Consider the following 144179-nt stretch of genomic DNA (forward strand, 5'->3'; position numbering starts at 1 on the left):
ACATAACAATATTAACCTTAAATGTAAATGGGCGAAACATTCCAATTAAAAGACACAGACTGGCAAATTGGATAAAGAGTCAAGATCTATCTGTGCGCTGTATTCAGGAGACCCATTTCACATGCAGAGACACACATAGGCTCAAAATAAAGGGATGGAGGAAGATCTACCAACCAAATGGAAAACAAAAAAAGGCAGGGGTTGCAATCCTAGTCTCTGATAATACAGACTTTAAACCAACAGAGATCAAAAGAGACAAAGAAGGCCATTACATAATGGTAAAGGGATCAATTCAACAAGAAGAGCTAACTATCCTAAATATATATGCACCCAATACAGGAGCACCCAGATTCATAAAGCAAGTCCTTAGAGACCTACAAAGAGACTTAGACTCCCACACAATAATATTGGGAGACTTTAACAACCCGCTGTCAACATTAGACAGATCAACGAGACAGAAAATTAACAAGGATATCTAGGAATTGAACTCAGATCTGCACCAAGCAGACCTAATAGACATCTACAGAACTCTCCATCCCAAATCAACAGAATATTCATTCTTCTCAGCACCACATCACACATATTCAAAAATTGGCCACATAGTTGGAAGTAAAGCACTCCTCAACAAATGTAAAAGAACAGAAATTTTTTTTTCTTTTTTTTTGAGACAGAGTCTCACTCTGTCACCCAGGCTGGAGTGCAGTGGCGCGATCGTGGCTCACTGCAAGCTCCGCCTTCCAGGTTCACACCATTCTCCTGCCTCAGCCTCCCAAGTAGCTGGGATCACAGGCGCCTGCCACCACACCCAGCTAATTTTTTGTATTTTTAGTAGAGACGGGGTTTCACCATGTTAGCCAGGATGGTCTCGATCTCCTGACCTTGTGATCTACCCACCTCAGCCTCCCAAAGTCCTGGGATTACAGGCGTGAGCCACCATGCACAGCCTAAGAACAGAAATTATAACAAACTGTCTCTCAGACCACAGTGCAATCAAACTAGAACTCAGGATTAAGAAACTCACTCAAAACTGCTCAACTACATAGAAACTGAACAACCTGCTCCTGAATGACTACTGGGTACATAATGAAATGAAGGCAGAAATAAAGATGTTCTTTGAAACCAATGAGAACAAAGACACAACATACCAGAATCTCTGGGACACATTTAAAGCAATATGTAGGGGGAAATTTATAGCACTAAATGCCCACAAGAGAAAGCAGGAAAGATCTAAAATTGACACCCTAACATCACAATTAAAAGAACTAGAGAAGCAAGAGCAAACACATTCAAAAGCTAGCAGAAGGCAAGAAATAACTAAGATCAGACAGAACTGAAGGAGATAGAGGCACAAAAAACCCTTCAAAAAATCAATGAATCCAGGAGCTGGCTTTTTGAAAAGATCAGCAAAATTGATAGACCACTAACAAGACTAATACAGAAGAAAAGAGAGAAAATCAAATAGACGCAATTAAAAAATGATAAAGGGGATATCACCACCAATCCCAAAGAAATACAAACTACCATCAGAGAATAGTATAAACACCTCTATGCAAATAAACTAGAAAATCTAGAAGAAATGGATAAATTCCTCGACACATACACCCCCCCAAGACTAAACCAGGAAGAAGTTGAATCCCTGAATAGACCAATAACAGGCTCTGAAATTGAGGTAATAATTAATAGCCTGCCAACCAAACAAAGTCCAGGACCAGACGGATTCACAGCCAAATTTTACCACTGGTACAAGGAGGAGCTGGTACCATTCCTTCTGAAACTATTCCAATCAACAGAAAAAGAGGAAATCTTCCCTAACTCATTTTATAAGGCCAGCATCATCCTGATACAAAAGCCTGGCAGAGACACAACAAAAAAAGAGAATTTTAGACCAATATCCCTGATGAACATTGATGCAAAAATCCTCAGTAAAATACTGGCAAACCAAATCCAGCAGCACATCCAAAAGCTTATCCACCATGATCAAGTGGGCTTCATCCCTGGGATGCAAGGCTGGTTCAACATACGCAAGTCAATAAACATAATCCAGCATATAAACAGAACCAAAGACAAAAACCACATGATTATCTCAATAGATGCAGAAAAGGCCTTTGACAAAATTCAATAGCCCTTCATGCTAAAAACTGTCAATAAATTATGTATTGATGGGACGTACCTCAAAATAATAAGAGCTATCTATGACAAACCCACAGCCAATATCACACTGAATGGGCAAAAACTGGAAGCATTCCCTTTGAAAACTGGCACAAGACAGGGACGCCCTCTCTCACCACTCCTATTCAACATTGTGTTGGAAGTTCTGGCCAGGGCAATCAGGCAAGAGAAAGAAATAAAGGGTATTCAATTAGGAAAAGAGGAAGTCAAATTATCCCTGTTTGCAGATGACATGATTGTTTATGTGGAAAACCCCATCAACTCAGCCCCAAATCTCCATAAACTGATAAGCAACTTCAGCAAAGTCTCAGGATACAAAATCAATGTGCAAAAAAGCATTCTTGTACACCAATAACAGACAAACAGAGAGCCAAATCACGAGTGAACTCCCATTCACAATTACTTCAAAGAGAATAAAATACCTAGGAATCCAACTTACAAGGGATGTGAAGGACCTCTTCAAGGAGAACTACAAACCACTGCTCAATGAAATAAAAGAGGATACAAACAAATGAAAGAACATTCCATGCTCATGGATAGGAATAATCAATATTGTGAAAATGGCCATACTGCCCAAGGTAATTTATAGATTCAATGCCATCCCCATCAAGCTGCCAATGACTTTCTTCATAGAATTGGAAAAAACTACTTTAAAGTTCATATAGAACCAAAAAAGAGCCCACATTGCCAAGTCAATCCTAAGCCAAAAGAACAAAGCTGGAGGCATCACCCTACTTCACTTCAAACTACACTACAAGGCTACAGTAACCCAAACAGCGTGGTACTGGTACCAAAACAGACATATAGTACAGTGGAACAGAACAGAGCCCTCAGAAATAATACCACACATCTACAACCATCTGATCTTTGACAAACCTGACAAAAACAAGAAATGGGGAAAGGATTCCCCCATTTAATAAATGGTGCTGGGAAAACTGCTAGCCATACGTAGAAAGCTGAAACTGGATCCCATGCTTACACTTTATACAAAAAGTAATTCAAGATGGATTAAAGACTTAAATGTTAGACCTAAAACCATAAAAACCCTAGAAGAAAACCTAGGCAATACCATTCAGGACATAGGCATGGGCAAGGACTTCATGACTAAAACACCAAAAGCAATAGCAACAAAAGCCACAATTGACAAATGGGATCTAATTAAACTAAAGAGCTTCTGCACAGCAAAAGAAACTACCATCAGAGTGAACAGGCAACCTACAGAATGGGAGAAAATTTTTGCCATCTACTTATCTGACAAAGGGCTAATATCCAGAATCTACAAAGAACTCAAACAAATTTACAAGAAAAAAAACAAACAACCCCATCACAAAATGGGTGAAGGATATGAACAGACACTTCTTAAAAGAAGACATTTATGCAGCCAACAGACACATGAAAAAATGCTCATCATCACTGGCCATCGGAGAAATGCAAATCAAAACCACAATGAGATACCATCTCACACCAGTTAGAATGGCCATCATTAAAAAGTCAGGAAACAACAGTGCTGGAGAGGATGTGGAGAAATAGGAACACTTTTACAATGTTGGTGGGACTGTAAATTGGTTCAACCATTGTGGAAGACAGTGTGGCCATTCCTCAAGGATCTAGAACTAGAAGTACCATTTGACCCAGCCATCCCATTACTGGGTATATACCCAAAGGACTATAAATCATGCTGCTATAACGACACATGCACACGTATATTTATGGCAGCACTATTCACAATAGCAAAGACTTGGAACCAATCCAAATGTCCATCAATGATAGACTGGATTAAGAAAATGTGGCACCTATACACCATGGAACACTATGCAGCCATAAAAAAGGATGAGTTCATGTCCTTTGTTAGGGACATGGATGAAGCTGGAAACCATCATTCTCAGCAAACTATCGCAAGGACCAAAAACCAAACACCACATGTTCTCACTCATAGGTGGGAATTGAACAATGAGAACCACTGGACACAGGGTAGGGAACATCACACACTGGGGCCTGTCGTGGGGTGGGGGGAGGGAGGAGTGATAGCATTAGGAGAAATACCTAATGTAAATGATGAGTTAATGGGTGTAGCACACCAACATGGAACGTGTATACATATGTAACAAAACTGCACGTTGTGCACACGTACCCTAGAACTTAAAGTATAATAAAATAAAAAATAAAAAAAACCCATGGAGATTAAATTATATATTTAAAAAAGCATTCCCCTGAATAATAAGTAATAATGATGGTCATTTGCCAGAATATATAAGAAAGAAAAATATCTGTGAAGATATCAACTTACAGTAATAACTCGAAGAGAACTTTCAGCAATACATGCCAATTAAAATAAGTCAGATATAATTATTTTAGTTAATAAATATTTATTGAGCACCCTAGTATGGGCAAGATGTCATATTGGTAAAAAATATAAAGGTCTCTACTCTCATGAAACTTAAATTAGTTAATTATCAAATTAGCAATGGCATTTTAATAGCCATGCTGGTGAGTGTGAATGAAAATGAGCATTCTCATAAAAGGGTGTTAGAAGTGTCACTTGATGGAAAATTTCTTGAGGAAAACTCGGCAGGAGCATTTATATTCATAGACTTTATATTCATGGATTATTAAATGCATGTTATTTGACTCCACTATTACATGTCTAATATGTTATCTTAAGGAAACAATAGGAGATGAAGCAAAGAGTTGTACATATGTAGATCTATTGTGCTCTATTTTATAAGAGAAAAGAACAGCAAAGTCAAAATATAGAAAATTGGGTGAGCATTTAACTAAATTATGGTACCATAGATTGAAGGTCATCTTTTGAGATCCATTTGTATTTATTTATTCTTTATCATATACATTTAAGGTGTACAACATGACATTGTGATATATGTATGTGTAGTGAAGTGATTACTACAATCAAGTAAATTAGCATATCCATCATGTCACAGAGTTACTTTCCTTCTTTTCAGGGAGGTAAGTGGAGTGGGGGAGGGGAATAATAATTAAAATCTACTCTTTCAGCAAATTTCCAGTATATAATTCAATATTATTAACTGTAGTTCTCAAAATGTACTTGAGATTTCTAGATTTATTCATCTGAGAGAACTGCGTCTTTGTGCCCCCTAAGATCCATCTTTATTGTTTTTTTTTATTTATTTATTTTTTTGGGGCCAGTGTCTCACTCTGTCACCCAGGCTGGAGTGCAGTGGCTCTATCATGGCTCACTGTAGCCTCCAGCTACCAGGCTCAAGTGATCCTCCCATCTCAGCTTCCTAAGCAGCTGAAACTACAGGCACACGCCACCATGCCTGGCTAGTTTTGTTTTTGTTTTTGTTTTTTGTATAGACGGGGTCTTGCTATCTTGCCTCAAACTGCTGGGTTCCAGTAATCCTCCCGCCTCTGTTTCCTAAAGTGCTAGCATGAACCACTGCACCTGGCCAGATTCATCTTTAAAAGCCTATTTAATTGTCTGGGAAAATAATCACTATTAATTGCCAAGCTAAAAAATAAGCAGATTATTATATGTAGTACGATCTTTTTTGACATTTGTGAAATATAAACCCCACACTAAAAAGTTAAAAAAAAAAAAAGACTTTAACAAAAACTCATAAAGTGAATGTCTGTGTTGTCACCCCACAGAATATAACCTGCATGACAGCACCCACAAACTCAACCCCTCACTTTCTCCTGGAGGAAAATATCATTTTGAATTTCACAGTAATTATTTACTTGCTTTTCAGGATAATTTACCACTTAACATGTATCCAAGAAGAGGAGAGCTTAATTTTGTCTATTTTTGAACTTTATATGAATGTAATCATATTGTATTCTTTTATGTGTTTTTCTTCTTTTGCTCAACATTCTGTGTAAGATTGATCCCTGCTTGTTCATAGTCATAGCTGAAATACAATGCTGTGTATAGTCCATTGTGTAAAAAGACCACAATTTTCATATCTATTCTGGATGCTGTTCCATGTGTACATGACCATCAAGTTCACTAAATTCTGGAAATCCTTTTTCTAAGATTGTTCTACCAACTTTCACTTTCACCAGAAATGTACAAAAATAACTGTTATATAATATGCAGCATGGCTACACAGATATAAATCACATAGGGATTTTTGTTGGATTACATCAAATTTAGAGACTAATTTGTTAATATTTGTGTAAAACCTTGTTTTTCTTTTTTGTTTTATATTTACATTGTAGGATTGTAGGAAAGCAATATGTATACACACATATATAATATTCCTACATATAATATATAAAATATATATTTCTATATATGTAATGGGACTACTTTTATTTCTACTGTTGAAATGAGTTTGAAGAAAGAAAGGAGCATAACAAAAAACACTTGACTATGACAGGAAGAAGGAAGTAAGATTTTAATGAAAGAAGTGGGTAAGTTGAGACCAATGAGGTACACAAGTGCTATTAATGTAGGAAAGAAGAAAGACCCACAGTGAATCTGAAGATAAAAGGTTAAAGGAAACAGAGTGAGAAGAGAGAAGAATCCAAAACTGCTCCCCAAGCAAAGGGAACATGATAAAATGAAAATAGAATAAAGTAGACAGAAGTCATGAGGTCTAGCATTCGTAACCTTAAATGGAAGAGACATGAACATTTGCCAGAGAGGTAGCCAAACACAAGCGTATGTAATGCATGTGGAGGGAGCCATAAGTCCTGGAAGCATGAAGGAGCATCAGAATGGGAGATGCATCTTAGCTGTTGATTCCACCATATACTGGCCTTTGCATGGTGTACTAAAATATTCTACCCTACTCTGTTATTTATAAATCTGAGAAGGTGAGAAACAGCAAAGTGAAATCCAGTGCCTTTGTGATTACCATCCCTAGAGAGGGAAATCTTTGGGTTCCTCAAAGTGGTTGGTTTTATGAGTTCATATGATAGTTAGGAATGATAACCAAATCCTTATTTTTGGCATAAGGCAGAATCTTGAATATTATGATTGTTTCAATGGACAATTCTTTGCTTCATGGCTTTTTTTTTTTTTTTTTTTTTTGAGACGGAGTCTCACTCTGTCGCCCAGGCTGGAGTGCAGTGGCGTGATCTCGGCTCACTGCAAGCTCCGCCTCCCGGGTTCACGCCATTCTCCTGCCTCAGCCTCTCCGAGTAGCTGGGACTACAGGCGCCCGCCACCACGCCCGGCTAATTTTTTGTATTTTTTAGTAGAGTCGGGGTTTCACCGTGGTCTCGATCTCTTGACCTCGTGATCCGCCCTCCTCGGCCTCCCAAAGTGCTGGGATTAGAAGCATGAGCCACCACGCCCGGCCGCTTCATGGCTTTTATAAATTATTTTGTACCTCATTCAAAAAATATGTAACAGCTTTGTGGAAATTTACTTGACATAAAAAGCAGCGCATATTTAAGTGTACAACTTTACACTTATTTGACGTACGTACACACCAATGAAACCATCAACAAAATCAAGACAAAGTACAAGTTTCTTCATTCTCCTTTGTAATCCTTCTTTTCTGACCCTCCTTGCCCCTTCCCCATTCTCTGGTAACCACTGATTTCCTTTCTGTTACTACAGTTTAGTTGACATTGACTAGAATTTTATACAAATGGGATCCTTCAGTAGGTATTCTTTTTTTGTCTGGCCATTTTCATTCAGCATAATTAGAGATTTAGCCATGTTTTTGTGTATCAGTAGTTCGTTCCCTTTTTTGAGTAGTACTAATCTATTGTTTAGGTATATCATCATTTATCCATTCATCTGTTGATAGGCATATGGATATTTTCCAGTTTAGACCTCTGACAACTAAAACTGCTATGAACATGCATGTAAAAGTGTGGAGGTAGCCTTTCACTTGTCATGTGTAAATACTTGGAAGTGAAATAGCTGTGTTATATGGTAGGCATATGTTTAACTTTTTAAGAAGCTTCCAAACTGTTTTCCAAACTTATTGGGACGTTTTACATTCCCAGCAGCAGTATAGGAGTTTGTTTCTTTACACCCACAATAACACTTGACATGATTATTCTTTTAAATTTTAGACATCCCAATAGATGGGTGGTAGTGTCACATATGGTTTTATTTGCATTTTTTGAATAACCAATTATGTTGAACATGTTTTTTATATTTATGTGCTGTATGTTTATATATTAGTGAATTGTCTGTTCATGTTATTTGTCCAATTTTCTTTTAACCTATGTATTTTTTCATTGGTTATTTTTGAGAGTGATTTATATATTCTTGAATCAAGTTCATTATTGGATGTGATTTGTGAATATATTTTTTCAATATACATCTTCTCTTTTATTTCCATATAATAGTATCTTTTGAAGGGCAGAATTTTTCTTCTTTCTTTGAGAAATGGTCTGAAAGTCTCTGGCTTGTCGCCCAGGCTGGAGTGCAGTGGCGTGATCCTGGCTCACTGCAACCTCCAACAACCAGGCTTAAATGATCCTCCCACCTCAGCTTCCCCGATAGCTGGGACCACAGGTATATCCCACCACACAAGGCTAATTTCTCTATTTTTTGTAAAGATGAGGTTTCTCTATCTTGCCCAGGCTGGTCTCGAACTCCTGACCTCAAGTGATACACCTACCTTGCCTTTGAAAGTTCTGGGATTATAGTCATAAGCCACCACACCTAGCCAGAAATTCTTAATTTTGATAAAGTCCAATTTGTTTATTTTTTAACGGATCATGCCTTTGATGTTGGTCTAAGAAATAGTTGCCTAACCCAAGGTAATACAATCTCTTCTATATTTTTCTTCTGGAAGTTTTGTAATTTTAAGTTTTACATCTTTTTTATATTCATTTCGAGTTAATTTCTGTATATGGTACAAGGTATCAATTTTTTTTTGTTTTTATTTTCTTTTTTTGCAAATGGATATCTAATCATTCCAGAAACCTTTGTTGAAACACTATCCTTTCTCCACTGAATTGCCTTTGTAATTTTAATGAAAATCAATTAACCATACATGAGGAACTCTATTTATGGACTCTATCTTATGCTTCATTTGTTAAGTTGTCCATGTTGACACCAATATAGTATGGTTTTGATTATTATATCTATCTAAATATATAACTATTGGAGTCAGGTAGTGTAAGTTCTTCAAATTTATTTTTATTTTTCAAGGTTATTATTTATTAGTATTACTTTGCTACTCTAGAGCCTTTACATTCTCACATGATTTCTAGAATCAGCTTGTAAACTTCTACCCAAAAAATGCCTATTATGATTTTGACTTAGAATGTGTTGGATCCATAGATTAATTTGGAGAATTGATATCTTAAAAACAAGTCATCTTCTAATCATTAAGGTGGCATCTCTCGCTATTTATTTGACTTCCTTAAGTTCTCTCAGCAATTTTTTGTAGTTTTCAGTATGCAAGCATTATACATTTTTGTCAGATTTATTTCTATATATTTCATATTTTGATATTGTAAATGGCATTTTTAAATTTTAATGTCCAATTGTGTTGCTAGTATGTAGAAATGCAATTGATTCTTTATGTTAATCTTGTACACTGACCTTGCTGAACTCACTTGCTAATATTCATAGTGATTTGTAGATTACATTAAACTTTCTACACAGATGATTACACTGTCTTGCAAAATAGAGACAAATTTACTTCTTTTTTCTGACTTGTATATTTTTGGTATTTTTTCTCTCTTCTTTTGAATTAACTATTTCATATGATTCTATTTTATCTGTGGCTTATTAGTTTTAGTTAGTGCTATTTTAGTGTTTGCTTTAGAGCTTATAATATTCAATCTTATCAGTGTATATCTTTAAGTACTATTGCACCTCCTTTTGTATTAGGACCTCACAAAACATAGAAATACCCATTTCTATTCTTCTGGTTTTTTAATATTGTTTCCAGACATCTTGTTTTTAGAAATCTTATAAATCTTATAATATATTCTTATTTTTTTGCTTTCAACAGTTGATTATCTTTTACAGAGACTTAAATAACAACCAAAATGTATTTATATTAACCCACATAGTTATCTTATTTGGTGCTTGTTATTCTTTTGTATAGATCCAGAATTCCATCTGGTATTACTTTCCTTTAGCTTGAAGAATTTCCTTTAGCATTTTTTATAGTTCAGAACTGTTATAAATGAATTATTTCAGCATTGGTATGCCTGAAAAAGCTTTCCTTTTACTTTCATTTTTAAAGGTATTTTTGTTAGTTCAAGAATTCAAGGTTGTCCCTTTTTTCTTTCAGTACTCTAAAAATGTTACTAACACATAAAATTGTCTTTTATATTGCATGGTTTCAAACAAGACTTCTGCTCTCATCCTTATCTTTTTTCCTCTACATAAAATGTTTCTTTGTTCCATGACTACTTAAAACATTTTCTCTTTACCACTTGTTTTAAGGAAATAATTATAATATGTGGTGCTGCAATTTTCCTTATGTATCTTGTCATTTGAGTTCATTGAGCTTCTCAGTTACATTGACCTTTAATTTTTATCAGTAGAAAGTTTTTTGTCTCATGTCTCCAGACAGTTTTTTCTTTCCCTACTCCCATTGTAAACTCCAATTACATGTATATTAGGCCATTAAAATTGTCCCACAGCTCACTGATACTCTTCTTTTTCAGTGTTTTTCTTTTTTCCTGTTTGTTTCCCTTTTGATAGTTTTGATTGCTATGTTTTTGTGTTAACTGATCTTTTCTTCTCTTTATGTAGTTTTTATCTTTAGAAGTTTGATTTGGGTCTTTTTAAAAAAAATACATATCCTCACAATTCTGCTTAACATCTTAAATCTTTTCTCTAGCTTCTTGCACATATGAACTATAGTTACAATAACTGGTTTAGTGTTCTTATTAACTATCATCTGTCTCCTCTGTGTCATTCCAGATCAGTTTTAACTGATTGATTTTTGTCTTCATTATAGCTGTATTATCTTGTTTCTTTACAAAATGATAAATTTTGACTGGATGCCAGACATTGTACATTTTACCTTTTTTGGGGGGTGGATATTTTTGTATTCCTGCGCATATTCCAAATCTTGTTCTCAGATGTAGATAAGTTACTTAAAAACAGTTTGATCTATTTAAGTCTTGTTTTCAAGCTTTGCTAGGCAAGCTGAGAGCAGCATAATGAGATAAAAGTCTTCTGAGTATGAACAGACACTTCTCAAAAGGAGACATTCCTGCAGCCAACAGACATATGAAAAAAAGCTCATCATGACTGTTCATTAGAGAAATGCAGATCAAAACCACAGTGAGATACCATCTCATGCCAGTTAGAATGGTGATTAAAAAGTCAGGAAACAACAGATGCTGGCGAGGCTGTGGAGAAATAAGAATGCTTTTAAACTGTTGGTGAGAGTGTAAATTATTTCAACCATTGTGGAAGACAGTTTGGCAATTCCTCAAGGATCTAGAACCAGAAATACCATTTGACCTAGTAATCCTATTACTGGGCATGTACCCAAAGATCATAAATCATTCTACTATAAAGACACATGCACACATATGTTTATTGCAGCACTATTTACAATAGCAAAGACTTGGAACCAACCCAAATGTGTATCAACGATAGACTGGATAAAGAAAATGTGGCACATATATACCATGGAATACTATACAGCCATAAAAAAGCATGAGTTCATGTCCTTTGCAGGGACATGGATGATGCTGGAAACCATCATCCTCAGCAAACTAACACAGGAACAGAAAACCAAACGCCGCAGGTTCTCACTCGTAAGTGGGAGTTGAACAATGAGATCACATGGACACAGGGAGGGGAACATCACACAATGGGGCCTGTTGGGGGGTGGGGGACAAAGGGAGGGAGAGCATTAGGACAAATACCTAATGCATGCAGTCTTAAAACCTAGGTGAAGGGTTGATGGGTGCAGCAAACCACCATGGCACATGTATACCTATGTAATAAACCTGCACGTTCTGCACATGTATCCCAGAACTTAAAGTAAAATAAAATAAAAACATAAACAAACAAAAATAAAGGTGTCTTTAATTTTGAAAAACTTACAAATTCTAAATATTATTCCTGGTAGATGTTTCTGACTTCTGTCCAAAATGGTGCTTCTGAGCACTACTGGACTCCTTTGGTCTTTTATTACTGAGGGTGGTATTTGCTAACTTTTTACCCCGTGTCAGATCTTGCATGTGCTATGACCCATTACTCAATTGAGTTTCCATCCCTTTCAGATAGGCCTGGAGATGTGATTAGGATAGGAGAGCAAGTTGGAAGTTTTGTTGTTGTTGTTGTTGTTAGCTCTTGGTTGTCTCAAGTGAGCAATTTGCATTTTCAGGGAACCACAACCTAGGAACTGGAACCACATATGTCTCAATTGAACCACAGCCCCTCATCCACATACCGCAAAAAATCCTTATCTCCTAGTGGGAGGAAGGGAATGAATGGCTGAGAAACATAAGGAAGGAGAAAAAAAAAAAAAGTTGTTTTTGGCAAGTTTAGATTCCATAAGCATGTTAACAGTTGTTGAAAGTTTTTAACAGGCAGATAGAACGGAGGGTTAATAACTAATTATTACCCGATACTCATTATAATTCTGGTAAAAATAAAGAACATGAAGATCTCTTAAAATGCACCTTTTTAAAGAAAGCTACCCAGACGGAACTGTGAACTAAATCTGAAGTTAGTTTTCATTCCGGCAGCCTCACTACCAAGCTCTGTAGCTCTGGGATACACAGCTTCTTGTTATGGGATACATTCCATTCTGTTTTTTTCATCTACACAGTGAGGAGGTTGTAACATTACTTAAAAACTTATCCAGTTTTGAAATTTTATTATCCCATCATTCCATTTTCCTCTAGTGCTTCATTTACAAATAAAGTAAATGAAAATCAGTGGTCATCTCACTGCCATCCAGAATTAAGTAGCCTCACCCATTTTCTAGGGACACATTTTTTTTTCTTTTCAAATAAAAGTGAGTTTAACTTAAACTTGGCCTGCACATACCCTGCCTCTTTTTAACTTTGGAGATAAGAAGCTTTCTTTTCTGAAAGCTTAGACCTCTATGATTATTATATTAACACAACAGCCAACAGGTGGCGCTGCAGGCCTGTGCTAGTTTACAGTCCTTTGACGTCTGTGGTTTTTTTATAGCAGTAGAATACATACATCTCTGTATTTCTTCAACCCAAAATAACAGGATCTAGTGAAATAACCTACCCTGTACTAAGTATAAGCCCCAGGGATTAATAATCTATTATCTGCTTGCAAATAAATCTGACAGTGGTAGAAATTTATCACCCGAAAAACTTGACACTTACAGTTGCTTGTATATCTTGAAAGGGGCAATTTTAGGTACACTAAAAGGCATATTCCAGTCCAGAAACATATAGCATGATGCCATTCTTGTAATGATGAAGACAAGGAAAGGTGTTGTATCTATTTACATATCATCATTCATCAGCCAAATTTGCAATGCTTCCATTTTTAATCAAGGATTTATAGCATTAGATCTGGTACTATCCTTGGTCATAACTGAAAACACTCAAGCTCGTGTTATAGATGGAGTAGCAGAAGATCCACAAATGTTGTATGATCCTTAAGAAACCATGGCTATTTAATAGTAGATTTCAAATGATAATTGAGGTCTCTTCTAAGCCCACCTTCCCTTGGGAGAACCTGAGTTCATTGAAGGTAAGTTCCCAGACTCAGACAAATCCTCATCTCAATTGCTCCATTCTGTAAATAAATAAAGAAGTAAATGTATCTTTGGGATTTGCCTGATTTGCCTTTCACGTTCACTAGGATAGGTTACAAACGTTGGAAACTGCTACTCTATGATTATCAGTTCCAGAAAATCAGCTTGGCTTATTCAGCAAAACAATCTGGCAGGCACACTTTTTTGACACAATCTATACCTCCTGGACAACCTGCACTACATAAAGAACTTTTCTAGAATTCCTTCATCCAAGATGAATAAACTAAGAAAGAGTACAGCTGTTTAAGCCTTTAATCTACAGAGGAGCAGAGGAGGTAGCAGTGAAGGTGGATGGTGAGGAAACATCTGCTTTTCCTCTTTCTGTCATCAAGTATAGGGCCTCTTCAGGGAAACTCCCGCTTTCTCCAACTGATCTGCAACTTTGACTTCCAAAAGGGACTGATTCTGACCTCCCTCTCACCTCTGACTTTCAGCCTTGACAATCTCTGGGATTCTGGAGATAGCTTAACAAAGGTCATCATCACTCAGATTAACCTGTTTCCTAAATTGCTGTTGTTTGAAATGGTTTAAGCAGCTGCCCGGGAATGTGGAGGAGTGTAGACTGAAGATCTGGAGTAGTGGTTTGGTTTGTCGTTATCCTTCCCCTGTCTCATCCTAGAAAGAGTGAACCTGTGGACATTCTGACAAACCATAATGCAGAAAGAGTGGATATTTGTCTGTCAAGTTCTAATTAATAACAATGATAGCTGATAGTATATATCAAGTATATTTCCTTACTTTTTACCACAATTTTAATGACTGGTTTTAGTAATTCCTTTGCAGCTGTGAAAACTGAGATTAAGATAGGTTTAATTATTTGTCTGAAGTCACAGTCTTAAGAACTAACCAGTATACTAGCTGCAAGTGACTCATATCACTATAAATGGTGGAACCAGAATCCAATTTCAAATTTGTCTAACTCCCTATGTTTTTTGCTAGTGAGCTGACTGAAATGTATAGCCATTGCCTGGAAGCACAATAATCTAGAATAATATGGTATTTTAAAATGCTAAAGCCAGCTGTCTTAGTATAAACCATAACTCCTTAAGATGTATTATTTCATTAACTTCTTTTTTTTTTTTTTGCTTTTTTGGTTGGTTTGTTTTTAAGGCAGAGTCTCCCTCTGTCGTCCAGGCTGGAGCGCAGTGGTGTGATTTCAGCTCACTACAACCTCCGGCACCCGGGTTCAAGCGATTCTCCTTCCTCAGCTTCCTGAGTAGCTGGGACTACAGGCATGTGCCACCATGCATGACTAATTTGTGTATTTTTAGTAGACACAGGGTTTTACCATGTTGGCCAAGCTGGTCTCGATCTCCTGACCTTGTGATCCACCCACCTCGGCCTCCCAAAGTGCTGGGATTACAGGCATGAGCCACCATGCCTGGCCAACATATTTCTTTTTTGGTATATCTGTTCTGTTCTTGATGAAGAAATATATAACAGTGTAAATACATAAAAGAAATGCAGTGTGCAGCCACATTGTTGCAATACAAAGCACCTTTTCAAAATTCAGACATCTAGGCCTGTGAAACCTGAGTGGGAAGTCAAGCTTCAAGGATCAGGGCCCCGGGTACAGAATAAAGTCAGACACTTGAAATTTGAATCCCAGTTTTTTCTTTTCTATGGAGAATGATTTTTCTATGTTTGTTCCTGAACTCAAAAGTAAAAAACCAGAGAAGCCACACTTTCCATCTTCCCTCTTGTGCACCTGGGGAAAGTATCACACAGATGCAGATTGAATATGTTTATATTGCAAAAAGGAAAACGATGTTCATATTTCAACTCAGATGTGATCCATTTGGGTGATTGAGTTTTACGATTTTTTTCTGTTTTCTTCCCAGGTAAGTTCTGCAACAGTCAAGAATGTTAATGACTACACGAAAAACTTCTATTAGCTTAAATTAGTAAGGGTTTATTTTTCTCATGTGGCAACAATGTTAGATATAGGCAATTGCCTGTATTGTTCAGCTTAAAGGTGTCAGTGCTGACATTTATGACGCTCTCAATCTCACTTTCAGATTTGGGCATTAGATGGCTGCCCAAATATTAGACAAATTTCCATTTGAGGCAGAAAGAAGAGAGCAAGGTAGCATCATTTATGTCTTTCTTTTTTATTAAGAGAGCAAAAACTTTTCAGAGACATGATAGCCGACCTCTGCTTACTCCTCATTGGCCACAAGTGAGCCTCATGGCTACCCCAAATGGCAAAGTAGCCTGGGAAGGTGAGATTTTAGCTTTCATGGCATCTGAGTGAAAGGGCATGAGAAAAAGAGAATTGCTAGAAAGTCTGCCACACTTTCCACCAGGCAAGAAAATAACCCAGATCATATGTACCTGCAAATGAGGGCAGGTATATGTGAACCCTGATTCAGCAGTTCTCAAAGAATGGGCAATACATGCAAACTAGCAGTCATGCATTCAGCTCAACAAATACTTATCAAGCACTATGTCATACACTAAAAACTACAGATATATTCTGCTCCTATGGAGATTAAATTCTGTCACTAGTAACGTCCTTCCACCCAGACTTTAACTGGTTGGCCAGCTGGTATAATGAAATCAGTAGCCTAGAGTTGATCAGCTAAAGAGACTACAGGGAAAAATGATGTATGTATGGTAAGATCAGAAGCATGCTTCTCAATACCCTCTTCCTCACAGATCTCCTCCTGCCTTTCTAAAGCAAATGCCTGAAACTCTAGTAGGGAGAAAGAGATTTCAACCCCTTCTCTGGCTCCACTGTTCACTTTTTTTCTGCTTAATGGAAGAAGTATTACTAGCACAAATGTTCAGAGCTTGGAATATTAATGGGTCATGATTTCTAGTGAGAAAGGAAAATATATTTTAATAGGTCGTGAAAACCAAATGCAGACTCCTCCTTTCTGCCCATCTGGTGCTGATGGCCATCCAGGGAATTTTAATTCAGATATATAGTGTAGACATGGCCATATTGTTCTCCCCATATTTCCTTTCTCTGTATGACCATCTAAATAGTGCAGAATCTCAAAATGTAGATTTAGAAAACGATAGGGGATCTTCATCCTAATCTGCCAGCTCAGCTTTTAATGTGGAGTTTTCCACTGTGAGTATTAGATTCTTGCACAGCTATTAATAATGCAAGCCTGGTCCCCTTTCTTGTCTTATTCATTGTGGATATAGCACCTTTGGGAATCCCATGGAGAGGACAGTGATACACAGGGCAGAATGAGAAATTTCTACGTCTCTTGAAAATCATCATCAATCTATCCTAAATTCACATCCTCACCCCAAGTGAATTTGCACAGAGGACCAAAACAGAAAAATGTAGGGGTCAGGAAACTTAGCAGTACCCTGTCTTCTTTTCATACCTCTGTCTACCTCTTTCTTAGCTGCTCTGTCCCAAAGCATGGGAGTAGTTAATCTGGCTGGTCAGAGTTTCAGGACATAAATTAAGATTATAGTTGCCAGCAGGCAGAGTCACTGTGTTCTAACCAAACAACAACAACAAAACACAGGAACACAGGCTCCAGGCTCCTTTTGCCTGGTTTCTTTCCCTTCAGGGAGGAAAAGATAAAAATATCAGTAGGGATTTCCCTTAGGAATCTTGCCAACTCAAATTCTCTTCTCTGGTAACATGTACATAAGTGAGTAAATAAACTTAATTTTTCTTACTGCTCATCTATTATTTTTCTTTTCAAAGAATGGGCCTAAGCTTCATGATCCAAATGTACATTTAAACCTATAGCCTTGAGTGCATGTGTGCAGCTATTAATCAAATTGTAATTCTTGTTTCACTATTTTTTCATGTCCATAGGGTTCAACCATTTCTGCATGCCTGATTACAATGCCACTAAAATCTTTTCTTGGCCGGGCGCGGTGGCTCACGCTTGTAATCCCAGCACTTTGGGAGGCCGAGGCGGGCGGATCACGAGGTCAGGAGATCGAGACCACGGTGAAATCCCGTCTCTACTAAAAATACAAAAAATTAGCCGGGCGTGGTGGCGGGCGCCTGTAGTCCCAGCTACTCGGAGAGGCTGAGGCAGGAGAATGGCGTGAACCCGGGAGGCGGAGCTTGCAGTGAGCCGAGATTGCGCCACTGCACTCCAGCCTGGGTGACAGAGCGAGACTCCGTCTCAAAAAAAAAAAAAAAAAAAATCTTTTCTTAATGCTTAAGAAAATATAATAATAATATCAACTACTACTTACTGAATGCCATGTTTGAAAACAAACACGTCATGAGATTCAAAAAATGTAAAGATCTTTGGGAAGCCCTAATTATAAATGTAAGTAGAGATATAGTGATCCCTTAATTATGCATGTAGGGCCCATCATAATCTGGTTTTGATGTACTCAGAAAAAATTTTTAAAAAAAAAACTTATTCCCTCAAAGTTAGATGGTTTTCTCAGTCAAAATATTCTCTTCATTGTTCTTCACAAATGCCATCACTGGGGCTTCAACTCGTACTCTTTCTCCTAATTGTCTTCTTATTCTTTTCTATTTCTTCTTCTCACTCTTTTCTATTTTTCTATACCTGTCTCATTTTTCAAGACTCACTTTAAGATATCATCTCTGAAAATCATTTTCCGATGCCCTGTTTCATAAAAGATATTTTCTGGAATTCCTGAGGTATTTTGAGTGTATAGCTTGCAAAGAATAACTTTTTAATTTAGTGTGAATACAAGTTTGAGTCTAAACAAGTTAAATTGGAGAACTTCTATGTCAATATGACTCACATAAGACTTTTGATCACCTATGTCAACATGACTTACTGATTTCTTCCAGAAAAACTTTGCCCAGAAAGATAATATAAATAACTCCACTGTTTGCTTGAAGAAATTTCTAAAACTCAATTTATGAAAGACAATAGCCTTCTCACCTTGGCAAATGCTTGCTTAGCAAACAGAGGCATCTATGCAGACATACTTCAGAACACATGCTTCACTGACAACCAATATGGCCATTATAGCATGGATTTTGCCCATTTTAGTCAGCTACCCACTTTGAAAGACCAACCTTAGATTGCTTAAGCCCAAAACCCCAAAGTGCTATAATACTCTACTTCTGACTTCCCCTTCTGAGCTGCTTCTGATACTCTATCAAGATGATGTTCTCTCCAACTGTAATAACCTCCAATAAACTTAATTTTGCTTTATTAATATCACCAGGTTGCCTGGCAATATTTTGAGGAATTAAACACTGGAATTGGATGTATGTTAGTATAGCTGACAAACTAGGAAGGGCTGTATAACATAAGTCTGAATGCATGAGCTTTGGCATTTTAACCAATGAGTTTTTCTTAGAATTTATAATAAGGGAAGAATGAGCTTTGCATGACAAGTGTACAGACTTTATCAGCAGAGAAGTATGATTCCAAGTCTCAAGAATCCATGAGCCCTAACAATTCACTTCTCAGATTTTTCCCAGGAAAGAATAATATTTCCATATAATAGAGGGACTTAATAGCAGAGGAGAGACTAGAAAACAACACTATCCCAGCAATCCACTTATATCCCCATAGAGCATGAAAGTAGAAGATTAGAAATATGTTCTTGATGTATCTCAGATAGGTTTGAGACAGATCTACTGAGACATACTGAGACAGCCTCAGAAGAGAAAAGAGAAAAAAGTAATATTTTTCCATAGCTCAGGTCCTGAAGGCATCTAATGGATAGTATAAAGAAGATATAGAGTGAGCTGCATCGGCTGATAGCTGGAGACCGGGTGGAAAACACCCATCTCAGTAGCATCAGCATAGATAAACCATAGACCAGATTTGCACGTCTCACAAATGTCAGTTCTGTGCACACCTATACCCTATGGAAAGTAGAGGCAAATCTAAGTGAAAAAAGTGTAGGGGAGTGGAACAAAATATTTTAACTGTAAATACACTAAATTGGCTAAACTTAAGCTTCTGCCACTAGGTGAAATGTGAGCTCAAATAGAAATTAATTTCAACTGTAGAATATTAATGTCACAGAAAAATAAATTTATATTTTTTGTAAACCAAAATTTGTGGTCTCAGATTTAATAACTACAACCTAAGAAGAGTGAAAAAAAGGCAACTGAAAAAGCTGTTTATACTTTTAGAATTCCTCAAGCAGAATATACACTTAAAGTGGGATTTCATGCACTGTGGGTGTCTTTAGATCTCCAGTGCTTCAATTGTGGTCAACAGCTGCCCTGTGGAACACTATGAATGTCTCTAGTCTCATCAAATGGGATTCCTAAGAGCAAAGATTTGGTGTAATTTTTGACCTCTAAATGTATTTAAAGTAAAATTATGGATTTAGCTTCAGAAGATCTTTATCAATTGAAAAAAAAATTTGTGAAGCCATCTTCCCATTTTGCTTATGTCTAATGAAGGAAAATAAATTAAGCGTAGTAATAATAACAACAGGGATAAGCTAAAGGTCAGCCATGAGAAACCAGGAGGTTGGTTCATCATGTGCTCTAGAGTAAAAGGTCGAGATTGACAAGCACGTAGATATATGTGGGAAAAGCTTTGATGGGGACCTTATCCTCTGGGGATATTTAGGACAGGGTTAGGCTGAAAAGGCAAAAGCCAAGAGAACATCTTTTAAAATAAATATTCCCAGTCTTGGGCATTGTTTTCCCCTCACAATAACCTTTGCTTATCTATTTATAGCTTGGGTAACAGGAACCAAGCTCATCTTGTGTTAACACAGAACAGTTAATTATGAATGCTACTCGGAAATTAAAGTTAATCAACCTGGTTCAGTTTCCTAGCTTACAATGATATCAGAAAGTTTAGATGTGAAACCTGTCATTAGATAGCATGAAATCTATTCTCTTTTTTAAAATTTTGAAATATATCATTTAGATAAGAGCGTATATAGCACATTTGTATAAATTTTAAACTGTTGATAAAAATGAACATTGTGAACCAATCACCTAGCTTAACAAAACATAGTCTTAAAGCTCTCTGGGTATCAGTACCTGACTGTTTCCTCCTTCTGGAGGTAATTAATATCTGTAATATCATTAATCATTTTTGTTTTTCTTCATAGTTTTCTATTTATATAAGTTCCTGTAAACAATATCTCATTTTATTTGACATGTTTTTATACTTACATGTTTTATAATACATTTTTAAAAGTATTAAATCACAGTGACTATTTTCCCATGACTTTTTGTGTGGCATTATGTACTGATATACATTGCTACATATTCATATTGATGTGTATAGCTACAATGCCTTCATTTCCACTGCTTTATAATATTCCATTGTGGAATAAACTACAATATATTTACTCATACTAAAGTCTATAGAGATTTAGGTTGGTTCCATGGTTTTTATTATAAGCAATGCATTTATGCATGTTTGTACATCTCCTTGTAAAGTGTGGCACGGATTTCTCTACAGGGGGGATTGCTGGTTTTATAGCCTCTGCATATGTTCAAATTTATTAGAGTATGCTAAATTGTTTTCCAAAATAGTTTCCTTATTTATATTCCCAACATCGATGTACAATCTTGCCCATTGACTCACTGTCTTGTCAATACTTGTTAAAATCAGACTTTACTCTTTGACAAGCTACTGGTTTAATTTGGATCTTAGTTTTCATTTTAATTTTGCATTTTCTAATTACGGATAAAGTTGAGTGCTTTCTTATTTTTATTGGTTGTGTTACCTTTCCTTTGAAATATTTGGTTTCTATGTTTTTCCCATTTTATATTGTTGTTTGTTTTTTTTTTACTGATTTTAGGGCTTCTTTGTATATTTTTAATAATCAAGCTTTGTCAATCACTTTTGTTCCAAATATGTTCTTCTATCTTGTGACTTGTGTTTTGCCTAAGACGTCTTAATTTTAGGATAGTTGAATTTATCAGTCTTTTCCTTTAAACTTTATGCTTTTTGCATTATTTCAAGAAATATTTCTCTGCCCTGAGGTCATAAACTTTCTGACCTACATTTTTGTCTATAAGTTTAAAGTTTGTCTTTTACTTTTAAGTAGTTAAACCATTTGGAATTGATTTTTGAGTAATAATCATACGATATAGGAACCCAATTTCTTTCTTTCTTTTGGATAATCTATTGTTCCAATATATTTAATTGACATTTTATCCTTTTCCCAATGATTCACAGTAGTAGTTCTGTCATCTATTAAGTTTACTTAAATGCATTAGTTGATTGGGGGCTCTCTGCTTCCTTGGTCTATTTTTTAATCCTCTCACCATTATCAAGCTGTCTTAATTTAAATTAAGTGTTTGGCCCGGGTTAGACTTGTCTTCTCACATTCTTTTCCCCTCCCTTTCTATCTTCATCCTGGTTTTATACTTCAAAATAGTTCTTACTTTAAAAAACTTTATTTCTCAAGAAAACCATCCTCAATTTATATCCTTGGCTCCCAACAAAAGGGGTTATTTTTCAATTGTAAGAGACTATAGCCTTAGAAGAAATTATCTCATATTATTGTGAGTTATTTTACTAGCACAAATAAATCTCAAATATTGCTTTGATCTATGAGATGCGTTCTGCTCCTAAGAGTAATTAACTCATTGTAGACCACATCTAAGACTCCATAAATCGAAAACACTTGGCCTGGAGTTCCTTGGTGAGCTGATATGACACATATTCTGCTTTCATGGAGGACAGCCAACATAAAAAAATGGTACTTCTCACAAAAACATACGCCTGATTATGAAGAGATTTGGCTGATTTACAGATGTAACTAGGGTTTGGAAAATAGTGTTTGTAACTCTATATCTAAGCATGGTCTCCAAGAGCATGTCAAAATTACTTAGTTTTTTACTTCATCTGTACTGAGTGATCCATCAAATATAAAATTCTCAGATGTGAAGAAAAGGATATCATTGGAGTTGAGACTTAAGTTTTTCCATAAAGTTCATGTATCAGAGAAAAGACTATTTGTTTGCCCACCAAGTACTGAAAGGATAGGTTCCTCTATGGTGATGAATTTTTTCTTTTTTTTGAGATGGGATCTTGCTCTGCCACCCAGCCTGGAGTACAGTGGCACAATCTTGGCTCACTGCAACCTCCACCTCATGGGTTCAAGCGATTCTCCTTCCTCCGCCTCCCAAGAGGCTGGGATTACAGACACACACCATCATGCCTGGCTATTTTTTGTATATTTTTTATTTTTAGTAGAGACAGGGTTTCACCATGTTGGCCAGGCTGGTCTTGAACTCCTGACCTCAAGTGATCTGCCTGCTTCGGCCTTCCATAGTGCTGGGATTACAGGCATGAGCCAACGTGCCTGGCCTATAGTGATGAATTTACCACCCTTCAGGTTCTGGGTCTCTTAGGCTTAGAAGTTCAGTATGTTTGGCAATAGATGGTAGATCTGTCTCTGAGGAGCAGACTCCACTTTTAACATACTTATGAAAGCTGATGCATGATGCAGAATGCTAATTGATTAATGGACAATCATTACAGGGTTTGTAATATTTGACAAACCAAATCTAGAACTTCTTTGTGAGCACAGTATAGATTCAACTAATTATTGCATAAATAATCATTAAAAAGATATTGTGAGCAAATATGGTCACAAGAAGTTAGGTTTGTTGTAGGATTCAAAAGCCTAATAATGCCAGGTGTTTCAGTGATCTACTATAAGGTAACAAAGCACCTGAAGCTTAGTAGTTTAAAACACCAACAATCATTTATTTTGCTCATAAGTCTGCAATTCTGGAAGGACTCAGCAGAGACTTTGTATCTGTGTTCCACATGTCATTAGCTGGAACAGCCTGAATGCAGGAGGTAACTTGATGCCTGGGGGCTGGAATCATCTGAAGGTTGACTCACTCGCATATCTGACAGCTGATGTTGGCTGTCTATTGTGACAGCAGCTGGGGCTTTTGGCTTGGACACCTATAGGTAGCTTGGCTTTCTCCTAGCATGGTGGCTGGGTTCTAAGAGTGAACACCCAAGAGTAGTAAAAAGGCGCAAATGCATGGCAGTTTTTTGAAGTAACATCGGAAATCACACACATCACTTACACAGTACTGTACTGGGCAAGGAAATTGACAGAGTCTGCCCAGGTTGAAGGGCAGGTGAAATAGACCTCACCATGCTCTTAAGTAGCTTCACAGTCACGTTGTAAAAAGAACATATAGGAGAGAATATTTGCAGCAGTCATCTTTGGAAAATATCGCCTGCTCCATCAGGCTATCAGAGTCCAGTGCATGTACTGTTCCACAATTGAGATATAACTGCTGTTTGAAAAAACAGATGATATTCTTAACCCTATTTGGGCAAAATTTCCAAAAACTCATTAGCTTCCAATGGCTAAATTTGACATGACTAAACTGGCTTTTTAGCCATAATATTCACATTTGAAAAGCATACCGACCAGTGGAAAAGGCAATGGATAAATAATCAAGAGATGAGAATATCAGTCCTAACACTCCCATTATCTGTAAAACTTTGGACAATATCAACCCCTCTGAACAACAGTTTGATGATTAGGGATTTTTTTACTCTAAGGTCATGTGACCATCACTTCTTGGCCTTTTAGCTAAGATCAAGTGTAAAATTATGTGACTTATATATGTGAATGACTGAGTATCTTGTTCATTTGGTTTATTTCCCTTTTCATTTTGTTATAGGAAATATTTATTTGGGGGAAGGCTGTCAAGAAGGATGGCATTGAAACTGCTGGGAAATGTAAATTTGCAGCAGATCTGGAATCTGCTGCAAGTGTGAACACCCTCAGATATTTTTGACCAGTGTTTGGAGAAGTGACCAGTTTCCCACCAGCCAACTGAAGAATAGATTTAATAAAATCTGGACTATCCACATCTTCACTAAGAACATCTTTTTGTAGAGTAAAGGAGAATATAAAGATGATTTTTAACAATCAGCTAGTTCCTTACTAATCTTTTTACAGAAAACTGTACTGAACCTCCTTTTACCTTTTGGGAGCTTTGCAATTCAGTTCAGTAGATCTTACAGATAGGTTATTGACAAACAGAAAAAGTCACCTTCCTTTAGGCAAGGTTTCTCAACCTCAGGACAATTGACAATTTGGGCTGGATAATTCTTTGTTACTAGAAGCTGACTTTTGTAGCGTAGGGAGCTTAGCATCTCTGCCTTCTACCCATTATATGCCAGTAACATCCCCTTTCCCTGTTGTGATCAACAAAAATGTCTTCAGACATTCCCAAATGTCTGGGACATAGTCATCCCTGGTGGAAGTCCACTGCTTCAGTATGTCATGCTGGAATTTTATAGATTTTATCTACCTGTTAGTCTTAATAGATAATGTGGCATTAAAAAATGCAGTGAGTCCTGTGCATTGTGACCTATTAAAACTCCAGAACAGTAGTTTTCAGTCTCGAACTCAGCCTCCAAGACTCTGACATAAATAATGTGTGTGTCACCTAGGTAGATTTTGTTGTTATTATTGTTATTGTTGGTTGTTGGCTTGTTTGGTTTTAGACTTCAAAGTGATTACAATATTCCACCAGGGACAAGAGACACTGCATCAGAGAAAAGTTAGTATCCTACTCTGAGTCCATTTAAGTTTGTGGACATGTGACTGTCACCAAAGTACTGAGCCAGGGCAAACTTGGACAGAGTTCCAGTCTCCTCATGCCAGCAATAGTCACTCCCTGCCAGATTTAGGCGTCATCTGGCCAATGTCTCCAACAGGGAAGGTTACAATTAGTAAGACAGAATTATCTGCAGATTCAGAGATCAATCTTAGATCTGGGGCAAATATGGAAAAGGATCTTTATAATTAGCCTGACAAAAGACACTAATGGAAGAATTGAAATGCATAACATAAATGACAGAGATAAATGCTTGTAGTGGTGGTTCTTTGTGTGAGAAGGCACTGTTACTGACAGTGATATTGATATCTATTGTTAAGGGCAAGGTTAAGAAGGCAGATGCGTGCTTAATGGCCGGGATTATTTTCAATGGTGCTATTAATGTCATTGTGCATTTGTATGCCCATTATAACAAGTAAGAGTAAGATGGATGTGATAAGGAGTGGCCTGGGAAAACCTCATAGCTTTTGGTATTGCACTAGCCATGATTTCCTAATGTTGAAAATTTCAAATGAAGCATTTTATTTATCACAGATATTTGTAAGAATTTTTCAAATTCACATCAACAGAAGAATTTTTTTGTTAGCCATTGTATAAGGTGACTTATGCAAGTTCTTCAACCAGGTAGAAATCTCTGAGAACTGGCTGGATTCTGGCTCCCAGAGGCAACTAAGAGCGGGAAATTTTTGACATTTTGGAGTTCCAGAAATCTGGATGAGAAGTAAAATGTTTCACAAAGATTCTGGAGGTAAATGTATCACAGTGTTAGGAATAGCGGCATTTCAGAGGAAGAAAGGAACAGGCGTGCCGTCATTCTTGTCCTGCCCTAGCTCCAATTGCTTGTGTGCCACTATCTAAGAATCTTCATCTTGCTGCCCTTCAGTTATTCACACAGTAAATTGGAACTGGCAAGACCTAGAAGCCCAAAACCCTATTCTTTTGTCTAGTCACTTCTCCATAATCATCACTCTTTGTTAAAATGGTATACAAGCCCCTGAGGCTAATTGCCTCTTTGGATTTTTCACTTCTTTCCTGTGAAGCCCCTGTGCATGTCAAATTGAAAGTATTTTTTATTCAAGTACTTTTTAATATTAAAATTAAAAGTATTTTAAAGTTTAAACTTTAAATTAATTAAAATTAAATTTTAATTTTAAAATTATAAAACTTATAATTTCAAATTTAAAGTACTTTAAAATTAAAAGTATACTTTAAAGCCCCCATATCTATTTCCTGTTAATCTGTCTTTTGTTAGTTTAATTCAAATACAGAACATAAGAAAGTAAAGAAAATTTATTTTCTTCTTCTACAAAGCACATCACACTGATCTCTGTATCTATAATTATATTGCCTTCTTCTATCTGTTTTCCTTCCTTCCTCTTATGAGGACCCTTGTGAATATATTGGATCCACTTAAGTAATATAATAGTAAAATCTCCATCTCTCAAAATTCTTACCTTAATCACAACTGTAAAGTCATTTTTGCTTTATATCATAACATTTTTGGATTTCAGGGGTCAGGATATGGGCATTCTGGAGAGTCATTAATCAGTCTACCACTGTATCTTATTCACAGTGTATGTGGTTCTAACAGAGGGACCCATCCACTGGTGAAAGGATGGGATGCAACTCAGGCTTGGCCAATCAAAGAAATCCACTTACCTCTAACCAACTACAGTGGTTAGATCAGCTTGATCCACACACTCTAACTTGATCTAATGAAACTTATATCAGAACTATTGGAAGAGAAGGAAATTAATTTCCACTTGGGTTGTATAATAAATTAAATGAAAGCCTGAAGCTTTTGGTGGCTATGTTTGTTGATAGGTAGGAGTCCCCTGCCTTAAAATAAGGCATCACAGGGGAAAATTAAAGCCAGGTTGGGGAGGTTGAAGTCATTTGCTTACCCATATCCAACACTACCTGAAAGTCTATTCTGCTCTATTCTTTAAATTAAATAAAACTAAAAAGTAATTTTCTGCTTAAACTAAATTGGATTTCTATGTCTTGCAACCCAAAGTATCATGAATAATACATTATTATTCCCTATATAGAACATTAAATAAAAAATAAACTGGAAGTCAGAAAGGTAATTTAAAAAATGCCACAAAGAGAAAGACAAGACTTTAATTTACTGACTCTTGTGTTATTTTTACATGTACTCAAGTGAGCTGACAATATCTGATAATGTATGATAAACTCATAATTCATCTGTGCAGGAAGTTCTTCCATTAATTAGTAACCAAGTATTTCCTGAGGTTTTTCTCATGATGATAAGCATTTTGCTAAATTCAGACTGGGCTACCTGCTCTCAAGTGACACTATTCAATTAGAGAACAAAGCCTATGCAAAAGGACTCATTCCTCTACAATGAGGTGGGGCAGAGATATATGCTAACTGATGGTGTAGGTAATTAAAAATCCAGTAATTTTGTGAAGAGGGGTGGAAGGATGTCAGAACTATTGTTTGTGAGTGACACTTGACCTAGCTAGCATAAGAAAAATTGTTCTGTAGTCTGATCAATGTGCTAAGTGAGTACGAAGGCTCCAGGTTTCCAGCTGAATCAGGTATCATGCACTGTGGTTATAAGGATGGAATCTACTAGATCCCATTGATAATAGTGACAGAAGGTAGAAAGTTGGAAAAGAAGTTCCCAAAAAGGAGGAGAGTGCTTTTCCCATCAAAAGAGGAGTGTGTTGGGTTTATAAAAGAGTAATTGTCTACCACAGCTAGATAAGAGAGGGAATGCCTTGGGGAAGACTGAGACAGGCTTTGAAGGAGGCATAGAATTTGGACACATACCAAAAAGGAACTGTCTGGCAACTCCAAAATCTCATGCTCCGTGACCTAGAAGAGTAACAAATTTTAACCAAAGGGAAAAGAAGAATAGAATCTGGGGAGAGAGGCCTGAGGGAGGAAGACAGTTCCCATAGAGAAGTACCAGTTGTTACTAACTCCTTTATGTAAGAATAACCACACAGACTCACTGACGCAGTGTGGGAGGGAGTTCAAATCAACAGTTCTTTATTTCTTAATCATGCAGCAAATTATTAGAATTAAGTGACACCTTCTTCTATGCAACCATAAAGTTATAGAATAGTGTTTTTGTGTGATAATAAGTTACCCTTGCCTAAATGAGGCCCTTGCCTAACCCCAACTAAACTCCAGTCGAACCCTCTCTACAGTTTACGGTTAGAGGAGCATGGTGGCCACGTACATAGTGCTACTGAGGCAGGAGGGATGTGTTTGCAATTTCCGTTTTAGTTAGAAGATTCTGAGTTGAATCATAGCATTGCTTTTAATTTTATCCCCATGCCCAAGAAGTAATCCTAGTGATTAAAAAATTAATTTAGTAACCCAAGTGAGCACTCTTGCTGAAATTTACTCATGGTGAGGGCAGGGGCAGGGGATTATGTGTGAAAATAGTATGAATACTGCAATTACGTTGTAGGTTAGTTGGCATCTTGAAGGCTGGTTCTGGCATCTCAGAACCCTGTAAAATATTCTTTCTATGAGAAAATGCAATCTGATTTGCCTATTAGCTGAACCACAATTCCTTCAGTAAGGAATTATCTGTCATAGGAGATGAGGTTGCCAAAAAGGAATCATTTATGAAGGATCTTCTAGGCCAGGCAGAGGTGTCTGATGCAGAAGGGAAGAGAAGCCACTGGAAGCATCAGATGACGGAAGTGGCAGAATGAGAGCAATGATATGGGCCAGTTGGAAGGACAGGGCCATGAAAACTTAACCGGAGGAAGAAGCCGACATCAGAATCATCAACACCTAAGCAGCGACTGTGAATCCTGCTGCTTTTTTTAAGAGAAGGAGGAAAATTAATGCAATGAAATTTCCTAGGATTCTTCAAAAAGACCATTAAAGGTCTCTTTGAGTAAGCAAAAGAACTTTATTTCTCTATGGCCTGATAAAATCATGCTTTCTCTAGCTTATGGATTGTAACTCTGCACTTGAAAAAAATATTTTCCTTGGAGAGGGTAAAAACACAAGCCTAAACAGAAGCATTCTGTTGAGGTCGTGCTTCAGTCAAAAGCTTTAAAAGCTCAGTGGGCGCTTGCTCATGCAGAAATGGAAACAGCAGTGGTTTAAGATGAAGCATGTCCATTCAGTACAGTCCAGCAGGAAATGGTTATTAATAATTCCTGTGTCCCTCAAAATTGTCTTCTACCAGCTCCTGAAAAATAACGGCTTAAATAAAATAAGTTTTTGTTTCTTCTTTTATAATTAACAATAGGTGAGGATTTCCTTCCTGGGACTTCTAAGCACCCTGGATTTTTGTATTTTACCAGATATACTATTATAATATATTATAGTATATTTACCAAATATACTATTTATGTCAGAGTTCCTGCAGTAGCCATGTTTTATTACTCTGAAATCAGCATGCCAATTAGTTAACTATGAATGTAGGCATTTGTGTTAGTTTCTTATTGTTGTCGTATGTAACAAATTACCACAAACATAATGGCTTAAAATAACACAAATTTATTATCTTACATTTCAGGAGGTCAGAATTATAAAATGGTTCAGCAGGGCTATATTCCTTCTAGAGGCTCTAGGAAAGAATTCATTTCTTTGTTATTTTCAGTTTCTCAGGGCCATCCGCATGCCTTGGTTCATGGCTTCTTCCTGTGATTTTGAAGCCAGCAGTGCGGCATCTTAAACTCTCGCTCTGACCTCTGCTTCTGTCATCACATCTTTTCTCTTACTGGCTCTCCTATTTCCCTCCTTAGAACTTTTCTTGTGATTATATTGGGCCCATCACGATACTCCAGGATAATCTTCTCATCTCAAGATCCTTAATTTAATAACATCTGCAAGGTCTCTTTTTGCCACAGTAGCTAACACATTCACAGGTCCTGGGGACTAGGATGGAAACTCCATAAAATATATGATTTTTAAGTGCCTACTCTTTTGGAAAGGGATACTGGTCCAAGATTATCTAAATTATCATTAATAAAACAATCCATGTGATTAAATTTTTTTCTTGTGGTATTTAATATCATCAGTAATTGGTTTGGGGTCATGATTTTGAGGAGATGGTATAGCAAAAGGGGGTCTAGAGGTTTAATTCTATTATGGGTTTTCTTAGCTTAGAATGAATAAGGGAAGAGATTCTTCTATCTTCCTCCCACTTCAGAGAGCCTCTGACATACCCCCTTGTCTTCATCTCCATGTAATAAAGCTGAGCATTTAGAGCTTATTTTCTGGATATTTTCAGTCTGCTCTTAAAATGCACTTGGGCAGGAATCAGTTGGGTTTCTTCTTTTATGACCAAAAGGATGTGCTGGATTTTTTAATAGATTCAAATTTGGCAGTTTCTAAACTACTATAATTCCACAATGAATGAAGGAGACATATTAACCTAGAGAAATAGAAAAAAAATCTCCACACCTCTGTGTACACTAGTGTTTGATCATTGATGGGACACAATTACTGAATATTGGCAATGACCAGCCTGGGTCAGCAGAGGGCCTTTGCAATGCCTCACCACATCATTCTTCAGCTCAGTGCATTCTTCAGCTGCACATTCGGGAAGCAAGTGAAGCTATAGTTCATTTTTTGTCCAAGGAACACAGTCTAGGTCCTGACAGGAGTTGAAATGTGGCCCTTTTAGCTATTTGATCTTGAGCAAAATATTGCAATTGCCTATCTTCTTCCTATTCGGAAAAAAAGGGCAATGTCTACTTACCACTTTTTGGAGCTTTTTGATACACTTAGACTTACATTCTTAATAATATTTGTTATTATAGCAATAAATAAAATCATGTTAGAGTCCCAAATTTCTGTGTTTGGTGTTATAACAACAAATATCAACAAACAGTTGGCTTTTATAGTTTTTACCTGGTGAAACCCAGTACCCCTAAAAATGTGATGAAGCTGACAAAGACAAATCTGAGCCACACTGGAGGAATTAAAACTTAATTGATGAGGATGTGTAAGTAATTATGTCAGACTGAGGTCAGATCAGAGATTCCCACTTCCCCAAAAATTTATTAGATGAAATGAATTTAAAAACAAAAAACATGCAGCAAAACAACATGGCACATGGATACATATGTAACAAACCTGCACATTGTGCACATGTACCCTAAAACCTAAAGTATAATAATAAAATAAATAAATAAATAAATAAAAAACAAAAAACGGAAAGTGAGCAATAAGAAGTCACAACCCAGTATCACAAATACCAAAAGATTTTGGCAAGAAAACTGTTCCTTTACTCATAACACTTCTAAAATGAAATGTGTGTGATTTTTTTCTGCCAATAACCAGTTCTCCAACTCCCTGTGGAACCAAGTGGGTGTCCTACAATTTCATTTCAGTTCTGACGCTATCTGACGTTAGCACAGACTCCATAGATTAAGGGCTAAGTCTCACAAGACTGAAATGCCCTCACAGGGTTAAGGAGAAATACAAGCCAGACTTTAGGCAGAATTATAGTGGATAAGCTGACCAGGGTATGCTGGTGTGCTTCAACTCACTTGCCTGCAGCTGCCAGCTAACCAAGAGTCACATAGCACTTTGACCACCTGCTCCCCTATTGTTCCTATAGATAGAATATCTAACACTGAAACTTTTAACCCAGGAATTGCTTAAAGTGTTTTTTAGATCCTGAATCTCAGTGGAACAGCTGTCATCAAGTGGTCTGAAGACCCCCACCAAGGAACCAATTCAGCAGAAGACTGCAGTTTCTTCATCTCTCTGTCCCATGACTTCACCCTTTACTTTTCAATCAATCAGTGATCCCCACACTTTAGCCCATCACCCATCCAGACCCCTTAAAAAATCCATCACCAGATGTCTCAGGGAGGCACATCTGAGGTTTCTTCTTGTCTCTTCCTTCAGCTGCTCTGTGATTATTAAACTCTTTCTGTGTGGCAACCCCTAGTGTCTCAGGATATTGAATCACTCTGCATTGGGCAATGAACTTATGGTTACAAGACTGCTCCCCACTTCGGACATGTTTGCAAATAGTGTGTCCCCAGATTACCCATACTTCTGTCTGACTTTAATACATATTGGGAATTCCCCAAAAACTCTTCCTCAGTTTTAGATATTTTGCTATAATAGCTCACAGAACTCAGGGAAATACTTTATGTTTACTGATTTATCATAAAATATATTACAAAAATGCAAATGAATGGCCAGTTGAAGTAGTATATAGGGCCAAGTCCAGAAGAGTCCTGAGTGCAAGACCTTCTGTTCTGCTGTCATATGTCTCATTTTGTTTAATAATCAAAACACTAAACTGTCCTATAAAAGAATATTTTAAAACAGATCTTATAAGCAACTAGGATCACTTTCTTTTATACTTATTGAATGGTTTAAATGATTTGACATACACAAGTTTTTTTTTTTTCCCTTGGTCTAGCTAAGAGGATCCCTAGTGTCCATAACAATTAGGGTGCACCACTCTGCTGGCATGTGGATGTGTTAACCAACCTAGAAGAAATCAATGGATAGAGAAACTATTCTAAAAATAAATCCAAACAACAGAAGTATATTTTCATTAACGTCTTATGCTTTAGAAGAATAAGAACATGAATTCAACAAAAATCTAGATGACAAAACAATGAAATAAAACAGAAGTGGAGACTGGAAAATAGAGCCAGTAAATTGAGAAGAAAAATGATTCCATCATAGACAGAATAAATTAATTAAACCTAACAGGAAACACAATAAACATGGTTGGCAATAAAATTACTAACATAAGAAACGTCTTGAGATAATAAGAAAGGAAAATGACAGAATGATGAAAACAATCTGGAATGGAAATACTGTGCAAAATGGAGAAACTAATTCAACATCTGGAAAATTCTACTCCTGAGTGTTCTGCTAAGGTAAGAAATATTATAAATGAAACAGGCATTCAAAGAAATGCGTGGAAGAGTGAGGAGAACTTGATCTACAAGTTGGAAAAACCTCAATTTATTTTAGAAGAAAAAATAGATCCAGAGTGATTGACGCTCAGACATATCCTAGCTAAGATTTTAAAATATACTGAAAAAAATTTTTTTCAAGCATTCAGACAGCAAAAGGGGGAGATGCTAGTTTGACTTTAAGCTTTTCCTCATTGGCATTTAACCTAGAATTCAAGAGCAAAGTCTATAAAATTCTGAGAGAAAAAATTGTGATCCACGAACACTATGCCCAGTCCAGTTGTCATTCCAGCATAAAAATCATAAACATTTTTAAACATGTGAGAGCTATAGCTATACATACTCATGAATTCTTTATGGCATAAAGGTATTTGGTTATTAAACTCTTTCTGTGCTGCTACGAGCAAGTTGCAGTACAACTTTCCTGATAACTAAGAGATTTTTTAAATAAACTTAGAAATGCAAGAGATGAAAATACAAAGACCGTTGGTGACCATTAAATTTATGTTAAAATGAACCAACAGTGGGAATTATTATTACAGGATGGAGTACAAATGTAACTCTTGCACACACATACATATGTGCATCCATATGCATAACAAAAATTAACTGCCAAGAAGAGGAACTAGAAGGAATTATAAAGCCTAATTTTATTGTCTCCTATAGCAAGTAATCTAAAAACTCACAATATTAAAATATAAAAGTAATTCCAAGATCTTAATTATTTTAATAACCTTTTTCTATAAAGTTTAAGAAATCTTTTAGGAAGTAATAGATATTGGGGATAAAAAAAACATTGATCCTAGGTTTTAAATGCATTTTATTACAATTTAAGTTTTTTTCTGCTACATTAAGTACAATAGAATTACATCATTTAACTTATAGATTGCCATAGAACTTATCTTTGTAAAATTCACCTCCATTAGATCAATGCCTACAGGTAGGAGAGTGACAGTTATTCAACAGGACTTCAAAACAAAATGCCAAATTTGCCATTCTTTTCTATAATTTTTCAAGCAGCAGAATACCTGTATCTCTGATCAAGCAAGATTTACATTCTAACTCAACAAATATTTGTTGAACACATACTATAAAACAGCTATTAAAGGTCTATGCTAGGTGCTGTCATATGTCTTATTTTGTTCAATAATCAAAACACTAAACTGTCCTATAAACGAATATTTTAAACAGATCTTATAAGCAACTAGGATCACTTTCTTTTATACTTATTGAATGGTTTAAATGATTTGACATACACAAGTTTTTTGTTTTTTTTTTTCCTTTGGTCTAGCTAAGAGGGTCCCTAGTGTCCATAACAATTAGTGAACAGCATTTATACATGAAAACAAGTGTACTCTACTGTTTTAAAAACATCTACTGGATGGTTTTTAAATCTTTAGAAAAATAATGCTTTTGTGCACTGGTTTTAAAAACAACTAAACTAAGGTAAAATAGCACATCAGTAAAATGTCAAATTATTTAATTAAAAAGTAAATTATATACTATGGTTCAATTTTTTATAGACTGAAAACTATTCATCTTGTTCTCTATCAAGCTACTGATTCATCCAAATGGAGAGATGTAATGACATTCAACTCAAGCTAAAGTTATTCTAACTGGTAGAAAGATAATATTTTAAATTTACTCTCTTTTAAATACTTTGATATTCTGTTAAAATGCTCTATAGTGATTATGAATTACTATAGACTGAATTGTGCCTCCCGTCCTCCAAAATTCACATACTAGAGCACTAATCTCCAATGTCTCTATTTGGAAATAAGGCTTTTAAAGAAGTAATTAAGGTAAATGAGGTCATAAAAGAGGGGGCCTAACCCAATAGGACTGACATCCTTATAAGAAGAGAAAAAGACACCAGGAGAGCGCGCTAAGAAAAGAAAGGCCATGTGAGGACACAGAGAGAAGATGACCCTCTGCAAGCCAAGGAGAGAGGCCTCGGGAGAAACCAAATCTGTTGACATCTTTTTCTTGGACTTCCAGACTCCAGAACTGTGAGAAAATAAATTCCTCTTGGTTAAGCTACCTAGTCTATGGAACTTTGGTATGGCAGCCTGGGCAAGCTAATGCATTCATTATTTCTCTCTCTCTCTCTCTTTCTCTGTCTCTCTCTCTCCCCCCAACCCACCCCACCCCACCACCCCTCATCACCACCCTCCCATAGTTGACAGAATGCCGGATGACCTTTTGAGAAAAGATGCTCCGTAAGTGTAAAGATATAATCATGATAAAGCCCCTAAAGAGTCTGAAAAGGACTTGACTTTATCCACACTTACCAAGACTGCAAAATTGGTCTCAAGGTTTCTTAAGAAGAGGCCCTCTTCTGAGAACATTCGCAACTGTCAATTTCCAATCATGTCAGAAAACACCAGAAGAGCTCCTTTTACAATAGTTGGCACTTTAGCTTTTGGTCCCCTCAAGACTCTGAAAGTGCAGTGATCTATTTCTTATTTCTTAAACTTAAAAATGTTTTGAGCTGTGTGAAGGTGATGGTTCAACTTGATATTTTTCCCCAGTACCTTGAGAAAACAAACCTAGGTTGTTTTCTCCCATTGGCTGGTCTATTACAGAATTTGTCTCTTCCATTAATCCTATATTTCCCAAATTTTCTTTCCACTGCATTCTTTACAAATATACTGTGTTAAAGTCAAATGCATTTGAAAAAAAAATTGTCCATCTTTTCAAATGGATTCCTCAAAATCCTTAGACATAAGGATTATAGAGAACTCTAATTTTAGAGCTTGGAGAGTTCTCGATAAGAACTTTCTAACTTTATGTTTTTATTTAATAATTATCAAAAATTCACAAACATTTTCCAGATTATGTATATGACTTCTTATAATGAAACTTTTTAACAAAATATCAGTGTCAGTTTTCCCGTTTGTGTTTATTAATTCAGGCCTATGCCAGGACCACATGATACTCTGGCATCAAAACAAACTAAATTTTGGCATCATTTCCAAAAGAGAAAACCAGAGAGCTGAGATATCATAAGACATATAGCAGTAGATGATGCTGACCTCAGAAGAACCTGCCTTGTAGCAAAGTGTACAATGATCACTGTAAGAGAAGATTTGGTAGGACCTTTTCACTTTAGTGTACCACCTCTTACTAGTTCTTTAGCAGTGGAAACACTGCTATGCTAATATTAAATATTCCATGTATTTGTGAATTTTTGATAAGTATTAAATATACCTTGAAGAACGTTCTGTTCCTGATTCCAGCAGTAATTTTACTGTACATCCAGAGAAGAAGTAAGTAACTAACAACTTGCATTTTGAGGATATTGTCAACTTTTGCTTATAATATCATTTATCTTTTAAGACATCTATTATTTCTACAACTCACACTTGCCCTCATTTACCCTTACAATCTTCTTTTATTTATCTACTTCTTTTCTGAACACTATAAACACCTAAAAAGAACTGGGAACATCTAAATAGACTTGAAGCTATCCTTGAAACCTAAGGTCTTTGTGCTGCAGAAGAGAGAAGGTGACTTTTTAGATGGGAATTTATCTGACAATTGTTTCATGCTGCTGTTTCTAGCAGTTGCCCAGTTATTTGAATACTATAAAACTCAAAAGCTGATATAATGAAATTATAGGCACACAGACCATTTATACCTATCCAGGGCTGGCTTGGTTCCTCTTCAATATCTGTTTCCATTAATAATTTCTTTTTAATCAGCAGCAAGGGGGAGTACAATGAATATCTTCTGCCAGGCTAGATGGTCTTTTACATTGCCTGAAATTTCAGGATCCATGCATAGACCAACCCAAGGTGTTTTACTTACACAGTTATTCCAAAGTCTTCTAAGATATTCTCTCTCTAAACAATTACTTATCTTTGTGAAATTCTTGTTTTCTATAACTACAAATATGGACCAGTCTTTCATTTATTTATTCCTCTATGTCTGTCTTTTTAGGCCAGAGGTTGATGAACTTTTTCTGTACACAGCAATATAGTCAATAACTATATTTTCAGCTTTATTGACCTTATGTCCTCAGTCATAACTACTTAATACTGACACTGTAATTCAAAAGCAGGCATTGATATAACTGAATTGACATGATTGCATTCCAATAAAACTTTATTTACAAAACTAGGAAGAAGGACAGATTTGGCCAAAGGATCATGGTTTTGAACCACTGTTCAGACTTAAGAAAATGTTAATAATACAGACTAAACTTAAAAGTATGTCATGTTTGTAGCTGTTAGATTGTTCATAACACAAAGACTGAGTAAATATTCTTCCAGTGTTTGAAAACTGTTATGTAATTCAACAAAAACTCTCTCACATTATTGATAAATGAGTGACGTTCCTATCATCCTTGTTGCTTCACTCCCATCCCTTTGGTTAACATAAATGAAGATATCAACCAGCATTCAGGTCAGAACTATAACTGTTGATCAGTTACAAATGTAGGTTGGCTGTTAATACAGGAGTTTGGCAAAATATCAAATAAAGCATCCTATAAGAATAAATTGAACATGTAGAATGGGCAATATTGTATAGTTATTATTTGAAAATTGTGCTCTATACTTTTATCAGGAAAAAAAGAATAATTTTTTGTGTGTATGTAGATTTGATATAGATATGCACATATTTGCTGAGGAGCCATTATAGTCACATGAGATTTAACTGTTCCAGAAATCTATAGCAACCCTGTGGTTGACCTCATGTGATTATTATGTTTAGGATTTTGGTCCATGGGCAGAAAAAAACTTACTAAAAATCATCCCTTACAACATGCTGTAGGGGAAGCATATAGAAGTGATTAATTTCATGAACATAATGAAGCAGCTCAATCTGAGTTCAAATCCTAGCTCCATCTCATAGCTGTGCAATATAGTATAATTAATTTTATTCACTTTAGCCTCTAATTTTCTCATCTATCAAAAACACAATAATGATAATACCTAACTCACAGATTTTCTGAAGGAATAACTGTGAAAAAAATACATGGAAGATTTGGTGGAATCCCTGATAAGTAAAGGCATTCAATACTATTAACTGTGGAACTGTAACAATTATAGGTGGGCAAAGCTACTTGTGAGGCTGAGACAGAATGATTGCTTGAGCCCAGGAGTTCATGCTGCAGTGAGCTATCATCACTCATGCCACTACACTGAAGCCTGAGCAACAGAGTGAGACTCTGTCTCTAAATATAAATACTACAATTATAATTGTCTAAGTGTGTCAAATAGCACTGGTTTTCTTCCGATATCCATTCCTTACTTCTTCGTTAGTAATCAAGCCCCTTTCATTTAGCAGGATATATGACTTCTAGAAATCAACCCCTGATGGAAAGTATTACACCTCTGGGAAAAGAAAGATGTGTTATTGAAAAAGAGGTTTCCTTACCCTGAGAGCCAATAAAAGGCACAAGATACAGAAGTTTGCAGTGTCCACCCAATCATCATCCAAGAGAGAAGATTCCCTGGCACAGCACTCTAAGTCCCAGTGGCAAGCCTTAAGCTATTAACAAATCAAGTCCTTAAATCTGAGAACCAATGTCCCTTGTGTTCTGATTACGTGCTAACCAGCTATTCGGATTGTTACTTCGCAGCTGGGGTGGGGCAGGGTGGAGCAGGAAGAAGTATTGAACTTAATTATACTGTCCCCTCCTCAGTTAAAATTAAAATTTAATTTAATCAATCAGGATTTTTGTTCTACATCCTAAATTTGGTTTTATATGTTCAGCTCGGTTAATGTGAGCGGTCCCTTAATAAACTAATCTGCATGAAAAACAATTCAACTTTCTAAAATTGCAAGATTTGGAGATGAACTATGAACAATGGGAATCATTAACAAGTCTTGGTTCTCTGCGATTTTCTAGAATAATTTTCAAACTTGTCTTTCTTGAGAAAGCTACCTGTAACCAAGCAAAGAAACAAATAAGAAAGTAAGGAACAGACATTTGGTTACCCACTTTTATTTGTCTTGGTAAGAACATTAAGAATGAAATAAAACCTTCCTTCTGTTAGAAGATAGCAAAAAGTAATTAGAATAATAACAAAAAGAATTTTGAAAGAATGAAGAATGAAATAAAACCAACAAAAACATCTATCATTTTGATCACCATTGCACATGTGCACGCACACACACACACGCACACACACACGCACACACACACATGCACGCACACACACACGCACACGCACACGCACACACACGCGCACACACACACACGCACACACGAAGCATTTTAACATAAAAAGGTAGGATATAATCTTGGAATAACATAGAGTCTCGTTCAAAAAGAAATATTATTGGTTACACCTTGGCATATAAAAGATACGTTAATAAAAAGTGAAGACAAAAATTTTAACATAAAAATTTATTGTCTGATATGGCATTATATAGAATCCCTTTTGGATACAAAGTTGTCAATCCCTATGTGTGTATTTGACAGTGCAAAATAGTTTGACTATCCAATTTATTCAAGTAATTTATTTTTACTACAATCAACTACTAAAAAATTCCAATTTCACAAATTATAATTTGACAAAATGGAAACAACACACCTCACATGATTTCACTCCATTTGGCAAATTCTGAGTGAAGTGAGAGAAGTTGAAAAACAGCAACCCCCAATCCTCTAGCCCTCTTCTGAGCCATTTTCTCAGCCTTGGGATAAGGACCACCCTAGAGGTAGGACTACATTTCACTGACAAAGTGATCTGTCCAGAAGGCACATGGATGGAGTCAAGGGAAATATATAGTTTCCAGAAAATTGTGACTGGTAGGCAGGCAAAATGAATGTCCCATGAAGAAAATTATCGAAAGTTTGGAAGTAAAACACAAAGCTTATTTTGATCCTTGATGTAATGCTGTTGCATCAAGATTGCCTAAGGATGACGTGATTCTCCAGAGGAGTGTAGATTACTATTACTGTTAATTAGAACATATATATGACATATATATGACATATATATATGATGGTAAAGTTACAATTCTGTAATATATTCATTTAAGAAAATGGATGTAAATTATTTCTATCTCATAGGTATGCAAAAAGTTTTTTCCTGATAGTAATGCAAATCACTTTGGTCTATTAAAGAAGATAACCACAGAGGCTATGTTTTATTATACTGTGGAACATTAATTGGTTTTGCTTTAACTTATAAATATTACTTGATCATTTTGTGTTTTGTCATTCAATGACATACATTTATTTTTTCTTTTGAAGTAATATATGAGCTCACATTCATTTCATCTTATCTACCTTTGAACTAGTTTTATCATCCTGCTGGTTCTCATTAATGAGCTAAAATAAAAGTTTAGCATATGCTTACTATTAGTATAATTGTGTGAGGTTTTTAACAACATTTTGAAAATTAAACTTTTGAGAGTCTACAACAGAGACTACTCAACACAGACCTGTGAAAATTGGGTCCTTGATCACTCAACACAGGATACATGTCTTTGTCTGAGCAGAATGACATAAATTAAAGAAAATGTCATCTTGGCATGGAATTTGGGAAACATTTCCCTAGAAGATAGTCAGCAGGCTGCTCCTGTAGTGTACTATCTATATTTTTAATTTTGGCAGTAACTCAGATATTCAACTTGCAGTATCTTTCTCTCCTCCCCCTCCCTATTTTCCCACATTTTACAAGTCACTGCACTCTGTTCTTTTAGGTTTGTTTTTCTCCAATCTATGCCTTTTGCATTCTCCTAGCCATTGGCTTTCTGTTGGGACTCCATTCTACCTCTTTTCGCTTCAAATTATTTCAATAATTATTTCAATAACTGTTCCTAGATCCATCAAAACATAGCAGAAATTAGGACATTATTCTACTAAAAGTCCTTGATGCATCACCAAGCACCTATAAAACAAAGCCTGTGACTCTCAAATAAATTCCATCTACACATTATCTTCTATTTATCATTATTATGGTCTACCATTGTATCAAATCAAATTTATGTTTCTCAAATATACCAGGAATTTCCATACCTCTGTGCACATGTGAGATAAACCTATGCTGAGGGAAATGTATAAACTTCCCTACAGGTTAGATGGTAATTGGCTGCAGTCTGATTTAGGTCAGAACACCAGTTCCCTGTCTCTAAGTGAACAGGTCTTGAGAAATTTGCTTAGTCTCTCTAGGTGTCATTTTTCTGATCTATAAACTGGTGATATATCACACAGGGTTGAGAATTAAAAGGTGTCACTATGATTCATTTGCTTACTCGTGCAGTTTTTTATTAGTTAATTTAACAAATAGGAAATGAGCCCTCACAAAGTGCCACTGTACAAAGTCCTGGGGCTACAAAGTCCAATTAATCAAGGTCCCTGTAGCCAGGTTCAAGGTATGTGTAACTTTCTTTAAAATATTTTTAGCATAGCAAGAGTGATATTCTCTGAAGGCTGGTTGGGTAAGCTACAACCCAGATGCAAATAACGTGCTACTCAGAGATGCTTACTCCTGGTTTGCTTAGCTAGCAGTGTAGCCTGTTCTCCAGAAGCATACCTGCTATTCTTATCTCAACTAACACCAAAGGTTTGTAAATCAGCATGGTGAATATCAGCAATTCTATTTTGCTTGTGCAACTAATATCTTGATGGCATGATGAATGTTAGAAACAGTTTTGCATTGGTGAACTCTAAGTATTGGCTAAGAATTTAGAGCTATTGTCCAGTCTTGCATGAACAAGGCTTAGAAATACAGTGAAGTGTGTGGTCTTTTCCTGGAGGGATGATGCCAAGAGATAATCTCTAAATGGTTTTGTAAAATTGGAGGGTTCCGTCTGCTAAATGCCTGCTGAAAGAATAGCACTCTGCCTTTGTTCATGAACAGGGTGTCCTCAATTGAGTCTTTCCCATGTAAAGAGAAGGTTAGAACACCTGAAAGACAAAAAGATGGGATTTGATTGAGTTTTTAGATCAGTTTATATGAACTGTTTTTGTGACTGCTTATTTATCAATAGATGTATAATTAATAAGTATCTGTCCATTACAATTTTGTGGGTTAAGATGGAGAAAGCTGGTATAGCTAAATCTCACCCATTTCAGAAGTTTAGGTATCCACTTTTATTTATCAAAAAGCACCTAAAATATATGCACATAGGAAATCAACTAGATCATTTTGCTAAAGCAGGAGACTCACTGCCAAGGGGAAGAGACAGATGAGTTAACCTACAATTACAGTGAAGTGTTAGAAGTGTTTGTACAGGAGATATGAGAGCACAGAGAAGGCATATTTGAATCAAAGAAAGGTTTAGTTATAAACTGACCCAAATCTGTCGAGTTATTCACAATTATTAAGTTCTTTTTGGTAAGTGTTTATAGCCTTCAATAGTCAGAGTAGGTGAAGGCTATAGGTTTTTTTTGCCTACAATCTTATTATCAAGTGATGTGTTTAAAAGACAGCAAGCCTGAGACCTTATGCTATTAAACATTTGAACATTTATTAGAAAGCTGGCACAAAAAAATAGGTCATCCAGATATTCCACAAGCTCTATGAAGTCTCAGTGCTCCATCCTTTCAGTTTCTTTGACAAGCACCTTTATGTGAAAGAATCACTCAACAACATTCTAATCATGGGATTCAGTTAACCTAGGTCTGTTTGAGCAAAGAATTGCTTGAAAATGATGACATATATGACCATTAAGCAAATTTACATTAAGCAAATTTACAACCCCAACCCTGATATTCATCTGAGATAAACAGCTGGTAGTAGCAGCCTCTGGAAAGTGGATTTCTGAATAGAGTTTTAAATGCTAACCTCCCACACCTTGAATGTGCTTTCCTGAATAGAGTACTTCAAATGATAAATAACCACATCTAGTTAGATTAAGATAATAGATAAATATGAACCTACTTATAATTTAGTACTTAAAATGCAGATAATGTAGCAAAAGTGAAGGGCAAAAATGTTAGGAGGGAGCATTTTGAGAGGGGCATCACTTAAACTGAGTTTTAAATCCCACAGAGTCACTATGAAGTACTAATATATAAATGAAGTGCCTAAAACTTTGGGGGCAGGTGCTTAATAAATGTTTTCCTTCCATTTCTTCTTTGTACATGTCTGTTTTTTCAGTCCAAGACATTCTTCCAATCACTGTTGCTCTAAATCTGTCCATCTCTGAAAGCCCAGCATAAATGCCATTCCTTCAGCTGAACTTCCCCTAATCATCAGCACCGCTAACCAAATCCCCTACTTCCCTATCTCGCTCCCCACAGCCAGAATCAGTCTCTTGTCCACCGTGGGCTCCCACAGTATACTGTTCACTGAATATTAGAAATCCTTTCTAGGCTCCTTTCAGGCAAGTACCTTATCTTATAATTTCCAGGTGCCTTCCGTACAGTGGGTGCTCCATAAATGTTTGTAGAATAAATAAATGGAGAATTGTTATAACACTGACATTATCTTCTCCTTCAGAATCCTTGCCTGTGTCCTTCAGACTTTTCAACTAAATCCTTTTAAAGGCAGTGGAGAGTGCAAAAGAAATGAAGGTGCATACCTGGAAAGATAAGCAAAGATATTTCTTTGTGGGTTCTTGTTTTATCTGAAAAAATGTCATCCTACTTATGCCTTTTTTTCAACACTTTAAAATAAAAAATCTTAATTGTGCCAAGCTAAATTACTTTTAAAGTGAAGAAAAAAAAATGAGATGATGCTCCATTTTATTCTGTGGTTGGGTGCACTTGAGGAAGCAAGAACTCAGGCTTGGGAAGCATGACTTCAGGTAAACTCTCTTTAGTGTGTTTCTCATGATACTGTCTTTTAGCATCAGCTGAAAAACTTATTTAAAAGTAAAATTTCATGCAGGGCCCCAGCTTCAGAATTTTAATTCAGGATGTCTGGAGTGGGCCTGGGGGTGGGGGTGGGGTGGTGGTTAGGGAGGAGCCAATTAGCACTTCTAATATGCAATTTAAGGGATTCAGTTACAAGTTTAGGTTTTGATAGACGCTCTACAAAGGGGAAATTCTAGTTGATTAATGGTCAAATTTCTAGCGATAGAATGATACTTCCCTTAGTGCAGTGCTCTTTGAGCTCCAAGGTGTAACTTTACACTGAGCTTTAAGTAATTTTGTGTGATGCAAGTCTTCTTATAAACATGGAGATCTTAAAACTTTGATTAAATCAAATCTGTCCTCTGATCTCATGTAGATTACAAATCTTATAGCTCAGATGGCCTACAGATTCTAAATAATTGCCCGTTTAGGTCACTTTCTTCTTGCTTTTTATGATTTAAGAAAAGACTCAAAATAGTTGTGACATTTGCACAGTGTTACACTGTGGGTCAAAGGGAGAGTAGGAATAGGTCAGAGAACTAATTATGCTCACCTTGGTGTTCCCGCACTACCTTCTCACCAAAGGGTTGTCGTATACACCATTTCAATGGCTTACTGACCTAGAAGCTGCCCCTCTGTGGCCAGCCAATCTCCTTTATCCTTACACTTTTTTCAGTCTTGGCTTTGACACACTAAATCCCTCAGGATCTTGCTGGGACTGTGGCAAGCTCTATTCTTAAAATCAGCCTGAGACCACTGGCTCATTTCACAACTGTCAGAAACTGAAGAGCTGTCATCCTTCTGTATAGGTTTGAAAGCACAAGTGAGCTGAAGTTGAGCCTTCTCCTGCTTATTACAAATCTCCTGAATCACTCTGCAGGCAAAGCCACTGCAAGAAATCAAGAGTAGGCTTTTGTTCCATTTATAGAGCAATGTAGGCTTTCTCTGGAACCAAAGTCACACTTGTGTATTCATTTAATGAAAATGGCTTATAATCAGAGTGCATTGTGCCAAAAAAAATGCATTGTGATTTCACATGTTTTCTCCATTATGCTACAAAGTAAGTAGAGAGACATAATTAGCCTTATAAAATGATTAACAAATCAAGACACAAAGAGATCTTAAAGTTCACATAGTATTTTCCAAGGAACTAGAGTGTAGATATTCTACCCCTCCCTATCCAATATTCTTTGCATTATTTATGATCCTCCCTCTTCAAAATGTCTGCCTATTTTCAAAATATATTTGAGAAACTTGCAATAAAAGCACATACTGAATAAGGAAAATACAAATATATAAAAACATCCAAAAAGAGCTTATGAATCTCTCAGAGCAAGAAGAAACATTCAAGGAACATGGAATATTATGGAATCATATGGATAATATCCATAATAACATGGAATATTATTGTGTCAACTGAGCAGTGGAATTGGCTTTGAGCTTCCTGGAAACCAATGTGAAAAGAAATCAAAATGAATCATAGGCTTTTAATTGCCTGGTAAAAGCAACTATATTATTTTTCAGAAGATGGAGTATCAATTTCTACTCTAAATTCTAAAGAACAAATCTTTAATAGTAATAATGCAGAAAAAGTAAAAATGATTTTATATTCTTTCTTGCCATCCTTAAAGAAACATAAGGATATACTATTAAATTGTAATTCAGTAAAGAGCCTTTGGTAAGACAAGGTTATTATTCCAATACTTCATTTTCACATTGCCATGCAGGTCTTTCCTATTAGCGGCGGACATTACTTTCTTACCTCTTGAATTTGGGCCAAGTCACGTGATTTCCTTTTGCAAAATGATTTTAGCAGATGTAATACAAGCAAACACTTGAAATATTCTGTGGATAGGCTTACTCTGTTGTGCCTTTACCACCAGCATGAAAAGAACATGTCCTAGGTATCCTGAAGGCCGAAGGAGGATGAGACTTGTAGATCAGACCCGAATCTGCAGGCTTGTAGAAAGAAACAGAACTGCCACATCTGTATCCCGCCAAGTCCACAACCCAAATGCCAACTCACACATCCTAGACAAGTGGTATATTAAGACGCTACCTTTTGGAGTGGTTTATTGGGCAGAACTTTATAAGTGAGGTTTTCAAAGATATCATTTATAGGCAAGACGATCCTTTCTTTGGTATACTGTATTATACATTGTGAAAAATGTAAACAGGCATCTAACCACCACTACAAACAAGACATAAAACATTTTTATCACCTCAAATATTCCTTCATTTATGTTTAGCAGCCAGTCCCCTCTACTACTGCCAGTGACTATCAATCCCTGATCTTCTCTCTGTCTGTATAGTTTTGACTTTACCAGATTGTCATATAGATAGAATCATACAGTATGTAGCATTTTGTGTCTGCCTTTACTTAGAATAATCAATTTGGGATAAATTCATATTGTTGAACTTATCAGTAATTTGTCCTTACAATTGCTAAATGGTATCCCATTGTGTGGCTGCACCACAGTTTGTTTATATATTCTGCAGCTTATGGATGATGGGTTGTTTCCAGTTTGGGGCAGTATGAATAAAGGTGCTGTAAAAGCTCATGTACAACTTTTGATATGAACATATTTTCACTTAGCTTGGAGTAAATACCTAAGAGTACAATCACTGGATCATACAAAAGTATATAAGAAACTGCTATTCCCCAAAGTGGCTATACCGTTTTGCATTATCTCCAGGATTGTATGAGAGTTCCAGTTGCTCTACATCCTCACTAACACTTGATATTGTTAGATTGTACAATTTTAGCCATTTATAGAAATGTGCAATGGTATCTGATTGTAATTAGCAGCATTTTTGTGGCAATGATTAACTGATAAAAAGAGTTAAACCAAGGTGATCCAAATACAATGTTTGCTGGTGTTCCAAACTTCACATGTAACTACTGTTGTTTAAATAAAAGATGGCAGAAGTTAACCTATATTTTAATTGTTCCAGATGCAGTCTTTCAGAAAAATTTGGAAATCTATTAAGACTTCCAGGATGTCTAGTGATAATTCCTATAGCCTCCAATATTACAGTGACAATGTATTAACTGCAATAACTGCTCTAGGCAATTGTTCTTTCCCTTTTTCTCTCATTTTATTTTAATAGTTGTAACAGGCCTGTCTTTTCTATCAGCGCAATACTCTTTTAAAGACCAGTCAGTTATTTTATTACTTCTGCTTTATAAACAGGAGTAAAATCCTAACTAGAATCCGGCCTCCAGGACTGAAACTTGAGATGGAGAGAGAAGTTTCCTATGTTTAATTTCTCCTCAGTCCAGGAAATTAGATTTCAATAATGTGTTCTTTTCATTTAGAACTGTTTCAAAGGTAAAAGAGGTAGCATTTCAATAGATTCCCTGCAAAATAAAATCTAAATAAAAACTCAATTTTTCCAAATACAGAATGCCATTTATCATAATGTCTGTCATAATTAGTGTCAATTCAAAAGGAAATTGACCTAGAAAAAAGGAAATTGGATTCATGTCTTAGAAATTAGTTCCTGGTTTCATGATCTGTGGTCATCAGTACCTGGAAGGGCAACTGTGCAATGCTCTATTCTTTTTGCTGAATGGCTAGTCCAGGCCTAAGATCTTTTGGGGATTTTTCTAGGTAATAGGCTCCAATGAGCCTTGCCATATTTTAGTATAATACTTCAGATTTCAAGCAAACGTTATTTTCACTAACCCTGTTGACTCTCGAATGTCCTAAAGTTTATAACTCATTAATATTCAATAAAATGTTCTAGTAGGGATGTTTGTCCCAAGGAAGAAAAAATTGATGAGAAAATAAAAACTATGTTTAAATATTTTAATCTTCTCATGTGAATGAAAAAAGAAACTTAATGTTTTCCAGAGGGACGTGCTAGGAATGATGAGGAGATACTTTGTGAAGTCAGATTTGCTTCAATGTGAGGAATAGGTGCTTTCACCAACAGAGTTTCTGACAAGGTCAGAAGTGGTTTCCCTGTGCTCAGTTAACACCCAGACAGTTTGAAATGCGATCACATAATCTGAATAAAACCTGTGAGGTAATTCCTAGCTCTGGGATTTTCTGATTCTGTTATTCTCATGCTTGGGCTATTGAAATACAAAGGATTACTTATCTGTTAGATATACTTCTTAAAGTGACCCTTCACCCTTCCCATACCTCATGGTGCTCATGGTGCTGGTGGTTCTCTTTCTCTCTCTCTCTCTCTCTCTTTCTCTCTGTTTTCTTCCTCTTCCTCCTTCTCCTGCTCCTCTCCCCATCTCTATATCTCTCGTACATGTGTTGTGGGGAGAGGGGAATGGCACAGGAAACTGGGAACTGTATTTTCCAGTATTTTTGTTTTGTTTTGTTTCTGTTTCAGTACATTTTGGTCTTTTGTTGCGAGTGACAGAAAGCTAATTTGAACCAATTATGTCCTTCCTCCTGTCCCAGAAAGGGGAATACTTTGACTCATGGACTCAAGCTGCAACAAGAACATGGATATAGTTCCCTTAGAAATCAATGAAACCAGCCTCTGGAACACTGCTTCGGGCTCTCTTTCTTATCTCTTGTCTCTGCCTTCCTCTGTGTTGGATTCGTCTCTGCTATTGCTAATCAGCTTTTTCCAGGTCACATGGTGCAAAGTGCATGGTTTCTGGAGGTGTCTAAATTTTTAACTAAATTTTAATAGAGGACTGAGCATCTTTCTCTTGTACCCATTTTTTAAAATCCTAAGAAAGTACTTAGTTTGAATGAGGTATCCACTCCTCTGGCCTGAGGGGCAATCGATTCCTATAATTGTCAGCCCCATTGAAGCACATAAGAAAACAAAGCAGTTAAAATCCACTGCTGGGTTGAATTCCTTTATGTAACAAACAGCTATAGCACCTACTATATGGTAGGCACTATTGTCTGTGCTTTGCAAATATTAATTTATTTAATCCTTATACTATCATTCCTATTATTATTTTTTTCCTTGAGAGATGAAGAAACTGAGGCACAGAGCACTTAAGGAATGGCCCAGGGCAGGACTGGACTGAATCAGAGTCTATTCACATGGCACAGCCTGCTTCACATTCACAAAGTCTGAGAGTGTTACCCTCAGAGCTACTTTCTAGATCCTTAACCCACCTCTCTTTTCTTCACAGAGTTTTATCGTTTTACTGTGTACTTATGCTTAGCATAGCAGTCTTTTTGACTGGCCCCCAGTCTTCTCCCCCAACTGACAGAGGAATAATCTTCATCTGGTTGAGATGTCAAGTGGTCAGAAATATTGGCATTCCTTAAAAAAGCAATTTTTCTTTTTTTCTCAAATGTATCACGTGCAGTTAAGTGGCACTGACTTGTGCCCCCACCGACCAAATTTCACCGAGATGGCCTGTCAGGGGCTGGAGAATCTTTTGAGGAATGGGTGTCTTCTCTATGGAAATATCCCAATTACTATTTCTTGTGGGAAATGCAGCATCACCCCAGAGATCTGTAGCCATTAGGAAAAGTAGCCAAGCTGAAGGGACATCCATCTTCATTCCCAGTAGGGACACCACCATCTTCTCTAACTTGTCATCTTGAGGAATAGAAAACTCTAACTAAATAAATGAAAAAGGATGGCAGAAAATAATCCACAGTGACTTATGCATCATTCTCCATCCATAAATAACTTTATATTTCACTTCTGGCAGCAGAGCCGAGCCAGGAGGTAATGAGCCATTGTGGAAAACCCATCTGTTGCTCATAAGGGGAAAGGCCAGATTTATGGAGGAAAAATCTGGAGTGTAAGTCCTCTTGTTGTTAATGGAAGTTGCACATCTAATTGGTCATGCTGAAAATATGCCCTATTATATTCTTTTCCTGGCCAGATGGATGTGCTGAGCTGCAATGCTGAGAAGAAAAATGTACCTAAAGAATTCAAGAGTAGGAGTGGGCATCCCCGCCGGTAGGGAACTGACAGTTCTAATGAGGACAGATAGTATTTGTCCATGGGCCTGATTTAAAGATGTTTTCCAAAGAACCCAAAGGGCCCAATACAGGTATTTCTAAATGGAGTCCCATAGTCCAGTCCCCTGGAGTGGATAGTGCTGAATCATTTCAACTAGCTCTCACCAGCCCCATCATTAGAAACACTTCTGCCTCTCATTCTTTTGTAACTGGCCCATTGGTACTTAATAATTGCTTTGAGACTTTCTCAGAATGGTGCTGGATATTGGCAATTGAAAGCCTTTTCTTCCAGCTTTCTCTTTACCACTGTCTTTTCTCCCAGTGTCCTCTTTACCACTGTGGTAGGAAGAAAAACAGAAATCAAAGGCAAACTCATATACTAAAATTTTTCCAATCATCTTTGAATTAGAGTTGACAGAAGTGAGGGATTATATCTTACGACAATTCCTGGTACATTGTAGTTGCTTAATAAACATTGAATGAAGGAGAATAAAATCAAGTAACACTGATTCACAGAATCTTAGAGATTCAACTCTCTGAGCAGCCTTACATATTTTTATTAGTTAGGGTGTGTTAACTGCTATAACAATCCCTAATTCAAAGTAACTTAACAAAGGTTTAGTGCTCTCATGTCGTGGCCCACAATAGTGGATGTGAAGGAGGAGCATGTGGTGGCGGGTGACACAATGGTCCACAGTTATTCCCCATCTTGCAGTACTTCCAACTTCCTACCTGCTCTCCAAGGTCACACAGAAGGAAAGAAGAGTGAGGAGGCCCTGGCAGGGTGCATTACTCTCCAGTCTTGGAGTGAGATATGTCACCTCCACCATTACACTTGTCAAAACTCAATTATCTGGCCCCAAATAATAAAGCAAAAGCTGGAAAATGTAGTTTTCCCATATGCCCAGAAGGAAAAGAGCTGCATTTTGTGAACACATGGAATTGTCACTGTTACTGAGACTCTAGTCAGCGCCTTCATTTTACAGATGGTCAAACAAGTGCTGAGACTGGATGACTTTTAGCAAGTCACATGATTGTTCCTTGGCAGACTCAGAACAAGAACTCTGATTTCCTATTTCCTAATACCACTGTGTATGTGGGGGAGAGACAGCGAAAGCAAGAGCAAGAGAGAGAGAGAGAGACAGAGAGAAAGAGAGAATGGGAGAGAGAGAGAAAGTAGAGAAATCAGGTAAGGGGAAGGCGCGAGGAAGGGGGAAGAGAAGGGGGAAGAAGAGGAGGGAAGGGAGGAAGGCAGATACTGGAGCACCCTATTAAGAGACCTGGAGAGGAGTCAGAACATCCAGACTCAAGTTCCTGACTCTCTCATCAGCCTGACTAATCAATTACACTCCTCATTTTTCCCTTCTATAAAGTAAGAAGTGCGAGTGATTATTGAGATCCTTTCAAACTGTAACATCTTCTATTAAGAGACATTGGGAAGAATAAACCAAAATACAGTCATGCATCATTTAACGATGAGGAGATGAGGATACATTCTGAGAAATGCATCAACAGGCAATTTTGTAATTGTGTGAACATAATAGAGTGTACTTACACAGGCCTAGATGGTATAGCTCCTGCACACCTGGGCTGTATGGTACAGCCTATTGCTCCTGGGCTACAAACCTGTAGAGCATGTTATTGTACTGAGTACCATAGGCAATTATAACACAGTGATAAGTATTTATGTATCTAAACATACAAAAGTTCCAGTAAAAATATGTGTACAAGATACAGTATAAAAGATTAAAAATGTTGCACCTGTATAGGGTATTTACCATGAATGGAGCTTGCAGGAACTATGAGTTGCTCTAGGTGGGTCTGTGAGTGAGTGAGTGGTGAGTGAATGTGAAGGTGCGGGACATTACTGCGCGCTACTGTAGACTTTATAAACATTGTACGCTTAGGCCACGCTAAATGTAGTTAAATTTATTTTCTTCAATAGGAAATTAACCTTAGCTTACCGTAACTTTTTCACAAACTTTTAAATTTTTAAAACTTTTTTGACTCATAATAATGCTTAGCTTAAACACAAACATATTGTATAGCTGTATAAAAATATTCTTTCCTTATATCTTTATTCTATAAGCTTTTTAAATTTCTAAATTGTTAAATTTATTTTTATTTTTTCAACTTCTTTGTTAAAAACGAAGACACAAAGACACACATTAGTCTAGGCTTCCACAGGGTGAGGATCACCAATATCGCTGTCTCCCACTTCCCCATCTTCTTCCACTGGAAGGTCTTCAGGGGCAGTAACACCCATGGAAGTGTCATCTCCTATGATAGCAATGCCTTCTTCTGGAATACTTCCTGGAGACCCACCTGGATTTTAAAAAATATATAAGTTAGAAAGAGTACATTCTAAAATAATGATAAAAAGTACAGTATAGTAAATACATACATTATCATTATCACATTATCATTATCGTATTATCATTATCAAGTATTATGTGCTATATGTAATTGTATGTGCTATACTTTTATATAACTCGCAATGCATTAGGTTTGTTTACACCAGCTTCACCACAAACACGTGCATAATACATTGCACTTCAATGTTAAGATGGCTGCGGCATCACTAGGTGATAGGAATTTTTTAGTTCCACAATAAAATTATGGAACCACCACCATCTAAGTGGTCTGTTATTGATGAAAAGGTCACTATGCAGTACATGACTGTAATAAGAGAAGCCGTCAAAGTCAAGCAAGTGGATATGAGATGAGAGATGTGATAAGGTTAAAGAAAGACAGGTAGGTTCAGCCTTCTGGGCATCATGGCTTGTGAGGATGGCACAGAGGCTTCTCACCGAGTAGTGACTCAGAGACCATGGACATCTTCCTGGAGTCCATTCTGTCCTCGTATAGACTCTCTCCTTCTACTCCCCCAATCCAGGCCCATTGCCTTCTCATCAGAGACCCATGGTATAAGCCCCACTGCCAGGCTGTCACAAGACTTGGGAGCAGCCTGGCCAATGGCAGGGCTGAGGGGACCTGGCAGCATGTAGCTGGGCAACTGCCCCTTTTCCTACCTTCTCAGGAGCTTCACTCTCTCACTCAGCTTCAAGTGTGCAAGTTGTAGCAGCAAAGGGATTCAGGTGACCCTACAGGAGGCTTCATTAACTGCTCCGAGGCCAGCCAATCCCAAGAGACTGTCCTAATGCAGGGGTGATAACAGGCCACAACAAGGCAGCTGGCAGCAGACTCAAATCCCTTTTCAATTCTGCCCACTTTAGCTTGTTCAAAGGGGAGAGGGATCAATTTCTGAAATCAGCCTTTCCCTTAAACATGGCCAAGTGGCAGCCAAAGCATAAAATAGGTAATCCTTCAAGGAGTGGCACTGCAGGCTCATCAAACACTTTCATCTCAGGATTCTAAAATCTTTTTCAATCATTAATCGTTTTCTCTAAGCCTCCTATTCTCAGAATCATGCAGAAGCAACGTGGAAGCTCTGCAAGGAAGGGTGGAAAGCAGGAATCTAAAAGGCACTAGGGAAGCACAGCTACATTTCCATCTTCCACCGGGTTTCCGTAAATAACATGAACAGAAATAAAACATTGCTTGAAATAATGGCTATCATATTGCGACAGCATTGCTCAAACCTGGAGAGGGAGCAATTATAAGCTAGGAAATCTAGAGTTATGGTTTTCACTCACCTGGACTCCACTGATGGTGTGGCTGGATCAATCCCTTAATATCTCTCAGGGTCTCTCTGTCTTCACCTTTGACTGGGTTAACATGGAAACATTTTCTAATCATTATGAGAGACCCAGAGATGATAATCCTAGACTGCAAACTCTCAGATGGGTTTATATTTGTGGAAGGTATGATTTTATAGCTATAAAATTAGGTAATATAGAAATAATTACACTTCCTTATTTTTTAACCAGCAGCCTAAACCAGACACCAGCTTTTATGTGACCAGGCTGATGGAAAATGCGACTCAGCCATATAAATGCTGCCCCATCACAGTTTAGGAATTCTCAGGGACTTGGGTCACTGGTCCTCACCGCTTCATGATGCGCGGTCCATTGGCAGAACTTGCTCAGCTCCTCGAGGACTGCTGACTGCTGCTTCTGTTAATGGAAATGCCAACTGATTTTGGAAACCTCGGTTCCACAGGTTCTCTACTTCATGTCTTCCAGGCATCTTCCCTCTGTGGTCTCATTGTTTCCCCAGTGCTGTCTCACAGAGGAGGTGGTGTGTCCTCCCTGTCCACAGCATGGATGCCTTCTAACCCCTTCCTGGAAGAAGGCAGGAAGGAATTGACTGGAAGAAATCTTTCTTATTTCCTTTACTACTGACAAAGCCTCTCTTCTTTGATCAAACTTAAGTCTGGCTCCTTTGGGCTCTGCCCTTTTCCGGTTTAGTCCAGTTTTAGCAGGACTCCTGCTGTGTCACTTCAGCAAAAATCCCTCATATTTGATATCCGATTAAATTCCCTATCCCACATCCTCAGTGTGTCGTCACCTCAGCCTGCCTTCAGCAAGGATCCTGTCTGTCCAATTGGTTTTGCCAGAATCCCCTTTACCCCTGATGCTTCCTCTTAGTAATTTTCCATCCACTGCTTCCAACCCTGCTCCTTGGCTATAAATCTTTGTTGTGTTTGAAGTTATACTCGACTCCACTATGCTGCTAAAGAATATGTCATGAGTAATTTTTTTTTTCTTAACACTACCTTCAAAGTCATTCCACCATTTCCCTTCTCACTTTACACTCTTTGTGCAGTGAGTTTTTTTTTTTTTTTTTAAAGGAAAATGCGGCCAGGTGCAGTGTCTCACGCCTGTAATCCCAGCACTTTGGGAGGCAAAAGCGGGCATATCACAAGGTCAGGAGTTTGAGACCAACCTAGCCAATATGGTGAAACTGTCTCTACTAAAAATACACAAATTAGCTGGGCGTGGTCGTGGGCGCCTGTAGTTCCAGCTACTCGGGAGGCTGAGGCAGAAGAGTCGCTTGAACCTGGGAGGCAGAGGTTACAGTGAGCCGAGATCTCGCCACTGCACTCCAGCCTGGTTGACAGAGTGACACTCCATCTCAAAAAAAAAAAAAAGGAAAATGTAAAGGCCATGGCTCTTGGTTTGAAAAAGAGAAAAAAAAATTATAAAATGAACAAAACGGCTTCAAAAATTTTTATAAGCCATCTTCCTAAATTCTGTCACTAAGAAAACCAACATAGACTACCACCATCTCAAATTATAGAAGAAACAATGTTTAGCCAAAGAGATAGGCAGAGGCCAAAAATAGGATCTGTGTGTCTGTGGTGCATCTTCCGGTCACTAGTATTTGCTATAGACAAGGTTAATGGATACTGGGATTTACTAAAAACTGCTTGTGGCTTGAGTGATTCCAAAGGAACTTTCTGTAAGCCTGTATGAATAGTTTCATCAGTCCATGTTAGGTAAAGGACAAGGGGTCAAATAGTTCACTCAGTTTGTTTTCTATCTGAAATACTGCACTTAGTCAACTTCCACAGTGAGCCAGCAATTTCTCTTGAGGAAACCCGTTACAGATAACAGTTTTTGGACCAAATCTAAACTTCCCCTGGCTGATCACAATTCCATCCTCTAGTCTAGAATCATAAAGGTTGTTGGGAAGAAAATTAACTTCTGCCAGATTTCCATTATGTGCCAGACATTTTCAGAACACTTTTAATGTTTGCTTCATACAAATTCTGAAAGGTAGCAATTATTTTCTCCATCAAGGAGATGCAGAAAGAGATCAAGGAGGTATCAAGGAGGTTAAGTGATTTGCCAAAAGTCAGTTATAAGACAAAACAGTGGTACCTCGGTTCTAAAGCAACGTCCTTCCCACTGTACTAGGCTATGTGCCAACTTGCACATAATCATCTGTAGAAATGTTATTTCTAATGAGATCATTGCCATGATCCCACTAACTTTTCCAGGTTAACCATTCGCTCACCATTATTCTGACAATAGTAGCCAACATTTATTGAGGACTTTATTATGGTCGAGATTTCTGGTCATGCCTTTACATGGACCACCTCCTTTAAGTATCTCCAGAACCCCATGAGGCAGATACAATTGTACTCTCATCTTACAGTCATAGAGTTACCCAGCTTGTTAACAAATTAAAGTCTTGCCTATGCCTCTTTGGCAAACGGTTGCCCACTTTCTCCTGTGGCAAATTCCTAGAGAGATTGCTTTTTCAATTGTCTATGCATTTTTAAATATCTTATTTCCCCTATTGAATCAGACTCAACTCAGTATGTCACTACTTTCCGAGCAAGGAAGATGAAGAGCTTGCAGTTTCATTACAGTGTGGTAGAACTTACTAATAAAATCACTAAATTAAGGTTACCTTTCTGCCCCATTTTTCAAAGAGTTATTGAAATGTTTCATACCAAGAAAGACCTTCCCCCTCATCCTTGGCCCCAAATTTCCAGCCCTAACAGAGGTGATGAACTCAAACTATGATGATGCAAGCAAATAAACCTCTCTGGTGGTACTCTGAATTTAAACTCAAGCTTTTACATTTCTAACATGGTCTCATCCACAAAAATAATATAACAGCATTAATTCTATCTTACAATGGGAATTGTTCAACTACAAAATTCAGGCATCTGAGGACAAAGTCCTATGAATGGCTAATACACTCCCCTTCCTACACCCTTGCCAAATTTCCGGAGGAAACACTAACTGCAATGCATTGCCATTTCAGAAAAGTCTTATTTTCCCCCCTAATAAAAGGTCTCCTTAGTTGGAAGCAGAATGTCAGGATGTCAGATGATAATCATGAACCTCCTGATTTTTCCAGTGAAAGAAAAATTTAATTCATGCCTATTAAAGTCAAACAACCAAAGTCTAATGAACAACAATACAGAAGATAGATGAATCTCACTGACATAATGTTGAGTGGCAGGAATGAGACCCAAATAAGCACACATGGTATGGTTTTATCTCTATAGTTCTCAAAGCACATAAGTTAAACCTATGGCCCCAAGTTAAACCGATGGCCCCACATCAGGATAGGAATTACCTTTGAGGGGGGAGTGCCTAGAAATGACAGCAAAATAAATTTCTGGGATGGTCATTCTGTTTCTCAATCTGGGTCTTGGTTGCATGAATGTGTATAATTTGTGAAAAATCATTGAGCTGCAATGCTTTGTGTACTTCTCTGTATGTCATACTTCAATAAAAATTTGTGAGAAATCAAAAAGTCAAGACCACTAAAAAATTTATTCACATGAAAATATACACAAAACATACACAGAAGTTTGTTCAGCATTGCAGATATTGCCAGAAAAATTGATATCTAGGGCATCAGAATTTTAGTTAAAGAAAGTACTGTTTATTAAATCTATTATATTCAGATGGAGAGCCAGAGAATGATGTTTTTCTATTTCCCCTTCTTTATATTCAATTTTTTTTGAAAAAATAATGCCTTTTGAATTAGGGAGGAATTTATAGAATATCAGTAGGAGAGAGTAAATTACCTTCATTTACTCACCAAAAAATCAAAAGTATCTATCCCCTTATTTTAAGGATAGTCAGGTCATTAAATCAATTCTGTGCAGGCTGAGATATTGTTCTCCAAGAAAAGGAAGACAGTTATCATCATAAGCTTAAATATAACCTACCAAGGTTTTATTTGTAGGCCACCATAATGCTATCTTAAAAACAGATGTTTCATAAAATACTGTTCTACAGATGCTTTTGGCATATTGGAGAAGTTACCAATTTCTCCTCCCTATATCCTGATGCAGTGGGAGCTGAAGCACTCACTTAGTTTGTTCTTCTGGGAAACCGTCCTCATACCTTGAGGTCTGGGGTAGTGAGGCTCTCCTTTGAGCTGCCAAAGAGCCATATGCTAACTCCATCATTGGATTTAGCATATTCCAGCTCGTCAGTTTACATATTCATCTTCCACTCTATAATGTATGCAATTTGACCGCAGCTGAGATACACATGAGGTTGCTCTGTCCCTGTGTCCTCAGTCTACCTCAGCAATCACCTGCAGCTGCAGGGAGCAGGAACTGTAGACCCTGACGTCTTCCCACTTCAAGTGCTTAAATCTCTGTAATACTCCACCTGCAGGAATTTGCTCAGCCATGCAGGACAGCCTAAATGTTCTAGAGACTTCATGCTTTACAACCAATAGGGTTAGATATTGGTGGATTAATGCCCCAGTGTTTGTTTACTGTTGCATAATAAGACACCCCAAATGCAGAGCCATATAACAACATTGATTTTACCTGGCAGCTCACAAATTCTCAGAGTCAGGAATTTGGAAAGAGTAAGCGAGGACAGCTTGTCTCTGTGACATGATGGTTAGGTCTCATTTGAGAAAATGCAGTCATGAAGCGACTTAGTAACTGAGGGTGGGAATCATCAGAAAGCTTACTTAAATTTTCTCCCATTCTGTAGGTTGCCTGTTCACTCTGACGGTAGTTTCTTTTGCTGTGCAGAAGCTCTTTAGTTTAATTAGATCCCATTTGTCAATTTTGGCTTTTGTTGCCGTTGCTTTTGGTGTTTTAGTCATGAAGTCCTTGCCCACGCCTATGTGCTGAATGGTATTGCCTAGGTTTTCTTCTAGGGTTTTTATGGTTTTAGGTCTAACATTTAAGTCTTTAATACATCTTGAATTAATTTTTATGTAAGGGGTAAGGAAGGGATCCAGTTTCAGCTTTCTACATATGGCTAGCCAGTTTTCCCAGCACCATTTATTAAATAGGGGGAATCCTTTCCCCATTGCTTGTTTTTGTCAGGTTTGTCAAAGATCAGAGGGCTAATATCCAGAATCTACAAAGAACTTAAACAAATTTTCAGAAAAAATCAAATAACCCCATCAAAATTGGACAAAGGATATGAGCAGACACTTCTCAAAAGAAGACATTTATGCAGCCAACAGACACATGAAAAAATGCTCATCATCACTGGCCATCAGAGAAATGCAAATCAAAACCACAATGAGATACCATCTCACACCAGTTAGAATGGTCATCATTAAAAAGTCAGGAAACAACAGGTGCTGGAGAGGATGTGGAGAAATAGGAACACTTTTACACTGTTGGTGGGACTGTAAACTAGTTCAACCATTGTGGAAGACAGTGTGGTGATTCCTCAAGGATCTAGAACTAGAAATACCATTTGACCCAGCCATCCTATTACTGGGTATATACCCAAAGGATTGTGAATCATGCTGCTATAAAGACATATGCACACATATGTTTATTGCAGCACTATTCACACTAGGAAAGATTTGGAACCAACCCAAATGTCCATCAATGATAGACTGGATTAAGAAAATGTGGCACATATATACCATGGAATACTATGCAGCCATAAAAAAGGATGAGTTCATGTCCTTCGTGGGACATGGATGAAGCTGGAAACCATCATTCTCAGCAAACTATCACAAGGACAGAAAACTAAACACCACATGTTCTCACTCATAGGTAGGAATTGAACAGTGAGAACACTTGGACACAGGAAGGGGAACATCACACACTGGGGTGTGTCGTAGGGTGGGAGGCTGGGGGAGGGATAGCATTAGGAGAAATACCTAATGTAAATGACAAGTTAATGGGTGCAGCACACCAACATGGCACATGTATACATATGTAACAAACCTGCATGTTGTGCACATGTACCCTAGAACTTCAACTATAATAATAATAAAAAAAGAAAGCTTACTTAATCAATTTCTGGCAATCAGTGCTGGCTGTAGCTGGCTCCTCATGTGGATCTAATGGCTGGAGCATCTGCATGTGTCATCCACATGTAGTCTGGGCTCCTCACAACATGGAGGCAGAGTTCTAAAAGTGAGCATCCTAAGAGAAACTAAAAGAAGCTGTATTTCCATTTTTATGTTCCAATCTCTGAAGTCATGTAACACCATTTCCACTAAGGTCACAAGTTTATCCATATTTAAGGGGAGGGGATTAGACCCAAGTTCTTGAGTAGATGAGTCTCAGGGTCACATGATAAGAGGAGCATATCAGATGAGAAATATTGCTGTGGTCATGTCTGGAAAGGAATACACACCAGAACTCATCTCTTTTGTTCCTCATTGGGACAATTCTGAGATAAATGTTCTACATGATTCTTCCAAGTGTCTCAATAGGACAGAGTCCTAGCTGCCCACAGCAATAATCCATTCATATAGATACAACAGCTGACTTTTCTGACTTACTTGTGTCACTTTCCACACTCCTCTATTTGTGCTTCCTAGGATCACCTTCCAAATATTGTCTGCACCCAAGTCCTTGCCTTACAGAATGCTTCTGGGAAAACCCCAATAAGAGGAGCTGAGTCTTTATGTTCTATAGCTGGACCCTAACACTGTGGCTATGTCATAATTAGTGCTTAATAAAAGTTAACTGGATAAATAGACATCTCATTTCATGGATTAGGATAGTGATACAGGGAAAACATTGGCAGAGCAGCAGCTTTTAGAGCTAAATATCAAATTCATATTGACATTATTTTAGTATTTTCTTGGGGGGTGGAGCCAAGATGGCCAAATAGGAACAGTTCCGGTCTACAGCTCCCAGCCTGAGCGACACAGAAGACGGGTGATTTCTGCATTTCTGTTTGAGGTACCAGGTTCATCTCACTAGGGAGTGCCAAACAGTGGGTGCAGGACAGTCGGTGCAGCGCACTGTGTGCAAGCCGAAGCAGGGCGAGGCATTGCTTCACTCGGGAAGCGCAAGGGATCAGGGAGTTCCCTTTCCTAGTCAAAGAAAGGGGTAACAGATGGCACCTGGAAGATCGGGTCAGTCTCACCCTAATACTGCGCTTTTCCAAAGGGCCTGGAAAACGGCACACCAGAAGATTGTGTCCCGCACCTGTTCACAAGCTCAGAGCTCTTTAAGACTTGTTGAACCTTTCCTAAAATGTTCTAGAAAGTAGGATCAAAATGACTCCATGTAATTTGACTCCTACTCTGTTGTCATCTTATTCAAACACAACCATTACCATTACCAATGGGGTAATTGTTTTGTGCCACTTACGGTTAATATTTCTATGTATGATAAATAAGCTGGTGAATTCTGCAGTGCTCTACAGGGGATACATGCCAATCTGATCAATTAACAAAACTGAATGTTTTTATATCCTTACAGTTGTTTTGCAAGATTATTCTGTCATTTTCTGTATTCTTAAGTCAGCTTCTTAACTGGAATGGTTTTAATAATGAGGTAATTTTTTCCAAATTCACAACTTCCACAGCTATTGCTCTATATCTGCAAAATATCATAGAGTCAACATTTTATAGCAGAAAAATAAACCATTATAAATCTAAGCTAACCTTCTCTATATACTGAAGAACCCTGAGTGAAGTGTAGCTCAGAGACAGTTCAAAATAACTTGTTTAAAAATATAGCTAATTAGTGGGGGGAAGTGGAATTAGATTTCAGTTCGTTCAAAACCAATTCTTTGAATATATAGAATTAATATATATCAATTGATATATATATATATATCTTCCAATATATTGGGCTTCTTTTAATATATTATGTTATCTATGAACTATGTTTATCACACCTTCAGTCTTAACTGAGAGCATGAGATAGAATTGAGATGAATAAACTTCTTAATGCATAGTCAGATATTATAAATTCTAGCTGTAATATCAGATGTAATAAATCATATATTTTAGAAGCAGAACTTATTTTAGAGATAATCTATTGTAACTAGTGTTATAAATGCTGACATTCAGAAAGGCTAAGTGAATTTATTCATTGTCTCACTAATTCAATAAATATTTACTGAGTGCCCATATTTCATGTCAACCACTATTGTATGCCTTGATGATTGAAAGGTAAAGCTTTCATGGAGCTTATATTATGATCAAAATAGGATCTTATTCAACCTTTGAGATTGTTGTCACTTTGCTTTACCCTTCAAATATTTAGATTTTGGATAAATACCAAACACCATAATGCGCATATGGCTACATAACACAGACATTTCACATGCAGTTTACTGCTAAAATGTATTGAGTAATTTTGAATTTGCAAGTATGAGAGGCACTTTTGAATATATAGAGAGCCATGAAGCATAGTGTCAAGAAGGTAAATACCCTAGGCTCTTGTTGTCCGGCTTAGGAGAGGGAGAGTAATAGGATGAGTTACCGCAAGAGGGGAAGACAGATAAATACCAAGAATTCCAAATGATAATCTTGTCTCCAAAGGAAAAGTGACTAAATAATGGTGATCATCATTGGGAATCATCTTGTAGAATCTGGTTCTCTCTTTTGAAGTACCAGACATTAGTCTTTTGTTTTGCTTTTAAACAACTGAAACTACAGAAAATTTGCAGAGACATTACCCAAAATGTTTTGTTCTGGACCATTTGAGGCAAGTTGCCAACATGACGCCCTATCTCCTCCCACCTCATCACCAGTAAGTTCATGTGTATGTCCTACAAACAGGGATATTCTTCTATATACACCTAATGCAATCATCAAAACCAGTGAAATTATCACTGATCCATTACTATCTCCTAATCTACAGACTACATTCAAGTTTGCCAGTTGTCCCAATAAAGACTATGGCAGAAAGGATTTAGTTCAGAATGAAGCATTACATTTAGTTGCCATGTCTTTTTATTCTCCTTCAATAGCTCTTCAGTCTTTGCTTGATGATTTTGATGATTACAGACCAGTTATTACACAAAATTTTCCTCAGTGTGGCTTTATCTGATGTTTCCTCATGATTAGATTCAGATTACACCTCCTCGGCAGGAACCCATCAGAAATGAGTTTCTGTGTTCTTTTCTTTGCATTCTGTCAGTTGCCATATGATTTTGCTTTGTCCTTTTATTGATGAGTTTAACTGTGCTCATCTGATTAAGGTGCTATCTAACAGATTTCTCGTTAGAAGCTTATTCATTTTCTCTTTGGAATTAATAAGGATTTCATGAGAAAATACATTGAGACTATGTGAATATCCTGTTCCTCATCAAACTTTTAATTGGTTTATTGACATTATTATGAACTCATGGTTTTCTTTTTTTCAGAGGAAAATAGTTTTCTCAGATTTGGCTAGAGGAAACTCTTCCTGTCTAGTTGCTGTGTCTTGTTGACATATCCCATCACTCTTTGGAGACTTCCTTCCTGTCACAAGGTGGCCTAGGTTCTTGGATTTTCCATTTCCTATCTCTGGAATCAGACATTTATGCAAGGAGCCCTGCTTGCTTCCTTTTATGGAGAATGATATTAGAAACCAAGATCTGGGTGTCAAGTGTCCTCATTACTATTGAGATATTGTTTCTCTTAGTGAACAGAACTAAAAAACGTGTGTGTGTGTGCGCGTATGTGCATGTGTGTATCTGATGTATAGATGTGTGTTTTTGTGGATTGTCCTAGTCTGCTTCATGCTGCTGTAACAGAATACCACAAGCTGATAATTTATAAAGAAGAGAAATTACCAAAATCTCACAAATCATCCCTAAAGAACTTACTCATATAACCAAATACCACTTGTACCCCAATAACTTATGGAAAAATAAAATAAATAATAATAATAAAAGAATGGAAATTTACTTTTCACAGTTTTTTGGAGGCCCTGGCATCTGGTCTGGTAAAGGCTTTCTTGTTTTGTCCTCACATGGTGGAAGGCAGAAGGGCAAGCTTGCCAAATGCTGTGTGAAGCCTCTTTTTTTTTTAAGACCTTAATTTCATTTGTGATGGAAGATTCTTCTGGCCTAACCACCCTTAAAGGCCCCACCTCTTAATACTATCACATTTGGCAAGACCTGAAATTTTGGGGAGACATATTCAAACCATAGAATGCATATACACATTCTTCTGTCTATTCATCTATTTTTATCTATCCATACTGTAAACTATAATGTATTCCAATGCCTCCAATTTCAAGTCAATATCCAAAGAATCATTTTGGCTTTTCTCCTTTCCGTATTTGTAACTTTCTTCCCTGACAGTGATCCACCCCACTCTTATTCTGCTAGTATATTTTCTTATTTGATTAGACTCGTATACATAACCAACCTCTCTTTGTCACCATCCTCCCACTTCCATCACAGATGCCCTCCTCACCTTGCTCAGGTTATAAGATTGCTTGCTAAGATCCATCACCATGAACAACCTCCTCATTCCGCTTGGGCTGTGATACCATGCAGCAAGCCACCCATCCGTGGGGATGCTCTCCTGCCCCACCTGGGCCCTAAGAGTTCATGCTCAGGCTGGAAACCCTCTCCTGTTCACATGGATGTCTTCCTCATTCTGCTTGGGTTGTGACACCATTACTAGGCCACCACCCACTCCTCACCACGTGGCTATATCAGTGGATCTCAAATCTGACTGCCTTGGGACTATTTTATAAAATACCAATGTCTAAGCCCAACCCAGAATAGTCAGCTCAAAACTTCTTGGGGATGGACCCCGGAATAAATATTTTATTTAAAAAAAAAAAAAAGAAAACTTCCCAGGGGATGATAGTGAGCAGCCAAAGCTGAGAACTGTTGAGTTAGATGGTTCAAATGTTGAAATGCTAATTGGCATCAACTTAAGTTATCTTAAAGCACCAACTCATTTTGAGGAAGAGAAATAACTGGGTTTGGTTAAGGCCTCTCCTTCTCCCTTCAACAGAGCTAGAAAATTCACTCCCATTGGTTTTTTTTGGTTTTGTTTTGTTTTGTTTTTTTCCTTTACCCCCAATCTTCTATGTTTGCATAGCTGATGAATATCCTTCTACTTGACATTGCTTTTTTTTTTTTTTTTTTGGATATTGCTGATTGATTCAGTCAGTTTATAGTGATCCAGGCTTATTCAGAAAGACTTTACATTATCTGAATCAAAGTCAATGTGTTGATTTTAATAATGATATCAATAGTTACCACAGAGATCATACCGTAGGCATGTTCAGAACATGCCATCCCAAAGTGTGCCACTTTGGCATACTGATTATTTTGAGTTAAAGCATTTGATAACAACAGATGCAAAAAGGGCACTCTGATCTTCCTTTCCTTCCTGAAAGCAAGAGATAAAATTTCTATGAGAAAGGTACCCTCCCTGTACCAGGAGGAAGAAAGACATTTTTATTGTCAATATTGGCAAATCAAGGCTAAGAGAAATCTATACAAATCTTGTTAAACTAATCTTATCTACCTAGTATTTTTTCACAATTAACTGCCCTAGCTCAAACCCCTTTGTCTTGACAAATTTTCAGAATGCACTACACTCTTTGTCCATCTAGTACATAAACTTTCAGCTCTCACTGCTTTTTGGGGCTTCATTTTTTTCTTTGGAAGCCTCCCATGTAGATATAAAAATTACAGAATAAAATGTGTAGATTTTTCTCCTGTTAATTTTTCTTATATTGGTTTAATGCTTAGACCCAGTCAGAGATCCTAAGAAGACAGAAGATAAATTTTACTCTAAGAAGAACTTTTTATATCAATCACACTTAAGAATCATTACTGCTCTGTAAGGTAAATAAATGTGTCCCCATTTTACAGATGGGACTGAACGAGATTAAGTAACTTGTCCAAGGTTACTGAACAAGCAATTTTTACTTTAAATCCTATGTTCTTCCTGTGCGTTGCTCTGCCTCTCACATTTTAACTTTCAAAGGCCAATCTTTTTTGCCCATTTTCATATTATTTGAAGAAATTTTCTGTAATTGTAGCATTCAAGTGCTAACAAAAATCACTGTAGCATAATTGACTAAAAACCGGATTTTAATATGAGTTAGGGCGATCTTGGATGCCTGCCAGAGTTATTTACTAACAGTGACCGAGAAGCCGAAAGGAAGCATGCATAAGAAAGATTCATGTGCAGACCCAAATGGACTCCTGTGAGAGTGAAGCTCAGTATTGTAAGTTGGACAGGAAAACAGAGGCAATTATCTAAATGTGGTTTCTTTATGCTATAAGCCTGCATTCCTGAGCAGCTTGAGTACAAAGGCTGAAAAGAAAATTGTTTGGCCTGGGACTTGTCATTTGAATTTTCCCCAAAGGTCACATTCAGATATATAAAAGTAACAAATTTAAGTATTACTTTAAAATGTCTACTTATCTAATCCTCAGGTAGTTCTCAACTTAAATGTTATTATTCAGATCTTTCCAAGAGCCATTGACTGATTTTTCTTTAGGTTTTTTTAATTAACGTGAGTCACCTTTAACCTGAATTATGTAACGAAAAGGACAAAGAAGGGAGAGAGAAAGAGAGATAGAGATATAACAAACAATAAAGAAAGCAAGAAACTGACCTTTGACTGAGGTGGCCAAGTCAAAGCATCTGTTATTACATAGGAGGATATATCTCACAATGGGATTTACCTTAGCATGAATTTTCCTGTTTCTAGAGGATGGAACATTTAGCAGGTTATTAATGGCCCATGATACTGGCATTTCATTGTTTAACCAGAAAGAATAGTGTCATATGAGGAATTTTAGATGACTAGCTATGACTCCATTTATTGGTCAAAGAAAGGATTATGGAAAATTCTGATTTTGCTTTGTTCTTTATCACGTGATAGTTCCCTGAGCATTGAGCTGTGAATCCAACTTGCTTGTATGCTCCAAGTTCAAGTATTAAAGGACAATTATAAATCATTTGTGAGCAATTTAGTTAGAGAAGTTTCCTGGGAGCCAGGTGCGGTGGCTCACGCCTGTAGTCCCAGCACTTTGGGAGGCTGAGGCAGGTGGGTCACAAGGTCAGGAGATAGAGACCATCCTGGCCAACATGGTGAAACCTTGTCTCTACTAAAAAAAAAAAAAATACAAAAATTAGCTGGGCGTGGTGGTAGATGCCTGTAGTCCCAGCTACTAAGGAGGCTGAGGCAGGAGAATTGCTTGAACCCGGGAGGCAGAGGTTGCAGTGAGCTGAGATTGCGCTACTGTACTCCAGCCTGGTAACAGAGCAAGGCTCCTTCTCAAAAAAAAAGTTTCCTGGATAGCTCTTTGAGGATTTTAATAAATTATGGATGCATTAATTAGTCATCATGATTTTTGGATAATAGAGTAACCTTGAAGCTTATTCCAGAAGATTAGAATATTATAGGCTTTGTTCTTTCCTCTTTTATTCCTCTGTCCAAGGACTGGCAGGGCAGAGTTGCAACCTTCTAAGCAATGGTTTCCAAAAATTTTTGGTTGTGTATTTCTGTTGATGAAAAAAAACACAAAGTTTGTGAATATATTCCCCAAAATAATAGATATGCACTACTATAATAATATAATATAGAATCAATTTATATGTAATATATAAATGGTAAGAGTAGGAGATAAAAATTTAACCACCCAGCAGGTTCACCTTGCCCACTGCCTAGACAGAGCCAATTTATAAAGACAGGGTAATTGCAATAGAGGAAGAATAATTCATGCAGAGCCAGCTGTGTGGGAGACCAGAGTCTTACTATTACTCATATCAGTCTCCCCAAGCATTTAGGGATAAGAGTTTTTAAAGATAATTTGGCAGGTGAGGAGGCCAGGGAGTCAGGAGTGGTAATTGGTTGGGTCAGAAATGAAATCATAGCAAGGTAAAGCTGTCCTCTTGCACTGATTCAGTTCCTGGGTGGGTGCCACAAGACCAGAAGAGCCAGTTTATGGATCTGGATGGTGCCAGCTGATTTGTCAAGTGCATGGTTGGCAAAATATCTCTAGCACTGATCTTAGGTTTTATAGTAATGATGTTGTCCCCAGGAGCAATTTAGGGAGAGGGTCAGAATCTTGTAGCCTCCAACTACCTGACTCCTAAACTATAATTTCTACTCTCGTGACTAATTTGTTAGTCCTACAAAGGCAATGAATTCCCCAGGCAGGAAAGGGGTTTGTTTTGGGAAAGGGCTGTTATTACCTTTGTTTCCAAGTTAAACTATAAACTAAGTTCCTCCCAAAGTTAGTTGAGCCTACGCCCAGGAATGAACAAGGACATCTTGGGGCTTAGACACAAGATGGAGTTGGTTAGTCAGATTTCTTTCACTGGCTCAGTTATAATTTTGTGATGGCAGTTTCAAAAACAATAATAAAAATTTTATTATTTTAATTTTATAGTCCATTTTAGGGGTCACTTTTCATATTTTAATGTATATAAAAATTCCCTGGGAATGTTGTTAAAAATGCAGATATTGATTCAGTAAGTAAGAGATGTGGCCTGAGAATTTACATTTTTAACAAGCAAGCAAGGGATACTGATATTGCTGGACTATGGACCACGTTTTTTAACAGCAAGACTCAGAATCAAATTTCACATTTTATAAATTGTTTCCTCCTCTTCACATTTCAAAAAATTTAATAGCACATCCTTGGTCCAGGGAAACAACCAAAGCACTCACATACTTACTGCGATGGTTAGGCTACCTTTGTTTGAAAGATGATGTCACAAAATAGGTTTATGCTTTTTCCAACCCTCTGGAAGTGAGCCTGGCTTCCCCTGAAATCTGAGCGTCCACACTGATGACCTTATGGATAGATTCTTTTGGCTGTTAATCTTTCTACTCATAGTTTTCCTCCTGAATACAATGCCCTGAGCTTAACAAACTCCTTTTAGCTTAGTAGCGACAAAACTGGGACTAGGCTGAAACACTATCCTTAGATAAAAAAGTTTAAGAGGATGCCAAAAAATAACCAAGTAATCAAGGTAGGTGATGTTATGATTCAATATTTTAAACAATTAAATTGACAAACTGTGGCTGGCTGCCTGTTTTGTAAATAAAGTTTTATTGGTCCCAATATTCTTCTTTGTCTTGCCTGTTGGGCATTACCCACTGCAGCACCAGGAGCTTTATCAGACCTATCCTAAATGTCCTCTTCCAAGTAATGGTTAAATATAGCCTTCAATAAACTAACTTAAAAAAATCTATAAGTTGGCCGGGCGCGGTGGCTCACGCTTGACCGAGGGGGCGGATCACAGGTCAGGAATCGAAACAGATGAAACCTGTCTGTACTAAAAAACAAAAAAAAAAAAAAAAAAAAAAAAATCTATAAGTTATAGCATACAATATTTGAAGAAAAATCAAATATTTCTACATTAATTCTCTGGATTATTAAAAAATTAGAAGAAATATTTAAACTTACAATGTCTTTTAATGAAATTAGCCTGAAAGATAGAATGGCCCCAGTGGTAAAAATATTACATTAATTCCAATCTTGAATGTTGTATAAAATCTGACCCATAATTTTTCTGCTGTGAAGGAAATGCAAGAGGTATCAGATTTGACAGCATTTCTACCTAAGGGGCAGAAAAAGTACATTATCTACAAAGGAAGAATGTATTCAAACTCAGTCTTGAGATACCTCAATATATCAGTAAATGATCTTAAAATCCATTCAATCATCAAGCTAGAAACTTTGATGCTGTTGTTAATTTTTCCTTTTTGGTTTCATTTGGCCATAATCGATTGGTTGCTGAATTATTTTAGTTACATTCCTCAGAGACCTTTGGATTTGCCTTTTATCCTTTCTAAACCTTTATTATTATTATTATTATTTTGAGACAGAATCTCACTCTGTCACCCAGGCTGGAGTGCATAGGTGTGATCTCAGCTCACTGCAGCCTCCACCTCCCAGGTTCATGCAATTCTCCTGCCTCAGCCTCCCAAGTAGCTGGGATTACAGGCACATGCCACCACACCCGGGTAATTTTTGTATTTTTACTAGAGATGGGGTTTCACCATGTTGGCCAGGCTGGTCTCGAACTCCTGACCTCAGGTGATCTGCCCACCTCAGCCTCCCAAAGTGCTGGGATTACAGGCATGAGCCACCGTGCCTGGTCCATATCCTTTCTACTCCAACACTCACCTGCACTGCTCTTCAAGAATCTAGGTTCTTCCAATTCCAATTCAATCTCCATATTGCTATCAATCCCTCTAAAATAAAGCTCCAGTCACTTCATTTCACAGCTTTAAAACTTTATAAAACTTTCTGTGATGGGTTAAATGCACAGCATTAACTTAGTGCTAATCAGACTGCATAGCCTTGTCTTCCACTGTTTCCTGTATACCTGCTACAGCCATGTTGCACTGTTTGCTGAAGTCATTGAGAAATATGTACTCTCTGAAGTCATGGATCTCAAATAATATATAAGCCTGCTATAACTTGGGGTTTTGTTCATTTTTATAAAAAGAGTCTGAGTCTAATGCCAAATGCAGAAATAAAACTCAAGAAATAGATAGAAGGAGATAAAGATGGAAATGGAAATAGAGGTAGACAGGTGGGGAAAAGAGGGCAACAGGAGAGCTAACAGGATTGAGACTAGGATGCAGCTGTATCTGAACTAGTTCACCTCTAGATATAAATATCTAGACCTTTATGTAAATTTAGTTTTTACAATAAATTCATTCTCTTTGTATAGACTAACTTGAGTTGAGTTTTTGAGGTTTGCAAGTAAGACTCTTAAACAATAAAATAAACCTAATAAACATTGAATTCTGGTGCTGTTCATTATTATACAATTGGTGTCTATGGTTTTCTAGTTTCTATTTGAGATTAGCCAAAATGAAGAGCAGACAACGAGCATTAGTAGGGGCAGGAGATGGAGGCAAGGAAATATCCGTAATTAAAGACAGGCAAATTGTTTTTTTTTTTTCTATGAAGATTTTTCATTTTCTGATTGGCTCACATTTTAGAATTCTCCAAACAAAGTAGGCCTCTACACTTACAGGTATATGAAGCTCAAAATACATGCATTATATGTACATAACACAATGAAAACAAAACAAAAGAATATGCATTTTTCAGAATGGTGACTTTTCTTGCTGTACTGGAACTAATATTGTCAGGTGTAGGCTGAAGGTAAAGAACAAGAAAGGATTTATCTTGATTATTGTTCTTCTAGTTATGTTTTTGCTGACTGTCACAGTGACCTTCCCAATGCAGATGCTCACAAGCTGCCAGCTTCTCAACATCTGTTACTATTGCTACTTTGAAAATTTAGAAAATCAATGTACAGCTGGACTCTGCACTTATTATGGTCACAAATGGAATCTCCAAAGCCAATGGGGTTGATTTTGTCTAATGATTCAACCCAAAGAAATATATGCCTTAGGCCATTTGCTCGAGCCTGAGCTATTAGGAAGCATGAGATGACCTTGGACTTTTGATCCCATCTAATTTGCTGGCCATAGCAAAAGCACTCGTGGCAATCAACAGGAGTTATTTAAATTACATATTTGTCCCTATTTTAATAACTTTATTCTTTCATGCATCATAATTAACTGCTTTAAAATCACATGTTGTTATCTGAAAAAGGCAAGTCTTGTCAAAAAAATAACCTGCAAATTGACCACAGCTAATTTACTAACAAAAATCAAAGACTAGTGGCATACTTTTTAAATCAAAAACTAGGCCTAGTGAGGATGTTTGGCCAAATGTTCTTGTATAAAACTTTTGCTATATTTGTAGACTTTCCATCACTGTTAACATTTCATCAGGAAAGGAAATGAGGTGCCTTCATTTTGGACATCCACAACTCAAAGCAGCAATCTCCAAAAAGCAAAACACAATTTCATTCATGAATAGAACATTCTTTTCTCATCAACAAATTGGTAATGCAGGCAGGATGCTGGCTGTCCTAATGCTACTGGGGCATGGATTTTGGCAGCAGCTGTCTGCAAGTGAGCCTGTGGACATGCTGAGGGTCACCCTTACATGTCTTTTTCTGTTAATTTCTCTCCCATACTTCTCATTAAGATAAGAAGTCTCACCACTCCTACATGTGGCTTTCTCAGCAGCTTTCTGGCCTGTGTACTAGTTGGGTTGATTTACGATTTAATTTTATGGATGATATCACACAATTATCTCCAGATGGAATAATCAGGATGAAGAGCTGCCAACCAACATTAGAAATGAAGCAGGTTCATCCAGCACCTAGCCATTTCTTCACTGTAATTATTTTTTGTTTTGACTTCATAAATTTGTTGAGAGACACTGGATGTTCTTTTTCAGCAGGGCCTCATTTGTCTAATTCAAATGAGATTATCTCACCCTGTTCCCCACATTTCCCCATATTTTTCTTATCATTTTGCATCCAGCAGAAAGACTCATAAATTATGATTTGTGGAGTTAAAAATATACAAAATGTAATCTGCCCAATTTGTGATGCACTAACAGAGTCATCTTGATGAATTGTGAATCTTAAAGTTTTGATTCACAAAAGGGAATTCACTTTTGATTCACAAGAGGGAAGAAGCAAAGGAGAAGCGGAGTTGGTGATCTGCAGGTCCCCTCATCACTGAAATCACGTAAATAAAACTTGCCAAGTTAAAGCCAGAAATGTACAACCAATTGTAATGACTAGATATGTTCCGTTCATTGAGCCCTCGGTTGCTATGTGATCTGTGGTACTGAAGGACATTTGTTCTTTTTTTTTTTTTAATGGTACACTGAAGAATTATGATGTGAACACTGACCAAGTGTTCTCCATCTTTCTTCTTTCCTCTTAGGCATAAGAAAATTACATGCTTTATTCAAGCCAAAATTCATCATAGAAGCCTATAAGAGCATCTTAACCACAAAGATCCCTTTGTTGAATGTTGGTATTTACAAAAATGATAATACAGAACTACAACAGCAAAACATACTTCAGAAGTTTTGGACACTTGCTTATTTAGTTATTCAACAAATATTCATTGTTATGCCAGACTATTTTTATGCTTGTAGGCCAAATTAAGTTTCTTTAGCCAAAGAACAATGAAACTCTATTGTAGTATCTAAAGCAGGGAAGAGGAAGCAGTGAAGAAGGACGTAATTAGATCTTACACGCTGTGGGTTATGGAGAAATAACTGGAGTAGAGAGAGGTTCTCTAAGGGTGGTTCTTGGACCAAGCCCATCAGCATTGCCTGTGAGCTTGTTAGAAATGTATATTCTGAGCCACACCCAAACCTATTGAATCAGAAACTCTGCGTGGGGATGACTATTTTGTACTTTAACAAGTGCTCCAGGTGATGTACACTCACTGAAGCGTGGCAAAAGTAGCTGTGGAGGATTTCAGATGAATATCCTTATTAACTAAGATATAGCTGACCCTTAAACACAAGTTCGAACTGTGAGTCCACTTGTCCATGAGCTTTCCTTTGCCTCTGCCACCTCTGAGATAGCAAGACCAACCCCTTGTCCTTCCCCTTCTCCTCAGCCTACTCAAGTGAAAATGTTGAGAATGAAGACCTTTATAAGGATCTACTTTTACTGAATACATAGTAAATATAATTTTTCTTCCTTACAATTTTTTTCTTTTTATTGTTTTTAAGAGACAGGGTCTCCTTATGTTACCCAGGTTGGATTTAAACTCCTGAACCCCTGAGCTCAAGCAATTCTCTCTCTTTTGCCTCTTGAGTATTTAGGATTACAGGTACAGCCATTGCACCCAGCTCTATGATTTTCTTAATAACATTTTTTCTCTAGATTACTTTGTTCTAAGAGTACAAATATATAATGCACATAACATACAAAATGTATGTTAACTTTATATTATTGATAAGGCATTCTGGTTAATAATAGGCTATTACTAGTTAAGATTTGGGGGAGTCAAAAGTTATAGATTTTTGACTGCCTAGGAAGTCAGCAGCACCAACCCCTGAGTTGTTCAAGCACCAACCCTACAGTCATATCTTGCTTAAATATGGGGATACATTCTGAGAAATGCATCACTAAGCAATTCTCTTCTTCTGTAGACATCATAGAATGCACTTACACAAACTGAGATTGCATAGTCTACTACACCCCCAGAGTCTATGGTATAGCTTATTGCTTGTAGTCTACAAACTTGTACATCATGTTACCGTACTGAATACTGTAGACAGTTGTAACACAAAGGTAGATGTGTATCTAAACATAGAAAGGGTAGAGTAAAAACAAGGTGTACACGTATTGTGACTTTAGTACTAATATCCCTCTGGTATACTATGAATAATATCACAGGGCGTACATCCCTCTGACATCAGGAGTAACGTCCCCCTAGAATAGGGTGAATAATATCACAGGGGGTACACACCCTGTGACTTTAGGAGTATCACCGCCCTGGATTATGAGGAATACTGTCCCAGGGTATTAACCCCCTGTGACCTGAGGAGTAACATCCCACTGGAATATTATGAATAATATCACAGTGTGTACACCAACTATGATATTATGAGTCCTATTAATTTTTAGGATATTAGGTATAGTATCACACTATTTGTGTACACCTACTGTGATATTAAAAGTTATATCTCCCTAGGGTATTGCGAATAACATCACAGTGAGTGTACACCCACTGTGGTATTTGAAGTAATATCTCCCTAAGATATGACAAAAAATAGCAAAGTGTGGACCCAGTCTGCGACATCAAAGGTAACATCTCTGTAGATATTCCGAATAATATCACAGGGTGTACACAGCCTGTGACATTAGGAGTAGCAACCTCATAAGATATTCCCAGTAATATCACAGGGCGTACACCCCATGTGACATTAAGGGTAACATCTTCTTAGGATGTTACGAACGACATCACAGGGTGTACGCCCTCTGTGACTTTTCAAGTAACATCCCCCTAGAATATTATGAATAATATCATGGGTGTACACCCCGTGTGACATTAGGAGTAACATCTCCCTAGGATATTACGAAGAATATCACTGGGTGTGTACCCTCTGCCATATTAGGAGTAACATCCTTCTAGGACGTTATGAATAATATCACAAGGTGTACACACACTGTGATATTCGGAGAGATATCTCCCTGGGATATAAGGTGTACACCCACTGGGATATTAGAAGCAATATCTAACTATGATAGTATGAGACATATCAAAGGGAGTACACTCTCTGTGATAATAGATATAATGTTTACCATGGATATTACAAATAATATCACAGGTTATACACACATGAGGTATACCAACTGTGGTATTATTTGTACTATCTTAGAGAGATATAACTCTCTAATATAACACAGAGAGCGATAACTCTGTAATATCTCTGAGATATTACAAAAAATATCACAGTGAGTGTACACCCACTCTGAGATTTACCGTAATATCTCCCTATAAGACTACAAATAGTATCGAAGGGTGTACACCCCCTGTGACCTTAGGAGTAACATCCTTCTGGATATCGGGAATAATATGATAAGGCATACCCACCCTGTGACCTTTTGTACACCCTTTGTGACATTAAAAGTCACATCCCCCTAGTGTATTATGAATAATATCAAAGGCGGTTGACGCACACGGTGTGCACACCCTGTTACATTAGGCATAATCTTTTTCTGTGATTTACGAATCATATCACAGAAGGTGTACACACATGGTGGACACTGCAGGTGACACTAGGAGCAACGTCACCCCAAGATTTTAGAAATAATATTACCAGGGTTGCATACACATGGTGTACTCTCCCTGTGACATTAGCAGCAACATTCCCCTAGAATATTACGAATAACATCAGAGGGGGAGTACACATATAATGTACGCACCTTGTAAACTTAGGAGTAGCATCTCCCTAAGATGTTTTGAATAATATCACAGAATCTGTGCACACATGGCGTATACCCCATGTGATGATACAAGTTACATCCTTCTGCTATGTTAGGAATAATACCACAAAGGTGTTCGCACATGCTTAACACCATATGGAATATTAGGATTAACATCCCTCCAGAATATTACAAACAACATCACAGGGGCTGTGCACACATGGTGCACATGCCTTGTGGCATTAGGAGTACATTTCCCTGACGCATTACAAGTAATATCACAGAGTGTACACCTTCTGTGACATTTGGAGTAACGTCCCCTAGGATAGTATGAATAATATCACAGGGTGTACATCCCCTGTGACCTGAGGAGTAACATCTTTCTAGGATATTGTGAATAATATCACAAGACACACAGCCCCTGTGACACGAGGAGTAACATCCACCTAGGATATTATGAGTACTATCACAGGGAGTACACCCCGTGTGACAGTAGGAGTAACCTCGCCCGAGGATATAAGGAAGAAATACAGAGGATGCACACGTGTTGTGACGTTAGCAGTAACTTCCATTTAGGATATTATGAATATTATCACAGTGTGAATCCCCACTGTGATATTAGGAGTAACAACCCCCTACAATATTGGGAACCATATCATACGGTGTACACCCCCTGTGACATTAGAGGTAACATTTCGTTAGGATATTGTGAATAATATTACAAGGTGTACAGCCCCTGCCATCCTGGTCATGGTTCATGTTCTCCTGTTTATTCCCATGTCTAGTAATTTTCTATTGGATGTTAGACACTAAATGCTGTATTGTTAAATGTCCATTTTTTTATGTGTTGATTTAAAGCATTTTGAGTTTTGTTTGGCATGCAGTTATATATCTTGCAGATCAGTTTAGTCATTTCAAGTTAGCTTTTTTTTTAGCCTCATTAGCATATGTCTCAGTAGGCTTTACTTCAGGGCTACTTTAGCTCATCTAGTAATGTATAACCTTTCTGGAGTTTCTACTGAATGCCTCAGGCATTCATTGAAGTCTCTCTACTCTGACTAGTCAGAGCTCAAATGTGTTTTAGCCCTAATGAGCTTTGAAGATTGCTCAGCTTTCATATTCCTTTTTCTTTGTCCAGCCTGGTAGATTCTTGCCTCATGCAAGTACAGCTATGTATTCAGATAAAGAAAGGCCCTATGCCGATCTCTGGAACTCCCTTTCCGTATAACCCACTCTCTTTTGTACTCTGTCTCACATAATTCAATTCCCTCAATTTTCCCTAATTGATTTCTTCCTCTTCAATTCCATGAGATTTTTATGTTAAATTTTGTGTACCTTTCCCTCCACCATTGTCCAGAAAGTGTCTCACAGAGTCAAGGTAATTATAGGTCTCACATCATTTCTTTCCCTTTATTTAGAAATCACAGTCTGTACTGTCAATTTTCCAGTACCTGAAAATAGTTGTCTTCCCCTTTGCCCCCCAGTTCTCTAGTTATTTATGGTGAGAAAACCAGTTCAGTATCAGTTGTCTCATCATGGCTGTTGGCAGAAACCTCTCTGGGTACCTTTTGAAGTCCTGTCAAGGAGAACCTTACTAAGTTGTTATAGGTCATGGTACCTTCTGTCCAATATATGGTAAGAGAATGGTTACCTCCTGGTGGGTATAATACTAAAATGAAAAATCCTCAGACAAATTAATAACAAGCAAGAATCAAAGTTGTATGTCAAATTTGCTTCAAAGGAGTAGATTCTAAGAAGATAAACTCAAAATTTTCACATTTTTATAAAAAATAAAGGAGGTAGTAAAGAAATGTCTAGTTAAAAAAATTTAACTTCCATTTGTAGTATGAATGGGTAATTAACTCCCCAGAATAAATTGTGATCTTATTAAATCTATCAGAAAATTGCTTAACTATTTTCTTTGAAATGCTAATTACTTTCCAGAAGAAGATAATAAATGATATTAGTTAACATACTTCTATCTACCTTACATTTTGAACAGTTTTTTTTTTTTTTTTGTAATTATAATCCTCACTTCCTTAAAACCAGTGTCACAGCTGTAGGAAGGAAAATGAAGCCCGGGGCAAGCAACGGTGATATCCTTCATTTCACTACTAAATCAACTCTGTGGTCATCCCCAACCTCAAAAGTTCCAACATTTATACTATGTTCTGCTGGATTTCAGAGAAGGGATAGTAAAATGACTGGTTTGTCTTCAGTTACAACCCAATTTGGTATATTGGAAGCAGATGAGACATGGCAGTTCCAATACTTGGTGGTTCTAGGCTGTCCTCTAGCTACAATTAGAGAAAGAGCTTATTTCTATCTGCTGATGCCTTGACAGCCCCTGGTGCAGAGATCCAACTTCACCTAGTGGGGATAGATCACACTTACATTAATTCAGCTTCTCAGGTTTTAATATCCTTACCTTTTTTGCTTTAATATCCTTACCTTTTTTGCAAAGAAGAATTTGGTGACTAGATATAGATAACATGGAAGGAGGAAGAGAAAAGGAAAATAACACAAGATAATATGTATGATGAAAATTGAACTTCAAGTGGCTGTACACTCATTATCTCAAAATTCTGTCCTGGCTCACTTTTAAAATTCCTATTCACTAAATAAAGCTATTTAAATTTGCTTCGATTTTTTTTTTTTTTTTTTTTTTTTGAGACTGAGTCTCACTCTGTCACTCAGGCTGGAGTGCAGTGGCATGATCTCAGCTAACTGCAACCTCCACTTCCCAGGTTCAAGTGATTCTCATGCCTCAGCCTCCCAAGTAGCTGGGATTACAAGCATGCACCACCACACCCAGCTAATTTTTGTATTTTTTGCAGAGATGGGGTTTTGCTATGTTGGCCAGCCTGGTCTCAAACTCTTGGCCTCAAGTGATCCATCTGCGTTGGCCTCCCAAAGTGCAGTGATTGCAGGTGTGAGCCACCATGCCAGGCTGCTGCAGTGATTAATTGTTATAATAAATTTGTATACAGTGCATTGTAGCCAAAAAGAATGGGTCTACTTGTCCTGTATATTGAAAGGGGATACATTCCAAGATTTCTGCCTTCTGTGTTTTGTGAAAAGAGAAGTAACAGAAATGTTTCCATTCTGCTAATAGTAAAGTGAAAAGTTCCCATTCCAGTAAGTTCATGACAGGTAGGAACAAGTAGCCTGATGGAAATCATTAGTGAAAGCATCCACAAGCTAACTGTTGAAAGTATCTAGCACAAGATAATTAACTGGTGCAGAAATGACTGTGTAGGTTCAACAAACAAGAAAAAAGTAAAGGTCCTCACGCCCAAATCAGGAAGACTGTCAGGAAAAATTCATGCCATAATAGCAGGATTTTTCAACCTCAGCACTACTGAGATTTTGGACTAAATGATTCCTTATGACTAGTGGTGAGGCAGTTTGGGGGAGATGGAATTGTTAGGAGGAGACTGTCCTGTGCATCATAACATATTTAGCAGCATTCTGGGCCTCTAGGCATTAGATGCCAGCAGAACCTCACCCCTACCAAATATGGCAATCAAAACATCTCTAGACATTGCCCAACATCCCCTAGAGGAAGCAAAATTACCTGTGTTTGAGAAGTACTTTTCTATAAAAAGAGGAGTATCAAACATGGGATGCCAAGGCAGGTGGATCACCTGAAGTCAGGAGTTCAAGACCAACCTAGCCAACATGGTGAAACCCCGTCTCTACTAAAAATACAAAAATTCACCAGACATGGTGGTGCATGCCTGTAATCCCAGCTACTCGGGAAGCTGAGGCAGGAGAATTGCTTGAACCTGGGAGGTGGAGGTTGCAGTGAGCAGAAATCGCACCATTGCACTTCAGTCTGATCAATGGAGACAGACTCTGTCTCAAAAATAAATAAATAAATAAATAAATAAATAAATAAATAAATAACAAATGTAACTTTTTTCTCCCTTTATTAGTCTGCTAGGGCTGCCATAACAAAATACCATGGACTGAGTGGCTTAAACAACAGAAACCTATTTTCTGACAGTTCCAGAGGCTGGAAATCCAAAATCATGGTGTCAGCATGTTTGGTTTCTTCTAAGGCTTCTCTTCTTGGCTTGCAGATAACCTCTGCTGTGGACTGAATATTTGTGTTTCCCCAAAATTCATATGTTGAAGCCTAAATTCTCAATGTGGTCACATTTGGAGGTGTGCATTTGGAAGGTAATTAGGTCACGATGGTGGAGCCCTCGTGAATGGGATTAGTACCCTTATAAGAAAAGACATGAGCAATTTTGATCTCTCTCTCTCAGCCACATGAGGATAAAATGAGAAAGCAGCTATCTGCAAGCCAGGAAGAATACTCTTACCAGACGCCAGATCTAACAGCACCTTGATCTTGGACTTCCTGGCTTCTAGAACTGTGAGAAATAAATTTCTATTGTCTGGAACGCCAAGTTTATGGTATTCTGTTAGCAACCTCAACTTACTGAGACAACTGCTTTCTTGCTGTGTCCTCACATGGCCTTTTCTCTGTTTACACACTTATGTGGTGACTCTCACTGTGGGTGCCACAGATCAGCACATCAAACAAAGGCATATGCTAAAGCACAGAAGGGATCAAATAAACACAGTAAGTCCAATCTCTTTTTAACTTACATCAGTCAGATTGGGTTAGAGCTCACTCTAAAGACCTCATTTTAGCTTAATTATCTCTTTAAAGCCCTCTCTTCAAATACAGTCACATTCTGAGGTACTGGAGATTAGGACTTCAACATGTAAATCTGGGGTGATAGAATTCAGTTCATAATACTCCCCTACCTTGGACAGTCAAGTATTATTTGGGGATGGTGGTAGAAAGTAACTCAATTTCTGGAAAAGAACAGAAAATTGGTTTGAGAAAGTTAGAATTAGTTAGAGCCTTTTTTCCTCAACCTACCTTCCCCTACCCAATCCTTCACCTCTGTGGCATAGCCAACTAATAAATGCTTCATTGTCTAAACCTGTCTTAATTATAGATCCAATTTTTCACATTGATTGTGACAGAATCAGTGTGAGACTTGGTTATCCAGAGACATTCACCCATTCTAGGCCTTTCTAATATATTCTTTTTCTTGCAGTTTATATTGACAAAATGGGAACATTGTTTTTACAAACCTTTGCAGCAATTTGGGAATGTCAATCTAAAGATTAGGGAATTGGGTTTGGTTATGATGAGTGTTTTGAACTTGACTTTTTACAATTTTATTTTTAAAAATCCCAAACCATCTCTCCTTTAGGGAACAGACTTTCTTATATTAATTTTTCAATGTACATATATATGTGTATAATATATATTTTAATATATATAATTGATATCAATTCCTTATATATATGTATTAAAATATATACTGCTGCTTAGATCTTTTATTAGTTTTCCGTACTTGGTAGTACTTTGCAAAGTATCACCTTGCCAAGAAAAGTTAAAGAAAATAGAAGTTTTAGGTTATGGATTTAATTCAGTATAGAAAAAATGATGGCTATTTGGTTGTTGTTGCTCTGAATTACATCTGGTAACTCTGGTAAACAGAAAACTGAAATATACTCTAAGTGAAATTTTAAATACAATGTAGATTAAATGGAAAGGGGTAGCCAAATTGTTTTGGCTAATAGAGATTCCAAGATTGCAAAGGACTTTACAAATAACAACTAAATATAAGATCCCTTAATGTCGCAGTTTGTTTTAAAGTTTGACCTAAAAAAATGGGTATATCAAAGTGTTCTCAGTATACTTAGAGATTTAATTTTTTTCTTTATATTTTTCTCAGTTAACCATTTTCAGTAATAAGTCCATATTAATTTCACAATGAGAAAACAGTTAAACATCTTCCATAAATGTTTGTAATGGCTATGCCAGATTGGCTTTCAGCAAGAATCTCATATCCCTTCTCATATGCTTCAGTGCTCTACAGAGCCTGACTAGCCGTAAGTTGCATTTCTCTGACTCTTTTGTAGCTCCAAATCATCTTTAGGCTCAACCTAAATTAGCTGGAAGTGACTTAATATAGAGAATTAAGTTAAATAAAAAATTGGCAGAAGGGCTCGGTCCTTTGGCTGTGCCATGAATACCTCTTAGAACAACATTGTGGAATTAGCCCACACAGAAGCTATAACTCTACATAGAATGCAATTAGACTCATTTCCATGAGATTTGGAATACAAAAGTAAGGCAGCAACATGGTTGGAATGATGTTGGGTTTTTCTGCAACAGCTTCAAAATTCATTGTCTTTATGGGTGTCAAAAGGCAAGGCATAGAACATTTGTTTCTTTCCTCAGTAGATGTCTAGAAGGCTTTGCATGTCTCCAAAGACATGGCAGTGGCTTTCTGACCCCTGGAACCTGGCCAAATGAGTTTGCATTTTGAGCTCACACTCCCAGTTGGTAGCTTTCTGATGAGAGTTATAGCTTCTATATGGGCTAATCCCACAATGTTCTTCTAAGAGGTATTCATGGCACAGCCAAAGGTCCAAGCCCTTCTGCCAACTTTTTATTTAACTTAATTCTCTATATTAACTCACTTCCTGCTTAACATAGCTAGAGAGTCTTATGTTTTGTGCAAATGAAGGCCAGTGTACTAAAAACTGTACTACACCACTTTAAATAGTCAATTTATAACTCTTTGTTAGGTTGTTGTAAGTAAATGATACTGAAGAGAAACAAAAGAGATCTTAGTCCTTATTTCTTTTTTATTTCACTAATGAGTGATCTGGTTGTCTTATAAGCAGTTAAAATGCAAAGAACAACGCATGTTTGCAGTTAAAATAAACCAAATTCTGATCATAGTTATTAAGAAGTCTGCACAGGCACAAATGGTATGTAAGATCAACATTTAGGGGTTTTCACAACTGGAAGTGAGGATGGGGGATTAAAAGTTAGAAAGAAAACTGACAGAATAACTGTAAGAAGTAGAGGAAAGGGAGCAGTCAAAGATGAATCAGGTTTTGCACTTGAGAGTCTATGAGAATACTGATGCCTTGAAAGGAATGAAAAATAGCCATGCAGTTGGGTTTGTGAAGAAGATAATAAGCCCAGATTTAAACACATTAATTAAAGCACAGGTTCTGTTAAAGGGGATAGATGTTTCCAGTAGGGTAGTGGAAAAAGTTGAGCTTATTGGGAATATTACCCAGGAGATTAATCATAGAATTATCCAACAAAACCAAAGAGATAAGATGAATAACCAGGATTTTTAAAAAAGAGAGAAAGGGAGGAAGCCACAGATTAGCACATCAAACAAAGGCATATCCTAAAGCACAGAAGAGATCAAATAAACACAGTAAGTCCAAGCAAGTAAAAGGGGGTAGGGGTGACTGAAAATCTAAGTGTGGGAATACTAGGCTCAAGCAAGGACATTTCTTTCACGAGAATCTTGGTGCATTTGTCCAGGCCAGGAGCCTTCAGGAGATGGGCCAAAAATGGACAAGGTGCGAGTGAAGTATCTGGAAGAAAATGCCAGCAAGCAATCGACAATGGCTGGGTCTTTAGAGAGTGGTTAAGGCTACAGATTTGGATGTTGGGGCCATTCCTATTGAGGTAATAGTTGACATCACTGATGGTGACACACAGGGAGAAAAAAGTGTGTCTTCACGATAATGGGATGGTAGTGGAAAAATCAGCTAAAATGAAACTTAAAGGGAAGATGGCGGAAGATAAAAAAAGACAAACAGAGCAGTACTATTTACTGCATAAAGAGAAGCAGAACTACAAGGGGCTAAGTGTGGTTGACAGCATCAAGTGCTGTTGAAAGGTGGAAGATGGCATTGTTAAGTGACCATTGAACATTGTTAACCAAAAGGTCATTTGTCACTGATGACCTTCACAAAGAGAATTTGATTAGCATAGCCCGAGTAAAGAAAGAAGCGAAGAGATTAAGGAGGTTACAGATGGTATTATTAGAGGCTATTTTGGGCTTCCAGCTTAATCAGGAGGGAGAGATCAAAAGTCCGAGCTATTCTTGTTCATATTTCTTTGTAATTGATGTCTTAGACTCCTGCATTTTTCTTCAATACCTTTTTGTCTTAAAATAATTGACTTCACCTTTCTCTTTGTAGAAAGGTAAAACTAATGCATTTAAAAATAACATCCATTCTATTGAACATGGGCAGGAGGTAGAAGACACAAAGAATACCATTTCTGCCAAATGATAAAATAACTTGGATCTTTCGGTACTTATAGAGTACACATCCCAAGATGCCAAGAGCTGAAGAGGTGGTAATGAAAGGGTAGCTTCAAGGGCTAAAAGAGTTAAGAGCAAGCTTAGAGTGTCAGACTGATTTTTCCCTTCTAAGGTCTTCCATTTTCATATCCAACAATATAAATTTTTGTGTTAGTGGAGAGTGGAGGAGAATGAAGTTGGCAAAAGACTATCAACTTTGGAGTCGGAGAGTACTTTATATTTCCTATACAACCATGTCTAGAACATCCATTTGAGGCTGGCCATGGACACGCATTACCCCAGCTCTCATAAGTTCCCCTCAGGCAACATAAAGTCAGACAAATTATTAGACAATGTAAACCAGACTAGTCTTTAAGTGACCTAAGTTACCATGAAAACATAGTACTATGGAAATGGGTACCGAATAGGAAGTCCTTTAAGAGGTAATATTGGGAACTCAGGGTCAATGTGAAAATATGTATCTCTATGTATGTGTACATATAATGTGTCTGTAGGGATATGTGTGTATAGACATTTTCTGCCTTGAGCACTCTTCCTCCAGACCTCCACAAAATTGACTTCTCTTCACTCAGGTGCTATCTTAAATGTCACCTCAGTGGAGTTTTCCCTAAGAATCCCATGTAAATTAGCTCCACTACTCCTGCCTGTCATTCCTCATGACATTACCCTATTTCCTTCAAAACATTTATCACTTTCTTAAATTATCTTATTCATTTTTAAAAATGTATAGTCTTTTTCCTTCTTCATTTCCAGTATTTATAACAGTGTCTGGAATATAGTAATTGATCAAAAAATAATTGTTAAATGAATATGCCTAAATAGTAACAAAAATTACCTCTTCAGAAAGATAAGAGGACACTGAGGGGAGTTAAGGAAACAGTCTGTCTAGAATAGAAGGAAATGGAATATCCTATAGGTAAGAACAAGATATTGAAGATGAAAGAAAGAAAAAATAGGTGTCTGATGGAGTAATAACTAGAGCATTGATTTAACCTTAGAAAGAAGGACCAACCCTTTTAGTTAGAGGAACCAGTGAGAAGAAGGGTTAAATAAGAAGAGATTAGATAAAGCTTTAGTGGGAAAGAAGTAAACTACTAAAGAAGCATTAAGAAAGAGGGAGGCTGAATGTTAGAGAAATTTTATTTTCTTCTTTTTAAAATTTTTTTATTATACTTTAAGTTTTGTATACTATAATAAAAATTTTTTTTATTATACATGTGCAGAACATGCAGGTTTGCTACACTCATCAACCCGCCATCTAGGTTTTAAGCCCTGCATGCATTAGGCATTTGTCCTAATGCTTTCCCTTCCCTTGCCCCTCACCCCGCGATAGGCCCCAGTGTGTGATGTTCCCTTCCCCATGTCTATGTATTCTCATTGTTCATCTCCCACTTACGAGTGAGAACTTGGCAGTGTTTGGTTTTCTGTTCCTGTGTTAGTTTGCTGAGCATGATAGTTTCCAGCTTCATCCGTGTCCCGGTAAAGGACATAAACTCTTTCTTTTTTATGGCTGTATAGTATTCCACAGCATATATGTGCCACATTTTTGTTATCCAGTCTATCGTTGATGGGCATTTGGTCAGTTCCAAGTCTTTCCTATTATGAATAGTGCTGCAAGAAACATATGTGTGCATGTGTCTTTATAGTAGAATGATTTATAACCCTTTGGGTATATAGCCAGTAATGGAATCGCTGGGTCAAATGATATTTCTGGTTTTAAATTCTTGAGAAATAACCACACTGTCTTCCACAATGGCTGAACTAATTTATACTCCCACCAACAGTGTAAAAGCATTCCTATTTCTCTACATCCTCTCCAGCATCTGTTGTTTCCTGATTTTAAATGGTTTGCATTCTAACTGGCATGAGATGGTATCTCATTGTGGTTTGGATTTTCATTTCTCTAATGAACAGTGACATGAGCTTTCTTTTCATATGTTTGTTGGCCACATGAATGTCTTCTTTTGAGTAGTGTCTGTTCATATCCTTCACCCACTTTTTGATGGGGTTGTTTTTTTCTTGTAAATTTGTTTATGTTCTTTATAGATTCTGGATATTAGCCTTTTGTCAGATGGAGAAATTGCAAAAATTTTCTTCCATCCTGTAGGTTGCCTGTTCACTCTGATGATAGTTTATTTTGCTGTGCAGAAGCTCTTTAGTTTAGTTAGATCCCATTTGTCAATTTTGGCCTTTCTTGCAATTGCTTTTGGTGTTTTAGTCATGAAGACTTTGCCCATGCCTATGTCCTGAATTGTATTGCTTAGGTTTTCTTTTAGGATTTTTATGGTTTTAGGTTTTATATTTATGTCTTTAATTCATCTTGAGTTAATTTTTGTATAAGGTGTAAGGAAGGGATCCAGTTTCAGTTTTCTGCATATGGCTAGCCAGTTTTCCCAGCACCATTTATTAAATAGGGAATTTTTTCTCATTGCTTGTTTTTGTCCGGTTTGTCAAAGATCAGATGATTGTAGATGTGTGGTGTTATTTCTGAGGCCTCTGTTCTGTTCCATTGCTCTATATATCTGTTTTGGTACCAGTACCATGCTCTTTTGGTTACTGTAGCCTTGTAGTATAGTTTGAAGTCCTGTAGTATGATAACTCCAGCTTTATTGTTTTTGCTTAAGATTGCCTTGGCCATACAGGCTCTTTTTAAGAAACTCACTCAAAACCACACAACTACATGGAAACTGAACAACCTGCTCCTGAATGACTACTGGGTAAATAACGAAATTAAGGCAGAAATAAGTAAGTTTTTTGAAACCAATGAGAACAGACACAATGGACCAGAATCTCTAGGACACAGCTAAAGCAGTGTTAAGAGGGAAATTTATAGCACTAAATGCCCACATCAGAAAGTGGGAATGATCTAAAATCAACACCCTAACATCACGATTAAAAGAACTGGTGAAGCAAGAGCAAACAAATTCAAAAACTAGCAGAAGTCAAGAAATAACTAAGATTAGAGCAGAAAGGTTTTTTGAAAAAACACTTCAAAAAAATCAGTGAATCCAGGAGCTGGTTTTTTGAAAAGATTAACAAAATAGATAGACTGCTAGCCAGACTAATGAAGAAGAAAAGAGAGAAGAATCAAATAGACACCATAAAAAATGATAGAGGGGATATCATCACTGATCCCACAGAAATGCAATCTACCATCAGAGAATATTATAAACACCTCTATGCAAATTAACTAGAAAATCTAGAAGAAATGGATTAATTCCTGGACACACACACCCTCCCAAGACTAAACGAGGAAGAAGTCGAATCCCAGAATAGACCAATAACAATTTCTGAAATTGAGGCAGTAATTAATAGCCTACTAACCAAAAAAAGTCCAGGACCAGACAGATTCACAGCCGAATTCTACCAGAGGTACAAAGAGGAGCTGGTACCTTTCCTTCCAAAACTATTCCAACAGTAGAAAAAAGAGGGACTCCTTTCTAACTCATTTTATGAGGCTGGCATCATCCTGATACCAAAACCTGGCAGAGACACAACAAAAAAAGAAAATTTCAGGACAATATCCCTGAATGAACATCAATGCAAAAATCCTCAATAAAATACTGGCAAACCGAATCTAGCAGCACATCAAAAAGCTTATCTACCATGATCAAGCCAGCTTCATCCCTGGGATGCAAGACTGGTTCAACATACACAAATCGATAAATGTAATCCATCGCATAAACAGAACCAATGACAAAGACCACATGATTATCTCAATAGATGCAGAAAAGGCCTTCAATAAAATTCAACACCCCTTCATGCTAAAAGCACTCAATAAATGAAGTATTGATGGAGCATCTCTCAAAATAATAAGAGCTATTTATGACAAACCCATAGCCAATATCATACTGAATAGGCAAAACCTGGAACATTCCTTTTGAAACAGACCCAAGACAAGGATGCCCTCTCTCACCACTCCTATTCAACATAGTATTGGAAATTCCAGCCATGGCAATCAGGCACAAGAAAAAAAATAAAGGGTACTCAAATAGGAAGACTCAAATTGTCTCTGTTTGCAGATGACATGATTGTATATTTAGAAAACCCCATTGTCTCAGCCCAAAAACTCCTTAAGCTGATTAGCAACTTCAGCAAAGTCTCAGAATACAAAACTAATGTGCAAAAATCACAACCTTTGCTGTACACCAATAATAGAGAGCCAAATCATGAGTGAACTCCTATTCACAATTGCTATAAAGAAAATAAAATACTTAGGAATACAACTTACAAGGGACGTGAAAGAGAGAGCAAGAATGGAACTGCACCTGGAAAAGCTGAAGGCACTCAACACTAGCCTGGGAAAGCAGCCAAGGAGGTGGTACAGTGCAGAGCCACAGAGGCTGAGCTGTCTAAGGCCTTGGGAACCCACTCATTCATCAGCATGCCCTGGATGTGAGACACGAAGTCAAAGGAGATTATGTTGGAGCTTTAAGTTTTAATGAGTGCCCTGCTAGGTTTCAGACTTGCATGGGGCCTGTGGCCCCTTTGTTATGGCAAATTTCTCCCATTTGGAATGGGAATATTTACCCAATGCCTGTATCCCATTTTATCTAGGAAGTAACTAAAGTGCTTTTCATCTTACAGGGTCATAGGCAGAAGGGACTTGCCTTATCTCAGATGAGACTTTGGACTTGGACTTTTGAGTTAATGCTGGAATGAGTTAAGACTTTGGGGAACTGTTGGGAAGGCATGATTGCATTTTGAAATGTGAGGAGGACATGAGATTTTGGAGGGGCCAGGGGAGAATGATATGGTTTGGCTCTATGTCCCCACCTAAATCTCATCTCAAATTTTAATCTCCACATGTCAAGGGAGGGACCTAATGGGAGATAATTGGATCATGGGGTCAGTTTCCCCCATGCTGTTCTTGTGATAGTGAGTTCTCATGAGATCTGATAGTTTAAAAGTGTTTGGCAGTTTCCCTCTCGCTCTGTCTCTCTCTCTCCTGCTGTCATGTAAGATATGCCTTGCTTCACCTTCATCCTCTACCACTGTTGTATTCCCTCAGGCCTCCCCAGCCATGCGGTACAGTCAGTCAATTAAATCTTTTTCCTTTATAAATTACCCAGTCTCAGCTAGTTCTAAAGCAATGTGAAAACTAATACAGAAGGTCCCTTTAAACACTACCAAGAGCACCAGGATGGGATTCTGAATAGCAGCCAATATGTATCCATGGTCCTGACTGGTAACTTAGACTTGATGCACACTCAGCAGTTTCCCTGTCCTTCCCAGGTGCAGCAGCCTCCATCCTTCTACTTTCATTCCTTACATCAGTGGTCCCCAAAAGTTGAGGACCAGGGACCAGTTTCATGGAAAATAATTTTTCTATAGACCCCAGGTGGGGATGGTTTTGGGATAAACTGTTCCACCTCAGATCATCAGGCATGAGTTATATTCTCATATGGAGTGCACAACCTAGATCCCTCACACACACAGTTCATAAAAGGGTTTGTGCTCCTATGAGAATCTAATACTACTGCTGATCTGACAGGCAGTAGAGCTCAGGTGGTACTGCTTGCTCGCCTGCCACTCATCTCCTGTGGCTTAGTTCCTAACAGGCCATGGACTGACACAAGTTCATAGCCCAGGGGTTGGGAACACCTGCCTTACATTATTTCCATACATGCATTATTCCATACATGTAGATTTGTCTTTCACATTTTAAGGCTCTAGAGAAGCATATTTATAACTTTTAAAATTCTGACAGCCCTCTACATTCCCAACACCCCTAGGTCTAGATAATGTTTTACATCTATTTTATTTTAATGGAATATATCCATCTAATAAATGGTAAATGCATCAAGGGTTTTTGCTCTCCCTAGCTGGGATGCCAAACTGCAAGGGAATATTTCCTCACTGACCGAGGGTGAGATTCTTCCCGCATACTATCATCATCTTTAAAGATGCCTAAGCTCCTAATTCTATTAGTCAAATGTATACACAGGGTTAAGAGAAATGAGCAGGCAATCTTGCAGTTTCCCCAGGGCTGGTAACAGTGTAGAGCTATTATCTAAGGTGCAAAGGAAAGAAGTTTTCAGATTACAAAGAGATTATCAACTCTCTACCAGAAGCTATGACCTTCACTAGAAAGCTACAGCCACTCCACTGCAACAGGGCAGAGAGGGAGCCAGATTGACACATACCCTGACACTCTCTAATCTGCTGCTAGTGTTTGAACACCTGCATTAGCCCATTTTGTGTTGCTATAAAGAAATACCTGACACTGAGCAATTTATAAAGGAAAGAGATTTATTTGGCTCATAGTTCTGCAGGCTATGGCACCAGCATCTGTTTGGCTTCTGGTGAGGCCTCAGGAAGCTTTTACTCCGGGCAGAAGGTGAAGAGGAAGCAGGTGTGTCACATGGCAAGAGACAAAGCAAGAGAGAAGGGATCAAGAAAGAAAAGGAACATGCCAGACTCTTTAAGCAACCAAATCTCACGTGAAGTAATAGAGTGAGAACTCACTTATCACCAAGGGGATGGCACCAAGCCATTCATTAAGGATTTGCCCCCATGACCCAAACACCTCCCACTAGGTTCCACCTCTAATATTGGGGATATTTCAACATGACATCCAGAGGGGACAGATATCTCAGCTATACAACACCCAACTAGGAGACAGAAGTCAATGGAGCTGTAGATGCATGCACCATTCAGGTCAGCTTCCTTGGGCAAATGACAAGATGGAGAAGAGTGAAGCGAGGACCTGGGGGAGTAAATTGAAAATTTTCTAGCATGCCCTTCCTCCATTAAGGGACACTTACATGTGTCCTGGACTGGAAAGAAAAGCATTTCCTTGGAATGAAAAAGAGACTGGCAGAATCGTTCTAAATGGGATGACTGACAGGTGGGGCCTACTGATGCTGAATGTGATTTTCACGGGAGGGGAGGGGGATGCAAAGGGCAACTCAGCTTCCTCAGTATCAGGTCAGTGCTTATTCTGGGTTTCTCAGTCTCAAGTTCTCCTCTCCAAATGGTCCTTCCCTTCTTCCTCTTTTTTAGCACCATTGTTTTCACTCATCTTTGGGAGAAGGAAAGTTTTCTAAACAAGCCTACATCCAAATTTGTATGTCTTTCACTGTAGCCAGTAGTTCGTGGCTCAATCATTGAGTATTTTTCAGTCTTCATTCAAATTTCACAGTAGGTAACCTAGGTCAACTACAACAGGGTCTTAGGGTACATAAAAAGGAATTTGTAGGTGGTGTTGGGGTGAGGAAAAATAAACTAAAACTTCAGTGTGCAACCATCCACATAAATTTTTATAGTCAGAGTAACAAAAATATGTTCGTGCTATCGAATGTAGAGGACAGAGGGAAGCATACAGGGTGAATATGTGTTTTATGACCCACGTGAGGCTCCTGAAAGGTGATTTTTAAAAAATAGTGCTTGCCCCTCATGTCTATTAGCAGTTATGCATGAAGGTGAGAAGACAGGAACATTTTGTTTTACCTTTAAAATTCCCTGTATGATAACTTGTATTTAGAATTAAAGCTGAAAATAAAACTAAAAATAAAATAAAATCTTGATCTTTTAATACTGGAAATCTACTTCGTATTTATAAATGTGAAACATGGCCATGAAAATGATTCTGTGATTCGTGCAGCCTTAGTGTGGAGAGTAAGCAGTCCTGTGCTTTGTTGACTATAAGTATGCCCTATTCTGTCAACTCAGAGCCCAGGGGTCTACTAAAGTCAACACCTGGTTTAAGCCAGGCCTATCTGTCTGATTTTCCCCTTCAGCAAATCTGAACAACCCTTTATGTCACCACCATTCTTTGCTCATACACTCTTCCCTTCTTCGGAATTCTACTCCTCCTTCAAGACTTCGTACACATTTCTTTCATGTATTTTCGCAACGCCAGTGCTATAAATTGTGTTTGTGATCCACACTGGAAGAAAAATGTTCTACATCTTTATATTGAAGGGAGTGTTTGATGTGGCTCTCCTTGACAGCTAAGACTCCAAGCACACAGTCTAGAATAGGGATACTCAAGTTGTGGTCCAATGACCATAACATTTGCATCACCTGCAAGCTGATTAGAGAAGCAAATTCATAGGTCCTATTTGCAGTGATGGTAGAAGAGGTTTGAGGAAAATTTATAGTGACCCATTTCACATGAGACTTAACTCCAGAGGACATTCTCAACTGAGATACCTACTTAAAAGATTTTTTTTTTTTTAAGATGGAATCTCACTCTGTCACCCAGGCTGGAGTGCAGTGGCATGATCTTGGCTCACTTCAACTTCTGCTTCCTTCCCAGGTTTAAGCAATTCTCCTGCCTCAGCCTCCCGAGTAGCTGGGATTACAGGCTCCCGCCACCACCACGCCTGGCTAATTTTTCTGTTTTTAGTAGAGACAGGGTTTCACCATGTCGGCCAGGCTGGTCTCGAACTCCTGACTTCAGGTGATCCACCCGCCTCAGCCTCCCAAAGTGTTGGGATCACAGGTGTGACCCACCAAGCCTGGCCTTTTTTTACTACTTAATACCTACTCTCAAATAAAATTTGCTGCCCAGCATACAGTTCAGTGAAGGGATTAGTAATTTCATTGTGGCTTGCCCTGGCCCCAGTAAAATCAGTCTGGCTTGTTGTTTTTGTTGTCTCCCAATTTGATCAGCAATAAATGATACAGTAAATATACATAGATCATAGAATGTTCAAGTTGAAAAGTCTATTAGAACTTCCATTTGAGGATTCTGAAATACAAAAGTCATGCAAAATGATTTTGCTAACATTACTTAGTGTGAACACAAGGAAGTATTATTGTAATCAAGATAGTCCTCATAACAACTATACTATGTGAATACTATTATTCTATCTATTTCACAGATAAACACAGGGAGAGTAAGTAACTTATTGAAGATACATCATGAGTAAATAGTTTAAATGGCACTCAAGCCTTGGCAGTCTGGCTCTAAAGTTTCCAGTCTTCATCATTATGCTATATCAGACAGGCAGGTTTCAGGTTTTTTCCTACTATTGCTGCTGTATTTTCTAAACACTGAAGTCAAAATGACCAAAAATCTATATTCACATAGTGGAGTCACCACTTTAGCTTAAGTTGTGCCCAATGCTGTAATACAGACATATTTAGCCACATGGAGCTGACTTATGTGGCAAATCTGACTAAAGCTATCCTATGCATGGTAGTTTTCCAGGGTGGAAGAATAGAGATGGGCAGTTTGCTAAAGAGAAAGGGTTGAGAGTACAATGTGGTCTTTCCTCAGAAACATGTTGAACCTGAAAGAGCAGACAAAATGTAAAGGTGATATTATAATGAGTGACCTTGTGACACGCTTGGACATAGACAGTGCTGTTTGATGTTTAATTTAAGAAAAAAAGTTAATTCCCAGCCAAGGCCACTGTCTGCATGGATTTTCTCCGGGTAATTCTTTTTTCTCTCACATTCAAGTTTGACGCTAAATGCGGGAACAATGACATTCTCCTGATTCTGCATGGGTTACTATTTAGCCTTGGCACCTCTCAGGTTTTCACAATGTTATTCTCAACAATTCGCAGCTCTTTGGAGATGGCAAGCTTTGCATGGTTATTATTGGAGCCCATGGACATCCTAGTAGGCACTGGTGATCTTGGGAGTGATGAGGTATCCTTGAAGGAAGAACAACACAGCAGGTGCTATGTGGCAGAAAAGACTTTTATTGGCTCACTTGGATACTTGATGAGAACTCTTGGAAAGATTTGGGATCTTATTTTCAAGGTATTAAAGATCTTTGTATCAGTTAGGATTCAGTCAAGAAAACAAAATCACTCTGTATTCTAACTACAGCAGGTCCTTGAATAATGTTTCATTCACCATTGTTTCACTATAATGTTGATCAGAAAAAAAGTTAATTCACAGCCAAGGCCACTGTCTGCATGGATTTTCTCTGGATAATTCTTTTTTCTCTCACATCTCAAAGATGTGCATATTAAGTGAAATAGCCTGTCCAAATTGTCCCAGTCTGAGTGTGTGTGTGCATGTGTGTGTGTGTGTGTGTGTGGGTGTGTATGTACCCTGCAGAGTATAGGCATCCTGTCCAGGGCTGGTTCCCGCCTTGTGATCTGAGCTGCTGGAATAGGATCCAGCCACCTGTGACCCTGAACTGGAATAAGTAGACTGGGAAATAAATGAATAAATATAAATTATTATCAAATATCAATCTGTAAAGTCTATGATAACATACAAATTTACAATAAACAATGCAGTACAAAAGCATTCAGTGAGCTCTCCCTATTTGTAATGTTTATTTTTGAATTGTGTGGTGGTAGGAGGTGCTCTTTACAATTTTTGCCTTGCAAATATTTATTCCTTGATTTAATGCACTGCCACTATGACCACCATCACTCACTGATTCACCAAAAATTAAATAATTATCTATCTTATTTTATTAGTCTTTCTTAAATGTATGTATATCTCACATTTATTTCAATGTTTACTATTAGAAGTGTTTTGAGTCTTTTTTTTTTTTTTTTTTTTTTTTTTTTGAGACGGAGTCTCGCTCTGTCACCCAGGCTGGAGTGCAGTGGCGCAATCTCGGCTCACTGCAAGCTCCGCCTCCCGGGTTCACGCCATTCTCCTGCCTCAGCCTCTCCGAGTAGCTGGGACTACAGGCGCCCGCCACCACGCCCAGCTAATTTTTTTTGTATTTTTAGTAGAGACGGGGTTTCACCGTGGTCTCGATCTTCTGACCTCGTGATCCGCCCACCTCGGTCTCCCAAAGTGCTGGGATTACAAGCGTGAGCCACCGCGCCTGGCCTTAATTTAGGAGTTCAGTGATTTTTGGTGATCAGAAATCTGCCATAGGAACTAAACCCTTTTTGATATCAATTAGCCTATGGTAAAACTGGTTTCATTATATGTTATTTCACTTAAAGTCACCGTTTGCAAGGATTTGTTAAGCACATTAAGTGAAAACTCCCCGTATCACAGATTTGGTATAGGATTGGGGACCTATGTGATAGTTAGAAAAGTGGCAGTGTCAGGGAAACGACTGTGGAAGGCCAGGGGAACTACCCCTAAAGGCAGAGAAATTGATGCTGAAGACTTCAGATTGAAGTACCCAATTTGATTCTTCAAAATTTGCCTGGAGGCTGCTACAACTCTTGAGAATCATTAAGAAGCTCCCACCATCTGCTTTTTCTGAAAAGTGGGTCATATTGTGAAGTTACCAGAAAGCTGCTGTGAAACTCTTGTCTTCCTACACATCTGGCTCTACTTGCCTCCAGAAAATAATGATTACTGCTTTGCATTCACTTTTCAAATCAGACACCAGCTCCTTTCATTGTCAATCACCAGTCTGGAACCATATGTGGAGGAAGATTCTGAGAAATATAATTCCCAGCCTTAGAGTATGGCGGCAGTAGTGCCAAATTGACAGCAAATAATCTAGTTTGCGACTGTGACTGCAGTAGGAGCAAAAACCAAAAAGTAGTTAATTACTGTTAACATGATGCCAATCCTAAAATATCTGGAAGAAACCAAACCAAAGGAGCACACATACAGAACAACAACAACAAAAAAATAAAGCAAAATAGTCTTGCTCTTAACTAGTAATGATAACAGTATAGGTCAGGAGTAGAATAAAAGATTTATACGTAGAGGTAAATGTACAGATAATTTTGAAATTGATCAACATTTTAGATTAAAAAAAGTACTATACAAGTGCAAAAATGACTACCAAGGATTAGACATTAGGTTGAGTATAACAAATATAAATAGGAATCTAACTTTAACTTTCAGAATGTGCATGAAAACAAGGCATACACATTGACCGGACAGATGCCAAAGAAAGTGTAAAATAAAACCCCTATCCATTGACTGAATAGTCATTTGAAAGTGGCTATGTGATAAGAATAAATTATATTTTCTCATAGTTTTTGATGAATACTGAAAAGAATAAGGTTACTTCAGGAAGCAAATCCCTAGTTTAAAAACAAGATTTCTCAGAACCAATAAGATAATGTTTAATTTTAATGGCTAAATGTTTTTCATTTTATGCTTTAGAAATCAATTCCAGTATGGTTGGGAAATAACCTATATTTTAAAGTACTATTAGTGTTCGTATTTATTGTCCTCATCTTTGTGTGTAATTATATGATCTTTTACTGACTTTATATCTCCACCCTCATGTTTGTTTCAAATCAATTCTACTCTTTGTACCAAGCTGAGGTCTCAGATGGGTGTCTATCACCTTCTTCTAATAGCCAAATATGCTATTTTGTGGGCAAAATGGAATTGGAAATGGTTACTCTTGAAAAAAAAATGCAAAACACAAAACACATGCAGCTCTCTTACGTAGCCTGCTTGGGTATGCAAGTGATCAACAGGCAGAATTCTTACTGCTTCAGATCAATAGGTCTTTAGCAGATGGGCTTGGGAAGCATGCTCCTCATGAATAATGTAAGAAAATATTCAAAATTAAACGTTAAAAAAACAGCTAACACCTATGAAGTTCATACAATAGATTGGGTATAGTTCTATAGGCTCCCATGTGATGAACTTCCCTTTGAGAAAAGGGCTGTTGTCATTTTTCTCATTTCACAGATTAGGAAACTTCAGATAGATGATTGATGGAACATACTCAAAATTACAGAGCTGGGGAGTTGAAGAGTCATGATGCATGGATGCAAACCAAAGCCTTGGATGTAAACTCGTGCGTTTGAACTCCACAGCCTGCACTATTCGCCATAATTCTATCCTGCTTCTCAAAAGAAATAAAGTCAAATTAAAATGCTTGTAAGAGACAAGGCCAGGGACAGCACAAAATAGAGAAATAACTTCGATTTTCTCTATTACTTATAGCTTTACATTTTGCCTTTAAGACAATGATCTTTTTGTTTGTTTATGGATTTTTAATTGATCCTATACTTTCTATCAAAAAGACTATATTTCCTTCAACTAATCTCTTTGCACTTTGTTCAAAAATCAGTTGATCATTTTTGTTTGTGTCTGTTTGTAAGTTTTCTGTCCTGTCCAATTGATCTATGGCACCTATCCTTCCACTACCATCATAGACTTGATAACTACCACCTTCCTACTTTATTTTTGTTGTCAAGATTGTATTAGCTCTTCTAAAATAGCTGTGCCCTTCCGTATACATTTTACAATGATCTTGTCTGTCTAGGAAAAAAAGTCTTGCTGGGATTTTGAGAGGAATTGCACTAAACCTAATTTGCACTAAATTTGGGAAGGCTTGATATCTTTACTATTTTGAGTGTTCCGATCCATGAACACGATGCATTCTCTTCTTTGGTTTCTTTTAACAACATTTTGTAATTTTCAGCATATAGAACCTTAACATTTTAAAGTATGTGCCTGAGCATTTCATTTTCTTTGAAACGACTACAAATAGTATTATGTTTTTAAGTTCAGTTTCTACGTGTTCATTCTTGGTATATAAAATACGATTAAATTGTGTGTGTCGACGCTGTATTTGCAAACCTTGCTGACCTTACCAGTTTTAGAGTTTTGAGAGTTGTATATTTCTTGGGATTTTCTATGTAGATAACCATAGCATCTGCAGGTAGAGACAGTTTTATTTTCTTCCACTCAGTATGCTTTTTTTTTTTTCCTTATTGCAGGGGCTAGAAGTATGAGTACTATATTGAATAAATGGCAATAGCAGAAATCATTGTCTTGTTCCTAATCTTGAGTGAAAACAGCCAGTCTGTCACTACTAAATATGATGCTAGCTGAAGGGATTTTGTAGATGCCCTCTATCAAGTTAAGGTAATTCGCTTCTATTCCTAACTTGCTGAGAGTTTTTATCAGGAATGGAATTCAAATTCTGCCTAACATTTTTTTTCTGTGTCAATTGATATGATTACACAATTGATACAATGAATTACACTGATTTCAAATATTGTCACACTTTGCATGCTTGAAATAAATTCTACTTGGAAATTATGTATAATTCTTTATATTCATTATTGGATTCAGTTTGCTGAAGTTGAAGGTTTTTGTTGATTTTTAATCTAAGTTCTGAAGAGATATTGGTCTGTATTATTCACTTTTTGTACTCTCTTTGTGTGGTTTTGGTCTTAAGACAATAATGACCTCCTAAAGGGCATTGGGAAGTGTTATTCTCTCTTCTGTTTTCTGGAGGAGACTGTATACAATTGTTTTTAACTCTGTTTTAAATATTTTGTGGAATTCTCCTATCAAACTGCCTGGGCCTGGAGATTTATTTTGTGGGAGTTGTATATTGATTTTTAGTTTGAGGATTTGATATAAATGTAGTAATAAATATGGAGTGTAACACATAAGTAGCAATTTTGCTCAATAGGGTGGTGTAGCAGGTGTATTAGCAAATCACCTCATTTCTTTTGGACCTTTATACCATTTCTCTGCACAGCTGCCTGTCTTCGAATGGCCAGAACCTGCATCTTTGCTAGCAGGCTGCGCTGAAACCCACATAGCTCACATGTAAGGTTGACAGGAAAGACTGAGAATTAAATCTCCCGTTGCCCCCAAGCCTTTAACCAAAAACTGACAAGTACAGGAATATAAATACCCCAGTTTCCATGCCCTTCACTAGATAACGCTGAGGAGTATATTTTGCATCACTTCTAGAGCTTTTCTGCAGGATTAGGCTCCAGTTATCCATTACAGAAACCAGCTTTATAATACCCCCTTTATTGTTTGCCTTTCCTCTCCCTAGCTCTCTACCCCTCACCTACTTGTGTTTCTTACGCTTGCCAATAAACTGCCAGCACTCAAATCTTTGCTTCAGAGTCTGCTTTGGGAGAAGTCCAACATAAAACATTTAATATCATACATGAGTATCTTATGCATATGGAGCATGGTGATTGAAAACTGATACTATAAATTGCGAATCAGAAAATGCTATAAGGGAAAAATATGGAATTTATACTTAGAGTCTATATTTAGGTCCTACGTGTGTGTGTGTGTGCGTGCGTGTGTGTGCATGAATTATGCACAAATGATAATTCTATGTGGTGCATTAAAAGTAAATTTAGTGGAAATAAGTGTGCTATTTCAAACCACATTTAAATGGAATACCATTCCAGGGTTCCAGTCATGCTCTTGGCTGCCTGTAGAAACTTTTGTTCATGTCCTAGGGTGGAAATTTACTGAACATAAGCTAAAATTTCTCCAGAGCCCTTTCTTTCCTTAAATAACACAGGAAAACCAAAACAACAACAAAAGTACTAGTGAACAGCACCAGTGGAAAGGCAAACATGACTACTGTTTTTAAAGTATGAGATGATAATTTTATGCAATAAAATTACATCAATTATAAACTGAATATTTGGTAAGCAACTTGGGTATTTTCCTTAACAAAAAGTAGAAAATTTTGTGCTCGTTAAGTGAAAGTATGGATAAACATTAAAAATCTTTGAATGTTCCCTTCTCGGCACTCTCAAATACAAAGGGATCATGGGTACTTTCCTGGAATAATATGGAATTTTGAAGTTTGGATCAGGAATAAAGGTGGTAGCTGTAATTTTTAGGGCTGATAAGACAATTCCAGGGGAGATGCTAACATATAGAATGGGTTAACATTCCAAATAGTTGTTCATCTGAAGGGCTGATGCTGAGAAGATAAATATAGTATGAAAACAAATGAAAAAAGACTTTGGAAACCAGATGACAGGGAGAAATAAGGAGTATAATATGGAGCTTGGATCAATGCCTGAGTGTATGTTTCAAGAAGAGACAACATCTTTATCTAAATGCATTATAGACTCAGTATTGGGTGGGGATAGAGTGGTGAACATGGATAATCTTCAGGAGCATTTCATTTGTTTGAAATGCATGCAAATATTCATAAACACAGATCCGTTTCAACTGTGTCTTTTCGTATTACCTCAGCCCCTTGTAACCTAGTTTCTTTCGCAAGAATCTTTTGGGCTTCTTATCTTGTTTCATTAAGGGCAAAACTTTGAGAGAAAATATCAGAAAAGGATTCTTACACTCTTAATATCTGGTATGTGAAATAACTAGATACAATATTTTAATACATAGCAAACTGACTTTGGAAAAAACTATTGAGATAAAAGTTGCAAATTTGGCCAGCTAGAAGTCCATCTGCCTGTGTGATTTCAGGAGACCCTTGCATGCAAATGTCATGCTAATTCTATGATAGTGGTTTCTTTCATTCTAACTGAAGAGCTTTGGGATCTTCAATATAAATTGAATTTTTCATTAGTATGAACTTCAACATTACAATGAGATTGTACACATATTAACTAAATGATTCTCAAAATAGCTCGATGAAGCAGGTCCACTGAATTCTTATTAATCTTTTATTACAGGTTAAAGAAAGGTAACTTATCAAGAATTTTATTTTAAAATTCAAATGTCCCTGGGAATCAGTGCTATAGGATAACTTGGAAAGAAAAGAATACTGGCCAGGTGCCTGCTTGAAATGAAGGTGAGAAGAGAATAGTACATGGAGAATGAGAAGGTGCTAGAAAGCAAACTTTTTGAATTTTATGATTTGGCTAGGACCTTCCCTGAGTGAAATCTAGTGCTTCAAGGCATGACCACACTTACAACACAAACACTTTCATTGTGAACTGCTCAAAGCATCTCTGCAGATTGCCTGGTCATGCCATCCAAAGTTTTGAAAAGAGGAGGAAGAAAAATTATTTTTCTCTCCCTTAAATGTCTGTGGTATTTGGCCTTGTTGTTTAATTCAATTACTGTAGAAGGCTTGCTTTCTCCACCTAGTGGCCAGAAAAAAGAAGATTTTTATCTATGGAGATGAAAAGAAGCAAGAAAGGGCAACAGAATATGTAGAGTAATAGCAACTATAATGTGTTGAGTATTTGTGCAGGTGCTGTGATAAATGCTTTACATATGTTACCAATCCCCACACCCTGGGAGACAGGAATTATCATCCCACTTTACTAAAGCGAAGAAAAATCAAGTGATGCCCAGGTTCACACAGTTTGCATATGGCCAGAAATATATATTTGAATCTAGCCAGAAGTTTAACCTAAGTGTATAACTTAAAAGCCAGTTTTCATCTGCATTAATAAATTTGCTTTCTGGAACACATGGATGCTAGACATTCTGTTATCTTTTTTGAAAATAAAGTCATATGATACATATGATCACCAAGCTTCGAGACAAGCCCAAATGAGTGAGAAGAAGACCTAGGACTGAGCACTAAGGAACTCCGACGTAGGGGGGTGTGTGTATGAGTCTAAGGGGACGTCTAGTTGCTTATTTCAAAGTAATATTTTATCACTTTTCATTTTTAAGCAGTTGTACTATTGGTTCCACTTTCTCTTATTTGTCTTCCAAACAGAATACCTCAACGGAAAAAGTACTTAAAACCAGTAAACTACACAATACAGACCTAACAGATTCCACAGAAATCTCACCAAAGCAATTATAAGATATGGAGCAAATAGATTGCAGAGAATAAGAGAGGAGAGGAGAGGAGAGAAGAGAAAGAAAGGAAGGAAGAAAGGAAGAAAGAAAGAGAAAGAAAGAAGGAAGGAAGGAAGGAAGGAAGGAAGGAAGGAAGGAAGGGAGGAAGGAAGGAAAAAAAAAAAAAAAGGAAAGAGCTTATTGTCAGATAGGGTGGCCAGTGTTCCCTACCTCCAAAAAGCTAAGTTCCAAAAAGCAAAATTTTTTAAATTTTACCTGTACTATGCAAGACTTTTCCAGTACTTGCTCTGATACTAAGCAAAATGAGATGGCACATTTGGAAGTGGCTGCTTCAGATTCAGGAATGGGTGATGAGATGAGTTTCATTTGTTCTAATCATTGCCCAGAACTTTTATTTTTGCTTAATGGAACACGGGACATATGATCCATTCTATGAGTAAGTAGAGAGAGAAATAAAAAGAAAACCAAAGGTTTTCTCTCTATCCTGGTCATGTTTTACTGATTTGTTTAGCTTCTAAAATTAACTAGCTAGCTGATAAAACAATAAAATAAAATTATGACCTAAGGTACATTTAAGCTGAAAACCTGAAATGCACTTCTCCCTCTGCTGCACAGATCCTTCTGGAATTACGTTTCTTATTTGGTTAGTGTTTCATACAAAACAATGGGGTTTGTCGTGGCGAAGACTTTCCTTGCGCTAGGTTAGCTCTCAGTAAAATATACTGAATCCAACTATCTCATCTTAAGGCCAGTGTTCCTTAAAGTGTGGTCCAGGACCACCAGTATCAGCAACTTCTGGAAACTTATTAGAAAGGCAAATTCTCAGGCCTGCCCCAGGCCAAGTGAAATGGAAACTCTTAGGTTGAGGCCCAGCAGTCTGTGTTTTAACAAGTCCTCAAGGTGATTCTGATACCTGTTAAGGTTTACGAATTACTGTATTAGGTAGTAATGTTATCTTCTACAAGGGAAGGGCAAGGTCTAGTAACAACAAATGGCATAAAAGAATACATCACTTTCCCAACATTTTAAGGTTACATTAGTACTTCAGAAATCAGATGCAATCCTGGAGAGGAGAAAACACAAATCGATTATGATTAACTTTCCACCAAAATGTGCCAGGTAAAATTGGTGCTTAAAATAAAATTTAAATTGAATTTGAGAAAAAGAAAATATTGTTTCTTGCCTGTCTGGTTTTGTGATGTGCCTGCCACACTATAGTGCCTCTACTATTTACTGATTATTAAGACTGTTGAGCCCTGTAAATTGTTGTTAAATTATTGCAAATCCCTTCCTGCTACTGCAAAAACATATTCATTAAATTAATTTACAAAACAGGGTATAAATCTGATGATAAGTGACATGATCATCAGGAATGCATATCATGGTAACATAAGAACTGCCATTTCATAAAAAAACACATCTAATCTTGAACCACAAATCTTTACGGGACTCACATTATCACTGTAACCACATTTCCCTTATCATTCCACCCTAGATATAATTGACATTTTCTTAAGTATGGAGAAGATATAATAATTTCCCATTGTGATTTTACATGCCAATGCAATTTACAAATTTTTCAATACAATAAACTCTAAAGATGTTAAGTTGATTAAACAGAATTAACCTTCCTTCTCCCAAGCTCTAACCACAGAACAGAGAAGCCTTAGACAAGTATTTGAAAACTCCTCAGTAATCTTGTTCTTCACATCATAAAAATTTCAATAACTCACAATTTTATGTAGTGTTTTATAGTACCTAGAGTTTTTTCATATATTTTCTCATTTAATTCATGTAAAAGTCCTGCTCACAGCATATCATCATCCACATTTTCAAATGAGAAAACTGTTATTTGGATAATTTGTCAGTTTCTTCTCTAAGACTGCAAAGTTAATGGAGGCAGAGCCTAGCACTCCTTAGAGAGAATGGGTTTCCATTGGAATATTCTGTTCTTCACAAGTTGAGTACATGGGTCAACATTCCAAGTGTTCCAGTTGCCTCCAACTACACAAAAAACCACCACAAATTTCGTGATATAAAACAGCAGCAATTACTTGTCAGTGTCATTTCTCATGGTTCTGGAGTTTGATTGGGCTCAGACAATGGGTTCTTACTGAGGGTCTTTTGTGTTAGGATCCATCACAATGACTGACACTGGAGTTATCTTGAAGGCTTCTTCACTTACATATCTGGTAACTGATCTGGAAACTCTTAAACAGATGGAGACCAGAATAGAATAGCTTGGTCTTCTCTGGCATCTCTCTCTCTATGAGATCTCTACTCTTGAGCATGGTGGCTTCACGGTTGCCAGACTTCCTACAGGATGCCTCCGTACTCCAAATGTGTATGTCTCAGACAGAAAGTTAGACAGGCAGAACTTTAGGCACCTTTTATAACCTAGCCTCTGAAGTCACTGAGTGCCATTTTCTCCATTTTATATTTATTAGACAAATGACAATAATATCAGCTCATATTAAACAGGATAAAAATTAGACGGCTATGTCTTGATGGGAGGAATGTCAAAGAATTTACAGACACACCTGTGGAAGCAAGCTGGTTGGATGCATAAATCCAAAATGGACCAAATCATTGATTAAGACTTTATATTAATCGTTTATACACCTTCTTGACCCCAATTAGCCAGGTTATTACGCTTCTCCTCCCACAAAGGAGACTTCAAGTTTAACCTCCAGAGAAGTTAGGCTAGAGATGCTATGGATTTGGGAACACAGAAGAGCAGAGGATGGATGTGAAACATAAGATGAAAAACAGGAATATTAAGAGGCCTGAGCCCATACTGAGATAGGATAGTTCCCTTGACCCCTTAGTGGGAATCATGAAGGGGTAGCTCGCTTACTCAGCCAGTAGCACTCAAACCCCTTGCAGGAGTGGAGCATGCAAGTGAGTGGATGCAGGAGCCAGGGCGGGTGGCTTTGGACTCCAGCAGGAATTAACCCCATACCAGCCCACGGCAGTGTCTAGGGGTTGCCCACAATTTCTGGAGCTTCAGAAGGTGTGTGTTACAGCATGCTCTTTTAGCTTTGCCATTTGCAGATGGCTTAACTGTTAAACTGCTCAGTGGAGAGTCAGTGTGATAGCCTCTTGCACCTGCACCTGGGTCCTTGTCCGGTGCCCAAGAAGAATGATGTTACACAGACTTGAAGGATGGCAAATATGGAGATTTTATTGAGCAGTGGAAGTGGCTCTCAGTGGGATGGGGAACTGCAAAGGGGATGGATTGAGAAGGGAGTCTTCTCCTGGAGTTTGGCCCTCCCCCAGCCAAACTCCTCTCCAACCGTCCCTGGCTGAACTGCTCTCTGACCATAGTCTCTGATGTCCAGCTGCTTCTCCTCTTGACATTCAGTTGTTTCTCTCTTCTGTCCTTCTCTGCCATGCCACTCTGCTCCTCTGCCAGTGGAGCTTGGGTTTTTATGGTTACAGGGTGGGGCAGGCCAGGCTGGTTTCTAAAAAGGCAACATTCGGGCAGAAAAACAGGGATGTGAAGTTCTCAAGTTAGGGACACAGGTCCAGGTTGGAGGGTGGAGCCCTCTCCAGGGACCTCGCCCTCTTCTACCCAGTATTTCCCTGCCTCCTGTCTGTATCAGTATTATTAGCTGATAAGTATACACTACATCCCACCTCCACCAAGGCAAGAGCTGGATGTATTTTCTCCAGGAAAACAGAAAGCCCCCTGAGCAAAGATCTTCAGACACTGACCTTTGAATGTCTTTCAGCCAAGAGCTGATCCATGAGCAATCACCTTGTCTTGCAGCCCATCTCTGCACACAGTGCTTTTTAGTGCCTGGAACTTAGGTATTAATGACAATTCGCCATTTGAAGAAAGTCTCTGACAGAGAGGAAGTCCAAAGTAAACAGAAATGGAGAGCTACAAACTAACCAGAGCTCAGATCTACTACATGCTAGGCAGTTTTCAAGGAGCACCAAAAGCTGCCTATCTCTTATTCTTGCAATAACCTTGTAAAGAGCCATTATACTACCTCCATTTAATAATGGGCCTGAGGCACAGGTTTTTAAATGATTTGCCCACAGTCACTCAACGCAAAGAAGTCAAAGCCATTTCCAGTACTTATAGTTCCCTCCCCTGGATGCTCTGTGAATTCTAGTTTTACAACCCTGTCCCATGCCCACCTTTCCTGAAGTGATTATATTTTTGAAATAATTAGTACATTATGTAGTGTTTCTTGTTTCCTAATTGCCTGTGCATGTCTGTATGCAACACTGAGTGCAAGTAGTGTTTTTCCAGTTTAATTTGCTATTCTTTTCAATAGTCTATCACTTTTCTTTAATGGAACCAGGTTGTAAAAGATACTATTTTCTCAGCTTCCCAGTAAAATCTGGCCCTGAGGTTTTATTTAATTAACCTTAGCCATTGTATGCAGATAACAACTGCCATTTTAATAAGAGAATAACAAGAAGAAGTCCTTTGGGAAGTGAAGATAAGTAAGTGGGAAAACATTTGCCATTTTGCCCCCTAGGAAAAAATAGATCTTATTCTTCATTGGTTGGAGGAAAACAAATTAAAAGAGAAAAAAAATCTTTGTGGCTGGAAGTCGCATTTCCGTTTAGCAGATGTCTCTCTTCTGAATAATTTCAGGAACTGGAGAGGGATCTCCTACAGGAAGTAATTAAAACTTGGCAGTAGGGACATATGTCGACTTTTAAAACTCCAAACCAGAATTATCAGTCATATCTCTTGGAAATATTATGAGATAAAGTTTAAGATTCACTATCAGCACACACAGTGAACTCATTTTTAATAAATGTGCCAAGAATATACACTGGGGAAAAGATAGTCTCTTCAATAAGTGGTTCTGGGAAAAAGGAATATCCGTATGCAGAAGAATAAAACTAAACCTCTGTCTCTTACCATATATAAAAATCAAATTAGAATGGGTTATAAACTTAAATCTAAGACCTCAATCTATGAAACAACTACAAGAAAACATTGGGGAAACTCTCCAGGACATTGATCTGGGTAAAAATTTCTTGAGTTATACCCCACAAACACAGGCAACCAAGGCAAAATGAACAAATGAGATCACATCAAGTTATAAAGCTTCTGCACCCCAAAAGAAATAATTAAAAGTGAAGAGAGATCCACAGAATGGGAGAAAATATTTGTGTACTACCCATCTGACAAGGGATTAATAACCACAATTTATAATAAGCTCAAACAACTCTATAAGAAAAACAATCTAATAATCTGATTGTAAAATGGTCAAGAGATGTGAATAGGCATTTCCTGAAGGAAAACATACAAATAGCAAACAGGCATATGAAAAGATGCTCAACATCTGTATTAGTTCGTTTTCACAGTGCTAATAAAGACATACCTAAGACTGAGCAATTTACAAAAGAAGGAGGTTTAACTGGACTTACAGTTCTGTGTGGCTATGGAAGCCTCACAATCATGATGGAAGGTGAGGAGGAGCAAGTCACATTTTACATGGATAGCGGCAGGCAAAAAATGAGAGCTTGTGCAGGGTAACTCCTCTTTTTAAAACCATCAGAACTCGTGAGACTTGTTCACCATCACAAGAATAGCACAAGAAAGACCTGTCCCCATGATTCAATTACCTTCCACTAGATCCCTCCCATGACACATGGAAATTGTGGGAGTTACAGTTCAAGATGAGATTTGGGTGGGGACACAGCCAAACCATATCAACATCATTGATCATCAGAGAAATGCAATCAAAAATACAATTAGATATCATCACACCCAGTTAAAATGGCTTATATCTAAAAAACAGGCAATATCAAATGCTAGAGAGAATGTGGAGAAAAGGGAGCCCTCGTACACTGTTGGTGGGAAGGTAAATTAGTACAATCACTATGGAGAACAGTTTGGAGGTTCCTCAAAAAACTAAAAATAGAGCTACCATATGATCCAGCAATGCTGCTCCTGAGTACATACCCCAAAGAAAGGAAATCAGCATATGGAAGAGATATCTGCACTCCTGTGTTTGTTACAGCACTATTCACAATAGCCAAAATTTGGAAGCAACATAAGTGTCCATCAATAGATGAATGGATAAAGGAAATGTGATACTTCTACACAATGGAGTACTATTCAGCCATAAAAAAAGAATGAGATTCTGTCATTTGCAACAACCTGGATGGAACTGGAGGTCATTATGTTTAGTGAAATAAACCAGGCACAGAAAGACAAACATCTCATGTTCTCACTTATTTGCAGGATCTAAAAATCAAAACAATTGAACACATGGATATAGTAAAAGGGTGGTTACCAAAGGCTGGGAAGGGTAGTGGGGTAGTTGACAGGAAATGGGGATAGTAAATGGGCAGAAAAAAATAGAAAGAATGAACAAGACGTACTATTTTATAGCACAACAGAGTGACTATAGTCAATAATAATTTAATTGCACATTTTGAAATAACTAAAAGAATATAATTGAATTGTTTGTAACACAAAGGATAAATGCTTGAGGGAATGGATACCTCATTTTTCATGATATAATTATTACACATTGCATGCCTGTATCAAAACATCTCATGTACCTCATTAATTTATACACCTACTATGTAACCACAAAATTAAAAATTAAAAATTAAAAAAAGAAAGATTCACTATCCGTTGTAGACATTCAACAATGAACTTGGCTCTCCCTAGGATCCTGAAAAAAAAAAATGTGTTTTTTTGAGAAATATTTATTGTTTTTATGGCTCTAAGGAAAAAATAATTTCGGTTATGATTATTTTAAGGTCTTTTTGTTTTTATTGTTGTTTGTTTTTTGTTTTGAGACAGAGTTTCGCTGCATTGCCCAGGCTAAAGGGCAGTGGCACGATCTCGACTCACTGCAACCTCTACCTCCTGGGTACAAATGACTTTCCTGCCTCCATCTTCCAAGTAGCTGGGATTACAGGCATGTGCTACCATGCCCGTCTAATGTTTTTGTATTTATGGTAGAGACTGGTTTTCACCATGTGGGCCAGGCTGGTCTCGAACTCCTGGCCTCAAGTGATCTGCTTGCTTTGTCCTCCCAAAGTGCTGGGATGACAGGTGTGAGCTACTGCACCTGGCCTCAATTATGATTAGCTTTAATGATATCTATGTAAGCTCAATTATATTTATTCCCTTAATTATTAAGGAGAGTAAGTGCCTTCCAGTTTAGAATTGTGTGATCATGGTACTGGACAGAAGTGTCTCAAGATAGAACCAAGATTGAAATAAAACTTTAGGAATCCAGCCCCTCCACCCCACCAAAATAATTTCTTGCCTTTCTATAGCACTTTGTAATTTATCAGATGCTTTTGCCACAATTACCTGTATTGATCCTCAAAATAATCTTGTGAGTTTTATGTAGAACAGTGCCAAATTAGGAAAGGATCAAAGAAAAAAACTTTCACCTGGTTTTGGATTGCCAGATTTAGCAAATAAAAATATAAGATAATCAGTTAAATTTAAATTTCTGATAAATGATCAATATTTTAGTATAATTGTGTCCGATGTAATATTTGGGATTCATTTATTTTTAAAATGTGTTTTTATTTATTGTTTTTCTGAAGCTCAATTTTAACTAGGCATCCTGTATTCATTTGGCAACCCTAAGTTGGTACCATGGGCAGATGTGCAGAAGATATAAAAAAAGAAAATATTTGTCCAGCATTTTAGTGAAGGGCCTCTTCTTCATTGTTCACTACTTTGATTAAGTTTGAAGGCTACACATGGCTAAAATCAGCCAATCAAAGGACTTTATTATCCTGGCCAGAATGATTGTTCAGTGATAAGCATGTGACTCAAGCTGGACTAATGGATACAATCCCAGGATGATTAGTGAAAATATTTAGGAGATTATCTTTTCTCACGGTATTGGTAATGTCAGGACAATGTGAGTTTAGAATTGCTCACTGGGGGAATTCTGAGAAAAAATTCATCTCAGCAAAAAGGAGTTACAGGAGAGAAACTGTGTTTTGGAGATTATTTGAGCCTCTGGTTCCAGCTGCACTTGAAATCAGGTATACTTCTAGGTGCTTAAATCTCTTGCAACCAACAGATTTCTAATTAACATTCTGAGATATGTGAATTTGTTGGGAGCAAAGCTGAGTGTTGGGAGAGAAGCTGAGGCAAGGCTTGCATGTCTGACATAACGTAAAAGAGTCTTGGAACATGCCCAGGATACAGGGTCTAAAACCCCTTGTGGCCTTTGGAACACCAAGGTCTGTGCTAAAGGGTGGAAGGCTACCCTGATGCACCATATCTAAGCCCAGGGCATAAAACCCCTCATGGTTTGGATAGAATCCAGGGCTTGTGGCCGCTGGAATGTGTCTAGACTTGCTGGCTCCTTGCTCCTTGCTCTCCCAGGATCGATTGTATCTTAAGTTAAAATAACCTGCTCCCCATTATCTCAAGTAGCAGAGCAAATGCTAAACCATCACGGCAGTAAATCATGTGCTTAATATAACTCTCCCTTTGGACCCCCACTTTCTCACCACCTGTTTCTTTGTTGGATTACCAATAAGTAGTGTGGGCTCCCAGAGCTCAGGGCCTTCGCAGCCTCCATACACTCACAATGGCCCCCTGGACCCACTTTTCTCTCTCAAACTGTCTTTTTCTCATTATTTTGACTCTGCTGGACTTCGTCACTCCCACGGCTTGGTGTTGGGTCTGATCACCCCAACATGGATTATTTCCTAATTTGCCCACTAAATCAGATCTCCCTGACACCCAGGCTTGTGTGTGCAGCCTTCCCTGGTTTCCTCTGACCTTCATCTTCATCCTTCAACAAGAAACTACTCAGGGACAGGTTCTCCAGAACTGTGTGTGCTTCTCTGAGGCAGAAATTTTGGATATGACGGAAATGAGTTCTCCCCAGGCAAATGTAGCTGACAGGCTTCCTATAAAGCCCCAAAATCATTCATCTAAGACAAGAGTCTGCAAACTTTGTAAAGGGTCACATAGTGAATATTTTTAATTTTGTAGGCCATACGATCTCAGACATGATGACGCAACATTGTCGTTTCAGTGTGAAAGTATTTAAAGACAATAAGTAAATTAATAGGTGTGGCTGTGTTTCAATACATCTGTATTTACTAAAATAGGCAGTGGACCAAGTTTGGCCTGCAAGCCATAATTTGCTGACCCCTGATTAAAGGATCCAACAAAAGTCAGTGTCTAGTATCAGTAAGGTATTCTCAGATGGTCAAATAATTCCCATTATAGTAACCCAGCTAACTCTGAGACTAGTGAGAGTTTTTGAGTTGGAAGTTCATCTCCTGGGCTGTGTGCAGATATGGATATAGCTGAAGATAGATTAGTTTATACGTCTTAATTTTGCATTTAGAAAGTCTAGACTCTTCAAATCTATATAAAAAAAATTCTCTGCACATTTATGTGAAAAAAACTCATTTTTTAAAAAATGTTTGCCTAGCATGAGCTTTTGAAGATATTATCTGGACACTGATCTTCCTCAAGCTTTCAGATACTATTGTTATTTGATGTTTGTCTCATATCGACCAAACTGGTCCTAAACACTGCTTATTAGGTAGATTTGTAACAACTCTTTGTTGAAAACCACCCTAAAACTGAATAACTAGAGACAATAACAATAATGTATTTTGTTCACAAAACTGTAACTTGGGTAGGTCTGGGTGGAGAAGGCTCATTTCTATTTTATGTGGCATTAGCTGGGATCTCTTAACTAGAAGCTGGGGAATTTATTTCTAATATAAATGACAAATTATTGCTGGCTGTGAGCTGGAAACTCAGCAGAGCTGAGGGATGAAGTTTCAGTTCTCTAAATTGGCAGCCCCATGCGGCCTGGCCTTCCTCACAGTATGATGGCTATAAGGCCCATCCCAAGAGAAAGAGACAAATGGAAACTGGATCACACTTTATAGCCTAACCTCAGAATTATACATCATCACTTCTGCCTCATTCTATTCACTGGGGCAGTAACAAAGCCCCCATCCAATTTCAAGGGAAGTGAAAACGTGGAGTAAAAAAGTTCTGGAAGGACAGATAGGATTAGAAGTGTTACAGAAACATTTTTTAAAGGGAAAATATCCATTTTTAAAAAATTTGAATAAATGTTGCACAAAAAAATATTTTAACAAAATGCAGTGTGGTGGCATAAGAAAAAGAGAGAGAGTAAGAGCATCCAAAGATGTTTAGAACTTTTTTTAATTCGAAATATCTCATAATCCAGTGATATAGTTTGGCTGTGTCTCCAACCAAATCTCATCTTGAATTGTGACTCCAACAATTCCCACACGTCTTGGGAGGAACCCAGTGAGAGGCAATTGAATTATGGGGGCAGGTCTTTCCTGCGCTATTCTCATGATAGTGAAAGAGTGTCATGAGATCTGATGGTTTTAAAAACAGGAGTTTCCCTACTCAAGCTCTCTCTTTGCCTGCTGCCATCCACATAAGATGTGACTTGCTCCTCCTTGCCTTCCACCATGATTGTGAGGCCTCCCCAGCCATGTAGAACTGTAAGTCCACTAAACCTCTTTTCCTTCCCAATCTCGAGTATATCTTTATCAGCAGCATGAAAATGGACTAATACATCCAGCAGAGAAATAAGAGGTCTAAACTTAAAAACCGTGATTTAAAAATATGTAACTATAAAGTGAAAATGTAATATTTATGCTATCCTAATAATAGACACTCTCTTCAGCAAAACTTTCAAAGTCAGAATTATATTTTATAGTATTTCTACAAATAGAGATTATTTATCCAATTCAACCTTACCCTTTAGAAAAAGTTCAAGCAATGAGAAAAAGTATTTTACTAATTTTTAGTAAATAAATCTTAATTTATTTGACCAAAATATTGATTTTGGTAAAAATCAATAACAGTAACAACAACAACAGAAACCATGAATACAGGACACAATTAAAACTGGAAATGTGAGCATCTTTAAATATATTATCCCATGGATGGGGGAGATTATTTTATGGATGAAGAAATAATTAATTCAACAGTTGCTATCCATGTCAGTATGACTGCTTCATAGTAATGGTAGAGATCAAAACATAGAAAACACAATGGGCCTTCAATGAGTGCAGTTGATGAGTAAAATTAAAAAGTAAAAAATAACTTCAATACAATGTGGGGGAGAATGCTAAAACAAAGAAACATCTGAAGCATGCTAAATCAAATCTAGTAGAATTAAGGAAGTGATTCCCCCAGGAAGTGATGCATAAATTGAGTCCTAGGATGAGAGAAGTTAGTCAGGGATAGGTGGGAGAATGTCAGTGAGTATAGCATGTGTGAAGGCAGACAGACAGAGGAGGATGTATGCAAGGGCTGGCAACTGGTGCGATGATAATGTCCACATGGGTCCAACCATGAAGGATCTTATTTGACATGCTCAAGAGTTTAGTTGGAATCCTCAAATCCTTCTTTTTAAGCAGTTATGGTGGTATGACCAGATCTGAATTGTTTAAAAATCACCAGTGGCAGCATTGAAACAGTGAGCATCATTTATTAGAAACGAGAACCTAGAGTAAGGCAGTAATAGTGGTGGCCAATTTAAGTGTAATTCATTGAAAAAAAAATGATCAATCTTGGTGAATGATTAAATGTGGAGAATAAAAAGTAAGATGACTAAGATTTCTAAATTTGACTCCTGTGTTCTCTCCACCTAAATACATTACATCAAACAAACACAGGGCTGAAGGTTAATCTACTTATAAAACATGCTGAGATCATTATTGGAGTTCCAAAACCCCCTGTAGAAAGTTGTAGCCTAGACTAACATAGAGGTAGGGAGGTGTTAAGACTAGCAGAAGGTTTTTACCACTTGGCCTGCTATAACCAGTGTGTTAGATCCCTATCAACTGAGGCAGTGACAAATTCCTCCCCAATTTTGAGAGAAGAGAACGTGGACGCTACCTCTTTTTGGTGCCATGAAAAAGTTCTGGAAGTGTACATAAGGATCAGAAAGACTGTGGCAACAAAGTACAAAAAACTGGGTGGTTTTAAACAACAGAAACTTATTCCCTCACAGTTCTGAAAGCCAGAAGTTCAAAATGAAATATAGATGTTGGCAGGGTTGGTTCTTTCTGGAGATTATGAGGGAGAATCTGTTCCAGGTTTTTCTCCTAGCTACTGACAGGTGATAAAAACTCTTGGTGTTCCTTGGCTTGTAGACATATCACTCCAATCTCTGCTTCTGTCTTCTCATGAAACACTTCTCTGTGTCTTCTGTGTCTTCACATAGTTTTATCTTCTCTATCTCTGGATTTCAATTTTCCTCTTTATAAGGACACCAGTTATTGGATTAGGGGCCATCCTAATCCAGTATGACTTCATAACTTGATTACATCCGCAAGAACCTATTTCCAAATAAGAGCACATTGACAGGTTTCAAGTAGACATGAAATCTGGTGGGAACACTACTCAACCCAGTTCAGGCTTGGAGAGCATTTTGGGGCCATGCCATCTCATCTTTTTAAAAGCTGGTTCAATGCTGCCACTGGTGATTTTTAAACAATTCAGATCTGGTCAAGCATACTTTGGTACAATGAGAGATGAGGGATTTGTGCTCTGATACAAGGGAAAGGTATTAATGGTATGTGTGTGTCCATGTCTACTTTGCTTACCATAGGAAAGGTTGTTATCCCATTTAGGCAAGAAAACTGAGGCCCAGAGAGATTAATTCAACATTACATAACTAATAGTGCTGGAACATGAATCTGTGTCTGTGACTCTGAAGCCTGCGCTCCCAGTCACTACTGCATCCTCTTTCAGGTTGTGAATAATTGCACTGCCCTTTATGATTCAGCACTCTGCTATCTATACTCCACCCACTCTTCCCCTCAACAATTGCCACAGCCCCTACTACTACCATCTGAGTTATGAAGTTATCGATGATTATTTCTCATTATTTCTCTTTCCTTTATCTCTGTCTCACTTGCTCAATACCCTTTGATTTTAGAGACATCTCAGTCTACCATATATAACACACCTTTCTTTCCTTGTCACATTATAAATTATTGACCTCCCTCTAAACTGTTCATTACCTCATAGTGAACAGAAGTCATGCCTTTATTCATTTCATATGAATTCATTCATTTACTAGACAGATGTTTATGCAGTAACTCCTGTGAGTCAGACTTTTTGATGGGTGCTGAGAATTTGGAATACAGCAAACTAGCAGCCATCAAGGGTCTTTACAGCTGAATTCTCCTTTAGTGCTTTTTGAGGTCTAGCATAGTGTTAGGTAGATGTTAACTATTATGTTATTCCTTAAAGTGTAAGAAAGGAGTAAAGAGGGTGAAATATTTCCAGTTAAAATAATTTAAAGAATATATCACTTAAAGAACTGCCTTTCTTCACATACTTAGAAACTTGATTATCTTTTTTTTTCTTTTTAAAGTATGAGGGAAGAACAAAGAGGGATAAGGAAAAGAACATATACAAGGAATAAAACAAATGCACAAAAATAGCATTAATATTTAGCAAAATGTTATCACAAGGAGAACCATATGTTGTCAAATAAATGAAAAGAGTTCATCCCTACAGCAAGCAACTGATGAAATGCTGGAGTAAAAGTTACAGAAATTAGGTGGGCTGATGCTTCCCTTTGGAGCAAATACAATAAAGACACTTAAACATTTGTAATCAAAGTTTAATATTCTCCAGTAGCAGCTTGTATTTTCTGAAGATGTCCACACCAATATCACACACCGTTTTACAATGTGACCTTGATATTCTTTCCATCTAGTGGTGGGCTCTGTGGATGAACGTTTGTAATGGTCTTCATCAGTATGTAACCATTGGAGGGGTTCTTCCTGTTGGCTGCATGAAGAAAGACCACAGCACTGTAGCAGACAAAGTGTTTAACAGACACAAGGCCGATCAGGCTACATGGAAGACAGAATTAGCCCTCACATCATCTCCTCCAAACCTCCCAGGTTAGGGATTTTTCAAAGGCAGTTTGGGGGAAGGGGTGGGAGTAACCAGGTAACAGGTGCTTGATGGTGATTGGTTGGGGTGGAGATGAAATCATAAGGGGTGGAAGCTGCCTCCCTGGGCTAAATTGCTTCTGGGTGGGGCCAAAGGAGTGGGGTTGGCAATTCCAGGTGGAGGCATGGGGGTTAGACATGCAGAAAACTCAAAAAGAGATCTCAAAAGGCCAATCTACAATAGTGGTATTATTTGAAGGGGTAATTGGGGTATTTACATATCTTATAACCTCCAGACTAATTGCTGACAATCATTTATGTATGCACTTTAACAGGACTAAGGATCCTCTCCTCCCTCCAGCCTAATGGCCTCCCATTAGCTTTACAAAAGCAATTCAGTTTTGGGCAAGGCCTATTATCATTTAAACTATAGCCTAAATATCTTCCAAAGTTAGGTTGGCCCAATATCTCAGGAATAATTAAGGAAGCAGCAAGATGGAGTGTGCGTTAACTCAGATCTCTTTCACTGTCATAGTTTTTTTCACTGATAGAATTTTTGCAAAGGCAGTTTCAAATAGAGTACACTATGTGACTGCTAAGGGTAGCTCATAAAAATATCATGTACTTCTTCTTGGTTCCTTTAAGGTGTTTGCTCTTGTAATTCAGCTACCATGTTGTGAGGAAGCTCAGGCAACCCATGTAGAGGCTTATGTGGAGATAACAAAGTCACCCAGTCCAGAGCTCAATTGAGCATCCAGCCAATAACCAGACAAACTTGAAAGCCATGTGAGTGAACCAGCTTGAATGAGTGTCTTCAGCCCCCACTTGATGTGAAACCACCTTTGCAAAAATTATAACTGAGAAAATTATTACAGTCAAAGAGATCTGACCTAACCAATTCCATCTTGCTTCTAATCTCCAAGTTGTCTTTGTTCATTCCTGGGCTGAACTAACTTTAGGAGGAACTTTGATTATAGTTTAACTTTGAAACAAAGATGATAACAGCCCTTTCCCAAAACAAACCTGCTTCCTGCCTGGGGAATACACTGCCTTTTTAGGACTAACAAGCTAAACACAAGATTAGAAATTATGGTTTAGTAGTCATGCAGCTGAAGGCTACAAGATTTTGACCCTCCCCAAATTGCTCCTGGGGATAACATCACTACTATAAAACCTAAGATCAGTGTTAGAGATACTTTGCAGACCCTGCAATTGATGGATCAGCTGGCACCATCCAGATTGATAAACTGGTTCATTTGGTCTCGTGGACCCCACCCAGGAACTGACTCAGTGCAAGAGGACAGCTTGTATTCTCTATAATTGCATCTTCAACCCAATCAATCAGCACTTCTGACTCACTGGCCCCTATCCACCAAATTGTCCTTAAAAAAACTCAATCCCCCAATTTTAGATTTGAATAATATTAAAAGTCTTGTCTCTCATACAGCCAGCTCTGAGTAAATTAAATTCTTTCTCTATTGCAATTCCCCTGTCTGGATAAATTGGCTATGTCTAGGCAGCAGGCAAGGTGAACTCACGGGGCAGTTACATGAAGAGTGGAGGAAGGGAGAAACAGAGAAAGGGAGGAAAGGAGGAAGGAAGGAAGAAAACACGGCTTCATGCCTCTTTCCTTTGATTTATTATTCCTTCATAAGAGCTATAAAAGCAGTTAGAAACTAAAATTTTCTTTTTTAAAAAAATTATACTAAGTTCTAGGGTACATATGCACAACATGCAGGCTTGTTACATATGTATACATGTGCCATGTTGGTGTGCTGCACCCCTTAACTCGTCATTTACATTAGGTATTTCTCCTAATGTTATCCCTCCCCCCTCCCCCCTCCTCCCTTCCCCCAACTCCACAACAGGCCCCAGTGTGTGATGTTCCCTGCCCTGTGTCCAAGTGTCCTCATTGTTCAATTCCCACCTATGAGTGAGAACATGCAGTGTTTGGAAACTAAAACTTTCTTACCATAATTTGTATCTTGTTCTGTGACACAGAATTTCAAAGTTGGAAGGAATGCTAAAGGTCATCTCTTCAATTTTTGGAGGTAAGAAAGGATCTCTGCATCACTTTTTATTTATGGTTTGCATATTTACTATTTTCAAGGCATTTATTGCATTTAGAGGGCCAGTTAGAAAAATGTTTCTTTCCATTAGCCAAATTCTGCCTTCTCTATTTCCACTCATGACTCTTGCTTCCTGAAATTGGTATAGATTGCGATGTGCCTGATTTTTTTTTTTTTTTTTGTAGCACAGTGTAAACTGAAGACTCCTCAAATGAAAACAGATTACATTTCTTTACTTTCCATGATCTAATCAGAACTTACCTCCCAAGCTTATCTCCTGCTCATTTTTCTATCTCTACTAGAGATTGTTTACTATTTCTCAAACGTATCTTACATACTTCTGCCTTGCTTTGACCTCCAGTGGGGATGCTCTTCCTGTTAATCCATATCCTGTTGTCAGAACCTTGCCCACAGATCAAAGTGTTTTCAAACTCCTAGTTATCCATTAAAATTATTTTTATCCCTATCAAGTTGATGCAATTTGTACTGTTATTTGAACTTCCATAGAACTTGTTATCATTTCAAGGAACATAAAATAGTCAACATTTTGGAAAAATTAGATATTCTTCCCTTATAGTCATGTAACACTAGAAACACTATCTTTTAATACTTAGTACTGAGCTTTGCATATAAAAAGTACTTATCAAATATATAATTGATTGACTTTGTTGACTTAAATAAATTAAAATTTAAAAACAAAGGCAAAAAATAATAACTTTATACCAGACAGGAAAGAACTACAGCAGAATACCTGACACTGTTAAATTTTGTTGTTGTTATCTAGTTGTGCTGGTTCTTTTCTAGCTGTTGCCTGTTGACTACCTAGGTTAATTTTCTATTCTTCTCTGTCTTGCTTTGCACACTAGATTGATGCAATTAACAGACTCCCTCGATAGCTGGCCTCAGTTTGAATTTCATCAATGAGACACATTGGCAGGAGACAGGATGGCAAAAGGAAGTGGTTTGGGTGTTCGTCCCTCACTTTTTAAAGTGCCTCTGATAGCAGCTGCATCTCTTCATGACTGCAGCCCACTAGACATTTTCTCCATGGCTCCAGCTCTTGCTCTAATATTACTGTCTTCTACCTTTATTTCTTCAACCCTCATGGTGATAACACCTTTCTACTGTGGCTAGTCTCATCATTGCCTTTTTAATTTTTATTTTTCAATCTCGGCACGAGCTTTTTAAAGTAGTCCTTTTATTAATGTTTTTCATTTGAACAATCTGGAGTGAATTCTGTTTCATGTGTAAACAGTGACTGATAGGTTAATTAGCAAATTAGTTTGGAGAAAAAGACACCTTTTCTTCATTGAGAAAGTTGCCACAAAAATCACCCACCTTAAGGCATATACATTTTCCCTTGCAAAAGGATGCCTACACTTCTTAGAAGTTCTGAAGCCCCTTGAAGATGATGGCCCAGGACATTTTCTAGGAAAGGCTTTTCTGCCTAAGGTTTAGACAAAAGAAAAAAAGAATTTTTGTGAATAGATATTTCTCCAAAGAGTGCATACAAATGGCCAGCAGTGTATTAAAAGATGCTCAGCATCACTAATCATGGGAAAATGCAAATCAAAACCATGATGAGATGTCATATTGAAAAGAGCCAGCTTGGTTTAGGCAGACACTAAGGGCAGGGTCCCTCCACTCCACAAATGTTTAAACCAGACATTTTGTGTAAAAGGGAACTTGCACAGGGGACTTGCCTAAACATGCCCACAGTGGAAAATTCCATTCCTTAATTCATGCACAGTAAGGGAAATAAATCAATATGGAGCGTCTCAGTGTATGGGCCGGGAGGCACATTGGAAGGGTTGGGTGGAGCCACTAGGAATTCACGCCTTAAGCCCGGATATTCAACTGTGAAGGGGGTAACTGGCTTTCAGGACCCCTCTCTTTGCTGAAAGCATTCCTTTTGCATAATACTACTCCACTCACTCTCTGGGGTCCGTGCACCTAATTTTTCCTGATCATGAGACAAGAACCCAGACTTAGCTGAGCTAAAGGAGCAAAAGTTCTGCATCATTTTGGTGGCTGTATGGGGAACCTGAGGAATGGTGAGTAAAAGGTGGACCCCAAAAAATCTCTTTCACTTTCGTTTCTGAGCCTTCTCACCCTCAGACTTTTTCTCTAACCAGATGTAGCACCGGGCTTCTGTTAGCCAGTTAAGAACGAAAGGCATGGCTGCAGAGGCTGCCTTCCACCCCCGTCACACTCGGAGGTTGAGAGTATGGGCCTCATCCCAACCCAGTCTTTTCTATGGCATTTTTCTTCTTCTTTTTGGGGCTGTTACAGCACCTATCTTTTCTTTTACAATATTGGGGGTGTTATTGCAAACTGCAGAGATATTAGGAGATAGAAAGAGTCTTTGGCCCAGCCATCAGATATGCAATTTAGAACAACGCGATTTCCGTGTGTTCTTAAGCATGTTCCCCTCCACTCCAGGCTGAGTCGCATGGCCATGTCTGCCTCATGTGCATGCAGCTCCCAATGGCCACACAGCACAGGAATGCGCCTCAGCAGCCGCCCAGGCCCTGGGCAGTCTCCAGGGCCAAGGGCCCCATGCGGCTGGCTGGCCAGTGTTTCCCACTTGTCGTCCCCTCCACCACATGCCCGCAGAGTCTTTCTTCCCCTGGCCAAGTCAAAAGGAGAGTACCATTAAGAGTTTCTCTCCCTGTTTGAGGAATTTATTTGCATAGAGCTAGAGGTTTTTCCCCAGGCGCCGTTTCTGCCCCACACATAAGCTGTTTTATTTTCCTTTTCTCTGTTATTTATTTCTCTGTTATTTATTTTCCATTTCTCTGTTAACACAGACCTGCGAATACAGGGAGTTTTCTATGTGAGAGGTTTTTTTTTTTTTTTTCCTTTTGGAAGGTGTCTTGCAAGGCCAGGACCCCAATTCACAGGACTCTCTTTTCTCTCTTTTGTATGAGGAGGGCCACCTGGGACTTAAGGAGTTCATGAACTCTCCTGAAGCAAATTTTTTTGTCACAAACTCAATTCCAGGCTTTGGGTTGAAGCCCTAGGAGGGATACAGAGGCAGGCAACAACGGAAGAAAAGGAGCACAGCACAGGTGAGCGTGACTAATTCCTGCTGATTAGCCACCACCCCCTCCACCCCAGTTTCATAGATAGAGGTCATGCAAGTATCCATGGTATAGACAAGGTCTGGGGAACTCAAAGCTTGCCAATAGCAGGGAGAAGGCAGCACATGGGTAAATGCAGATTTTTCCCACCCTTGAGGCCTCCCTGTTAACATGGGTGAAAATCTGCATTGGCACCCACAGGTGGTACCCCACCAAGGTCGCTGAGAATCGGGGATATAAGGATTGAGGAAGGAAGGTGGACACCTCTTCTTCTCTCCCTTGCGTACCTCGTGTATTCACTGGGAAGCAAAAGGAACTAGGGAGGCCTTGTTCCCTTCTTTCTAGAAGGGTAACCAGTCATCTTCAGTCTGTATTTCTCTGGAATGACTCTTGAATCACTGGGATTCCTTTGAAAGAAAAAAACCAAAATGCCTTCTTTCTACTTTTTCCTCCTCTGTCCTCTCTTCATAGATGGTAATTGTGTCCTCATATCACAGGACACTCCCCTTGGATGCATCCTCCAAACTGGAAAACCTTAAGGACATTATGCTAAGTGAAATAAGCCAGACATAGAAAGACAAATATTGCATGATTCCATTTATATGCAGTACCTAAAATTGTCAAACTTACAGAATCAGAAATTAGAATGGTGGTTTCCAGGAGCTGTGGGAGGCAAAAAAGGAGAATTGTCTTAAAATGAGTATAGTTTCTGTTATACAAGATGAGTAAGTTCTAGAGACCTAATCTACAATATACTCGCTCTAGCTAACAATACTGTATTGTGCACTTAAAAAATGGTTAAGAGACAGCGGGGCGCAGTGACTCACGCCTGTAATCCCAGCACTTTGGAAGGCGGAGGTGGGCGGATCACTACGTCAGGAAATCGAGACCATCCTGGCTAACACAGTGAAACCCCGTCTCTATTAAAAGATACAAAAACTTAGCCGGGCGTGGTGGTGGGCGCCTGTAGTCCCAGCTACTCGGCAGACTGAGGCAGGAGAATGGCGTGAACCCGGGAGGCGGAGCTTGCAGTGAGCCGAGATCGCACCACTGCACTCCAGCCTGGGCGACCCAGCGAGACTCTACCTCAAAAAAAAAAAAAAACAAAAAACAAAAAAACAAAAAAACAAAAAAATGGTTAAGAGAGTTGATCTCAGGGAAAGGGGTGGTGGAAGCAGAAGAAATATTTTAGAGGTGATAGATATGTTTATTACTTGATTGTGGCGATGATTTCACAGGGGTATGCATATGTTCAAACCCATTGAATTATAAACATTAAATATCTGCAGTTATTTTGTGTATTAATTGCACCCCAGAAAAGCTATTAAAAATGAATAAATTAAAGTAGGAGAAGCTGAAGGGGGGAAATGGAGACTTGCTATTCAATGGTGTAAAATTTCAGTCATGCAAATTAAAAGTTTAGAGATCTGCTATAGAGTATTATGCTTATAGTTAACAATTCTGCACTATTCACTTAAAAACTGTTAAGAGCATGTATCTTATGTTACAAGGGGTTTTTTAATAATCACAATAAAAGAAATAAAAGGAAAAAAAGGAAGGTACAAAGATTATGAGCCCTCACAACCCCATCTCAAGACATTCTATAAACAAGGGTTGTAATATATCAAAGATGGAGGCCTCCATCAGTGACAATCCAACTAAATTGTTTGAGAAAAAGATGAGTAACAGAGCTTTGGCATTTAAAAACATAAAAGGTAGAGAGTTTGTGGACTCTGAATAGAGTGGAGGGTAGGCTGAAGGAAGACAGCAGGAAGGGACAGAATTCTATAATGGAAAAAAGTAGCTGGATTCTGAGCCCATCGGTTGACATAACTCTGGGTTTCCTAATGGCCCCCAAAAATGTGAGGGCCAGTGAGCAGGGAAAAACATATCCTATTACCACCCCAGTTTCTTAGACTCAGAAATGGCAAAAAATCCAAATGTAAAGAGGCACGAATCATAGTGAAAGAATAAGGACTACACTTTTGCACTGAATTTGGCAATAACTATTTTATATCAGCTGCCAATATTTAGTGTCCCTGAACAATTAGATATGCCCCATCTCAAAAATATTTTGTATCCTGGAAAGAACAAACCCCATCAGCTCCCTTATTCAATTTTACATTCAATTAGATGCTCACAAGTAAGTGTTGTTTCAGACTTCATCTTATTACTATTTGTGTATTTGAGTCCAACATGCCAGGGGTAGATGAAGAGTAGCTACATTGTTACAGAAGAAAAGTAAAAACCAGGAAGTGTTTATAAAGTAACTATTATTAGAAGCAATTCAGTGCAATTATTTACTGTCTACATAGACTATTTCTTAGGAGGCCAATGCCTTATCCATTAGGCCACTGGGGCTTCTGTAACACAGACTATTTCTTAAACATCTACCTCACTAGATGAATTCTGGAGTGTCCTGAAACCATTTAGCCTCCAAGAGTTCTGCTTTTGGGTAAACCAGTTTGCCAAAATTATGATAATTTTAACTGATTTCCTTTAGCTTCCAAATAACTGTTTTATGGATCTATATTTTCTAATGAAATTTTAGATATAAGAAAGAGTAAACCTATTTTGAAATTATAAAATTATGATAACTTTCACCATTCTTTATAGATCTGAAATTTGTACTTCATTAATCTTTAAGTTATTGTTTTCTATGATTCCTCCTGATGATTTATGTGAGTCAAAACCCAGTCTAGTCTTGTTAATTTTTTCCCTGGAAGATGTGAGAAGAGGAGAAAATTCTTTATGTGGGGTTTTAGTCAACTTGGACGTCCAGGGAATTTTTTTTTTCCCTCATAGAAACATACGGAATTAAGACTTTTCTTCCTTATTCATAATGGAGTTATGCCACTATCATTGTGCCATTTCCTGAAATATATGTGGAATATATTTTCTGAAAAATGTTACATAATATCAGCAAATACCCTGCTTAAAGTATAAAACTCCTATTTGCTTGAGCTTTTTGATACATTAGGGAAAAATATTTTAATTACAGAAAAAGAAGTTGTAATTATACTTCACTGTGGCTCCTACAATTTCTGCTGGAAACAGGCCCTCTCTTTGCTGCAATTGCTAAATGTGTTCCATAGTGTGCTTTGGACACAGTCCCATATTTAATCCTAATGACTGGGTACAAAGTGCCAGCCCTGGGCTTCAGGACCACATAAAGAATTGATGAACCCCCCTTGAAACCAAGTGCAAGAGGCAGAAGGACTAATGTCTGGATATTGCTTTTCATTGCATTTAATAAGGAATAAAAGCCTTGGACTGCCATCTGCTCTTTGTTTTCCCACAATTTCCATCTTACTGTTATTAAAGGAAACAAAGCACAGTCTAAAAACTTCTGATTTGCCAACTGCTAACTGCTAGATGTCTCATGACAGCATACATAATACTTTCTATAGGAGAAGTGTACAAGTCCCCTTAGGAAGTCAGCATTGAAAGTCACTCTGATAGGGACAAGAGGCAGAGAAATTCTAGATAGAGAGGAGAGGGGAGGAGAAAAGAAGTAGCCAGACATCTGAGAGAAGCAGCTTGACTTCAGAGGGACAGCTTGATGGCAGGACTTTGGAGAAGAGCCTTGCCAGGGGTGGCCAGTCTCCAGAGCAAGACAACCTTCCCAGTCTATCCCCTTTTCAGCTCCCTTTCCTGATGAAAGCCACTTTCACTGGCAATAACAATCCTCCATATTCACTACCTTTCAATTCGTTCATGCGACTTGATTCTCCTGGACATTGAACAAGAGCTTGGGAGCCACGGGTGCAGATGCTTTAGCTGTTTAATTCTTAAGCCCTCTGCAGATGGCAAAGCTAAAAGAGCATTGTAATACATGCCCTCTGGGGCTCCAGGGGTCACAGATACACCCCTAGGTGCCGCCATGGGGCTGCACTGAGTTCTGTTTCTGCTGGTGTCCAGAAGTACTAGTCCCAGCTCCTGAACCTGCTCACCTGTGTGCCCCCTGTCCCGCAAGGGGTTAAGAGCTACGGGCTGAGTAAGCAAGGCACCCCTTTTGTGAGGTCTGTTAAGGGGTCAGGGAAAATTTTCTGTTTCAACTCCACATGGAGTTGACTCTACTTAATGTCCAGTGGAGAAGCAACTACCTGCCTAATAAAGACAATAAGAATTCATTGCAGCCCATTAGGGACATTGGAGCTACCATGATTAGCTAGTTGAAACTTCCTAGGTTGGTTTTAAGTTTTCTTCCTCACTCTAACTCTAGTACTGAAATTTTCAGTTTTTCCTTCCTTGTGTTGAACTTTCATGTTTCTACTCTCAAGGAAATTATAGCAGATTGAGAACTATTCATAGAAAGTGGGTTGAGAAAATAGAAAGATTCAGAAAGGTGTGAGCATATCAAGTCAATGCATTTTCAACCTCTAAAAGAAGGGCACATTTGGCTAGGCACACTGGTGCATGCCTGTAATCCCAGCACTTTGGGAGGCCAAGGTGGGTGGTTCACTTGAGCCCAGGAGTTTGAGACAGCCTGGGCAACATGGTAAAACCCTGACTCTACATAAAATACAAAAATTAGCCAGATGTGGTGGTGTATGCCTGTAGTCCCAGTTACTCAGGAGGCTGAGGTAGGAGGATCACTTGAGCCTGGGAGGTTTAGGTTGCAGTGAGCCAAGATCATGCCACTGCACTCCAGTCTAAGTGACAAGGTGAGATCCTGTCTCAAAAGAAGAAGAAGAGGAGGAGGAAGAGAAGGAGGAGGAGGGAGGGAGGAGGACGGGGGGCACTTTTTTTTGAGGGAGTCTTGCTCTGTCGTTAGGCTGCGGTGCAGTGGTGCGATCTTGGCTCACTGCAACCTCCGCCTCTTGGGTTCAAGTGATTCCCCTGCGTCAACCTCCTGAGTAGCTGGGACTACAAGCATGTGCCACCATACGTGGCTAATTTCTTTATATTTTAGTAGAGAGGGGGTAGGAGGGCACATTTTTAAGAAGAAAACTTTGAACACATTCATTGATGCTCTTCACTTCCAGGACCTTTTTTAAGGTAGAGTCTAAGTTATACTCACTGAGTATAAACATAGCTCTATGTAAATCAACATAGGGTCACATACTGTGAAGCCAAAAGTATCTGAGACAGGTCTCAATCAATTTAGAAAGTCTATTTTGCCAAGGTTGAGAATGTACCCATGACACTGCCTCAGCAGGTGCTTACCACATGTGCCCAAGGTGCTCAGGGCACACCTTGGTTTTACATATTTTAGGGAGACATGAGACATCAATCAATGTGTAAGATGTATATTGGTTTGGTCCAAAAAGGCAGGACAACTCAGAGTGGGGGCTTCCAGGTCATAGGTAGATAAGAAACAAGAGTTTGCATTATTTTAGGTTTTTGATCAGCCTTTCACTGAATTCACATTTTACATGTCGGGCTGTGGGTAGAGGAATAGGTATTTATGCCCTAGTCTAGCTCAGTGAATCTGCATTTTTACATAAATAATAGGGCAGAGGAAGGAACCAGGTATGCATTTGTCTCAGGTGAGCAGAGGGATTACTTTTAGTTCTGTCTGTCCTTTGTCCCACCCCTGTGAAGATAAGCTATTAATTTATATTGTCAGTATAAAATTCAACAGCACTGTTTTAGGGTAAAGATTTTGAGGCCCACAAGGAATTTTCTTGTGGGCAAATTGTGAGAGAGGTATGCAGCATTTTTTTTTTTTTTTTTTTTAAATCTTTGGAGCTATCTTATTAAGGAATAAAATGGGAGGCAGTTTACCTGATGCACTTCCCAGCTTGACTTTTCCCTTTGGCTCAGTGATTTGGAGGTCCCGAAATTTATTTTCTTTTCACAATACATAAGCTCTGTCTGATTTTCTTCTTTAAAACTTTACTTGCAGATTTATTCAATGCAAAATCTTGCCTACTGATGAAATTTAGAGTTGAGAGACTGCAGATTAACGTTCAGAAAATTATTCTGTATAATAAAAGAGACACTAACTGGTTAATTTCAAACTTGGCAAGCCTGTGATTGCCTAGTACTTCTCTGGATGCCTGTGTGTTTCTACTAATTCATAACATGGTAGAACCTGGGCCAGAATGTGAGAGGAAAAAAATGATCTAACAGTTTCTAACTATCCAATCTTCTTTGTTCTCGAACCCAGCGTCAATTTTGTAAATTCAGAGAAGGCAAAAACATATATTGTAACTGAGAGTGTTGACGAGAAAAGAGTCAAACTCTGTAAAATATTTGAAAAGATTTATTCTGAGCCAAATATGAGCGACCATCACCCGTGACACAGCCCTCAGGAAGTCCTGAGAACATGTGCCCAAGGTGGTCGGAGCACGGCTTGGTTTTATACATGTTAGGGAGGCATGAGACATCAATCAAATACACTTGAGAAATACATTGGTTTAGTCCAGACAGGCGGGACAATTCGAAGTGGGGGGCTTCCAGGCTATAGGTAAATTTAAACATTTTCTGGTTGACAATTGGTTGAGTTTGTCTAAAGACCTGGGATCAATGGAAAGGAAATGTTTAGGTTAAGATGAAAGATTGTGGAGACCAGGGTTCTTTTGAAGTCTCACAGTGGCTGCGCTTAGAGACAATAGATGACAAGTGTTTCCTATTCAGACCTTTAAAAGGTTCTAGACTCTCAGTTAATCTCTTCAGGATTGGAAGGGCCGGGAAGAAAAAGATCTAGCTATGTTAATAGAGATTCCTTACAGATGCAAATTTTCCTCCACAAAGGACAGCTTTGCAAGGCCATTTCAAAATATGGCAAAGAAACATGTTTGGGGGTAAAATATTTTGATTTTCTTCTTTGTCACATGTTATGCCAGAGGCAGATTGGAAAGTCAGTCATGATATATATGGTTAAATAAAACCATCTGATGAGAATTTATGGTTTGTAAGGCATGACTTCCCAGACCCCTTAGATAGGAATGTGGGCAAGATAAGAAAAAATCAGAGCTTAGTCATCACAACTACCCCTTTTTTCTAAGAGAGAGTTTATTTTCTCTCTATCTTTTTCCTCCTTTTCCCCACTTCCTATTTAGCCCTTTAGAAATGCAAATATAGCCTTTTACCTCCCCTTCACCAGACATTCCCTACAGGGCAAGTTCTAACTATGTGCTTAGGAGCCACAGAAAAGAACTCTCAGCCAGCAGGAGTTTTCTTGAAGAGTTAACAGTCTATTTACCACCCAAAGTCTACCTGCCCAAGAAGAAGAAGAAAGTGTCAGCAGAACCAGCTGGGTAGATAGGGCACCAAGCTAACATATGGACCCGTCATCTGCTCACTTCCCCTCCCACCGTGGGCAGTTCACGTTAGGCACCCTTTAAAATTGCTCACTTTCGGCCCGGCGCAGTGGCTCACGCCTGTAATCCCAGCACTCTGGGAGGCCGAAGTGGGTGGTCGGGAGTTTGAGACCAGCCTGACCAACATGGAGAAATCCCGTCTCTACTAAAAATACAAAAAATCGGCCGGGCGTTGTGGAGCATGCCTGTAATCCCAGCTACTTAGGAGGCTGAGGCAGGAGAATCACTTGAACCCGGGAGGCAGAGGTTGCAGTGAGCTGAGATTGTGCCATTTGCACTCCAGCCTGGGCAACAAGAGCGAAACTCCATCTCAAAAAAAAAAAAAAAAAAAAAAAGGGGCTCACTTTCTGCTTTGAAAGTGAAGTGGCACCCTTAAAGGCAGGAAACCTGTACTTCTCCTGAGCTAGCTTTGGAATAAAAAGTCATTTTCTGTATAGCAGACCTTGCTGTTGTTAATTGAAGTCTGTAAGCGGCGAGTTACTGAACCAGGGTTTCAGTTACAATATGACATGATTTATAGAAGACCAAAACCCCTCCCTCTTCCCAGGACCTATATACTATTTCTCTGAATATATTGCCGTATTTTTCCCTTGACCATGTAATGTTTCAAACATTTATCCAGGGAGCTCTTACATGCAACAATTGTCACTTGGCAGGAATGAAGGATTGTGAATGAACAAAAAGTAAAAGAAGAAAAAGAAAACAAAATTGCTGAAGGGAGAAGTAGAAAAAAGTCTAAAATCTGGGGAACCATTAGAAAGCAGACTGCGTGACTGTCAAAGTCAAAGACTGACAAGTCAAGGAGTGACTTGGTCAAGGTTTAGGTGAAAGTGGAACTAAAAAATGATTTGGAGATGGTGAAAATATAATCTGTTTTCATTTTGCTTAATTCTTACTTGATTTCTTAAATAGAACGAATAAGGGATGAATGTTGCTGTTTCTCCTAGATCTATATTAACATAAAGATACTTCTGGGCTGGACACAGTGGCTCGTGCCTATAACCCTAGCACTTTGGGAGGCTGAGGCAGGTGGACTGCTTGAGCCCAGGAGTTTGAGACCAGCCTGGGCAACATAGTGAGACCCTATCTCTACAAAAAATACAAAAATAAGAATTAGCCAAGTGTAGTGGCACATGTCTATAGTCCCAGCTACTCAGGAGGCTGAAGTGGGAGGATTGTTTGAGAGGTGGAGGTTGCAGTAGGGTATGACCATACCACTGCACTCCAGCCTGGATGTGAGAGTGAGACCTTGTCTCAAAAAAAACAAAACAACAACAACAAAAAAAACTTTGGTGTTCTGCCTAAGGGCATACAAAAACTTGGAGATTCCCTATGGAATTGTTTCTCCAGTTCCTTCTGGTGAGGCAGTGCTGGGATAACAGGGAACTGCACACTGGATAATAGGCTTACACTCTCATTTAGTGCTGCCCCTTCAGTGGCCACCCTGAATCAGGTATCTCAGCAAGCAGAAACCAACAGGAAGGTAAAAAACAAACAGTGTTTGGGGATGATGGCATAACACAGTCATATTGCCGCAGGCTCTCTTGTCCCTTTAAAAGAACACCATCTTTGGCATCTACCATTTGGAGGGCACTCATCAATGGAGTAGTTTTATAGTGTGCTATTTTAATAGTCAGCCTAAATTGACTATTCAAACACAGCAGCGCATTAAGATTATTGCTGCACTACTGGGGAAAAACAAACAAGAAGAAAAAGGACAAAGAAAAACATGTTCTGGCAGTTGGCAGAAAACTTGTCAATCCAGTAACAGAAGCTGCAACAGAGCAAAAGTGAAATATCTCTGCTTCTGTTAAGGAATAACATGTACAAAGAGTAGTCTTTGGTAGCAAACACATTAATAAACAGATGGCTCTGATCCTATCAGAAAAAATTCAACCAAGTAGTCACACTTTAGAACTGAAATACAGAGAGCTACTTGGGGGAAGAAGAGGATGAGGGAAAGATAAAAATAAAACTCATCGCTCATTCTTAAGTCAGAGAAAACCCTTAATTAATCAGTTTTGGTTCTTGTGGTTCTTCATTCTCATTTGAATAGTAAAACCTGGTCCTTCTGTGAGACACAAACAACTCATCTACATAGAAAAGCCAATTGTTTCTCAAGGTTTCTAAGTTCTGGTACCTGAAAGTGACTAGACCTTCTCCGGTCATCCCCACACAACCCAGCCTTAACCTGCTGCCTGCTGGATAGGGTTTTTGCCGCTTTTCTCATCCGGCTGAAATATTTAGAGGATTGCAAGAGGAGATGAGTTTAAGAGGGATTTTTTCCAATCTCAGGGAAATCCTAGCCTGGATTTCTGTGCCAGGCAAAATTCCAATTTCTTCAGGGACGACTCAGTTTTTTGAGTCTGAAATAGCACTGTGGAAGAAAGCTTGATATCTGATTTCTCACCTAAGATCTGCTAAGAACTAGTTATTCAACATTTTAAAAGCATGTGCACTTTGACATACAAATTCCACTTCTAGGAATTTATTCCTCAAGCATTCTTTCACACATGTACAAAATATCATTTGGACAATATTAAATGCTACATTTTAGGAAGAGCTAGAGTTTGTAAATAAGAAAATTTTAGCATTATGGGACTAGCTAAATAAGTTCTGGTACATCCATATATTGAAATATTATACAACCAGTAAAGTGAATAAAGCTATTCCATACACAAGTGCCGGGTGTGTCCCACAAACCCTGCCTAACAGATGAAATGAGTACTCAGACACAAGTATGCAGTGTAAGAGAGCTAGGTAACTACCTGGCTCTAGTGACCAGAAAGCAGCTCCGAGAAGCTGGAGCTGCTTGCTTTTAGTCAGTGCAGGCACAATGCTGAAAACCTGGAGCAAACACAACCTGTAGGTAATTAACATTTATTGTTCCCCTTCAGGGAATGTCTCGTGCATGGGCGTGGATGATCAAAGGTCAGTTCTTGGTCAATATAAGTAAACAAGCCTGTTTAAGATAAATTTCCCTATACTCCCTTATACCTATTCCTTACCCTCTGCCTCAGGGTTACAGAACAGTTGCCTTCAGCTATTCTCTCCCAGGGCTCTGCAAAACCTTCTGATCTTTCAGAAGGTATGCATCCTTTCCCTATAGTTTTTCCCACCACTCTGACTGATCCCCACATCACAAGAAATATTATTTCATGGGAAAGTTAAAGTGCCAAACAGTGAGTATGTTATAGTCCCTAGCATTTACGTTTGTATAATTATTTGTGGGAAAACACATACATACACACAAAAACTAGTAATAGTGATTGTCTCTGGGGAAAACAATGTGTATGTTTTATGTTTCAGACTTGGTATATTTTGAATACTTCATACTATTTAAAAATACAATAAAAACGTGAAATAGAGTAAAATAATCACAATATTACTCTAAAAATCACTGACTAGGAAAGTATGTGAGATGGTATGTTATTCTGTTTCACTGTAGTAGCCATTTTATTGTGTACATATATCCTATAACATGTTGTGACCTTCAAATATGTACAATAAAATTTATTTTAAATTAAATATATTTATAATATTTTTATGTATGTATATCCATATATAGATTTTATATTATTATGAATATAAGAAGCTAACACAAATTCGCCTAAACACAGCTCGAGAGTAGTGTGGGGGATGAGTAAAGTAAGCAGAGAGAGGTAAACATAGGGAGGGAAAAGTAAACCAAGGAGAAAGAGAAGGTGTATACTTTAAATTTTTTTCACATTCTATGAACACTTTTTTTGGTTAAAAAACGTAGTTTATGTGCATATATATCTAAAGAAATTTAAAAAAGTTTGATCTGTAGCTAATGGCTGGTATGAATGTCCATTCATGATAAACTGTTGTTTTTTTTTAATTTGCCAAAGTGAAAAACAGCATTTTTGAATTTTGTGAAAATTCAAGCAAAAAGTTATTTGTACGTGTGTATACATATTTCACCAGCATACATACATATATATACATGCATATATATACACAGACATATATATACATGCATATATATACGTGTGTGTGTGTGTGTGTGTGTGTGTGTGTGTGTGTGTGTGTGTATGGATGTCTGTATCCTGGCTATGACTTTTAAGGATGAAAGAATGAAAAAATACACATACTCAGCCATTGCCAGTGATCTTTTCAGTAGAATGTCATTGGAAAGAAGGACGGATGAAGAGGTGATTAGCTTTGCCTTTGTATATCTTTAGTTCACTTGTAAACAAGAGTCTATCCCTTTCTTTTTGTGTGTTTGTTTTGAGACAGGATCTCATTCTGTTGCCCAGGCTGGAGTGCAGTGCTGTGGTGTGATCATAGCTCAGTGAAGCCTTGACCTCCCCGGCTCACCAGATCCTCCCATCTCAGTCTCAAAAGTGGCCTAGGTAAGACGGTTTTTCTCTTTTGGAGATGGGGCTCTCACTACATTGCTCAAGCTGGCCTTGAACTCTTGGGCTCAAGCAATCCTCCTGCCTCAGTCTCTTGAGTAGATGGGGCTATAGGTACATGCCATCGTGTTTGGCTGATTTCTAAAATCGCTTCCAACAGTCACCTTATGATTGTATTCTATTTCTTAAAATTAGTAAAAGAAGAACATTGGGATTTTAATAGAATACGCATTTGTCTCTGTCCTGATTTGGTTATTTGAAGCATGTGCAGTCGGTGATGGTGATTTTGAGTGGGCATTAGTATCAGAATACTCTCAAATTCATCAGAATTTTGTGAATATATCAAAATTCCTTTTAAGGGTAAGTACAGCAATATCCAAGAGTTCTTGTGGGTGGTCTGCCACTTTTTCTGGCCTCTAAAATGCTTTTCTGTCCTTAGTATCTAGAAATGATTACATCAGACAAAAATGTTTTACTAGATTACTCCAAGTGGATTGTATTTTATTCAAAAAGAGTGAAATTCTATTGATTTCTTAATCTGGGAACTGATATTTTCCTTCTTGTGACTTCATAAATTTCGCCAAATCAAATGACCACAGATAAACCTGTTCTTCCCAAAAATGAGATAAAATGGAAGACAGGTGCTATTAACTGCCTTATTTGGTGGTTAAGAGCAGAGGATTTAAGAGTAAAGCAAATTGGTGTTTTAATCTGATATTTACCACCTACATGTTTGGTGACCTTGATAGAGCTGAGTTATTTTATATCTCTAAACTTTAGTTACCTTATTTATATAAATGAGGAAAATACTATTCCTTCATAGAATTGTCCTTAGGATTCCATGATATGATACATGAAAGTCACAGGAAGATTAACTGAACTCAAAGTGCTATTATTATTGTTATTATTGACTACTACCACTGCTCTTGCTACAATTGTAGTCATTATAGTCCGTGTTGTAACTTCATAAATTTCACTAAAATTTTCTAGTATTTTTTAACAAATATATATTTATTAGATAATAGTCATTTAGTATAGTATATACATCTGACTATAAATGTTTTACATATAAACTGATGTATTCATGAGTATCTGTGCTATTCATATTACCATATAAATAATAAAATATTCTAGAAAATTTACTGTTTATTATAAAAAAGATATTACACACATATATTATACGTATAACGTATTCTTATATCATATATTTATATGAGAGAATGAGAGATGGGGAAATTGGCCTGCCCTAGGTTCCTTTTTCTCTGCCAGAGTCATCTTTCCCCACCCCCATAATTGCTGCTATCTATTTATTTTTCACACACTTGAATTTAAAAAGAGAGAGAGATGGAGAAGGGAAGAAGGGAGGAAAACAGGAAGAAGGGAAGAAGGCAGGGAGGGAGGAAGGAAAAATAAATATTGGCAAAAGTCAACATGTTTGGGCAGATAGTGATTTAGGTTGCTCTGAACTTCAGGTTTCAGGTCTCAGAAACGTGGATCCCTGAAGGAAAGTGTGAGTAAGACAGGGGAATTTAGGGTGAGCCTTGAGCTCTGCATCCCACAACACAAATGCTGCTGATGCACCTTTCACAGCAGATGGAGGAAAGCAAGGGCCTATTGGCACATTGATGTCATCGTCTACCAGTCTGACCTGCTCAGCCTTGACAAGCTGTTAACAGCTAGCTAGGAGGAAGTATCATGCGTGCAGACTGACTATTCCACTATTACTTCAGTTGGAATCTGGGTTGTCCAGATCATTTAAGATCTGCAACAACCAGGGCTTGGCACGATGTATCTAGGTCTAGTTGGGGCAGAAGTAGAAGGATAGGAGTGACAGCCAAGAGCCACAGTTTTGAAAGGGCAGAGAGAGGCCTTGCAGATTTGGCTCATTTTCCCATTTCAGAAAGAAATTACCTTACATATTTTCTTAGCCTGAAATTTGATAAGGTAATTTTTGTAGAAATGAAAGTCTTTGAAATTAAAAATATAAAAATCCAAGATTTAATTTTTACTCATAATAGTAAAACAATGTTCAAGATTATGATCATCTGCCAATCAATATATAGTGCTTCAAGTTCAAAATTATTTTTAGGTGCATCATCACCTATGATATTCATTACCACCCTATTACCCATCATTTCCCCTTACAGAAGTAGAAATTGAGGTTCAGATTATGCGTGAGACTCAAGGTCATTAAATATGCAGTAACTTCAAGATGAGGATTCTAAGGGAGTAAGATCAAGAAGAGATATAATAATAATACAGTTTATAGGACATTAAAAAGTTAGTTCCTGCTCTGTTTCTTTGGTTGAATTCCCTCAGAAGCAGAGTCTGAGACAAGGATTTAAGCACAAGTAGTTTATTTGGAAAGAGATTGTTGCAAGACATTCCTCTACAGGAGTCTCACATTTCCATGCATCTTGTGAGCAGAGCCACTGTCTTTGATCTGGACTATCTTTTCAAGGTTGTTTATATAGCAAACAACCTTGAGAGATAGAGATAGTGTCTCCCTTCACAGAACAAGAATACCTTTGATTTATTTTGGTTTGGCTTGTCTTTTTACTTTCCGATATAGTAAAGATGTCTCACTTTGAAGGTTCGTCTCCCATAACATGACCCGAATGTGCAGGTGTCACCTGGTTTTCTTGGTGTCACACTGTGAGAATTGGGGCTTGGGAAACAAGCTCATGCACTAATGCTCTGGTTACTGTTATTGCTGTGAATAATACATCCATTTGTATCTGACCCAGGAATCTTATATCTTTTACCAGCTTCCATGACATTTTGCCAAGCTAATTATTATCTTGCAAGTAGAGTAAAATCTGATACCCTTCATAGTATTGCAGTGACCCCAGGAGGCACCAGTAGGGGAGTATGAAAGTAAGACATAGAAGGTAAGCAAGCCAATAAGGAGGAGCACATGCTATGGGAAACTGAAGGCTGGAACTTTGGAAGACAGCATAGACTGTGCCTCAGCTATCCCCAACCAAGGGGTAAGGGGCCTAGGGCATTTATTCAGCAACATCCATCAATCATTGGTTGAGTGCTGCTCCAGATAGTTATCTCTGTGTCTTATCTGGCCTGTTGTGTGTGTGTGTGTGTGTGTGTGTGTGAGTTTCTGTGTGCATGCTTGCATGTGTTTGTGTGTGCATGTGCCAGCAGGGTACAGAGGCCAGAGAAAGCCCTTAGGAATACAGTGACAGGTAGAAGCCATTGGTTAGCTATTCATGGGCATGAAGAATGTGGAGGTGACAAAGGACGGGTACCAACATCACCTGCTACCCTTTGGCCCAAGTGGTTTTCTTCAATTTCTAGGCCTCAACTTCCCTCTATCATTCTTACAGATCTTTAAAGGTGTGTTTCTCATTGTCTGTCTTGTAGCTCAGCCAAGTTATGATGGGCACAAAGTAGACAAAGAGTTATTGAGTTAGGCTATTTAATGGCTTTCACTTAACATTTCTTGGATAAGGGATCCTTGCCTAGAAGAAGTTTGATATTTTGGCCCTGAGCCAGGAAGAGTGATAAGATGAACTCTTAATGTCATTTTAGCATTTTAAGTTAGTAAATTATTGTCCCTTTAAAAAGTGTTGCATCCTAGAAAAAAAAAAAATGATTCCCGATAGAGTGTGCTGATATTAAGAACCTTCCAAAGACAAGCTGCTGTCACTGGGCTGTATTCTTGCCACCTCGTGGCTGGCTCTGCTGATCAGATTCACAGTTCTTCTATTGACTGGTGTAGTGTGTCCTTATAGTTTCTATAATAGTTTCTGAATCTTAGAGCTCATGCACCACAAACAGAAGTTTACACAATGACAATATACAATATCTATTTCTCATTTCCTCTGAAGATATCAGTAGGCAGGAAATGCAGAATGCATTTATTCAGTCAGTTTTAATTTACTCAACAAGTATGTATTGAATGTCTCCTACACGCATGGCATCGAGTCCTGGAGATTCAGTGGTAGACAAAAGGCAAAATAAAACAAAATAGTACTAGATGTGATCTCTGACCCTCTGGGGCTTACATTCTAGTGGAAGAGGTGTGTTCATCAAAATTTATAAAAAATTTACAAAATTATGACTCTGATATGTTCTATAAAGGAGAAATTGAGAGCCTGTAATGGGGGAAGGGGGAAGGAGAACTGGATCTAGAGAGGGAGATCAGGGAAAGCATCCTTAATAAAGTGCATAATGGATATAGACTTTCTATTTATGAAACATGAAACAAATATGTATGTCCTGTTCCAAAAATTTGGAACCCAAATAGTAAAACAGCTTTTTTTTTTTTTTTTTTCAAATAAAACAGTTTTGTGTTGCATATACTTGCAATATTATCAAAAAATCTAGGCTATCTCTTGTATTAGTTTCTTACTGCTACTATAGTGAATTACAACAAAGCCATTTAGTGGATTATTAAAGCAATACAACTTTATTATCCTGAAGTTCTGGAGGCCAGGGGTCCATAATAGGCCAGCAGGACTGAGTTCCTTTGGAGACTCTGGAGAAGAATCTGTTTCCTTGCCTTTTCCAGATTTAAGAGGCTGCCTGCATTCCTTGGCTTGTGGCCCTGCATCACTCTGACCTCTGCTTCCTTGATCACATCTCCTTCTCTGAGTCTGATTCTCATAAATGGCCTAGCATACTCTTCTATTCTTCTTCTTGTATTGTGCCACTTTTGTTTCTTCATTGGTGACAGGGTTGGTGAAGAAGAGATATGGTACAGATGCATCTTACTTATGAGGTACATTAATAACCTAGTACTTTCTGAAATACTTCTATGTCCAAAAGCAAATCTTGACTCTTCTGTAGGGCATTTTTGTGGGTATCTACATCTCACAGTTCTCAGTATTTTCCATTTATAGTGGCTTTTGCTAGATGACTAATTAACACCGACACCTATCCCAGCCACTGGATTCTTATGGCCCACTCCTTTAGCAGCTCCTGATGGACAGACTTGCTTGTAAGACACTCCAAGTTGAGTTCTTCTCTATGAGATCCACATCAGGCCTTCAGGAAGCAAACACGCATCCTTGACTCATCAAACTCTGGAAGTACAGGCTCTTCCCAGAGCAACCCTGCCTCTTAATTCTACAGCCCAGAAGGACACTCTGCCCATCCTCTCAGATATAGGTATTTCACTCATAAGATATCAGCTATTTTATTCCACAATCTCTGTGGAATATCAGGTTATGTGAGTAGTTGCCTCAAAGTTTCTGATCACTTGGCTTATGATAAGAGGAAATACTTCCCCTTCTTCTACAACAATGGTCTCGCTCTAAAGGAATCTTCTAATTTTCCAAATTGCTAATGAATTCTTAGCCTTTTTCTCATATAACTTGGAGAACTAATATTGGCATAACTACCTTTTTAAAAATATAACTTTATTAAGATACATTTTATATACCAATGAAATGTACCCATTTGAAAGTTATAGTAATCAACCTTGTAACCACCACCAGAGTTGCAGTATAGAATATTTCCATGCTCCAAAAATTTCTCTCATGCCACCTGTCAGTTAATCCCCAGTCTACTTAACCTCATTCTCTTGTCCACAGGCAACCACTAATCTGCTTTCTATCACATTTGATTACCCAGTTTAGAATTTCATAAACGTGAGATCACAGGATATATATTCTTTGTTGTCTGCCTTCTGTTCCTAAACATAATGCTGCTGATAATTATTTTGCTTAGCTTTGTTTTGTTGTGTTTTTCAGTAGTTTGTTCATTTTTTATTGCTGAATAGTTTTCCATTTTACTGATACACTACGGTTTGTTTATCCATTCACATGTTGCTGTATATTTAGTTTTCAGTTTTGGGCTATTATGAACAAATCTGCTGTGAACATTTGCATAATAGTCTATGTATGGGCAGATGTTTTCATTTTTTTAGATAAATATCCAGGAGAGAAATTGCTAGGACATAGGTTAAGTGTATTTTAACTTTTAAAGCAATTTCCAATTTTCCAAACAAATGGCATAACTAGCTTATGACTTCCCCAATTTGTAGGTGCTGCAGAGATGGCTTAGTGTTTTACTTTCAAGTGTGGAGTTGCTTAGCCACTATTATTCTTAATTTGAGGACTTTAGATGATACTCTGAAATAACAGAAACATTTCTATTTAACTAATATATAAAATGCTTAGTTTAACTTCCTTCCTATACAATACCAGACTGAAATATTTGAGAGAGCAGGAACTATGTCTTATTTCTTCTTTGTTCTTCGAGATACAGTACCTGGCCACATAATAAGTTGGAAAAAAAAAAAAAAAGGAAAGCAAAACAATTGAAATAAAAGCTAGTAACTTTGAAGGTATTGCCCAAACACTAAAACTATAATTATTTTAATGATTTCTTTCATTGTCTATAATTTAATAATTTAGACTTGAAGTTAGCAAAATCCATAAACCCAAGTAAAAAACGGCAGTGCTATATATTCACCATTTCCTCTCTGGCTAGCTGTAAGAAATCTTTTCAGTTCCCAAGCAAAGTAAAATAACAAGGCAAAAGGGAAAAGAAAGAACAGTCATCAAAGGCACAGTTTTTTTTCTCTATTCCTATCTTCTGGGCCTCTGAGGCTGCACCTTGAGTTTGAACATGTATTAAAATTGGCATGAAGCCATTTTCCTCCTAGGCTGTAATTTCAGAAAGCCTTGTCTGGGAAGAAATGGCCTTTCAGGTACTTCAAAAGCAGCTCCTCCCTAACACCCTATGATGTCAGGGCTGACTGGGACTGTGGCAGGGCTCTCAATTAAAAGGATGACTTCTAAATAGTGTCTCATCATGTCACCTCAGGCTTGTGATGGTGACCTCTGTGGCCGGAGGGAGAAATTGTGGCTACACAGGAGTCAAAGTTAGAGTCATGAGTTTGGAAATGAACAGAAAAATGAAAAGGAGAATACCACCACTTTTTAGTGGAGAACTTTTTCAGAATATGAAATGCAGGCCGCTCTGAATATACCTAGAGTACTCCAATTGGCTTCACAAAAGTGGTAGCTAGCTTGTGCTGGGTTCTACTTCCCAAGCCTGGTCCCGCAGCTCTCTGATCCGAAGGGCATTTTGCCTTTTGAAGATCAAGGGCGTCCTTGGGAATATGTCTTTATTTTTTCCCTCAGCCCACTTTCCCTTATTCAGTCTTCTCTGATTATATTTCACCTAACACTCTCATGTATCCTTTGGGCTTTAGAATAAAGTGAAGAAAGGTGGTTCCTGAGGAGACAGAAAGTCTTGTCACAATTTGATCTATCTAGATAAGCCATCCATTATCCTGTTTTGACAGTTCTAGTCAAATGCAGCTATTTAGTGTTCTATCACATGTAACATTGACAGATGTATGGCCCTTAATGGCCTTCTCATTAAAAAAAAACAAAAAGCAGGAGATGGTTTTATCTGACAAATGTGGAATGGAGGATTCTGACCACTTATACAAGTGCCTAAAGTCCCCTAGGAGAAATACTGAAAGGTTATATCACTCTACTCAGATTTCTGACTTTCAGATCTGTGGCTTATTTAACACATGCCCACACCAAGGCTTGTATACAGATATCTAATTCAGTGAACTTTGCAAAGAAAATTGGTTAACATGTTAATTTAAACAAACGAAACACACTTCGTTTTAACCTCAGACTATGCCCTACATTCTAGAAGTGTAAAAGATTCAGGGGTCCAAAACTTAAGCTATTTTTAACCAAATCTGACCTCAGGATGGGAAAGAGAGTGAAAAATTAAAAGCAACAGAAGTAAGCACAAATAACAAGATGAATTATAATAGATAAGACTACAAGCAACCGTAAAATTTTGTGTGAAAGACTGTAAGAAATAGTAGAAAGCTATTAATAAGGATTGTGGTAAATGTGAATGCGCTAAAATGGCAGGGTACATATTAATTTTATAAAAACAAGTTGCATATAGGCTAATTCTGTAGTTTAAAAATGAAATCTATGCATACATACCTGTGTTATTGGTGATATATATCATCTATATCCTGCGCTTTTATATGTTAATGCAATCATAGCAGCTGCAAATTTATCTACTTTATTTATATATAAGATGCTAGAATAAGTTTAATTACATAAAATGATTCTGATGGATGCAACCAACCTCGATATTTAGCCAAATTGTTTTAACATTTTTATTATTATAATAAAGGCTGTTGCCGGGCCCGGTGGCTCAAGCCTGTAATCCCAGCACTTTGGGAGGCCGAGGCGGGCGGATCACGAGGTCAGGAGATCGAGACCATCCTGGCTAACACGGTGAAACCCCGTCTCTACTAAAAATACAAAAAATTAGCCGGGCGTGTTGGCGGGCGCCTGTAGTCCCAGCTACTCGGGAGGCTGAGGCTGGAGAATGGCGTGAACCCGGGAGGCGGAGCTTGCAGTGAGCCGAGATCGCGCCACTGCACTCCAGCCTGGGGGACAGAGAAAGACTCCGTCTCAAAAAAAAAAAAAAATAAATAAATAAATAAAAAAGCTGTCAGAACACTGGCTCAGATACCTATGTGTTTCCATAGGACAAACTTCTAGAAGTGGAATTGCTTGGCATAAACTTCTGTACGTTGTAAAATGCTTCCTGTGTACTCTCCAAAATAACTTCCACCGATATGGAGCAAGAGTACAATCCCAACAGTAAGGCATAGTTATAATTCCCCAAAACCTCGCCCCTACTCCATTGTGAATATAAGGTATTTCCTCATTTTATTATAAGTTTTAATTGCGCTTGTGAAGGCAGATGTGCCTATTGATATACTTTGCTCATTTTCATTTGGTGCTTAAAATTTTTTTTTAACTGCGTGTATGTTAAGGATTATAGTTAGCTTCAATTAAAAGCCTCTCTGTCATACAGGGCCTTAAATAATGTTTTTTCATTGCCTTCATTAACAGTTTTAATTTGTGGCTCATTTTCATGTAACAATTATAATCATGGAAATTTTAAAATTCTGATTTTTCCTGCACTCAACTTTTACAGATATAGCATCCAATGACTATACTAATTTCTTTTTTTTTTTTTTTTTTCTGAGACAGAGTCTCGCTGTCACCCAGGCTGGAGTGCAGTGGCGTGATTTCAGCTCACTGCAGGCTCCGCCCCCCGGGGTTCACGCCATTCTCCTGCCACAGCCTCCCGAGTAGCTGGGACTACAGGCGCCCGCCACCTCACCCGGCTAATTTTTTGTATTTTTTTTAGTAGAGACGGGGTTTCACTGTTTTAGCCAGGATGGTCTCGATCTCCTGACCTCGTGATCTGCCCGCCTCGGCCTCCCAAAGTGCTGGGATTACAGGCGTGAGCCACCGTGCCTGGCCTAGCATCTAATGACTATACTAATTTCTATTCTCATTTTGGGAGAATACCAATTGCAGGTTTTTCTCTAGTTTTTCTCACTTTTAACACAGTATCTCTTTTATAGTACTAATAAATTTGCTTTGATTCATTAGTTTTACATTAATTTAATCACCATTCATTAATTATTTATTCATTTAAACATAGTTTTTAATTTTTTAGCTTTTATTTTAGGTTTGGTGATACATATGAAGGTTTGTTACATATATAAGCATGTGTCACAGGGGTTTGTTATACATATTATTTCATCACCCAGGTATTAAGCTCAATACCTAATAGTTATCTTTTCTGCTTCTCTCCTTCCTCTCACTCTTCCCCCTCAAGTGGACCCCAGTGTCTGTTATTTCCTTCTTGGTGTTCATAAGTTCTTGTTATTTAGCTCCCACTTATAAGTGAGTACATTCAGTATTTGGTTTTCTTTTCCTGTGTTAATTTGTTAATGATGATAGCCTCCAGCTCCATCCATGTTCCCACAAAAGACATGATTTCATTCTTTTTTATGGCTGCATAGTATTTCATGGTGTATATGTACCACATTTTATTTATCCATTCTGACATTGATGGGCATTTAGGTTGATTTCATTTCTTTTTTATTGTGAATAGTGCTGCAATGAAAATCCACGTTCATGTATCTTTATGGTAGAATGGTTTCTAGTCCTCTGGGTGTATAACCAGTAATAGGATTGCTGAGTTGTGTGGTAGTTCTGCTTTTAGCTCTTTGAGGAGTCCCCATACTATTTTCCACAATGATTGAACTAATTTGCACTCCCACCAACAGTATATAAGTGATCTTTTATCTCTGCAACCTCGCCAGCATGTGTTTTTTTTTTTTTTTCTTACTTTTTAATAATTGCCAATCTGACTGGTGTAAGATGGTATCTCATTGTGGTTTTGATTTGCATTTCTCTAATGCTCAGTGATATTGAGCTTTTTTTCATGTTTGTTAGATGAACGTATGTCTTTTTTTGAGAAGTGTCTGTTCATGTCCTTTGTCCACTTTTTTTTTTTTTTTTTTTTTGAGACGAAATCGCTCTCTGTCGCCCAGGCTGGAGTTCAGTGGCATGATCTCTGCTCACTGCAACCTCTGCCTCCCGGGTTCAAGCGATTCTCCTGCCTCAGCCCCCTGAGTAGCTGGACTACAGGCACCTGCCATCATGCCCGGCTAATTTTTTGTATTTTTAGTAGAGACAGGGTTTCACCAAGTTAGCCAGGATGGTCTCGATCTCCTGACCTCGTGATCCGCCCACCTCGGCCTCCCAAAGTGCTGGGATTACAGGTGTGAGCCACCGTACCCGGCCTTTGTCCACTTTTTAATGGAGTTGTTTGATTTTCCTTTGTAAATTTGCTTATATTCCTTATAGATGCTGGATGTTAGGCCTTTGTCAGATGAATGATTTGTAAATATTAACTTAAACATAGTTTTAAAATGTCTGACCTTTCTTTTGCCACTTGTTCATTCTTATAGAGAAAGAGATGGGTATTTTTGTTTGGTTGGTTGGTTTTTGGCATTGGGATTAGAGGCGGGTTTTATGAGAGATAAAGAGACCATTTAAAAAATCATTTAGTAAATATGGAGAAAAATGGAAAAGTTTACTGTTAATAGGCTTTGCTTTTGTTCCACAAGTAGAGGTAGACGAAGGGATCAGAGAGATATTTTTGTTTTTGTTTGTTTGTTTGGCTTGATCTGGCAGCAGAAAATTTTTCTGCAGAACCCTTCTTTCATTGTGTGTTGGTAGCCCTGAGTTAGGCAGGCAGCTCAACCCTGTTTCCCTGGCATGCTGCCAGGGAAATGCTGGAGGCAACTGTGGCACTTCCATTGGTGCCATATACAAATACAGTATGTGCCGTCCTGGTCCCTGCTCCCTCTAGCCTTGGAAACCTGTAGCATGTCCCAGGGCTGGTTGAGATCGACATGTCTCTCTCTCACTTTCCTCCTCACACTCCACCTCAGTTCTAGGCATGCTTGCTACAAATTAGGAATGACAATGACAGCCTTCGGTTCAATATTCTTCCACTAACCATCTGCAGGCAGAAGGTAGGGCACAAATCAGTGTTCTTCTTTCAGGTTAGCGTCATTTGAATTAGAGGTGGATTTTGGGGGTCATCAAGCTTTATAGAATGCTAGAGATACATCATTATGGGACAAAAATATCACTGAAAACATTTAATAAAAAAGAAAACAGCATTTACCCATATCTCCTTTGGGGAGATGAATCTGGATGTTGAGAAAGAATACTTTGATGATCTGGTTGAAGTGGGGATTGAGTGCACAAGGAACATACTCAGGTCAGACAAGATCACCACAACAGCTCCTGGCATGGCAGGGGCTCCTATTAACTGTTGAGTAGCATGTCCAAGTTGAAAGATGGGAAGACTAAGACTCCATATTGCCCTTCATTAGCTCTCCAATCCCCTGCCCCTTTCAGACAACCCCTCATGTCCTTTATATATAAATGCTTATCAGATATTAAAGAATATGGAGTTGAAAGGGCACCAAATAATCAAACTGCCAAGGGTTATCAGGTGTTTTGGTCTGGCCCTTATCTGCATTCTGTATTGTGAAAGTTCCCTAAAGTTTCTGGCCTGTGGCTGAGACCATTGCTCTAGTTACCAGGGCTGTTACAGTGTCCCAGCTCTTCTGTTTATATTCACATAGACTTTCAGTAGATATCTGAAGATTTAAGCATATGATTTTTTAGGTTGCCACACTATTTGGACCCATCTATTTCCAAGTTTTAAAAATCTTGGCTTTCAAAAAAATCTTGAATTTCATATATAAAACTTCGCACACTTTTCTGATCAAAAAATAAATTTGTGTAGTTAAGCTGAATTTCTAAGGACATGATATAGCTGAAAAGTTTTATGCGGGTGGTCAGTATCTTAGGCAGAGGTTTTAGGTGTGACTTGACTTTGATGTTCCCAGATATTTTATGCTCTATCACAAAGGTTTAAAATCACCCAAGGTTGTATTATTTCAGAGTTGGTTTTAATATCAAGTGCACCAAAAGCACCCAGAGAGAGATAATGCTATACAACAACAACAGCACGAAAAGCCATTGGAATGGAACTGTGACAATTGCATGATTAATACAAATGCTGGAGGTTTGCCATCAGTAAATTTCCTACAACATTTAATCACTTTTCAAGTTAAATAAACTCAAACCACGTTTGAATTTTCTGATACTTGCACATATCAGAGTCACGCAGTTTGAATTTTTCTCAGATCCCTTTTCGTCACAGCTGTACTCATGATAACTTTGTCCATGGTTACATCCCATCATCCCTTGTTGTATGCCTTTCACTCTTTTGTC

The sequence above is a fragment of the Hylobates moloch genome, unplaced genomic scaffold, assembly GCF_009828535.3.
Source record: "Hylobates moloch isolate HMO894 unplaced genomic scaffold, HMol_V3 SCAFFOLD_8, whole genome shotgun sequence".
Lineage (NCBI taxonomy): Eukaryota > Metazoa > Chordata > Mammalia > Primates > Hylobatidae > Hylobates > Hylobates moloch.